Below are 140680 nucleotides of genomic sequence, written 5' to 3' on the forward strand. Positions count from 1 at the left end.
CCACGTGTTTGGGTAACTGTGTGTGTGAATACCTCAACAGCTGTAATTCATTCATCTTCATTCCACATACTCCCTCTGCTGGAAATGAATGTGAAGGTCCAGTAGATCAGAGGAAAGATTATTAAGAGTGCAAAGTATGTTTTAAAAAAATAAAGTCTCCTTTTATTAAAAGATCACACTTTTTTTTTTTTTTTTTACAGACAGTCCAGTCTGTATAGTCTGTATCAGTAACGCTTTTATTCTTCATTGCATGGCTGAAATACTGAAATCACCAAGAAATGAAAATAGGAGTTAATGCCACCTACTTAAATATTCCATATATACTAACCTCATATGCATTTTATTGTAACATTTAAGAACAAAATCAGATAAAATAAATATACAAAAAGCAAGAGTAAACTGAGCTGCTAAAGCGCATCTGGTGCTAATAGCCAGGTGGCTGTCTTAAAACTCTACAGCCTGCAGTGACAGTGACCGGATTAGTTGTCCTCAGAAGAAAGACAGGAGAAAAATAGTTCTCTCTGGTACTACCACTGCCACTCCACGCCATGACCATTATTTCAGGATAAAAGCTAAAAACACTTGTTTTAACACTGGCACCAGAATCTTAACTCTGATTACACGTTAGTGAAGATCAAGCTTTATTAGTGAGTGAACAGAAAAATAATAAAAAATAAATAAATCTGGTTGACTTTCAGTGGAGACAGCAGCAGCAATCATGTAGATATATGGCTTCAAATGCTGCTGAAAGGTTGCCTGCATAGATTTTACAAAAACCAACCAATCAAACAAAAAAAAAACAGTGAAATACTTCTGCTCAGCAAAACAATGAATTCTTCCTCTTTGGTAGAACTATACCTGTAAGCAGAGATACAGTTTCCTGTAAGTAGTAGCTTCTATTTCTTCTAGGATGAAGAAGAGACTAAGGATGGAGGATACCAAAGGCACCAAGTTCTTTAATCTACAAATCCTGACAACCAGTTATGCTCAAGGAAAATACCTTTTAATGGTTAATGGTAACAGTTTCCACAGCCACAAGTAAGCAAAATTAAATGAAATAGCTCCAAAAACAGTGGCTAGAAATTACAAAAACATTGCTGCAGAAGAGCTTGAACCCTTTTAAAAATACTATAGGCTCCTTTGTTGTGCAAAACAGATCATTTTAGATCATCGCACAATATCTGAGATCAAGTTCAACATGCTCTTATTTCATGAAAAATTTTTATTTAGGCTTGCCTTTGTAAAAATATTGTGGTAAATGGTAATTTAAAAATGTATAAAAATCAAGTTTTTAAGTATAGCATTGTTCACAGTTATAAATAAGTCACAAATGTAAACAAATGGTAAATAGATTTTTTTATATGTTTATTTCCAAACAAAATACTATAATAAAGCAACAGCAAGAAAATCGCCCAATGATGCATAAACAACATGATAAGAAAATAGACACTGTCACAAAATATAATACATTTCATTTCAGACATATTCAATAGCACTTCCTGTTTTATGGAAAAATTAAGATGTGTTAAAAAAGATTTGAGAATTTGCCACCAGAAGTAGAGAACTTTCAAAATTCTGAGCTCATTATTTATTTTTATTTAAGGATGAAGCAAACTTTCACATTCAGCATTGGTATGAAGATTTTTAGAATATACTGCTAGAACAATACACACAAGTCCCAACAAACACGCACTGTTCAAGTCCTCTTTGGTTACAGCAAACATTTCGTGTCAACACGCAGGCTTTTTGTTAAACTGAAATGTATTATTTGCAAATTTAAGCAAATTCAATTCATTCTTCTTTTTTCGCTTTTCTTTCTTCTTTCTTTTTCTTTCAGTTTCTGACTTTGCATTAAGTCAGAAGTAGCAGGGTTGCCACTACAGTGCAACTGCTCTTTGCTCTCTGAATATGCTCACCTGAATGATTTTTTTTTTTAAACTATGAATAATCATATAGCAACTAATTGCTGTCAGAAGTCACTTGAGGTCTATAGCCCGTTGGAACTGACAAAAGCTCCTTTGGCCCCATCCATGACCTGATGATCCTTTTGCAATTTGCAGAAAAATAAAGTCCTCGTTTCCATACTGTTTTCTAAACAAAGGCTAATCCTAGTAATAAAGCCTATCACTTTATCACTTCTTTTTTTTTTAACAAAAAGTAGGTTTATTACATCTTGATATTTTTAATCTTGTATTCCTGTAATCCTTTCTATTCACATAAAGACATAAAAGTCCAAATTGTTTAAGAATCTTGAGCTTTTACCTTCTGTAACATTTGGTAGGGGAGCACCTAGTTACTGACTTTTTTATGATCTTATACAGAAACGTTAACATCATTGCAACTAAGGAATTACACATGAGGACACAGCCCTCTGCACAGCATATCCACTTCCAGGAAGAACCTAGTTTCACCTATTTTATATTAATTTAACCTTTCAATCTTGTCTTCTGATTTACAGGGTACTAGTTTTACAGACTAAGATCACATTTCTCAAACTTCTTTGTGATGATCTTCTAAAAAATGTGCATGGCAATATGACTGCAAAACAACATATCACTCTTTTATATCTTCTGGGATGATGAGATGATCATCTTCTCTCATCTGGGAATAGTGTACAATGTACCTTTTAATAACTGCATAATGAGGAAATGTACAATATCATTAAGTCTGATCCCGCTGTCTTTATTACTTGCAAGTAGTCCCATTAACACTGGTGACTGCTGAAATGACTTCCGTGGCTGAGTAAGAGTGCCATAAATAAAGAATGAAGGATCAGGACCTACAAATTAAAATCAAGTCACCTTCATTGAAGAATAAAGTATTGTTTCTTTTGAGGAAGGGAATACAGTAAGAAGGATGAACTGTTTAAACAAATAAAAAAAAAGCAAAAGCAAAAAGTGAATAATTTACTGATTTAAATAGGAATTATTTATATATTGCCAAAGACAGAGGCAGGGATTTTCCAGTTGGTTTCTAGGAGAGAATTCTACATTCCCTCCTGGCATTTAAAGTTGGCGAATATATAACAGTGACAAGTATTACGATATAAAGAGCTGAAATTTTGAGCAAGATTAAGCAACAATAACTATCACCAAACAGTATTCATTCATATTAAAAAGCTCTTTAAGTATAAAATCAGTGCAGTTGTAGTAAAATTCTCAAAAGTTGAACATACCTCAAGTGTATATGTATATCAGAGAGACACGAAAAATACATATCTTCATACACAGATATCACAACACTGCTGTATCTCCTGGCGTCACTATCCTCTTTTAGCCAAATTAAGGAGTAGGTCAGGTTTTAAGGGGGAAAAAAAGAAAAACTCTTTCAAGCATAATCTTCACACAGTTCAGCAACAATACATTCAAATTCTAACACCTGAATATAGACGCCTTTATAAAGCTTCATATTGTTATATTATATCCCCTTTTTCAGTTATATCACTTTTTAAATTAAGGCACTTTTAAAAATAAGCACAGTGTCAGTACATTCAACAGAACCTGCATTTTTCTCTGTTTACTGAGATGGGCTGTATCATACAAAAATAAAAGAGATGGGAGAGAGGAGGGAAGGGAGGCCATCTAGACTGATTTCTTCCTGCTGAACAACATTAAGAGTGTCCAAAAGCCCATGAAAGCATTTGTCAAATAGATTTAATGAAATTAAGCATTCAGCAGGGAAAAATGATAATGAAATTAAAATTAAACTTGAACTCTAACTCTCCAGATCATGTGCAGGGTCTTCACAGGCCATTGTGAATATAGCATTAAAAGTCCTTGAATGAAGAATTCCTAGAAAACAAAACAGAACAAAACCAAGTCTAATTTGTTTAATGTTTGGTGAATATAGAAATACTTCCTGATGTTTCCATGTGCAAAAATTTAAGATTTCTGAAAGCAATATAAGCAGGCCTTCCAGTCTCTTCAGCAGTCAATCCAGATGATTCGAAGAATTAGACTGTATTGTGCAAAAAGTGTTATAATGCTCTCTGAAGAGAAAGACAATCTTGGCACTCCTATCATCTACAAAAGTTGTACAGGAAGTCTTTTCAATCATGTCTGCAAGACAAAATACAAGGCATGTTCATTTCACTGTACTGAGACAAGGAATCTGGGGCAATTAAAGATGAGAGAATGAAGAAAAGTTACTGTCCAGTTTACTTCTGATAGCACCTTCTCAATAAATAAAAAGGTGATTGCCTGACTCATCTTCCACCACGGTCTGTGTGCTGAAATAACACACAAAAATACTGTAGAGGAGGAAGGGTGTCAACAGTGATTCCAGCACTGCTGTCTCAGTATGCTTCATGCACCGCAGAGGCAGACATTAGATGTGTAAGACGCCTTTCCACCAGTAAGTCATTGTCTTCTACAGTATCTTTTTGAATCCCTGGTAACTTTTCTTCAAGCATCAAAAAGTGAAATTTCACCTCCTAGAAGTCTACTTCTGGTATTGCACTCCTTCAAATCCAACAGGAACTTACAGCTAGATCACATTTCATCAACTCGTATATACATTTAAATTGCCTTAATTAATTCTGTGATTCTGCTGATGATTACACCCAAATATTTGCATTAATATAATCTCTGTCAGGTTGTACCTTACATTGTCTTTTCTTTCTTTCATTCTGGTCTCAACAATTTTTTTTCTGAATCTTTCTAGATTTTGCTGGGAGGGAAATGATTTCATCATCTATAAATATTTCAGTAACTTCTACTGTTCTGTCTTCTTGATGCAAACTCTTAAGTTCTTAACATCAAATGTATAAAGAGCTTTAGTATTTTGGACATTAGAGCACTCACCCAGACATAGGTAAAACAAATACAAATTACCTATATAAAAAGACAGATTGAGATTTAGACCTCTTTACCTCAGGAGAGTCTTATCAAACAGGCTATTTTGTTCATCACTGTATCAATATACAGACCATTTATTAAAACGAATTAATCTGGAACAACCCTAGTTCTCCTCACTTGTCCAAGAAATTATAAAAAAGAACAGGTTAAGTAAAAATTTATGAGTGATATTAGTATCTTGGGCACTCAAAAATTAAAAATAATTTAGTAGAAAAAAATGGAAGTTCATTTACATTCAAAAGCTACATTGAATTAATGGAGAAAGTTTTAGCTTAGACCAGGTGAAGATCTTAAGCAAACAAAGTATTTGTACTTGCTTCACATCATTTATTTTTAGTCTTTATTTAAACTCCTTGTTCCATAGGAATTACAAAAGCAGATCATGCCACATCAGGCTAGTACTGAGAAAAACAATACAAAAAGCAAACAAGAAAGGAGTTGAATTCATAATCTAGTTTGTAGAAGATTAGTCTTGATATGAAATTTAAACAGTTTTTAATTTAAACCAATTTATTTAGTTTACTAATTAGAAAGGAATATTATCACCCTGATAAGGGGTCGATACAAATAGAAACAGCACCATAATCACCTCTATCAATACAATGATCTAACCCTCTTTTCTTTAGACTATCAAAAATAGAAGAAAATGTTATGGTAATAAAAAATAAATTAAATTGTTCTAAATGATACAGAGCTTTTTCCAACAAATTTAAAACCTATGCTGTATTCTGAGTCGGGAGAAGTGGACATGGTTCTATCAGAGGAATGAAGACTCCCTATACTTGCTACCAAGAGTTACCAAATAACAAGCTTGCACTGCTGTGTTTTCCAGCTAAGGGCACTAGGACCATCTCCTTGACCCAAAGAAACCTGCCTTGTATTACTAGGACTTCAGTACTTAGAGGAGTCCATGATAACAAAGATGAATCAATTATCTGAGGTACCAAAACAGTTAACAAAATTCATCTTAGAAGTACACAACTACCTCAAAAGCAGAAATAATTCCCTGTAAATCTTGAATTGAGAATTTTTCCCTCTCCACTGGCAATTATTTTTAATGCATGCTGCCACCTATCTCCATAAAAATTGTGATGCAACAAGTAAGCAGCTACCAAATAGGAAATCAAGCTCAGACTGAATCTGACGGGAGTAGCTGTATATGAGGGAAGTTCCTTTCAGTGACTGCTAAAAGGAAAATTGGCTTTGTTCCTCTGTAGTGTTACATGTGTTTGAAGACTTTTAGAATGCATTTATGTTTCTTGGAAAAAATGCTCACAGATATATACATATAAGGAGTAAAAACGATTCTGAAAGCTACTACAAGAAGAAAGGCTGGATTGTTATGAGCTTTTATGTAGGAAATATGAAAATATTTATAGCTGCACAAAATGATGGCAAGTCAAGTGGAGATTTTATGTAACATTATTACTATTATTGTTTCAAGAATTTATGGCTATAGCATCCTGGTGCAAGTAGTTGCTATCAACAATATAGTTTTGACATAGCTGAATAAAACAAAATAAAAGGAGTACCATCAAAAGAGTATGGTCCTGAATCTTGTAACTTTTTTTGAGCAGTGTAATTCTGTGGAATTGAGCCAATATTTCAAGAAGAAATATCAGAGTCTAACATTTTTTTTTTCAGTGTTTGGAACTTAAATGTTGTTGAACTGCTTACCCTTCCAGGGACCAATCCGGAGATCGATGGTGTGTACGTTCAGGTGATGGTGTTCTTAACGTAGAGCTTAACTGATAGGGGATTGTACGATTTTGGCGTCGAAGCTCCTGTACAGCACGTTCCCTAGATAAAAATCATTTTAGACACAGGCTAAGCACTTTTCAAAAATCATCAGTTATCTTATAGTCATTACCATTTCCTTTGCCATCTTTTTTTTTTTTTAAATGATTTAATGGTATTCATAATATACGCTGAAAGACAGATTAGCAAATCTCTTTCTGCATAGTGTGTTTGCAACTACTGACTTACAGACTGCATAACGCAACCTAACTTTGTTCTTTCCAGAACAATTCAGGTGATTGTGTTTGTAATTCCCTTGAAGTTGAAGAGAATTTTTTTTCAAGAATGGTAACAAAGGATCTGTGCCTCCGAAAGAGGCTCACTAATATTTATGGTGCTAACAAATTGTAAATTAAATCTTAATGTTACTGCAACTGTAAATAACCATGTGAGTAACGAATTATCCTTAACTAGGAGAAGAGCTTAAGTACCCAGGCTGATTCAACGTTTTGCCATTGAACACCTCAAGAAGCAACATTTGTAATCCCCACCAGGGAATACCCAAACATTACAAAATGGATGAATTCAGGCAGAGTGAATGGAGAAAGAAGAGTAGAAAGTGAGTAGAGTTTAAAGAAGACTGAGTTTCTTTTGAAACAAACGTACTGCTACATTAGTATACAATATTGCTTGTTTTACGCAGCTGACGAAGCACGCAATGCCACCTTAACTGACTCGCACATCTAACACCAAAGTTCTGCATCTTTTGCCATGACTTCAGGATAAAGGAGAATCCAGTTTGAAATTGAAACATACATTGTGATATTTAAGAAATTCATCTTTAAAAAGACATACATAATCTCAAGTGTAGAGGTTTTCCCTTCAAAGCCCTCATCCTTACTTAGGAGAGAACAATATCAACAAAGTAATTTGCCACAATTAAACAGGAGACCTCATTCTCAACCTATGCTATAATCACATCACTCTGCTTCTTCTAGTCATCTCCTTTATGTACCCAAAATAATGCTTGGCACTGTAGTATTTTTATCCTCAATACATCCATGAAATAGAGAAATACTGCTATTTTTGCTTCACAGATAAGAAACTATTTAAGACGCCAAAACAAGAGAGCTAAACTAACTCATAAAGCAGGCCAGAGACTATTCTCTGGTCCTGCAGCTAAATTAGTTTAACAGTATGTACAGGCTGTTCCATATACCTCCTCACAACCCACTCCCATTAAATAAAAAATAAAATTTCCTCCATATTGTCATTTGGGAACCATCCCTGGCACCTTCTGTGTCCCGAGCAGTACCTGGAAGAAGGCAGGTTGGTACGGGCTTAAATTCTTCCAGAGTATCTATTAACGCTTAAATTGTATGTACCCCTCAAGTCAATACTCTGATCTGTTTTAGTCCTCTACTGCAGATGTTGCCAAAAGATCGTGTTCACATCACAGAACTAGTAGTCTATAAATTACTCATTTAGCCAACTAATCACTTAGACTCTCACCATAACTCAAGGAAAATGAGTGCAGACAGACAAGCATTTCCAGGAAAGTGATCCACCCCATCCTAAAACAGGCCATTCCAGAGGGCAGCTCATGTCAGTATTTCATTCTATTGGCAGACAAGGAATTTAGACAGAATGCATGTTTCACACAAAGTTCAGTGACATGAGTAGCCTCTGAACACACAGGAGATGTACAGCAAAGCAAACACAATCTTTGCTGTTTATCCTTCTAATTAGTTTAAATCTTAGTACTATATTGTATTTCACCCCAGTTAGGTGGAGGCAGCACAATACAAAATCGTGTACTTGCCTTTCAAACCGCTCAGTCCCCAGCTGTCTTTTGGTGATGTCCAGTTCTGACTCTAGCTGCGCTGTTGTATTTCTGAGCTGAGTAAAATCTCGGCTCTGCACAGCACTGTAAAGCCAATACGCTTTAATTAGACAGCAGCCATAACCCTCCAAGTATGGTACCAAATGCAATTAAGCAAAATGAAAAGAAGAGCTACACCATGCAGCTGACTCTGTTTTGGAGTAAAATATAAGACTACATGGAAATGTCCTTCAGGTTATAGCTGAAGAATTAAAAGTAGGTTTTTGGTATATTCTGCTATTAAGGTATCCAAGGTAAAAATGGAGCTAAATATAAACCATCTGTTCATAATTGGGAAGAATTAAAAAAAAAAAAAAAGTACAATATTCTCCTGGTCATTTACTCACAGCTTATTTTCCACTAAAGAAAGCTGTTCCTTGAGAAGCTGAATTTCAGAGTCTTTTTCTTGCTTTGCTATCTGTGACCGAAATTCTCTCTCACAATTGGACGCAAGCAAAGATTCCAGGTTTTTCAGAGATACTCTTTCATTTCCCAGTTGTTCTCTCAGCAGCTCTATTTCAGAATAGGAAGACTCACACTCACTCTGCAACTAAACAAAGATTTTAGAGTTTTAGGTGTATGTCTGTTAACCTTACTGGCCATCTGCTAGGGTAGCCTTTTTTTAAAAATAAATAAATAAATAAATTCTAGTATCAATGACCCAGAAACACTCTTACTCCAAGGTGGTTGATAACTGTTTTATTTGACCTCAATCAAAACCCTGGGTCAGATTTATAAATTCACCCAATGTATATATCTGAACATAAGCATATTTAATACAAACGACAAACTACTATGAAATATATGGATCAATGGACACACTCTTCATGTGAAAAACACAATTATCAAAGAGAAGGAGGGAAGATTTACATTTTGTTGAGGGAAGGAATTCTGATTTAACTATTTTCATGCAGGAGGTGACATCCAGATGTCATTTAACCAAACAATATCTGCATCTCCAGCAGAGTGAGATGACACTTATTTTACTTAACAGAGCATCAAGAATAAATTTAGGAGGGAGGAAGGGAAAATGAACAAAATCCAAAACAAGAGATTAAGCATCTAGATACCCCCAGAGGAACCTACAAAAGAAGAATACCCATAAAACCTTGTATGTTTCACTGAAAAGGCAACATATACACACACACACACACAAAATAAATAAATCCCAGAGAAGGTGTATCAGGAAAATCTGTATCGAGTTAGCTAACGAAAGATGCAGAAAATTACCTGGTTTAATGCTAGTAAGTAAACTAGATGCTTCATCTTTTCATTTTAATATATCTAACCGAGTCCACTTTGGATATTGTAAACACTTTTGTCTGTATTTTCTTCAACCCTATTTTACATTATGCTCAATAATGCTCACCCAATGGTTGTGGAATATCTAGGAGCTGAGACTCCTCAACAAACACCCCAAATCTCCAACACATTCCTCAGAATTTTCAGAGGATAACCCTTTTTGTGTTCAAACCAGAACAATACTGAGAAAACTCCAGTAATAGGCCAACAGAAGAAAAAGCATTTTTCATTTCACTAAACAAAATCCAAATTATATGGTTTTAACAAATTAAAATGAAAGTTTTCCGTATTCTGAAGATCCAAATTTCCACTAGCTGTCAATCCAAATCTAGTTCCCTTGCCTATAAACTGTTTTTTTTGTAAAAATCAAGGCCAACAGAAACTGTTTTTCAAGGAAAAATAAGGAGAAATTATTAAAGAGAGATTGTAAATTCCTAGAACAGCCAAGCACTTTAATGTCTGTGTCGTTTCTTTGCTAATAAACTACTCCAGCTATTCTGCTTACTAAGTGATTGGATGTAAAATCCAAGACATCTGTTGAGAAAACAATCAGTAATTTTAAGTCCTTACTTTTCGGTATTCAAAGTAAAATCTTGCAAAAGAGTGAGCTTTTCAGATAGCATACAGCATCTACCCTCTGAGGAGAAAGTTCCGGAAGTATGCCAAATTAAACATCAAAAAAATAAAAATAAAAAATGAGACAATAATGATGAATAGGGATTTCTTTGATCATTCTAGATCTCTAAGTAGTTTGACATTCCTTAAGTGTAACAACAATATCAAATTATTTTTCTAATATATTTCACATACCCTTTCTGCCTTCTCTGCTGTGGAAGTTAACTGCTGATTTAATAGTTCTTTGCCTGCATCTAATTTAATGCAAAGTTCTTGTGTAGATGTGAGGTTTGCAAGTATAGAGACTCTCTCCTGATGTATGTTTTGAAGCTCTCCTTCCATTTTCACAAGAGACTTGCATAAAGTAGAAATCTGAGACTGGTATGCTTCTTCTGTTGCTAAATGCTACAATAAAGCAATATCAGATAATCAAAACTGTACTGCAAAGAAATTATAAAAATGCTTTCAAAATCCTACAAAAACATTTCTACAAAGCTGTGGTGAACTTTAAGAGGCAGCAGTAGTTTATTCTGGAATAAACTTTAAAGTTATTTATTTAAATAAATCCTGTATATAAAATAACTAGAAAAAAAATATTCTTGCTTCTGTTAGCAAAACCAGCTACTGACATTTTAAATTCTCTTCCTAAGATTCAACTCTTTCTACAGAGCTAATAAGTTTCAAAATTCTGTCACGGGCTCCATTTCAGATTAGACCTTCTTATTTTTACAATAAAATGTATTCTTGCATGCAGAAAATTGGCGAATGCTGAAATACTGTCAGTCATATTTATACTGCTGTCACTCATAAACTCAGGCATAATGAAGAGATGACAGAAGCCACACTAAAAAGTAGTCCACAAACCAGCAGCAGCAGTTCTGACTAGAGACTTCTAGAATTTTATGTATTTTAAATTAACGTAACCAATTTTTTCCTGTTTGAAAAATGCCTGTACTTTGCCCAGTCATACCTGACTCGTATTTCCAGTCACTTTTAAACATTTAATATTCAGTGGGTGGCAGAAAGAGTGTGGAAGGTTGACAAAAGTAAGGGGAGATGTAAAGCACTGACTTCCTGGAAAGATTTCTTACGACTGAGATGAAAAGAGATGATTTGTAGGGGGAGTACATCACATTAATTCTAGCTCTGTCTTGCCTAAAAAAAAGCACAAGGGCACTACTAAGCACATTAAGATCTCTTAATAAAAATTAGTTATTTAAGATACATGCCTTACAAACCTGAACATGATATCCATCTGGAATTCTGACTCCATTTGTTGACACAGTTTTCATGAAGAAGTCTGTTTATTCCTATAATTAATATAAGGCATGTGGGAAGGAGGAAGAAGGATGAAATCTCTACCTGTTTGAGTGCACAAACTAGGACCACCAACCAGTTTTGTTATATTAAAAAAATATCAAAATCTGACACACAGATGTCCTGTGCTCGTTTGCTAATGCTGTGTTCTCTCATCCCTCTTCATGAACAGTTGCAGATCAGTTCCTCTTGAATATGTAATGTGCACAGGCAGTCCTCAGTAGCCTATGTGATATTTAGGAAGCAGAGATCATCTGCAGCAAAAACTGAAGCAACCTCAAACCAGAAGATAGTTTATATGTTCAATACTTTATATGTTCATAATGTATTTTCAAAGCCATGCTGTGCACTTCCCCTTATGTTCTTCACAATTTCAAGTAGGAAAAGGATCTTTGGGACACCTAAAGCACTGGAAAGAAGGTTGAAAAGCTGGAAGAAAGAAAAGCAGGGACAGGAATGTAACAGGTGACAAAGCACTAGACATGTTTCAGGTATGCTGTGGAGTTCTGTGGGAGTTTATATCTTCAGCTGATTCCAAATGTGCGAGCTGTTTTATAACTTTTTTCCTTGAAATACGCTTTTTTTTATTTTTAAAGATTTTTTCCCAAGTGTGACTAATGGAAGTCTAATTATGTTATTAAGTAAATTCAAACTCCATACAATTCATTGCAGCAACTATCTCTAAAATATGAGTTAAATGTGTTATTACGCATAATTTCAAACAGCTGCAAGCTTAAAAATATTGCCAGATCATTTCAAGAGTGAACTACAGAAATAATGATTTCAACTTACTTGCTCTATCTCTGTTTCAAGGTACTTCATTTTCTCTTTCAGTCTGCGGTTCTCAGATTCTGCACTGATTAGTGCCAGTCTAACAGAGCTACAATCTGTTTCTGCTTGACGGCATTTTGTTTCCCAGCTTTCTCCTTGTTCACGTGCTTGGTGGTAATTCTCCAAAAGCTCGCAGTTCTCCCTCTCCTAACACATAAAGCTCGTTTTATAACTTCCAGCAAGTTTCACAAACTGAGATATTTCATGGTCTACAGATATTACAGAAAATTCTCTTTCTATAGAGAATTTTGCCATTTACCAAAAAACACTAGGACACTTCTTAGGAAACAGTGTTTTGTTTCAGATGATCGTTATTTTGATGCTCAAGAGACATCTGTTAAAAATGGCAAAATTAATATTAAAAATATGAGGCATAGCAATATATTGTAGATTTTATTTATTATTTATTACTGTTAATGCTATACGGTAAGACAAAAGAGTCACGAGTTCCTGTATAATTCACTGAACTTTTAAATTTAATAAACACAGAGACACACATATATAAAACAGTGCAATATACTTCATTACTTGTATACTGGAAAATCAGCTAAGAAAATGTGTTCAAACTATTAAAAACATATTAACAAAATCCAAGTAAGTTCTGGCTAGGAAGAAAATTCTTCCATGGAAACACGGTTATGATTTCAATTTTAGTTAAAGGAACAACTTTTACTAACAGGTTTAATCCACATACTCACTTTAGACTTCAGTTCTCCCTTCAGCCTGACTATGTGTGTATTTGAATCCTGGGCTTTCAGCTTCATGTCATCAAGCTGATTCTGGTAGTTTTCTATTTTTTTATACAGTGCCTGTAAAGAAAGATTGCTTTCTTTTATGAAGTTAAAGTATACTATTTGTACCTTAACAAAAAATCAATGTGTATCTAGAGCCTATGGCTTTATTAAGTAACTTTTTAAAGGCTATACAAAATCTAAACCATGTGGATTTCTACAAACAAAATGTTGCATGTATCAAAAATATTTACCTTCTTTGACTTAAAAACAATACTAAATCTTAATATGAAGAAAAAAGTAAATCAGGAAATATTGTGATTAGCTAGAACAGGACAGATGTTTTATTCAGCAGCTAGGTGGTCAGTAAAATAGCCTACCGCATTTAAGGGGCTCCCCCTTTTTTACATGCCATAACCCCTTAAAATTCCACTTCTGAAAATGCAGAAGACTGAAAAAACTAAAACAAACAAAAAACCTGAGTGTTTATGTTCTAATCAGGAAAAATACAGCCACAAGTATTAGGAGAATGCATACAGAAGTTCTGGCAACTATTGCTTGTGAAACAGAAAAGAATGAAAAAAATCGCATAAAGGTTTCTGAACAAGGCAGTTCTAGAAGCTCTCCCTTCCTTACAAAGTTACTATGAGAACACTCAGCTGCAAGAAGCAGTATGTGTGAAAAACAAAACAAAACAAAAACAACAAAAACAAACAAAACGAACAAACAAAAAAACTCTAGGCTATAGAGAAACCCATGTTCCTGTTGTGAAAGGGCTGTGAGTTGCTGAGAAAGGTGCTCTGCAATTCTGTGAACTTTTCCAGCAAGCCCAAGTGAAGATAGGAGAATGCTAATTAAAACACTTTGAATTTCACCTATATTAACAGAAAAACCTTGAGGAACTAATGCATATTATAGAGGCAAGACCATTAAAAAGGAGTTAATCATGTGATGCTAAGATGTTTGTTTCTAAGCTCTACAAGCATCCAGGCACATTGCAAAGAAAACCATGAAGCTTTTAACAGTAGCTAGAAGGAACAGGTGGCTTTATTTTGTGCCAGCTGACCGTATCAGTAACGAAATGGATTCTGAGAGAAGGTTCAGAATAGTGATTCATTGGCATGATCACTTTCAGCAATCCGTGTTTCTGTTGACACTCGCTACCTACCTTTGGTGATTAAAGCATTTCTAGAAGAGGAGAAAGTCAGGAGGTAGGAAAGTATGTTCAAAGATTAAGATATTCTAAGCAATTGAACAAGGGAGGAGAAAAAGCAAACATCAGAAAACCTAAATGAAGGCAGAAGCTTTAGCAAAAAGAAGAAAAAGCAGAGCATTACACAGTGATGACCCACTACAGATACTGAGGTTAATTTCTAGCTTCTTGGAAAACACATTGATGCATGAACATTATGTGTGCATGAGATTACACTTTAGTCTAGGTATGTTAACTAATTTCATTAACAACTGTATACAAATATGTAACACATTAGGTAACATGAGTTATAATCAAGTATTTCCAAAAGCCCCTTTAAAGAGCCATAAGTACAATCCTATTAATAAAGCTGTGAAATTTAATAACTTTAATGTGTTAAGATTATTAGTAAATCAAAGGTTTTGATACAAGCTTTTATGTAAGCTTGTAAGTGCTCTGGGACAGCCGCAGCACAGTATAACAAATATCCACTGTGCCCTTTATAGTACTTTTCCACGGGAGGAGTGGTTATAACTGCCACAATGTTTTACATGAAAAGAAAGAAAAGCATTAATTAGTTGTTTCTGGAGATAAACAGCAAAACCATTACACAAGAATAGCTAGTCTTCTTTATACAAGTGACCTAAGCAATAAGTGAAAAAACTCAGTCTGAAAAACAAGCTTAAAAATTCATTTGCAGCTTTATCTTTCATAAGGGCCCACTAATTCCAAGCACTACAAGAAAAACACCCAATTTGCCTTTTTAGTCAAGAGTTCTTTATACAAATATACCTGATTTTCTTGCTCAATATTAGAAAGATGCTTTTGTAACCTGTCATTCTCCTGAGCTAATGATTCTCTGTTCTTGTTAGTCTGTGCAAGTTCTTTGTTGGTGTCTTGTAGCTGTTGACGCAAACTGGTGATATCTTTCTCACTGATACAGAGCGCTTCAGCAGATTTTCTATGCAGCAAATAATAAATATTTCAGGTATCACAATACTGCCCAACCTATTAAAAATGATAGCTTTTCCAATGGTTAAGTTTGCAAGTCATGAAACAAAGCTGTAACATTTTAATATTTAATAGAGCAAAAAAAAATGATGTATACATTAGCACATACTATGATTCACTTTCTGAGTTAATGTTAAACATTAATCAAAATTTAATAATGATCTTGAAATATTATCCTTACTTTGTGGAACGCTCCAGCTCAGCAATCAGAGTCTTGAAATCTGAAATGGTTTTCTCCTTAAAAAGAAATACAAAATCAATATAAACGCCTCACTGCTATAATTTCCTTTTATTCAGTCAGCTGATTAATTTAACTGTTTAATGTAAAATGGATTCTGGTTTCCAAAGTTTCATCACGTACTGTTTAGACAAAAATCTTCTGCAGAATATAACCATTTTAATTAAAATTTTTAATCCTTTGTGGTTCTGAAGGTAGCGTTTGGCTCACACGCCCAAATGTAAATGATGTCTTCTATCTATTAGATAAGTCATCACAGTTTTTCTACAGTTAATAAACTACCAGAGTCTGGTAGGTTTTAATTGATAAAATGAGAACTCTGCCACTGTATTTCCATTTAAACAAACAAACAAACAAAAACTAAGACAAATTATATCATTTCACTCCATTATCTTTGGATACAGATATTAAAAGGAGTATAAATAGGCTAAGGAAATGTTTTCCACTGGAAACACAAGAGACATGAGAGACAGACATCTCTTCTCTAAAACAGACACCATTTTACAGTTTACAGTTCTTAAAATGTGTAGCCATTGCTTATGGCAAGATAATTATAGTCTGCCCTGCAATATCCTTTCTTTGATATTTTGTTAAAATCAATGCAAATTCTTGAGTTAACAATCACAACAGTTATGAAGTACCTTATTTAGTTTATCCTAAATCTATCCATTATCCAGTTATCTATTCAGATAACTTAAGCAGAAGTGAGATGTTTCTGAACTAAACAGCTATAACAACTATACAGATTGAAATCATACTATGCAACAAACTGATGCAATTTACTTAGGTAAACTAGTACTTTAAGTTGCAAAGGATATCATTCAGATGCAACATCAATGATGAGAAAAGCAATATTAATTGGCACTGTATCTTTAACATCAATGAGCCCCAAGAAAGAATTCAGGCTAAATTTTATGATAAACAAAATATTTGGTTGACTAATTTACCTTTCTCCACTTTAGGAAAGTAATTAAAGTCTCCTCTCTTGATAGGTATAAACTATGCAAAACACCAAACACTGCTCAAACTCACTGCTATTAACTAACACAAGTTTTATTTTTGCCTTGAAACTTAAGCAGAACTAGATCAGTACTGAGTAGTTATTTGTAAATATCAAATAAGATAGGTGTGATGACCCAACAGATCCTTCCTCTGTTTCATCTCTTGTGATTCCATAACCCATTCTGACTATTTACATGTTAGAACGTACTTTAATTGTCAGGTTTTCCTCAAAAGTGACAATCTTCTCTCTTTCTTCTTCCACACACTCTTGCAAAGTTTCCTTCTCTTTACCAAGTCGCACAATTGTTTCTTTCAAAGCACAGATCTTCTCTTGCTGTACAAGACTTTGTTTTGAAAAGTTATCTGAACACAATCAGAAAGGTCTCATTTTTATTAATTCAACCCATTCAAGACAAAAATTCTTTTGATACACTTGAGAAGTGAAAGAACATGGCAAAAGCTCCCCTTCAAGAAAATACCAAAGCATGCACGTTTTCAGAAACACAAATAATCCCACTGATACTTGTAGAACTGCATTCTTCTTTCAAGGCCTTAAATTGCATGGCTTAAAAAAGGAAAAAAAAATATCTTTAAATAGCAAATGTTGGGATCATTCAAAGTAGCTTTATTAGGTATTATAACAATAAATGGCTTAAATAGAATTACAATAGATAGGAGCCATGTGTAGGCTGCAGCCTGGAGTGACTGACATGAAGTAAGAGAGATGGATATCCTGATATTAGACAGTCTTTGTGAAACAGTCCTTGATTTAAAATAACTTTATGTACATGTGTATAAAGTGACTACTTAAAAAAATCAACATCACTTAAAAATGCAAAGATAATGATGAGGGAAACAATTAATATACTTATTACAAAATCAGGTTTGAGAAGAGATCCATGTTCATTCAGCTAACAAAGTGCTACACGTTACCTTTAAGAGGTAAGAGAATCAGTTCTTCTATGAGGTATACACACTGCATTCACAGGGGAGAACTACGAACTAAGAACTTCTTACATTGAATTTTACTTCTCATAAAAAGCGTGCAGGTTGCAAATTACTCATTAAATATCAGCATAGTTGGGCAAATTGAATGCTACTTTTAAAGTAGTTCCAGGAGATAAAACAACAGAACTAAAATGATCTGTGGCTCAGTCTTTCAGGGACATTATACCTACCATATATTCACATTCCAGTTTTTCCACGGATCCTCTCCCTATTTTAATACACAGGATGAAAGACACTCAAATTTCCACAATGTATTTGGGATGTATGGCTTAAAAACTACTAAGACAGTGTTCAAACCTTGCTCTAATGAAAATTCTGGTGGAGCAGCTAATTCTGGAAACCATTTCCAGGCATATGAAGGACAAGAAAATCTTCAGGAGTAGTCAGCATGAATTTATCGAGAGTACGTCATGCTTGATGAACTTGATAAAGCTTCTACAATGAAATGACTGGCCTGGTAGGTGAGGAGAGAGGTGGATATTGTCTACCTGCACTTCATTAGGGCCATTGACACTGTCCCCCGTAAAATCTTCATGGACGAACTGATGATGTATAGGCTGGATGGGAAGATCATGAGGTGAATTGAAAACTGGCTGAATGGCCAGGCCCAGAGCGTGGTGATCAGTGGCACAAAGTCTAGCTAGAGGCCGGTAACTAGCACTGTACCCCAGAGTCGATACTGGGTCCAGACTTGTTTAACAGCTTCATTAATGACCTGGGTGATGGGGCAGAGTATGCCCTCAGCAAGCATGCAGACAACACAAAACTGGGGGGATTTGTGGATACACCAGAAGGTAATGTTGCCATCCAGTAGGAGCTGGACAGGTTGGAGAAATGGGCTGACAGGAACCTCATGAAGTTCAACAAGGGCAATTGCAAAGTATCTCAGGCTGCATTAGGCAGAGCACTGCCAGCAGGTGGAGAGAAGAGATCCTTCCAGCACAGGTGAAACACAGATGGAGCACTGCATCCAGTTCTTGTCTCCCCAAGACAAGACAGACAGGGATCTATGGGGAAGTCTAATGAAGGGACACAAAGACGAAGGAAGGTCATGGAATGGAACAGACTGAAGAAAAATCATGGAGCAGATCTTCCTGGAAACTATTCTAAGGCACATGGAAAATAAGGAGGTGATTGGTGACAGCCAACATAGCTTCAGTATGGGCAGATTGTGCCTGACAAATCTGGTGGCCTTCTACAAAGGGGTTACAGCATTGGTAGATAAGAGCAACTGACATCGTCTACTTGGGCTTGTGCAAAGCATTTGACACTGTCCCCCATGATATCCTTGTCTCTAAAATGGAAAGACATGGATCTGATGGATGGACCACTCAGTGGATAAGGAATTGGCTGGATGATGGCACTCAAAGAGTTGCTGTCAATGGCTCAATGTCCAGGTGGAGATCAGTAATGAGTGGACCTCAGGGGTCACTGTTAGGACCAGCACTATTTAACATCTTTGTCCGTGACATGAACAGTGGGATCGAGTGCACCCTCAGCAAGTTTGCCAATGACACCAAGCTGTGTGGTGCGGTTGACTCACTGGAGGGAAGGGATGCCATCTGGAGGGACCTGGAGAGGCTCCAAGTAGGCCTGTGCAAACCTCAAGGAGCTCAATGTGGGCAAGTGCAAGGTCCTGCACCTAGGCTGGGACAATCCCAAGCACACATACAGGCTGGGTGGAGAATGAATTAGGATCAGCTCTGAGGAGAAGAACCTGGGGGTGTTGGTCGATGAGAAGCTCAACATGAGCCAGCAATGTGCGCTTGCTGCCCAGAAAGCCAACCATATCTTGGGCTGCATCAAAAGAAGCGTGGCCAGGAGGGTGAGGGAGGTGATTTTCAAACACATAGGCAGCAGGCTCTTCTCAGTGGTACCCAGTGGGCACAAACCGGCACACAAGAGGCTCCCTCTGAGCACCAGGCAGCACTTTTGTGCTATGCAGGTAACTGAGCACTGGCACAGATTGCCCGGAGAGGTGGTGAAGTCTCTCTCCTTGGAGATCATCAAAAGCTTCCTGGACATGGTCCTGTGCAATGTGCTCCAGGTAGCCCTGCTTGAGCAGGGAGTTGGACCGGATGACCCCCAGAGGACCCTTCCAACCCTCAACCATTCTGAGATTCTAAGCAAAGTTTTTTTTTTAACACCATTTCACAGAGAATGAATGGAGGCCCAAAGATGAACGCACAATGCTACCTGAGTATTTTGAATGCCTGAATTATGACCTGAATTTTCAGTATAGAGTACAACATGTTCAATAAAAACAATCATGGATTCCTTCCATGGCTGTGAAATCATTACCTGATATCTCAAATCGGGTACTCTGAGAATAGGTTGTATGTATAGTTAGTGAGCAATTCTGAGAAGTTTGATTGTGCATCACCCCAGAATTCTAAGGTACAGACAGCAATAGTACAAACTACAGCATAACAATATTTAACAGTCTTAATAGCATGTGCTTCTTTCTGCAATTACCTGCATTATTTCCTGTATTTTCATCTAAGGAGAAGATCTGATAGACAAGCTTGCTTCACTAGACAACACTGATTTACTCCCTACAAAACTCTGCAAAAGTTGCAGCAAGGCTCCGAGAGAAAAACACCATATGATAGTGTAATTAAAGACAATACCATAACTTAAAAAACCACCAGGGTTTATTGATTAAGCAGTACAGACAACCTTATGTATGGCACTCCCAACCTTTTAGTCATAGTCTCTGTACCATGTTACCAAATCTGTGTGAAAAGTGAAAAGCAGGATTTGGATTCCTATCATGTGTCACATGACATAGAAGACAAACCAGCAGGGTATATATTGCCATTTTCTCTGTGGAAGAGCACTGGGAAGAGATGCTTTGCCAAGTGTATTATTTTGCTGACCAGCAAAGGTAACACGAGGTTTGCGAATTCTGAGCTCTATTCCAGACTCCAAAAGGCAAAAAGGTTCTCTAGTGGGCACACACATACTTTCTTTCCATCCCCTCCAATTCTACCTTTCCAAGAAGAAGATACTATTAGCTGCTACTCCTTTCTCTTCACTTTGGTCAGCCCTAAGTCTTAAGGTTTTTCATCCTAAACTCCTTCTTTACCAAACCTAAGCTCCTAAATCCACATTTTCTGACTCAATCTCCTTTTACTTCCAATCTTTCTCCTGCTTTCAGATTTATTTGTATGTCCTAAATCTTCTTTATGTATGGCTGCTCACTGGTTCTATTTCCTGTGCGAGTCCAATAGCTGCAAGTCCTACCTATCATCTCTGAACCAGTCATACAATTTTAAGGTTCCTCCTAGTCTCTTTAACCACTTAGATACTAGGTCTGTTCACTTACGTCTCCAATCCTTCTTTATTAACTCCCTTTATTATTTTTCAGTCTGACTTCTTGCATAGCTCCAGCTTTTCCTGGTGCCACATCCACACTCTGGTTCTCCACTCCCTTGCTCCCAGTCTGTTTCCTACTTAAAAGTCTCCTCTGACAACCCATCCTCCTTGTTGTAAATTATTGTCCAGCATAATATCCCAACTTTTCAATTTGTCTCTCAGCTCTTTATTACCTTTACTTTTCCCTGTTTCATAAGGAATATGCTGTCTTATCCAAACTGTAGTCTCAGTATACATTCCTTATTGATTCTGCAGTTAAAAGTCTCTCAGCTCAGTACCTTCTCTCTCCACGCCTACACTGTAGTTTCTTTCCTTCTAGTCAGCATCTTCCTCTGTTATCCCTGTGGTGACAGGATAATCAAGAGCACAAGAAAGGCAGTCTCCATTAATTTCAGGCTTCTTTGCCTGGACTTGCCTCACAGTAATGAAAACATCTCTTTGAATCCAGGCTGCAACACGCTGATGCCAGATTCTGAAAAGTCTCTATTCAGCTTTCAAAAACTTCCATTTTTCTGAGGCTTAAAATATGCTTAATTCAGACATTTTCTGGGAATGATCTAAAGCATGCAACGACACACAGACTGACACTGCTATCAAACATTAAGTCCGTACTTCACTATACCGGGGTCTAGGACTTTTTGAACAAAATATGTAGATTACAGCATGGACAAAATATCTTTTCTAGCCTTCTCAGGAGTGGCTTAAACACCTTAGCCAAAGCATTCAAAAATTTAGGTTCACTTTGCTTATTCGAGTGAAATGCTTAAACCCAAATAACTGGAGTTTAAAAGTTTCAAGTAATGGAAATATAGATATTTTACCGAATAAAGAAATTTTTGATATTTGTTATTTTTTAGATATTTTATGGAATAAAGAAATATTTAATGGAAATAAACGTATTTTAATAGTATAAGACAACACTAACATTAGATGTCATTAGCTGTAGCTTAGTTTTATTTTCTCTTCGCAAATTCACTACTGCAATTAACAATACATCCTTTCAATTGCATCTGTAGGAAATAATAAAAGACTTATAACACGATACAGTTGTATTTCTGGAAATGATAACATATTCATTGGCACACTAGGAATAATTAATGTGTCCACCTCTTTACTCCCATAACATGAAAAAGGTGCAACATAGAATATAGGATATACTCTATAAAGGATGTTTTCCTGATTATGTCATCTTCCACTGATGCTGAGAGGTGCAACCACCACCTTAGTGGTTCACAAATTTAATGGATAGGCTCAGACACTGCACATTGGCATCAACATACGTCGTTCAGAAAACAGTACATGCAGCAGCCAAAACTTAGTTGCAAGAGCTTTATTTGTAACATTTTAAAATGCAAAAACCTTCCAACGATGCAAGAAAAGATGTTTTGCACAAAAAAATTAAAACTATCGGAAGTATATTTATTTGCATTCACCACTCTTCTTGCAACCCATAAGAAACAAAAGAAAAAGTAGCAATATAACAGTTATCCTACAGAATTTTATTAGAAAATATCTATCTACCACTCACCAATTTTCTCACCCAAAAGTCTAATTTTCTCTTCTGAAAGTTGCATTTCATATTTTTTCTTAATAAGGCTTCTCTGAGTCTCTGAAAGACTCTGTTCTGTCTCTTCATTCAATAAGCTGGAAAAGCAGAAGCATTAAACAGGAGAATTCAGATATTTATATATATATTTTTTTCCTTTCTGAAATGCTACTAAACTTGCCAAAGTTAAGAAAAAGCAAGATTCTTCTGTATATTTTAGACTATTCAGGATATTTTATAAATGTTAACCTTAATCTCTGGACATTAGAGTCTGAATACCCCTATAAAAAAAAAAATCACAGGAAAGTAAGAACTTTTTACAACAGGGGGAACTAAAAATTTGTCAAAATTATTAAAATAAAAATCTTTACTTAGGATACAAATTGGAATGCTTGACCTATTTTAAGTTACACCCAAGTCATGTGTTCAAATCACATAATATTAATGTTCATTAATGTTCATAAGTGAAGAAACTGAAGAGAACTGTTAACATGGTTTTGGGGGAGAAGAAAAAAACATTTTAGTAGTGGCAACTAATCTTCAAGAACTCAAGTTTTTACAATATTCATAAATCTGACATCTTATAAAGCAGCAGTAACGCAGGACAAGATTTGTCAAAGGAGTTCACATTATTTTAGAAACCACAGTATCCTTAGAAAGGTGTAGTGGGCCGGCACGATATAGCACGCTAACACCCATCGTTCCCAACAATCAAAATCCAACAAAAAAAAAAAAAAAAACCTACAACAGCTATGCATCAACTATACCAGTCACTTTTAAGGACACATGGGTTTAGGAAACTATTTGCCCAACTAAATTACGTTTTATGAAATACAAAAGAAAGAACCATAGTATCTTCTCCTGCAGTCTGTTCACTCTGCAGCCTAGTTCAGTCTGTGATCTAGCCCTTCTTACCTCTCTGCAGAAACTTCACACGTGCTTGATCTTCCCCTCCAGTCACTAAATTATCCTTTTTATCGTGTACTCACTGCCCTATGCTTTCTTCCCTAACAGCTTCACTTGAGTCTATCTAGTGCCAGTGTATGTTTCTGAGCACGGTTAGGAACTCCAGTTGAGCAGCAGGCCAAAAACTCAACGCAAGGCTTCAGTTTTATTTCTGCTCTTGAAAAGAATGCAAGACTAAGAAAAGGGTGTTTGAAACTGAGCATGTGACACCCATAAGCTTGAAAGTGTTTGCCTCTGTAAAAACAACAACTAGAAATGAAAATGATTTATTAATATGCAATCCATAAAAAAAAAAAAATCACACTGCAGCTTCTAACAGAAAGCTCCTAATCTAAGTCAGAGTGAAGTTTGCTTTTTTACTGAAGATGGTTTTCAGCATATCGTAATACCATCAGGCCAACATTTTACATATAAATAAGCAGTGAGGAAAACCATTTCATTGCAAAAAGAAGAAAAGGCTCACAAGAACAACTGTCATAGATTCTTTTCCCTTTGAGCTAAGTAACAGGAAAACCAACAGACATAGGCCAACATTACTTATCAAACTAATGCAATTATATACTTTTGCTTACCTAAGTGAAACATATTCAGCTTTCTGGTGGCTCAGCTCATTTTCAGATTCCAGGGCTCTTCTTGCCAGTATTTTCATCTCGGTTTCCAGAGAATTTATGTTCTCTTTCATTAGTGCCATTTTGGACATCTGTTCTAACCGTTCACTATCTAACTATAAATATAATTAAGCGTGAATTAAACATGAAAAACCAAAAAAAAATCTGATTTACATATATTTCATTTTTTTTTCTCTTATTTATTCAAATTCAAATCTGTATTTAACACAAATCTTTTACCAAAAGAGAAATCTCCAAGTACATTGTTTACTCAGGGCTTCCAGCTTACTAAAGATAGTTGACAAAGAGCTGAAATGTGATTCTTGCTACCTTTGATGTACAATTTCCCGTCTTTCAGATCCCTAGGAACATTTTGATTTATTAATGTAAATTTGGGGTTGGTAATTATGTCCTAGGGCAAAAATGTTTGGCACTGATCAACATTAAACTTTTCAGTGCAAAATTAGGTAACAGAAGACACTATTATAGTTGTATGGAGGCAGAAATCACTGCTGAAGATACAACAACACCACTGCTGCGTTTAGGCCTCTATTAAGTCATACAGCTATGCTGATAACTGGATAGAGAAGTCACGGCAAAACACTTCCATTAAGCACCATATGTCCAAGCGATTACCATGAGGCATTTAAGCATGTACCTAGAACACAGAAAGAACTGTTCCAGAAACTCTTGCTTAGACTCTAGCAAAGCTAGTTTAGAATTTCCAGTTTAAAGCAAGCTGTGCCTGATTATTAAAACGTAATATTATATATTCTCTCAATATTCAAAGAACTGTCCTTTCAAAATTATTTGAAACAGCTCCTTTAAGGTAAAAAATTCTCACTTCATCCCTCTCCTTATTTACTGATTCTTTTAGTGCTAATTTCTGCATTACTATAATCAAAGATCAGGCCACTGAAGAGCAAGTCAGTAAGCTCGTGGTGTACAGTACCTTTCTCAATATTAGTGCCATAAATTTCATATTGAAGTATCATCCTCAAAGGACATCGAATAAACTGAAGAAATAAAACAATGTACCTAAAACAAGACTGTTCCTGATATCACTACACACCATGTGTCAAGTGTGTGATTAAAGCTAATTTACCACTCAGAGTACTCAGTGGATTCATTACAGATGCATTCAGTTTAATAAGGTAATCCCTAGAACTATATTTACAAGCTTGATAGAATTTAAAATGTTGAAGGGGAAAAATGAAAATGAACTATAATTTATAACCACAAGATCTAAGAGAAAGAGGCACTACAGAAATCAATGCTTACCTATTTAAAATCAAGTTCTACACTCAAGAATTCTATTCATTTTATTAATGCTTTCATTTTCTATTTTAGGACCATATATTAGCAAACAACTGAACATAAGTAATTTACACCATATTAACGTATATAGGAGAGAACAGTATAATTTCATTTTCTTTTGGAGCACTGGGGTTTAGTGAGACACCATCATAAGACAATTGAGGTTGGAATGGACTCCAGGGGTCTCTAGACTAAAGTCCTGCTCAAAGTAGTTCTGAGGTCAGGTTTGTCCAGTCAAGTCTTGAAAATCTCCAAGGCTAAAGACAGTTTCACTGCTTGACTGTCCTCACTGGGGAAAAAAAGTGTTTCCTTGTATTTAGCCTGGACCTTTCTCATTTCAACTTACGGCTACTGTTGCACATCCTTCCACCACGCACTGCTATGAAAAGTCTCTGTCTGACTTCTTGCTGAGTACTGGCAGCTAGCTCGTAGGTCCCCCTGAAGCCACTTCTGCTCCAGGCTAAGCAAGCCCAGCTGCCCCCAGCCTCCGCTCACAGGGCAAGTGCTCCAGCCCTGACTATCTTTGGAGCCCTTTGTTGAACTTGCCCCAGTTTGGCCGTGTCTTTCTTGTACTGGTGGGCAAAACTGTATTCCAGATGTGGTCTAACGAGCACTCAGTAAAGGAGGACAATCACTTTCCTTAAGCTACTGGCTGTGTCCTGTTCACACAGCCTTCTATGCTCCTGGCCTTCTTTGCTGTCATGGTACACTGCTGGCTCATGTACATCTCACTGTGCACCAGGACTTTCAGGGTCTTTTCAGCAGAGCCGCTCCCAAACCCATCAGTCCCCAGCTCACATTGGTGCCAGGGACTCTTGATCACAAATTCAGGGCTCGGCATTTATCTTTTTTTCTTAAGTATTTTTTTCCGTAAGGTTCTTGTGGGCCATTCTTCCCAGACATTGGTCCCTGTGGACAACAGCCCTATTCTTGAGCATATCAACTGTTCTCTCCAATCTGGGGAAATCTGCAAGCTTTATGAGCACATGTTCAGTTGCTTCCTTATGAGATGAAAAGCTTAAGCAGGACAGACCTCAGAACAGACCCAAGTGGTGATCCACGTTACCAGCCCCCATGCTGAGTGAGACATTAACTACCACCTGCTGAGCCTGACCAACCCATCAAATTTTTCCCCACCTAGCTGCCCACCCATCCAGACCACTGCTTCCTAACCTGGATACAAAAACACTGATTAACAGTGTCAAAAGCCTTGCTACAGTCTAGGCAAACAACATCCACTGCTCTCCTCCTGTTACTTCCTCACAGAAGGCAGTCAGGTCAATCCTGAAGGATTAACCCTAAATGTCACCTGTATTATATTTACAATTCTATAAATAATTACTTGCCCTTACATTTTGAATAGTGGTTTCTAGCTCTTCAATTCTCTGCTGCAAATGAGCCTTTTCATTAAATGCAGTCTCTTGGGAAATCTGTGTCAAATAACAATGAAATCACATATAGAACGTCAGAGCTCACCACAGACATGTAATGCAATTAACTTTCAGTATTAGAATAGAAATCTTTAGCAACTTCAATTACAATACTAAGTAATTTTTGCATCAAAATAAGCTTGAGTGAAAAAAATCAAACCTTTAACTGCTCCCTGAGACTGTCACGCTCTGTAGTCATCCTTTGGAAATCTGACAGTGCTGTATCCCTTTCTGTCTCCACATGCCTTAACATAGCTTGAGCTGTCACAGTACTTTTAGGAGTCCTGGGGCATTTGATAAATTCCTGACGAAGCCAGGAAATCTCTTCCTGTGCCTGTTTTTAAAAAAAGCAGTATAGCTGAAACATGGAATAAATAATGTAGCATATTACCGTGTACAGAAACCACAAGTAGGACTTGTTAAAGAATTTCAGTTAGAATTGCTCAACAGAAGAAATAGCTTTTCCTTCTAAAAAGCTTGCAAAAAGCAATTATCAGTGACAAAAATATTCATTATCTTTTTAGTAGGCCAAAATAACAATGCATTACATCAGCACATCATGGCAGCAAATGGAATTTTAGCAGCAAAATAGAGAATAAGGATCCTAACCAATAACACTCATGAGACTTTTCAGCAATATTTTCAAATCAAATTATTTCAGTGTTTGGTAAAAATATTTTTGTTTCTTACTTCAAAACTGTAAAATCTTCTGGTGTGGGAAAAAAAATATGACTACAGTCAATATAATAAGGCAAACATGGCTGGTAATGCAGAGCAATCCCAAAACTATGCAATATCACAGATGAAGCAATGAATTATGCATATATGCTTTGATTCAGGAAAGCATTCTTAACTCAGGACAGCACTTACAAGCTTGCATTTAACTGTCAAATTCAGACTTTTCATAACTTTTTATATTTCTTGAAAGAAGTATCGTGAAAAACACTTGAAATCTTTCTTGCACATCACCTTAAGTTACTTTAACTAACCAGAAAAACATAAACAAAATTACCCTTTCATAAAGCTTGGCAATTTTGTCTCTCTCAGCTGTTAAAACTTTCAAGTTACCCTGAATTTCTGCCACGTGGCGTTCATGCTTTTTCAGCGTTGATTTAAGTCCTTCACGCTCTCTCAATATTTTCAAAACTTCCAGATCAGAACTCAGTTCCTTAAAGGATAATGTGATATAAAGTTAAAGTAGAGAAACAAATTTTGATATCCTTTTTTGTATCTGGTTTGCAAATTTACGTAAAAGGTATAATCAGCTTTCAACCTAGTAAACTAGATAGTCAAGACTGTTCATACACATTTCTTAATATTATAAACTCTTCTTTTGAACAGCAAATATTTATTACAAATAGTACTAACAATCAGGCTAAGAAATTATTAAAAGGTAACCAATTATAAGTAACCAGTTAAAGCCATACACATATATTCTGTGTGAAGCACCACTTAATTTCACATTTTTTGCCTGTCCAATCAGTATGCATTGATTTATAAACAATAAGTTTTTCTTCCTGGTAATTATAGCTCTGGTAAATCGTCATCAGATAAAACAATATTGAAAAAAAAAACTATATCGTTCTTTCTGTTCCAAAGTGTTTTCCAAGCTCACCTGGATGGCCGATTTTTTTTTTGACATGCTGCCACAGTTAGAGCTCCGCTTATGACTTGAAAACACGTTTCTAAATACCTTCCGCAAATTCTCAGGTTCACTTTTATAGTAGTCTCTGTCCTCTTCTAATGCCTTAATAAATATATCAAGCCTGGAAGGTGGCTTCCCTTGCTTTATTTCACCTTCTGTTTGTAAAATAACCTGTATTTAAAGAAGTAAAATAATTCATTCACTGAAACAGAACTTTTGTAATGAATGATACTTCAGTATAAAATGGATAAACATACTCTTCAAAATTAAGATACCTAGTTAAATATCCAAATATTTATAATATAAATATAATAAACATTTAAAAATAATATTTCAAAGTAACTTCTGAATGACAATATTTTCTCTTTTATGTTAAATTGCAGAGTATGCTCGAATGTCCTTCTAAAGCTGATCTAACAGGACAGAAAAGGCCATAAAAGCTAAGTGTTAATTGACTTGGCATATATCAGTTCATAACTAAGGAGGACAATTAAGTAGATTTGTATTGGAATATCTAATTAATTTTTTAGTATGAAAAAAATAGGTCACTATGTTTACATAAGATCCATGAAAAATGAACTTTTGAAATGGAAATAACATCATGTGTAACTAATTCTAGCTGAAATCCAGAAAGTAATGCGGGGGCCTAAAGCAGATTTTGAAGATGAACTGTGGTTCCAGAGTTCAAAACTGCACAACTAATCCTTCTCTGTTACAATCCATCTGTTAAACTCATGAAAGTTTAAGCAGCTAGGGAATATTAAGCTCCACAAATTTCTTTCTCCCCACCCCCCCGCACCCCCCGCTTTTTTTGTAAGACACATTCAGAAATAGACTTTAAATCCCTAAAAAGTTATAGAAGTCCCCTAAATCTCCCAGTGAATCTAGCTCTTAAATTCCAAGAAGGAATCCTCTCTGGCTGAAGGATCAAAATCTTTCAGGGGTAATTGAGCAGTAAGCTCTACATGCCCAGTGTTGTGTTTTTTGTTTTGTTTGTTTTTCAGAGGCGATTCTTTGCAGAATTGTGGCATAAGGTCCAATATAATATACATGAAAATAAAAAACATTCTTCCCTCACCCCCCCCCCCCCCCAGAATTTTGAGACAAATCTTAAAATTATGGAAAGAAATTAAAATTATGACTAAAAAAAATCCTTATCAATTTATGTTTCAGGAATCCACTTAATATATTCAAATGTTAATTTGATAAGTAACATTTATCATTGGCAAATATTTCTACAACATTGTAGATCTTTCTAAATATTCCAACAGTAACATGACATCTTAAACAAGATAGAATAATAAGATACAAAAGTTAAATATAAATGTTGCTTCTTTCTGTTTCATAAATGATTTACAAGATATTCAAAACAGATAAACATATTTTCATAAAAAAGTCAATAAGGTTCTCAAAAGCAAAATCCTTACAGCTAGTTGCAAACCAGAAACAGATTCCCATCCATTCAGCAACAGAATGACAAATGAGAATAGACATGTTTATCCATTCTATAACTCACCTGTTATCAGTGAAAACTAAGCAAGTGAAATTAACTAGTTGAAATAATAATTTAATATGGAAGTTGCCTGATTTCATAGCAACATACGTATTAAGAATGCATATTTAACTCACAGATTTTAGCATGTGACAGCTTCTTTATCTTGTTCTGCTGGCGTTGGATTTGAATCTATCATAAAAAATTGAGAGAAAAAGATGCATTCATTTTTTATATTCGTTAGGGCAGATCCAGCATTTTATCTGAAGTATTCTTTCGTACATGCTACTATTATGTACATGCCATTTATCTCAACTAGAATTTTGCATATGCTGTTCAGTTATCGTAGGCTGAAAACACTATTTACCAACAATAAATTTAATCTAGAAGGGAATCAGTTCAAAGTTTTATCTTCAGATGCAGTCCAGGATTCAGAAAACCAGTAGCAGCTGAATTACTCTCGGGTGAGGAAATGAAAAAGGAAGCATGCGACACTTGTTCCAAGAACTGTTTTACCAAGAGACTTTTGAATTTAGGGACAGTCTGACTATACCTATGGACTAAAGAAATATGCGTGTAGTTACACTAACGGCCAACAACTATCCTTTCTCCCATCTGAATACTACATTAAATCACGTAATTGCATGTGCATAAAATGAAATTTGCCATTATCACGTGAAATCAAAAGCAATCTGCACTGAAATTACAGTATTTTCAACTGCAAATGTGACTTTAATCCTTGAACCATTATACACTTGAAAAAGATCCCAGTGGCCAGAAGCTACTTTTCCTTCATTCTAGCAAATATACTTGAAAGCAGAGATGAAAGCTAAAAATTCAGCCGAAAAGGTCAAGCAAATATTTTCCCATATTAGGAAATAATATTAAAATAATCACTGTACAATATTAATTCTAATAAGCAGATACCTTTGCTTCCTCAAGCTCCTTATCAGTGGTATTCAGTAAGAAATGTTTTCCTTTTTGCAGCTGCTCAGACAGGTTGGCAATTACAGCAAGTTCTTTACGCAGATGATCATTTTTACAGGACAGCCTACCCACTTGACTTTCAACCACTTCCTCCTTCTCAAGCAGTTGTATGACATGTTGCCTTAGCTCATGGTTTATCTTCTTCAGATCTTCAGTCTATGAGGACAAGGAAGAATAAAATATTTTACTTCATCTTCAAGGATCCGCAGGAACTACTTCACAGTAAAAGACCTGGTCTCAAGTTTCCAACAGCCTTACTCACTATGGCTCTGTCAGATCTCAGGAGAGCCCTTCAATCACCTTTGAGATAGGGCCATACATACTAAAGGCCGGCAGAAATTCATCAGATCAATTATTAATATTAATTCATCAATTAATCAATATGGGATTAATAATCTCCCTGAAACAATGTTGTCTTAAAATATATATATTATATACATATGGCCTTTTTCTAAGAAATGAGAGTTGCTAACTGTTTTGGCAAGTATCAACTTACTTTTAACACCTCAGTTTAAAGGAGCATCAGTTCCTCATACAGCTTTCCAATGTTTTGAGTCCTCAGATTTCTACAATCCCAGTCTAACCAAGAAATGAATACGCTGTGATGCAGAAAGTCCCTTGTTTAATCAGACTGATCATGTAATGCATGGAAAAAGTCAGTATCTCAGTACTGAATTCTGTGACGTTCACTTGACGTTCACCTGATTCTAATAATCCAAGGGTTTTCTTCTTTTTACTAGCAGTACAAAAAAATGCATTCTGAATTATCTGGAAAGACACAAAAGATGCTTTGCAAAAAAAGCTTGCTGGCTGGACTCTGTCACATGACATTCTGCAGCTTCTAATTTTACCACTTCTGCTCAATGGGTATGCAAATACATTAACAGTCAGTGAACAAAATATGAATTGATTTTCATTATAATTTTATTTTTTATGTTTTCATTAAACCTGATCCAGCTAATGCTACTGAATTAATAACTAAGCGCAGTCACAAACTTAGAAACGCAATAATTACTGAGTGTTTGAGTGAAAAAGCAGTTTTAAAAAGAAAAACATAGAAAGCATGCACAAAGAGCAGTAGAGGCAGCATCTTAATCTGTGGTTTGGGATTCCTGCCCTTTTACTGAGTTACATAGGTTGGGGAGAATACAGCTCTGCTGTTACTGAAGGAAGTTCACAATGGTGCCCGCTTTTGACAGTGAGAACAGAACTGGTAACGAAGGGCATGGAAGCTAAATCCTACTCTGCGTCAGATCATCCATCACACAAACACAATGACAAGCCACGAGTAACCAACGATACCAAAAGCATTTGCATTGCTCCATACAACCAATTTATACCTTTCTCCGCCCCTTCTCCTACTCTCGGAAAACCAAGAAAGTTCTGGCACACATTCAGAGCTGCCATATTTAGACTACAAAATTAAGGATTCTTCACGGAAAATACTTTTTAGCAATCTCCTTTATGAAGCAGGAATTGTAATTGAGTGCCTTAACTAATTGCAGTTGTGTACATGATGCTATATGATGAAAGCAGTGTCTAAGCAGACAAAAATACCAATCCCTTAAGGCTTTATGGACCCAAAACCCAATACCACTCTACCAACAAAACTTCATAGCCAACAAAATCCCTGAAGTACAAACAACCTTTGCCCCTAGCATGTCTTTGCACTCTGCTCTAGCTTACGACAGCCTGTTCCAGCAACATAAACCCGGGAGGAGAACAGTACCACTTCTTTACTCCCCATCCACAAAAGGATGGAGAATAGCATTACTATTATTATTTGCTATAACAAAACAGAGGAAATATATGTTAGTAAGAAACGTGGATATAACGTGCAAATTATCTCCACTTACCAGCATCTTCTAAAATACCAAGCATGGGCAGAAACACTTGTAAACGCTCAAACTCCATTCAATTCAGCCAAACACAAGGACATGCAGCTAGTTATCATCAACTCATAGTACTGCAGCCTGTGATTCCTCAGAAATCCATAAACACTTTGGAATAAAAGAAAGGAGAGGAAGATAAGAGTGCTCTCTGGCAACTTTCTAAGAATAAGTATGATAAAGGTTGCTGGAGGGAGCAGGTCCCTAAGTGAAAGAAGGAAGAGCCAGCGAGGTGGGGAGAGTGGCAAGCACACCGATGCCTCACAGTGTTGTTCAGTACCTGCCAGTCTGCTGTGACTGTGATACTGAAAGAAGCCTACAGATCTAGCAATAGAATACAAACATGCAACCGTTCACCAGCAGGAAGTTCTTCAGCACCACCACCATGACCACAGCAGCTTCTGTCCATACTTACATTCAAGAGTTTCAAGGAAATTTAGGGCAGCTGGTTCACCGTGTTATTTCACTACCACATACAACCTAATCTGAGTCAAATCTTGGTCACCATCAGGCTGACCAGCAGCCTCAATGTGTTTTTAAGCAGCCACCTAAGTGGCGGCTTTGTTTAGGACTACGATTCAGCTGACAATTCTGGATATCTACAAAGAGATTTCTAAATGCAATTCACATGATCCATTTTGGACATACATCCTAAAATTAATCATGCTCTAGGAGTACCTGTTTCTTTCCTCGGACAATGAAGACAGCCTGGACATCTCTATTATAGCCATCATCATTTCACACGTCAAATTAGATGAGATGGATCCTATCCTAATATTCTGTTCTCTCTGACCGAGATACTCACAACTGTCTACAATTATATGCATCACCCAAGTCTTTCCAGAAAGGGAAGAGAGCAGATCAGTCATTTACAAGCTGTTAGTGCCTCAGTATCTCACTGTACTAAGGATTCAAATTTCCAGATAGAATATGTAGCATTTGCTCTCTCACAATACTACTTTTACTCAATCTGTGGAAAAGAACTTTTTGAAAAATCTGATAACGTTTATATTTCCTGAAATAACAATTATTTATGCTTGCCATAAAGTGGTGTAACTGAACTACCACTATTTCACCACCATCCTCTGAACTGCGATAAGGCAACCCCCTTGCAATGGGAATGAAACTCACATTAAGACCACTCTAAGCTTCATGCAGCACTAAATGACTCCTGTAGCGAGCCTTTTAGCATGACCAGTTAGTACAGTTTTGACTGATTAAGTCCCTAAAACTGTTTTTGAGTTCCCAGTTTTGCTGGGCTTAATCATTTAAGGTGCTCTTTGGCTCCTTGTTCTCCACAGTGCACACAACAACCGTACCTAAAATGCAGCCTCCTCAATGTAAGTAAGAAATTAATCAAAAGGTGGTTTTGATTTTGCAATTGGCATTCTCCTGTATCACATGCAGCACAAATGTTTACAGTACTGAAGCATAGTATTTTGCAGTATTCGTGTCTAAATATTTTATGCAGAAAAAAATAATAATAAAACAGAACACTTAAAATCACTTTATGGAGTGTTTTGTCTTTTTTCTTACAGCAGCATTCTAATTCAGAAAATTTCTCAGTGTCAGAAACTAGCTCTCCAACACCAAAATCCTCTCCTTTCTTACCTTTGGGAGGAATAGAAACCAGTGTAATTACTTCAAGTGTTTTGATATCATTTTTGTACTTGGTGCTAAATGTAGTTTGATCTGCTCTTACAGACGCTTATGTTCAGGCAACTACAAGGTGAAACTGTTCATCAAAGTCAGTGACAAAACTTGTGGGATCCAACAACAGACAAGCAAAAAAAAAAAAAACCACCACCAAACCTGAACTATTCACACCCAGTTATTTAATTGAGAATCACTTGCAGCGGAGACAGAGTATGCAGAACATATTCAGGTCCCTTTTCATATTATGAAGGTCCCCCTTCATCAATCCATGCTGCCTATTCCCAGTCACCTTCTTTCCTTAATATTTCAAAATGCTTTCCAAGATTATTTGCTCCATACCTTCCCAACAGTAGAGAAGGACTGACCAGCCTGTAGTTCCCCAGATCCTCCTTTCCTTCCTTCTTGAAAGCATGAGTGACATTTGCTTTCCCACAGTTCTCTGAAAACATTCCTGGTTGCCTAGCCTTTCAAAGATAATCCAGAACAGCTTCACATCATCCAGCTCCCTGAAGCACTCATAGAACCATAGAATCATTAAGGTTGGAAAAGACCTCCAAGACCATCTGGTCCAACCATGCCCCTACCACCAATGTCACCCACTAAACCATGTCCCTAAGCACCACTCCCAACCTTCCCTTGAACACACCCAGGGACGGTGACCCCACCACCTCCCTGGGCAACCCGTCCCAATGCCTGACTGCTCTTTCTGAGAAGAAATGTCTCCTCATTTCCAACCTGAACCTCCCCTGGCACAACTTGAGGCCACTCCCTCTAGTCCTATCCCCAGTTACCTGTGAGAAGAGGCCGACCCCCAGCTCCCCACACCTTCCTTTCAGGTAGTTGGAGAAAGCAATAAAGTCTCCCCCGAGCCTTCCCTTCTCCAGACTAACAAGGCACTCACCGCGCTGCGTCCCCCTCCTCGCTCCCCGCCGTGCCCCCGCCCTGCTGGCCGGGGCGGGCCCGCCACGCCCCAACGGCTGCGCCCCGCGCGTCCGTTGGGCGCCGGGCAACGGCCCCCGTGCCGCCCGCCTCACGCCGCGGTCGCCTCCCCGTTCCTGGCATCCGTAGCGCCGTGCGACGAGCTCCCCTGCTCCTTAATCCCGCTTTCAAAGACCTGCTGTCCTCACAGGTCTCAGGGCTGAAACACTAGAGGCAAAAACAAACAAGAGATTAGAAATTAAAAAAAAAAAAAATCTGGAAAACTGTCGCGAAGCAGCTTTTGCTGGATCCTGCCAAGGGGGGAATGCATATTCCCAGATTTATTCATCTCTTGGGATTTTCTGGTTTATAATGCAATATAATCCAGTTTATAAATTCACACTTCTTGCATATTGACAATATCTCGAATTATCTTTCTGGGTTTGTCTTCAGCAATAGCCACTTTCCAGGAAAAGTACTTCTCGTTGAATATGTATTTTACTCATCAGCACTTGAGAAACACCCCCAAGGCATTTTTAACTGTCCACCTAGTATTCTGCACACGATATTTTTAGCAGATTATGGTTCTAAAAAAAAAAAAAAAAAAAAAAAAAAAGGAGAGCTGCCTTGGTTAGGCCCACCTGCTTCCAACCTAAGAAACAAGGCGTCCAACAGCTCACGGTATGTTTTTAGTGACACCCCGTGGCAAAACGTGGAAGCGACGCATCGCGAATTTCTGAGGGCTAAGTGCTAAAATGGAAACAAAAGCTCCGGCATCTTTTTTCTTTCAGGAACATCAGAAATCCCAAAGGATGCGTTTCACTTCCTCCGACCAGCGTTCAAGGGCCCAAGCTCACTTTTGCATTATACCAACTAATATTTGGAACACTATATCAACACGCTTTTACGGATGAAGTCCATGTGCTTTTTATGCTATGTATTACAGAACAGTTCACCCCAGTGCCAAGCTGAGCTATCACCAGTCTAATTTAGCAACAAGTTATGCCCATTTCAAACTGTTTAGAATAATTACCAACTTGTTTTTTAATGTGATAACGCAACATGCCAAGTGCTGGGGCACATGTCACGTCAGGCTCCTTTTAGTCTCTCTCTCTCATGTGGTAGCAGTTTCTTACTGTTCACTTGCCCTACTACACCCACACATTTCTTTTAAAAGTTTTGTAAGTTATGTTCTTGCTGTGAATGCTCCAGTTCTTCAGTGGGAAACAACCCCAAGCTCACATCTTTAAGCTCTTACGTTTTATCTGCCTTTTTTTCTCCTTCACATCTCAAGGAATATAGGTGTCCTAGAACTGCTTCTTCACTCAGAAGATAAAGTCGATTCAGGCTCTATGATAAACAATTTTATTGGTAAAGTGAACATATGTCAAATGTCGTATCAGTGAACATATACAAATAGCTGGGAATTACATCTCCAAATTCAAATGCTTCCTCAAATGATTTCTTTCACCTGAATACCAACTTGGTATTTCTTCCTAAGTCACCTATTTCTAGAACAAGAAAGAAAAAATTCCTGTCACTCGTCTTCAAGAGGAATAGCCTACATGAATTCTCACAACCCACTCTCCCAACCTTTTTGTCTACAATTCCTTCACGTCTTGGGAGTCCTGTTATTGAGGAATGACAGAGAAAAGCATGCAAAATATCCTTTATGAATACACATTGATCAGCAAGAGATACGGGTACCACTGTGGATAAAACTTAAACTTACAGCTCTGAGCATTGCCCCGCAGTCTAAATTTAAATACAGATGATAGGTCTTGTAGAATTATGGCTTGGGTCTCGCAGACTTTAAGAATTGCCCTCATCAGTACAAATCTGAAGACAATCTGGTGAATACACCGTCTGTAATCATCTAGCCTTTGATCATTTTCATCTTGCTATCGATTATGCCATCACAGTTAGTCTCTGTATCTTCATGAACACTGTGGATATTTTCTCCGAATTTGATAAGCCTCTATACATTTGTCATTGCTTGTTCAGCCTCCCTTTGAAGTCGTGAAAGCTTCTAGCATTCAGAACATCCTGTGGCAAGGAACTAATTGCATAGACTGGTCTTGCACAAGCCGTCCGCTTTTATATGTTGTGAATCTGCCTTTAGCTGGCATGATCCCAGTGAAGATCAGCACTGGCCTGTCCCGTTCAATACCACTTACATACGTACAAACTTTTACTATATTCCTTCACTGGGGGCGGTTGTTGTTTTAAAGCAGGGCTTTAGCTCAGCCCGCCCCTGCCCGCGGCGCACGCTCCAGCACCTCTAACCCGGGAAGCGGAAGGCGTCGAGGAGGGCGCTGAGGAGCCGCCAACGGCTTTAACGGCGCCCTCCTTCCCTCGCCGCCCCGCCGTGAGCGGCGCGGGGCCGGCCGGTGAGGTGGGGGGGTGGAGGGGGGACAAGATGGCGGCGGGGGGGGGGGGGGGGGGGCGCGGGGCTGAGGGGTCCCCTGACATTTCGGTGGGGCACTGAGACAGCACACTCGTGCGTTTCTCGTATCAGCTCGGTGAAAAAGTATTCATAAAGCTGTACTGCCATAGCTCAGTTTAGCAAAATACACAAAACACGAGCAAGAATGTATTGAGGGAGAAAATACGATTCGCTTCCACTTGTTCCCTTGGTCTTTCAGGCACCAGAGATAACCAACTGCAAGGAGAAGCTCCTCTGACAACCCCAGCTTTTGTGTTAAGCTCACGGCAGTGTTGGAACAGCATCATCAGCCTCGGGAGGAGAAGACTGCCTTGTAACTCACAGTGGTTTGAGATCATTGCTACTATGGGAAGAGCATGACTGCAGCTAGCAATTCCTTGCTGTCACAACAACACGCTGTTGTGTGCTTGCCACCTTCAGCCCTACCAGGCCACATATTCTTTCCACCTACCATTTCATTATTAAAAACATGGTGCTCCAGTCATCATTCAAGAACTGCCTACAGTTATCATGCATTCTCAGGACTCCAAAAGCTGGCTTCAGAGACACAGCTAGTGGAGGACTCATTATCCAGTCTATTTCTAATGATGTTTACCACAATCTAGCAGTGGAAGACTGGATCCATGACCACATGAATTTAGAGAACCAGCAGATCCTCTTCCTGTGGAGAAATCCCCAGCTGTGGTAATAGGGAGACATCAGAATCCCTGGCAGGAATGCAATCTCAAGCTAATGAGGCAAAAAAATATAAAATTAGCACGCAGGAGAAGTGGAGGAGGGACAGTTTACCATGACTTAGGCAATATCAATTTGACTTTCTTCACAACGAGGAAAAAATATGAACGAATGGAAAACTTGAAACTAGTTGTGAAGGCACTGAAAGCCTTGCGGCCACAGTTAAATATCCACGTCACTGACAGGTATGACATCTTGCTAGATAGGCAATACAAAATCTCAGGTACTGCTGCAAAGCTGGGAAGGACAACAGCTTATCACCACTGTACCTTACTCTGTAATGCGGATAAGTTTGTTTTATCTGATGTGCTAAAGAGTCCTTACAAAGGACTAAAAAGCAATGCCACTCCCAGTGTGCCTGCATCAGTGAAAAATCTCTTTGAAGAGGATCCTAGTTTAACTTGTGAGATGCTCCTGGATGCCATTGCTGAAGAATATGCTATGCAACACCAAATAGATCATCATATCACCTTAATAAACCCAACTGATGAGACTGTGCTTCCTGGAATTAATAATAAATCTAAAGAACTACAAACCTGGGAATGGATTTATGGAAAGACACCAAAGTTCAGCGTTAGCACATGTTTTAACATGTTCTATAAGGATTCTGTTCTTGATGTTAAAGTAGATATGGATGTAAAGCATGGAAGAATTGAAGCCTGTAATATTGATCTGCCAGAGGAGTGGCTGCCACCAGCACTGTGCAGTGAACTGGTGAAGAGCCTTTCTGGCAGTAAGTTTTGCCCAAATGAAACCACTGCACTATCAAGCACATTACTAAGAATGTGTCCACAAGATGATGAGTTGCACAGCAAGTGGAATCTGTTATGTGAGAATATGACAATGTTAATGTGACTCACATTTTGAAATTCTTAATTAAGAATTGCTCTGAATATCCTCTGCTGCTAATTTATTGAAAACAAAATTAAAAGGTTAATTTCTACAAGCTTTTACTCCTCTTTATTAGCTATCAAAACTGTTTAATCTTGTGCTTTTGCTAAATACTACCTACTAGCAGTTAGATTTCACTCTGCCTGTACTAAAGGTTCCCAAGCTGTAGGATGTAAGTCACTGTAAGAAGAGGCTGCAGCCCTTTATTGCTCCATGCTGACAGACATCATCGCTGCTTAAACCAGGGAGAATGGTGCAGGCGTCCCACACTGGTTCTGTGGCAAACAAGGTACAAATTGGCTGACAGGGACCGGATGGGGTAGGTGGAAAACTGCTGCTGTGCTGATGCACTGGCTTCTTAGTCCTTATCTCCTTCCTTGCAGATAGCAGCTCAAAGGCCATGTCTCAGTCCCTTACATGTGCCTCCTTCCTACTAGGTACAATGATGGGAGTCACTGCTGCTGTAAGCATTGGTATGTAAGCCAAAAGTGGGAATGCAGATGGAGGAACAGCTTCCTCGTGTTACTAGCAGAAAACGTGCTACTGGAAGGCAACAGTGAACTGAAAGTGACAGTTTTCATGTTAAATCATAATAATAGCTCAATATAGAAGTATCATTATGAAAGAAAGGCTGAAGATTTATTTCACTGTTGTTGCAGAATAACCTGAATGCTATTTTGACGAGGTCAGAACAGAAGCAGTTTATTGCCATGGCTATAGGAGAGAACATACTGCAGCAGAGTGACAGCCTCTGCTGATAGGAACGCTGCCCAAATGAGGCTGTTACAGAGCTTATGTACTTCCAGGCTATACAACTCCACCAAATTACCCTTGAGTAGTACTTAAATTGTAAATGGGAGGTTCAGCAAAAAAAGCTGTAAATTTGCCCTGTTTAGGTGCAGGCACACCAAGGTAGATTCCAACTGGGGCACGGTAAATAGTACAAGCAATTTTTGTAAGTCTTTTTCTAGGTTAAGAGGGGCAGCAAGACTTGAAAGGAAAGCATGGTGGTCAGAAATGGGGCTGCAGGAAAATCAGAGCACACAAATTGGATCAAGAAGCACCAGTGTCAAGTAGGCGAGAAACAATCTTGACATTAATAGGGCAAGATAAGAAAAAGACCAGTCTGGTCTAAAGAAAGTAAAGGAGGAATGATGTTTATATCCTTCGGGATGTCCTAATTACATTTCTGAGACTGCGGTGTGGAGGAAGAGTCTTTTCTATTCCTCTTCTTCTCCTGCCTCAGTTTCTTATAGCTCCTATATTTCTGCTGGTATTTACAGGAGCAAAATGTTGAATTTGCAGTGCCATGAGTTCAGTGTCACTGTCTCTCTTTCCTGACATGCACTGCAGAGATTAGCAATGGTAACTCCTTAGTTAAGAGGCTTAGTCTGCCACCCAACAGCAACAAATCGTAATTGCTCTTGAATTTTTGGCTGAAAGCCTACAACAAAGGCAGCTGCCACAGCCTCTGGAGCTTTTTCTGCAGTATTGTCTACGCTGGAATGCCAGTGAAAAACTTCCTTGGGGTAGTCCAAGTAGTCTGGAAGGGATTCCCCCGTACTTTGTTTATTACAATTACATATTTTGGCCCAGTCTGTTTTTCCTGGGCAGACTTGCTGTGTCGCCTGAAGATGATCTCCAGCTGACCGAAGTTCAGTATTGTTCCTTGGAAGGCCAGCCAGCTTTGTCTATTAATCACTGTCTGATTTCACGAGGCTTAACAGCTCACAAGAGCTGGTTTATTTCAGCCCAACTTGGATTATAACAACCGGTAACAGTTCACAATTCTCTTAAGTTTCTGAGGTTCCCTGTCATGTTTGGAAATCCTTTGGCTATCTCACATCTCCAGGAGTCCACGGGGCGTGAACATCCTGGCCCTGGCAGTTGCTGTAAAGGTGCTTGCATCACAGGTCCCCTCTGACAGCAGGTTCTGCTGGTGACTGCAGAAAAAATGGGCATGTCCTGATAATCCAGTGATGCTTATGGGTCCGCCAGTATTACAGGGGGAGGGCAAGGGAAAACACACATACCCTCCTTAGACTCTTCCTCCTCTTGTAGCAATTCTTAGGGAAGCAAAGGGTTAGTAGGAATTTGGTGTTTTTCTAACTATCCTTTAAAATGTTTAATCATTTGCTTTTTCGCTTGAGTCTCAAATTTGTATGTTTGTTTTTTTTTCTTTTGGATGCCTCCTTGTGCCAGTCAAAAAAAATGCATGCCACTGAAAGTAGGCACATTAAGCACTCTGTACTCCAAGGTGCTACTCAAGTGCACTGTTTTGTCTAAGTTAAATTCAAAACTGTTCAGAGGGATTCTTGGTCCAGAAACTCTGTTTACGTAAATATCCATGTTTTAGGAGAGAAATCAGAGAATCATTAAGGTTGGAAAAGACTTCCGAGATCATCTAGTCCAAAAATATACTGGAGTCCCTTTTGGGGGATACCCCTAGATTTTACCAGAAATACATTTGCTTTTCTCCTTTTTATTTTACCACAATTACCATTACCTTTACCCTCTTTAAGCTGGTACCAGGAGGCACAGCCCTGACTCCTCAATCCAGGTGATGACCTGACTATATACATGTGGTATCACAGAAGAACACGGCCTGAAATCAGTAAAATGATTGCAAAACTTGTGCTCTTAAATTGCTCTGACAACATAAATGCTGAAGAGGGCAACTGATTTTTATTTTCCATTTTCTGATGCCCATTCCTCTTCCTGCATTGTTCTTACTGACAATGAAAGGAACTACACATGGATAAAGGACTTGCAAGTAAAAATTGCAGCACAGTGCCAACTAGTATGTCACTGAAGGCTTAGTTGTACGTGTGTAGATACTTCATATCCACAAGAAGTGGAAGGAAATCAATAGCCTCAGCTTCTGATTTCACAATTAGAAAACAGAAAAAAATCTAACAATGAAGAGAGGGAAAACCAGGGTTGCCTCTTGTGGTATCGGTACCAGACCAAATCGTTGGGGCTTGCTAGTGGAACAGAGGAGGATGTTGTATTTCAAGATGCAGAAAGCAAAAGTCCTGAGTTGAAAAGATCTAAATTTCCAATTAAGTACTAAAATTTAAAGTTGAACTAAAATATCGATAGTGGCTTTTCATTTAGCCCCTGTATGCTTGAAATTACTGGGCTAGGTCAAAACAGACAAAACTTCACATTCAGGGTGCTTAATGTATTCACAGTAAACTTTCTTCCATAAATGGCTGATCTCTGAGGCATTACCTGGCTTCTTGGAGTTGCCCTATGTAGTACAGAAAAGAATTTAGACAGATGACTAAAATTACAAATCATAAAAAATAACCTTTATTCACATTAAAAATCGGCACATATTACAACTGAGTAAAATTGATGACAGTGACTAGACACATTTTCACAGCAGCACGACGGAGAGCTTCTACGGAATGTTTAGGGAGATAGCGTATAGCTTCTGTGGCACATTACTCTTTTTCTGATTTAACACTGAAAAGCTGAGACATTATTATGCAAAAAGATGAAGAAGGCAACTCGTCACCCAGAAAACAAGGCAAAGAGCAGCTGTTGACAGCTGTGGAATAGGTATGTTTCATCAGAGTTAAGACTAAAAGAATAACAGCAATCAGTGACAGAAGGTGAAAGAGGAATAAAGCAAAAAAAAAAAGAGAAAAAAAAAAAGGATAGTGGAATACACGAGCCATCAGGATAAAGAAACATAGGAAAGAGAAAAAGTTCTAGCAATGTGCAAGAGAAGGAAGACCAGGGCTGCCTCTTGTGGTCCTGGTACAGGACCACAGCCCAGGGGCTTAAAACTAGAATAGAGAAACATACTTTATTACAAGGCATAGAAAGCGTAAGGCACCTGTCAGTCCTGAGGTTGAAAATTCTTTATGGGACCTGCAAAAGAGGCCACTGCCTGTTCTGCATGTCAGAATGCGCAATTTTTCTGGCAATCGTTAAAAAATCTTGTTTTAGGAGAAAAAGCAGCAGCAGCTCAGGTGATAATTTCCGGTTTCCAGAGGATGAAGGGAAGACGGAAAAGTTTTTTGTCATTTTTTTTTTCAATTAGCATATTCCTTAGGATCAATATTAACAGCAAAGTTTTGGGTATCCAACTTCTAGAATAATTTAAAAATTAGTTATTACTTTTTTTAGGGGACTAAGTAGCAGGGCAATAGGTCATTGCAGTTCAGATAGCAGTAAGAGGACAGACATTAAAATGAGAGGAAGACTGGGAGAGGGTCATATGCTTTTCCACGCCTAATGCAAAGGATGGAAATGCACCAGGGAATAAAAGAACATATATGAATAATAGTGAAAAGAATACAGCTAGAACGTTGCTTGCATCCTTTCCAGACCCAAATCCATTATTCAGAGAAATGTACAAGAAGACTCTAAAATGTCTACATACTGAACACTACAATGTTTGCACGCAAGGAGCTTAGAGAACGGAATGCTACATTTGGGGTTACTTGTAGTCCGTAAAGTCAGTTATTAAGGGATTGATTAAAACACAGCAGAACAGTCGTCTTGACTAGAATACAAGAATCAGATGAAATACATGGGCTGTTTATCAAAGAGAACATATGGGCTGAAGCGGTGCCTCAGCCACAGAAGTTTGCGAGGTGGTCAATTAAAGACACAAATGCAAAAATTTGCTCAAGACAAAGAAAATTAATAGTAAAAATAGAAATGCCAGGAAAGAGGCCTTTGAGAGACCGTACTGAGGTATAGTATAAAACCCCTTCTCCATAAGCTCAAATTTAGACATTAAGTGTATTCCTTAAGATTATAGCATAAATAAGCACAGTGGGTGAACTGCATAATTTTGTTTTCTCAGAGTGAAAAGGCACAAATATTTTTAAACCTATAGATTATAAAAGGAGTGCTGGACAAAATACCTATTATGGATTTGCTTCTGGTGGTGGACAGCTGGACCCAAGCGGTATCTTCCAGTCATGATTACATTTTTATGCTTATAAAAACACTCACTAAAACCAGTGATCACATTTTCTTTGTATGTTTTGTATGAAAGACGTCCACTGTAGTTTCATGACAAGGTCGTAAGTCAAAGTCACAGTATCCAATGCTGAAACGACCCTACAGAAATTGACAGAATTGACATGGGTAACACAGAACAAGCTATTCTACAGTGTTAGTTAATTAAAGCGGTCAAAGTATTTTTACCTCTGGTTTCTTAAAATAATCAAGACCCCTTCCGATCTTAATCATCCATCCATTGTTGAATCTGTTTTCAAAATTAACAAATTTTAAAACTGTAAGTGTATGATCACATTGAAGAAAAACATTTATATTCACATGACTTACAAGCTCCTTCACAATTATTTTCTAGCATAGCTGGTACCTGTACAAACAATGGAACAATAGAAAGCACTCTTCTGTTCAAAAAAAAAAAAAGATATCTAATATTGTGTTCAGTTAGAACATACTAAACTGTCAAGGTGTGGAGGACTAACTTTATCCAGTGAGGGCCAGTGCCTTCTACTTTGCTAACTACAGCTGTACTTAGAAATTATCTCAGAAGTTAGGGTTAGGTAGTAGTTTGACTTCAATTGCCATTCAGTGATTTTTTATATCACTCACCTAATTTCTCGATCATGTATTGAAGATGAAAATGCAACATTCAGCGTAACTCCATAATTCCTCAATGACTGTTTTATTTCTTCCAAGCCACTTGTCTGTTGATTCCTCCCACTGCCCTGATAAAAGTAAAAATATTACACATTCTACTTTTGGTCACCTCTTCCTAAAATCCCCAACAAAACCTTTTTAGTAATACTTTAAATTCAAAGTCTCTTGGATGACAGTAGATTTGCATTTTTGCTGACAGGATAAGAAGCAGACAGATTACAGGCACACTTGCTACAGGATGTAGAGGAAGAGCTCGCCCTCAGCCCTTGAGAACTAAATATAGATTACTATTTGATATAGAATAAATGCAGAGATAGTTTGAAAGGTTTTAGCTCATCAAAGCATCTAAAATGATAGCTATATAAGCTGTTTGAAAAGGAAAAAAATTGACACTGTTTTTGATGACATCTTCCACAACAAAATTTTCACAAAAAGTATCTTTTTCATTTAAGATCTGTCTTACCGAGAATGTTAGACTTATCAAAGAACTCTGAATGTATGAAATTATTTATATTCGACTATCACATTTCATTTTTCTCTTAATCTTGTGTTTTCTGCATCAAAGGCATCAAAGCCTTTCTCTAACAAGTATGTGTAAGTAAGAATAAGTTTATATTTCAGTTTTATATATATATACACATGTTGCATGTGTTTGTGTGGTGTCACCTGAGAACGGGGAAAAAGAAACCCAGATCTATGCACTTACTTCATCATAGGAAGTGAGGAGGTGAATAGTTTTCACTTTGCATGGCCCCTTAACCAGCATCTCACAGAACCGTAGGAAGTTATACAGCTGTAAAAGTTTTGTTTAATTTAGTAACTTGGATTTTTTTAGCTATTACATGCATATGCTATGCTGAATATCCACTTGCCTGATGAACGTGCCTAATGTACGGGTCCTCCACCCAAACTTCAGAAACAATCTCAGTCAGATACTCTTGGAAAAGCTTTTCATAGCTGTAACCTGTTGCATTTTCCTCTATCCTGATTTGCTTATGGTATTTGCCATCTGAAAAAAAAAAAAATATATATATATATATATATATCTTTTTTCAGTAAAGACCCCGGCAGAATTCCGATGTCAACCACCTTGCCCACGTTATGACAGACATTTAAAGACAAACGGGTCAGTCGCAGCTCCCCACCTTGTTTCTCTTTCTCAATGTGCTTTTTAATGTCTTCAGCCCTGGTCATGTACTCAGATATCTTCTGCCGGTAACGCTGCTTTTTTGCCTCATCCTTTGTGCCTGCAAAGCCAAACCGCACGGGTCAGTTCTCTCCAGACCTCGGCCACCCGGGCACCGGCTCCTCCCGGCGCCGCTTCGTCCCCTGAAGCGACGGGGGACGGGGATGGGGACCGGGATGGGGACGGGGACAGGGATGGGGATGGGGACGAGGACTGGGACCGGGATGGGGACAAGGACCGGGACGGGGACCGGCCCTGGGAGCACACACCGATCGCGTCTCCTCAGGACCACGGCGGCTGGCGGTCCCTGAGGGAGGGCGCGGGGAAGGGGGTTTCGCAGCCCCCCCGTACGGCTTTACTCGCAGCCCTCGCCCGGTACCTTTGACCACCTGCAGCAGCAGGTCGATGCCCTCCTGGTAGCACACCAGCGACTCCTGGAAACGAGACGCCAGGTCCAGCTCCACCGCCCGCTTCACCGTCTCCGCCCCGGCCCGCTCCAGCGCCGCGGTGCCATCGCCCCCCGCCCGCGACATGGGCACCGCGGAGGCGACCGGGAGGGGACGGGGACGGGGACCGGGTGGGGCACGGCGACCGGCTGCCGGGGAAATGGAAACTGAGGCGGGGGAATGGGCTGTGCCTCACCCTTGTCCTTCCCCCGCCTCGGAACTCGAGCGCGGCGGTGGCGGTGCCCGGCCGGGGAACAGCGCCGCGAAATGGCGGCCACGGCGGGGCGCGGCGGCGTGGGGCTAGGAGCTGTGTGGAAGGTGGCCGGGGGGTCCCGGGGGTCCTGGGGGGCTGTGGGGGCCGGTCGGGGTCTCTGCTGGCCGGGAAAGTACCTCAGTGCCGGGGTACTCTCTTCGCCGTCAGCCGCCGCGAGATGTAGTAAATGCAGGCTGTGTGCTCGCCGAATGTGAATTCAAGCGGCTGCGCAATCTGCTGGCGGGCGTTCAGGGCTGTAAGGCCACGAATGACATTATTTATTTGTTTGTTTTTTAGGTGCTGGGGAAGAGGACCGAGGGGGTAGCGCCCGCAGTCTGGGCCCGTCAGATGTTCACCAGGTCGAGAATTCCCAAGGAGGTACGCGCTGCCGTAGTTGAGGACACTGAGAAGAGACATCAGCCTGCTTAATTTGGGGCTTAATTCTGTGCTGTGGCAGATTTCTGGAGATGTGGGTAAATGACTCTAAAGCCAAAGAGACTGCAAGCTGGGCTTAATTTGTATCGTAGCTTACCTTTTGTAAGATGCCATTTAGTTTCACTTTTCGTAAAATCATTCGTAAAGCCTGTGGAAAAACTCACCGTTCATAGGCTGAACAGAGGTCCTTGTGAGATACATACGGATGAAGTGCTGTTGTGGGGAGCTGGGGGTTGGCATCTTCTCACAGGTAACTGGGGATGGGACTAGAGGGAATGGCCTCAAGTTGCACCAGGGGAGGTTTAGATTGGAGATTAGGAGACATTTCTTCACAGAAAGAGCAGTCAGGCATTGGGACGGGTTGCCCAGGGAGGTGGTGGGGTCACCGTCCCTGGGGGTGTTCAAGGAAAGGTTGGACCTGGTGCTTAGGGACATGGTTTAGTGGGTGACATTGGTGGTAGGGGGATGGTTGGACCAGATGATCTTGGAGGTCTTTTCCAACCTTAATGATTCTATGGTTCTGTGTATCTCCATGCAGTCGTATGGCTTAACTTCAGAGTCAATGCATTAATCTTCAAACCATTATAAAAATACGTTTGGTAATGTTATAAAGCTAAATTTGAGGTCTTGGTGCATTTACCTTCTGAAAAGAAATGTAATCGGAGATGTTAGATATTTACCAATGCTGAAGAGAGTTATTTTGTTAAGTGTAATAATAATTCACGTGTTTAGAAAAACAATCAGTGACACTTCTATTCTAGGTATTTCAACCACGGCCTGAAGATCATGAAAAGTATGGAGGCGACCCTGAGCAGCCCCACAAAATCCATGTTGTTACTAGAATAAAAAGTGTAATCGGTCGCCCATATTGGGAAAAGATGATAATACATAATCTTGGACTGGATAAGGTATTGTGGTGATGGTTGTAGTTCATACTTATTATGCACATCAAATATGTAGAGAAACAGGGTAGAATTCAGGCGTCAGTTTTTCTTGCATGTTTGCTCGTTTTTAAGGACTTCAGTTTTTACAGTCACTAAATTTCAGTTTCTTTACAGCTACTATAAAGTACAACTGAGCAATGGATTATGTATGTAAGAGCTGAGAGGAACACTAATGGAAAATATCCATTTATTGGGAATTCAGATTACATGTGTATGGTATTGCTGTTGTGCTTGAGGAGAACTTTACCTTAAGAATAATGCTTAAATAAAAACAGATTTGTAAATACTCAGAACTCAGCTTTCTTTGGGTGATACTAATTAGTTATTGCAAGCAGGCAAATAGGCCTCATTTATTACTGAAAAGACTTTCAAATCTAAAAGGTATGATGAATTTTCAAATAAACTCCAAAAGTTTGTGTCAATTTGTTTTTCCAGTTTTTCATAGGCCAAATTGCACACTGTGCAAAGATTCATCTAGTCAATGTTATATTACGGAGGAAAAAAGTGTTTGATCAATTTAAGGCCTAAGTGAATCAAGTCTCACCTGTAAACTACTGTATTTACATTTACAGGTATTTTGAACAGTTGGAAGAAATTTGTATTAATAATGTGATGGGAATAAAGCTGGAATTGTCATTTTGCTGGAATCAAGAATTTGAGTATTGATTTCATATTTTTTGTATTATCGGAATACATGAGTTTTATTTCTCTAGGTCTAAATATGCATATGTGGTTTATATCTTTACTGATAGTGTGGAAAGTTCAGTGAACAGAGGTTTGTGCTTTAGAAGTGTATTTTTAAAACCTATGCTCTCCTTTATAGGCACATCAACCAAGACTGCACAAAAATATCCCTTCTGTGAATTCCAAACTGAAAGTTGTTAAACATCTGATAAGGTTTGTTAGCTACTTATTTTATTTGGAATACTTAATATAACTCCATTCTAGTCGTAGAACCTTACTAAGCAGACTCTTCTGCCTTTAGGATACAGCCGCTGAAACTACCTTACGGGTTGCCAACAGAAGAGGAAATGTCAGACACCTTTCTTACGAGCAAGGGAGAACTTATCATTAGAAGTCGTCTGAAACCTGTGGAGCAGAAAGAAATTAAGTCATAAGGTGTGCTGGTTGCATTTATGTTCTCTAAAATAAATAATTTAACTCCTGTGTTAAGTGTCCGTGTATGAAATGGAAGCTTAATTCTTACCACGTCTGGTACAAGTGGCAGAGATGACGCTGATGATTAAAAGATTTGTGGAAGGGTTACATGTGCACAAATATAAAATTCAGTGTTGCTAACGTTTGCCTGAAATACTAGATGGCTGGGGTTTTTACTTCATGTTTAAACATTTTGGTTAGATTATTGCAGTTTATGGCCAGCTTTTAGAGACCTTTATAAACAAGGTTAGATAAGCAGGAAAGTAAGCAGACTAGATATAAGTAATGATGGTTAGTGCATTTCTCAGCTAATAGTAAAGGTTTACAACAAAGGTGCATGACTCTACCTTTACTGTGCTAAGAAAAGAACAGGAATTGAAATGGCTTCTGTTCAAAAGTTATTTGAGAACTGACTGGATATCCATTGACAGCTTAATTTATTGAGTCAGGCTTTGTCATTCAAATATCAAACTTGTTTCTTAGCAGACAGTCTCATCTGGCTTCACATGTATCTTAAAATAGGGACCTGAACTCCCCATTTGGGAGTGACAGAAGGAGTGATTCACATCTTGTTAGGTTGTACAGTTTGTCTTTCAGGAAACATGCTGTGTCACTGCATACGTATTTCTTGATTCTGAGTGTTTAGTAATAATAGCCTAAGAGCTGTAGTCTATGTGAAAGTTAATGCTTTTCTCATGCTAATATTGCAGACTTAAGAAATCTGGAGACCTTAAAGCATATTTGTTTGATTTAGGTTAGTAATTATGAGCTCCAAACATAAAAAATAACACCTTTCATGGGATTATCTTGAATAGTGCAATGATTTACAGACTATTTCTATTTACAGTTTAAGAATTGTGGCTAAAATTAGGAAGCTGTTGCTCTATCAAATGATAAAGTAATTTTCATGCCAGCAAGCATAAATTCCATAGTTTACCGTGCTGTGAGCCTCTCCCACACTAGAGGCACTGTAGAGGAGTTAATCTTAATGACTGTATGTTGTGAGAAGATCAGAGGGATACAAGTGGCTGAAAACGAATGTTTATCCTTTCTGCATGCTTGCAGAGAAGAGTAAAAACCAGTAGGAGTTCAAAGGAATAGGCGTATCAGTAGAGGGACATAAAAGCTAGAGATACTGTGTGCAGGAGAAGGACAGAGGATAGGCGCAGTAGTACACTGAAGAGTGCAATGGCTGCTGCAGACAGGCCAAAGGCAGAAATGCAAAATTGAGCCAAAAAAAATCAATTTTTCAAGGAATTACGGGCTGCAGTCAGAAGGACGCAAAAAAGACTGATGTCAGTCCAAAGGATATAGAGTAGCAAGGAAAAAATGAGGCAGATAAATGAATGTTGGTTTTCTTGCTTCCCTCCTTCCTTTCAGTATCTGCACAGCATCTTGTGCTGCAGTGTACCTACAGTCCGTGTGGTGGTTTCCGTGTTCCCACAGAGAGATACTCAGTAAAGCTGAAATTTCAGCCCTGAAGAAGGACATGTAGTGCATCCAAAGTACTGAGCATGCTTAAAAGAGATGGCACAAGTACTGGCACCCAGGAAAGCAGGCACATAGTCTGCTCACATTGCTGTTGAGGGACAGCAGGTATTAGACCTTCGCTAAGAATGGTGGCCTAAAGTGACAAAGCCGGGATCTCTCAGCCCTTACCAAGCATGTTTGGGATTTGTGTCCACAGCGCTGGGGCCTGGTGAATCCCCAACAGAGGGAGCACTGCCGGTTGTTATACACAGTATGTATCCAAATACAGGATTCATTACGCTGCAGATGCTGCAACCTTCAAAAGTACTGAAATGTAAACTGAAAAGAATGTATTAATGAGCAAACTTGCTTGGCTTGGCGCAATTTACAAAGTGTTAGGTAAGCTACCAAAGTTAGAGCAGAGCTAATCACTGCTTCCCAGGTACAGAGAATGGACAACATTTTAGATAGCACCTGTTATTCCATGGTAATATTTAGCTTAAGGAGATGCCTACTGCTGACAGGCTGGCAGTTTTTACGAAAAAGGAGATTGTACTTTTTTCTTTTTTTTAATGTATGTGTAAGTTTGAGTGTTTCTCAAATTGTATTTGCTCCAAGGTCACAGCAGTCAGTCTGTGATGAGAACTTCCCAGATTTTCTCTATAGAGACGTGTTTTCTAAAGGTTTGTCCTCAGGTGTAAAACCTGAACCAACCAGAGTGCAAAAACATAATGTGTGTCCATATAACTTTGTTAGTGGAGCATTGTCCTGCTTGTGACTCTTCATGAAGCACAGGTAAGAGACGCTGTCTTTTTGTGGAAGAAACAAATGAGCTGACTTGAGATGACAGGAAAATTCAGGTTAGCAGGTAGTTTGCAGATCTCTGGTCCAACCTCCTGCACCGCTGTCCAGCTGTCTTCGTGGGAGAAAAAGTTACATGCAGAATACAGACTTTGAACTGGTGTAAGCCTCTCTTCTTTCATCTTATGTCTGTCACTTGTCCTCCCACCTTGCACCATTGTGAGGAGCCTGGCTCCATCCCCCTCAGTTACTCAGGGGATCTGTCCTAGCCAGCATAGGCTCATGAGAGGCAAGTCCTGCCTGACCAACCTCATCTCCTATGACCAGATGGATGAGGGAAAGGCTGTTGATGTAGTCTACCTAGACTTCAGCAAAGCCTTTGACGTGTTCTCCCACAGTATTCTGCTGGAGAAGCTGGCAGCCCTTGGCTTGGACAGGTACTCTCTTTGCTGGGTTAAAAATTGGCCAGATGGCTGGGCCCAGAGTGGTGGTGATTGGAGTTAAATTCAGGTGGTGACCGGTCACCAGTGGTGTTCCCCAGGGGTCGGTGTTGGGGCCCATCCTCTTTAATATCTTTATTGATAATTTGCACGAGGGAATTGAGTGCACCCTCAGTAAATTTGCAGATGACAACAAGTTTTCTAATCTTAACGATTCTATGATTCTATCTCCTACAGATAAGGAGGGGTCTGCTATTAGGTGCCCCTGAAGCTCTCTCTCATCATGGGGTTCTCCAACCCCAACCAGCTTGGGGCTCTCTGCAGGCTTCCCTCTACTTAATTGGTCTTCCCAGTGTCAAGGGGCCTAAAACAATTCCACTCCAGTTGTGGTCTAACAGGTGCTTAGTAGAGACACATAATCTCTTCCCTTGGTTGAGCTGTGCATACAGTCTGGGAAGCCTTTTTTTTGCACACCCCTCCCTCCCCCCACCCCCCAAACCCCAGCCCATTTCTGGGGGAGAAATGCAGGATATATTTTTTTTAAATAGGAGAAAATTTCCAAGCAGTAACTCAAATCTAATCATTACTCAGATATCTTTCTTAGTAACCATTTCTCTTAAAAATCTTGGCTCTTGCATCATTGGCGTACTCACTGTGTGTTGTGCCAATATCCATTCCTTTGTAGGACTGGATATTACTAGGTCCTGCATTATAGGCTGAAATCCCACCTGAAATGAGAAAGAAACACTTAAACAGAGGTGATATTTCTTCAGTACACAAAAGTCACAACCTAAATGTATTGTTTTAGTTTGTGCGTCTCTTTTCACCAGCATTTTTGGCCACAGTATTAGCATTTTCAGCTGCTTTTGTCACTGGGGTGTTCCATTTGTGTCTTAGCATTGTGCAGAAATCATGATTTGCATCCAGACTTGGTGCTCATTATCTCCTTGCTGTATTTTGCTAATCTAACATCTTCAGTTGTAGGACTGTTTCCTTTTGCTCGTATTCCTTCAACTCTAATGGCATTAATAACCTCAGACGTACTTGTATTGTAGTTGGAATAAAGGGCCCCAGCTACAGTGACGTCTTCAGCTGTGATCACTGCTCAAGAATAAACCATGTTTCCTTCAGTGAGGACCATATGGTTTAGGAATTAATGTGAATTAAGGTCTGTCTTTGGAGTTGTATGGATTGTAGCTTTTTATAGGTAGGTATAGAAATATGAAAGAAAGCAAATGGGAGGGTGAAGAGAAAAAAAAAATCTCCTTGCAACTGAAAAATGTCATGATATTTGCTGAGTTTTCCAAAAGTCTGCTAGAAAGCTAAACACATCATATTTTTCTGTTCCTTTTGGTGAGTACAATGAAATATTATTCCACATAGCAATAAAATGAGCAGGGGGACTGGGATGTGTTTAGTTTTTTTAAGTGCTCAGTTTTACAGCGTTACCATGCTTGACTTTTATATGTGTGAAGTGTTATAAAGCTGCCATTTTAGAGCTGACAAAGCCATGGCTTTGAGCTGCTGTTCCTTTTTCCACGTTGGGAATTTATTCTGGATTTTTATCATCCAACACAAAATCCCTGTGCCTTGTCTTACATGCTCTTCACTGTCCCGTGTCCCAACAGTCTTATGCCATTTGTCAGCCTGGAAGAAAGGAATATCAATGCACCAGGAAAAAAAATAAAAGTTTAGAGCTCTTCATCACTTACAGGCTGCCTGTACTCATTTTGATCTTTACTCTCATAGTTTAACTGTTTTTGTTGTGCAGAGAGGAAGCGAGGTCAGCCCAAGGAGTGGGCAAAGCCAACAGATGCATGAACAGCAGACTATGGGTGCACTGCACGGGAGAGGAGTGCCTGCCCCACCTCTGTCTATCCGAGCCTTATAAAACCAAGACAGCTGCTGCTGCAAAGACGACAGGGTGCCAATCACAGCGTTACTGCTGTGTAAGGATTTTCAGCTGTAAGACCATTGCTCCTGTCCTCCCCATCTGCATCGAGGGTGCCATAAACACTGTTTTCCCTCGGGGCGGCCCCTGGCTCTGTCTCTGTTCCGCTCTTCCCAGGGCAGGAGGAGCAGCTTTGCCTCTTACCCGCGAGGTAGTGCAGTGCAGCCCTCAGAGGGATGGAGGTCACAGGGAAGTGTATCCGAATGTGTGCAGCAAATGTTTGGGGATTGTACGGATAAGCGTACAACTTGGCAAACAAGTGAGGCATGAGTGTAGGCATGAATAATGAAGCAAGATTCCCCCCGCTAGCTCAGTCCCTGCGGTGCATAAAGGGTAATTAACCTGACTGCATGCAGCTGCAGCCTCTGGGCCTCTACACTTAGTTAAAAAAAGGTTTTTGAAACAAGATTTATTATCTAAAGTATGAAATAGGAACAATTAATCTCCTCGTTCCCCAGAGAGCCCTGGGAAGCAAGCAGCAGTTTCATCATGTAGATGCCAGCTGCTCTTGCCCTGATACTAACCAGCATCCCTCCCCTGGTGCTGGCAGCTGGAAAATGGGTCGATGCCAGTTATATTTGGCCAAAAAGATGTCTGAAAAGTGTTGGGGAAAGGGAAAAAAAAAAAAAAAAAGCCTTCTGGTGGACACTGTAGCCAGTTCTGGCTAAGCCTCTCATACTTAACAAAATACTTCAAACTTGGAAAGTCTGAGCTGAGTAAGCAGCACGGTGCTTGATGCAGCATTTCATTTCCTTTACCTTTTATCCGTCTTTCTCTTGGGACTGTACTGCATTTCTCTGGCAGTGGAGCGTGACAGCCCTTACCGCTGGACCTGCCTAATTTAAGTAATAATAGCCAGCCAAGATATCGCTCCAAGTTTTAGAGGGGGTGAGGGGCTGGGATGGGGAACAGGCCAGGTTGCGATCTTCCCTTGCCAAGTCCCACCTCTCTACTTCTTGCCTCGAAAGAGATGTAAACTTTTGCTCAGCTGAACCCAATGTCTTGGCAGCAAGATTAGGGGTTGCCTTTCAATGAGGCCCCTACTGAAGCTTTCTGCTTCAAAAAACAAGGATGAGATTTCTGTTTTTAAGAGGCCATACTTGCATTAAAACAAATCAATTTCTGTGGTCACCCATACCATCCTTCAGTAGTGTCCCAGCATATGACCATCAAGATAATACTGGCTATCACAGCTGGATCAACATACTCGCTGTTGCTGACTTTCATAATCTTGGCTTTATATTTCTCCATGTTCTTCAAATCTTTTTCAGCAAACTTCTCTGAAGCAGGAACTCCTACAGCAAAACGTGCATCGCTTTTCCTTTCATTTTAAAAATCAGAAACAAATTGTTCGAATGGTTATTATGACTGAGCTGATGTTTGGAATCCTTTTGAATCTCTTTAGAGAGAGGCACTAACAGAATCAACTAATTTTTGTGAAGTAGCCTAGATATCAATAGATGGCTAATAGAAAAAGATATTTTTTTTCAAAACCAGAGGGCAGTTCTATAATGTGCAGACTAAAAGATGTGTCTATTTTAAATCCAAGCCTTTGTTTGGATTAGTTCCAGATTTATTTCTTTTAATTTAAGGTTACACTAGGGAAACATTCAAAAACTTAGATCATGACAAAACCCTCATAAGGGAGAAAGAAAAACAGGTCTGACGGCAGGGATTGAATGTGCCCAGTGGACCTTGTGTCTTCTCTGTGATGGTCTTGAATATTCCTCGTAGCATCTCAAAGGCCCCTCCATTCCCAACAGAGAGGTATGTGCCCAAGTAGGATCTTTGTCACGGTGTAAATATCTGCTCACTTGGCACTGATGGTCAAGGACTTGGATTTGCCACAGGCCTGTGCATGGATTTGAGGGGAAATGAGCAACCAAATTATCACACACCTGGTGCTAACCCTTCCAGTTTGCAGACTCTGAAGCTCCAGACATGTTGACATCCAATGTCTTCCCACAGAGATCAGAACAGCCAAAAGAGCAGCATTTGCAATGAAAAGTCAGGCCAGAGCAGTGTGTGCAGCATGTGCCGTTGAAATATTTTCAGATCCAGAAGTGAAAATGATTGACATCATTTAGATACTAGCATGGACTTTCATGTAAGGAGATGAAGTTATGGCATCGTATTTGTGCACAATTAATTTTTCCTAGTTCTAGCTTGCATAAAACTCAGGTGTTCAATGTAAGCTTGCCACTCGGGCTTCCTGCAGAGCCAGTGCAGAAAAGCACCTCCAAAAGGCTCTTATCCATTTCAAAATAAAAAATCAATGAGTCAAAAGAAAGCCCGCACAACTAACTGGCTCCAGTTTGCTTTCCTATAGCTACTGTCAACAGAAAAAATCAAAGAGAAGCATCCTGTAAATGTCTTACTTGCAATTTAGCTACGTTTATCTGTTGCCTAACCACACTCTTGGAGAAGGTAAGTAAGATACAAACAGCAACGGAGAGGAACAATGCCAACCTGGGCTCAGCAGTTAATGGAAAAGAGACTTTGGTGGAATGAATTATTTACAAGAATATTAGAGAAATGTCACCGAGCTGACATGCTTGCTGCAGGATGTCTCCCCACCGTCTCTGGGCGCTTGCTAGAGATGTGCGGGTGTTACGGCTGCTGGCAGCCGCCTGGCGCAGCCAACTCGGCACTTCCTACACACCAGGGCTTTTACGGGAAATGGGAACGCCCAACAATTCCCCGTGTAGCCACCCAAACGCAAGGTTTCTTCTCTAGCCACCATTCAGAGAAGAAGTAACTTTTAATCAGATTCAAAACCTGGCTGCTAATTGTTTGGAAGTAGGAGGAGCCTCATCTGAAAACAGCAGGCTGCCTCTCGTTGGAAGCAATAAAGTGATGGCAATGGGAAAAGAGGAGCCTGAGCTTTTGGATGTAATAAAGTTACTGGAAGCAAAGACCCTGCAACACTACCACATAACAGAGCTGCAGTTACTGAGAATTTGGGTATGCAGGGGGTACGCGAGGCTCCTGGTTTTATCCCTTCTCAAAATGAGCATACAAATAACAACACAGCATGTATCAAAGCCACAGTAGCTGTTTGGAAATAAGAAGGCTAGCCACTGGATGGCAGACCTCCCCGTCACTCCTCGTCCGTGCTGACATGCCTCCCCTGTGCTGAGTTTTGTGAGAATGAAATGCTGTTTTACTCCGATCAGCTCTTTCACGTTGTAAGCCAGGGAACTCATCCTGTGTCATTGTCTTGAAAACCAATTCCATAACTCTTTCTTATACTGTTGGCACCTCAAATCAAGAATGAGCTGCAAAAAGTCCCTGCAGCCCCTGTGTGGAGCTTTTCATGTTCAAGATTGCAAACAAGACTGAAACACTGGGAATTACCTTGGACGGGAAGCAGATACGCTCATACAGAATTGACATAGATAAATATTGAAAATTGAGAATAACAATAAAGATGATTTACAAACCAGTAATCTCCAAATGGCCTGTGCTGCTACTCCGTTATTGCTGGGGGAAGATTGTGAAGGATGTACTAGATTGCTTAGTCTGCAACACAGTAACTGAAGCAGGCAGTAGATCTCCTGTGTTTTCTGAAGTCCTGTGCAGAAATTATCATTTAATCATCCGTACATGCATGGAACCTCACGTCGCACCTTGAGTACTATGTTCAGTTTTGGGCCCCTCACTACGAAAAGGACATCAAGTTGCTGGAGTGCATTGAGAGAAGAGCAATGAAGCTGGTGAAGTGGCAAGAAAACAAGATTTATGAGGAGCGGCTGAGGGAACTGGGGCTGTTTAGTCTGGAGAAGAGGAGGCTGAGGGCAGACGTCATTGCTCTTTACAACTACCTGAAAGGAGGTTGCAGTGAGGAGGGTGCTGGTCTCTTTTCTCAGGTGACAAGTGATGGGACACAAGGAAACAGCCTCAAGTTGCACCAAGGGAGGTTTAGATTGGATATCAGGAAGAATTTCTTCATGGACATGCTGGTCAAGCATTGGAATGGGCTGCACGGGGAAGTCCCCGTCTCTGGGGGTATTTAATAGATAGATGTATGGATGTGACACCAAAAGACATGGTCTAGTGATGGGACTTGGTAGGTCAGGTTGACAGCCGGACTTGGTGATCTTGAAGGTCTTTCCAACCTAGATGATTCTATGATTCTATGTCCTAAGAAATGTTTTCCTCAACAAATCTGTACCCAGCCTCCTGGGAGAGAATGGCATGTCTGCATTGTGGTTCACATCAAAAGCCCCTACGTGTGTGTGATACAAAGCAGCCTGGACACTCCAGCAAGTGTGGGAAGCTGCTGCAGACTCAGGCCTTTAGGCCTACCCGGTAGCATGGGGGCTGCAGGAGTGGCTGTAGATGAGGCTCCTCACAGCCCCACATCAGAGCTGACCTTCAGCACAGGCAGACAGACCGCTGGGAGGGAAGGGAAAGAAACTGCAGAACGTGCCAGTGCAGTCAGGGCCCAGCCAGTGTGGTCCCCCCAAGCCGACTCTTCTCTGGGCTGAGAGGACCCAACTCCTTCAGCTGCTCCCTGTGTGTGTCCTGTGCTCCAGCCCCCAACCAACGGGGTGGCCTCTACTGGAATCACCCCCAACATGTATGGGTCCTCCTTGTATCAGGGAGCCCAAAACTGGGTACAGTGCTCCAGATGTGGTCTTACAAGCACCAAAGAGAGGGAAATGATCACTTCCCTCAGCCTGCTGGCCATGCTTTTGCTAATGCAACTCTTTAGCAACATCTCTGCAAGGGCTTATGTCCACCAGGGCTACAGGGCCCTTTTTACACAGCATAATTTCTGGGCAGCTGGCCCCCAGCCTACACCAGTGCACGGGGTTATTCTGTCCCAGGGCTTTGCCTTTGTCCTGGTTGATCTTCATGGGCTCGATGTTCATAAAGGCCAAGAGCAAGGTCCTGCACCTGGATCAGAGCAATCCCAAGCGCACATACAATCTTGGTGGAGAATGGATTGAGAGCAGCCCTGAGGAGAAGGACTTGGGGTGCTGGTTAATGAAAAAATCAACATGAGCTGGCAGTGTGTGCTTGCAGCCCAGAAAGCCAACCACATCCTGGGCTGCATCAAAAGCAGTGTGGCCAGCAGGGTGAGGGAGGTGATTCTTCCCCTCTGCTCTGCTCACCTGGAGCACTGTGTTCAGCTCTGGGGCCCGCAGCATGAGGACATGGATGTATTAGAGTGCGTCCAGAGGAGGCTCATGAGGGTGATCAGAGGGCTGGAGCACCTCTCCTATGAAGAGTGCTCCTACAGAAATATGAGTACACTGGAGTCCTGTTTCATTTGCTAATAACACATTTATTCATTTTCTATTTGCTTATTTCTGTATGACTGAAAGCTGAGAGAAAAATCCATCTCTGTTCTATGCATTTATATGAAAAATTAGAATTCAGAAAAAAAATGACTACTCCACAATATGAAGTATCAGGCAGCTCTGAAAAAAATAAATCATTAAGCAGATACCCAAGGAAGTATTTTGCCTTTTGATTTCTTAAGAGAACAACAGGTTTGAGCAGAAATGCACTTTAAGATCTGGAAGGCAGAAAATTATCAATAGCAATGCAAGATAGGCCTCAAAGCAATACAAGATAGGCCCCAAAACTAAGAGAAATATGTAGATAGCACAAAAGAATCTGTTAATATTCCCTTTGTAAAATCCAAACCATATTGCTTTTAAAGAAACTACATTACCAGCGTCTCACTGAATATTGTTTCTGTAAATGGGAGCTTTAGCCTGCAAATTCTTGTTTCACATAAGTCGTTCCTGTACATTTGCATCTGTATGGACTTGGATACATCTTCTTCCTTTGTGTTTTGCCTCCCTCCTGGGTGTCAGGAAGGCGATGGTAGGGAAGTCACTCGGTGCAGGTGCCCCAGGCTAGTATCCATGCTGCTTGTAATACTGGGCTCGAGCGACCACATCGTTGGCGTAGTCATCGTGGGTAGTGCCAATGTCCATCCTTGCATAGCTTCGGACATTCCCAGCTCCGGCATTGTAGGCAGAAATCCCACCTGAAATGAAACGCCGAAAGATGTCATGCAGACTTTAAACAAAATTCCACCCTGATGCATCCTGTTTTTGCTTGTGTAGGAAGCTTTCACTTATCAGGACTTTGGAATTGGGGATGTGGTGTTATCAGAGCTTCTCTGTCTTAACCAGGGCTCTGCAAAAGGCCTACATGTATTGCTGCCTCTGCCAACACATTGTAAAGATACTGGGGGGTATGTTCACAGACACTTGCAGCTTGATGAATTTGCATCACCCACCTGGCCCAGCACAAGGCCTCCAGCTGCAGCAGGCTTGTTCACAACGCAATATAAGATCCAACAGCCTCATAACTTCTCACTCATTCTTGAAAACTACTGCTCTCTAAAGAGTGTTAAAACATAATCACACCTTGCACTGCACAGGGGCTTCCCTTGCTGCCAAGCAGCAGGCAGTTTTTCCATGTTGCATGACACCATTTTGCAATCCCCAAATACCTCTTTCTCCCCATCAACAGCAACACAGAGAGAGCTGCTGGCTGCGTTCAAGCTACTCAGAGCTACTTATTAACTTGGGTGGTTGTAGGAGATTCTTTGTTGTCAGATGAGGAGAGTTTGACTCTTCTATAAATCAGATTTCAGCTGTATAAATATTTGCTGCATGGCACTGAAAACACGCAGAGGCTGCCACGTTAAGGAAAGGCAGAAACAACACAGTTTGCCAAACCTTGCCTTTTGCCTGTGAAATAAAAGCTCTGAAAAGCTAAGTGACACTCTTAGAAATGTAGTCATTGAGGAACAAAGGAACTTTGAAAGAGAAAACTTGCAGGACTAGTGGATGAGGGCCCCTGGAACACTGTCCTTAGGGACAGAAGAACTGATCAGAGCTGGCAACTCTGTAAGGACACTTCCCTTAGAGTGCAAGAGCTCTCCGTCCCCATGTAGAAGAAATCCAGCAGGGAGGGCAGGAAGCTGGGATTGCTGAGCAAGGCTGAGGTGCAAAAAGGAAACGCACAGGCAGGGAAAGCAGGGACATGTGGCCTGGGAAGAGTACAGGGATGCTGTCTGGATGTTCAGGGACGGGGGCAGGAAAGCTAAGGCACAAATGGAACTGAGCTTGGCAAGGGAAGCAAGAAAATAACAAGGGATTCAATGGGTACATTGGCCAGGAAAGAAAGACCAAGGGGATTTATTCCCTCTGATGGATGATAATGAAGAACTGGTAATGACACAAGGAGAAGGCTGAAGTACTCAAAAACTCCTTTCCCTCAGCCTCCACTGCCAGTCAGGCTTCCCATGTCTCTCGTTTCCCTGAACCTGTAGGTGAGGGCTGAGGGAGCAAAGTCCCTCCCACTGTAAGCAAAGAGCAGGTTCCAGACCACCTGATGAAACTAAACAGGTACAAGTCTATGGGGCCTGATGACATGCCCTGACAGGGGCCCCGAGGGAACTAGCTGATGTAGTTGCCAACCCTCTCTCCAGTGTATTTGAAAAGACCTGGCAGTCAGGTGAAGTCCCTGGTGACTGGAAAACGGGAAATATCACTCCCATTTTTAAAAAGGGTAGGAAGGGGGACCCAGGGAACTACAGACCGGTGAGCCTAATGTGAACCTAATGAGGTTCAACAAGTCCAAGTGCAAGGTGCTGCACCTGGGTTGGGGCAATCCCAGGCATGAGTACAGACTGGGAGAAGAACTCACTGAGAGCAGCCCTGCAGAGAAGGACCTGGGGGTTCTGGTGGACAAAAGCTTGACAGGAGCCAGCAGTGCGTGCTTGCAGCCCAGAAGGCCAACTGCATCCTGGGCTGCATCACCAAAGGAGTGGCCAGCAGGGCGAGGGAGGTGATTGTCCACCTCTACTCTGCCACCTGGAGTGCTGCATCCAGGCCTGGAGCCACAAGCACGAGAAGGATGTGGGGCTGTTAGAGTGGGTCCAGAGGAGGGCCACAAAGATGATCGGAGAGCTGGAACACCTCTCCTATGAAGAAAGGCTGAGAGAGATGGGGCTGTTCAGCCTGAAGGCTCTGGGAAGACCTCACTACTGCCTTTCATTACTTAAAGGGGGCTTAGAAAAAGATGGGGAGTGACTTTTTACAAAGACAGATAATGATGGGACAAGAAGGAATGGTTTTAAATTAAAAGGGGAGATTTAGATTAGCTGTTAGGAGGAAATTCTTCACTCAGAGGACAGTGAGGCAGTGGAACAGGTTGCCCAGAGAAGCTGTGGGTGCCCCATCCCTGGAGGAGTTCAAGGCCAGGCTGGATGGGGCTTTGGGCGACCTGGTCTGGTGGGTGGCATTGCCACCCATGGCAGGAGTGTTGGAACTGGGTGATGTTAAAGGAGATCCAGTTCCAACCCAAGCCATTCTATGACTCTGTGAAATCATTCAGTGTGTTCTTGTCCTAGACTTTTTCTTCTCTCCTGGACAAAATCTGTGTTCTGCACATTACCTTTCAGCTGCTGATCCTTTGTCCAGCTTGGGAACTTCTTTTGTATTGTCTTTATAAAATTGATAAGTATTGTTGTGCCCTGAGTGATATGGACTTCTCCATTCCACGTTCCCTGGGGTTTATGGCTTCTTTTGTCAACCTAGAAATATCGAAAAGTCATTTCCCTGTGGTAACGGATGACATGTTTAGGAGGTTTACTTTTATTCATATGACATTAGTTTGTCGGGTTTTAGTGGAGCATCAACAAATACCTGCATTAAACCAAATCCATTTCCACGGTCACCCCAGCCGTTCTTCAGTACTTTACCAGCGTGAGATTCACGAGAGATGATGCCAGCAATCACAGCGGGCTCAACACACAGCTTTTCGCCAACTTTCTTAATGATTGTTTTGTATCTATCCATAGCTTGTAGGTCTCGTTCAGCAATTTTTTTTGAAGCTGAAACTCCTGTAATTAAAACCAAAAGTAAAGATGTCTTGTCTTCAGGAGGCAGACCATGCCTCTAGGTATTTTATGCAGGCTCAGCAGCCAGTGTGTGTCCAGCATTTTGAAAATCTGAAAGACTTGGGATTATTGTGCTACCATGGAAGAGAGCAATCTGGCAGAAGAGTGATACTCACCGCAATAGTTTAAGCCCTCTGGTTTTGCAGTTTTGCATGAAGCCCCGGTGGTGTCAATTCTGTTTACATTGCCGTAGCAATCCGTGCGGCCCTGGCAGGCACCTGAAAAGGTTGCATGGAAAGAGTTAAGCATCCAGCACCCTACATCCTGCACCTTGCAACTGGCACCCTGCACCCACCCCTCCCTCGGAGGTAACCCCTCTGGCAAGACTCGCAGGAGGAGCTGAGCATCTTCCTGGCCCAACACAGTTTGATGGCAACTAAGATTCTGGGGAGGGGACAGAGGGAGGTGTATTAATCTCCTGGGTCTGCTCGGGGGATGAGTGTGGTGGGGCAGTGTGCGATGCTGACTTACCCAGGAGGGCAGCAAGGCCCAGCAGCACGAGCATCAGGCTCATGGGGTAGTTCTTCTTGAGCACACAAAGCAACCTGCAAAATCAGAAAACAAGAGGAAATGAATACGTCTCACTGCTTGCTGAGTAAACACGAAGGAACTGTTTCTGAGCTGATGGGTTATTTCTCTTGGTTGGATGTGCAAAGCGATATTTAAATGCAGTCATGTCCCTCTGCTGGCTTGCAACCTCTCACCAGAGCCTTGGGACCTCTCATGTCTGCTGATGTTTCCAGCACACATTTTCTACACTGTCTTAGTAACTTCCTTCCAACCTCCTCCAGCTCCAATATTTAATTCAGAAAAAAATGAGTGATGTTCAGTGCTCTTCGCTGCTGTGCTCCCACCATGAATTCCCTTATTCTGTACCCATAATCTAAGCAAACCACCCTCATGACATCATGTCAGCTTTGCTGGAGTCTTCAGAGGCTTTATATGCAGAAATTAGCACTTGCAAGCTACACTTTGTCTAAATTATTGTGGATGACTATTTCAGGGTGAGCTGTACTCTGGGAGCACCCACTTCCCCTCGCTGGCTGCTAAGGGAACCAGGGGAGATGGGCTCACATGTGGATAGGAGCCATCTAAATTCAGGTGAGATGAATCTGGGTCTAGAGGACAAATCTTCTTGTCCTTATGCAAGCAGAAATCTCATGCAGCAAAAACCTGCAGCCTCTGGGCTGCTGAGGAGGTGGTATTGCTGAAGGGAATAAGAAGCCCCCCTCACCCGAAGTGGTATCTTACCTACTTTTCTTCAGCTCAGCTACTGCCACAGGTCTGAGGTCTGGGGAGGTTTAATATATAGGGTGAGCTGCCTTCCGTTCTGTGGTAATCTGACACTGTGTTGAAATGCACTGGGCTGTGGTTTTGTAAGGTTTAACAGCAATTTTCCACTGTGAACAGAACCTGTTGCACTATAAACATTGGCATGGTGGCAAGTACGTTCTTGGGAGTGGCATTTCCCAGATGTCAAAAAGAAAAAAAAAACACCTTGTTTTTCTCTGGGTGACTCTTGTGTTTCACAACCTATTCCTGGAGGGAACCACAGTGAGGGCTGAGCATCCACCTGTCATGCAGGTGTTTGTCCTGGTCCCATCCTGGTGTCCTGGGCTGTGTCCATACTGCTCGAGAGCAGAGCGCTGGGGCTGCCCCCTGGCTCAGGGCTGGCTGCTGTGCTTCTCCTGACAAACTCCTTACCGGCCCCAGAAAGACCTCTCTCTCCCTCCCTCCATTCCCCAGACACATTTCTGCTTTCCCCACCACTTCAATTGCTCTCTGAAACCCCTCTCTTCTCCTGCCCCACCTCTGTCCAGAGCCAGTTTTGGGGAGGTGCAGCCCTTGGAGGAAGAAAAAGGATGCAGCAAAGCTCAGTGGCCAAAGGTGTTGTGCTATAGCCTGTTGGGCAGTGGTGCGGATCTCCTCATAGCAGTGCCCAAAATCAGAGAATCACAGAATCACAGAATGTTTTTGGGTTGGAAGGGACCTTAAAGACCACCTAATTCCAACCCCCTGCCATGGGCAGGAACACCTCCCACCAGACCAGGTTGCCCAAAGCCCCATCCAGCCTGGCCTTGAACACCTCCAGGGATGGGGCATCCACAGCTTCTCTGGGCAACCTCTTCCAGTGCCTCACCACTCTCTGAGTAGGGAATTTCCTCCTAATACCTAACCAAAATCTGTCCTCTTTTAGTTTAAAACTGTTACCCCTTGTCTTATTACTGCATTCCCTGATAAAGAGTTGCTCTCCATCTTTCCTGTAGACCCCTTTTAAGCACTGGAAGGCTGCAGAAGAAAGAGTATCGGCTTCTGTGGCTTCTGTTTTTTTTTCTTTGGAGGCTGTGGTCAGTCTCCAAAGGGTGTGTAGAAAGTGCAGTGAGGATATCTTGGGCCAGAGATGACCAACTGTATTTGTGGTGGGACTGATGAGTTCTGCCAGTGCATTTCTTCACAAGTTGCCTTCGCTGGTACACAGTGATGCAGTGAGCATCACTCCACCTCCCAGAGCACATCCTGGACACAGAGCCACTGCATGGTGCTAGCAGCGGTTAAAGGAGCAGTGTGCTGCTCCCCCAGGTTTACATTTATTGTTCCCTTGTTCCGTAGCTGGTGAGTGCTTAGGGGCCTGGAAATTTTGCTCAAGAATATTGTTATTGTAACATTATCTTTTTGAAATGTCACAGAAGGAGAAGCTGATAACGAACAAAGGACTGGGGATTTCTACTCTCTTTTAGTTGGAAAGAACAAGGTAAATAACAATAAATTGACTATTAATTAATTGCTGTGGTCCTGGGGCTAGCCGAACCTCTCTTTGTGCTTGTCTATGCCTTCTCCAAAGGATCCCTCTCAAGCCCCATGATTTCACCTTTCCCAGAGGTACCATGCTCCCATGGTGGGATCACCATGATAATGTGTCAGCAGTGCCTTCCCAGCCACTCCGATCTGCTCTACCTCTGCAGTTTACTCCCTCTGGTAGCCAGAGGAATGCCATGATAAAAAACAACCTTCTTAAAAGGTTGCATATTTAGCTCTAAAAACAAAGTCCAGCTCCTGCACCCTTTTTTGCTGCAAGGGTGCGTTACCTGCTCATGGTCAACTTGTTGTCCACCAGGATAGCCAGGACCTTCTCTGTGGAGCTGATTTCCAACTGGCTGGTTCCCAGCAAGTACTGGTACACGGGGCTTTTCCATCTAACTTGGCACTGCCTATAGTTGAATTTCAAGAGATCCCTGTCCAGCCTGTCCGTGTCCCTCTGACCAGCAGCAGTGTCCTGGTAAGCACCTGTGGACTTGCTGGGAGTGGTCTCTAGTCCAAGTAGGGATTGAGGACACTAAACAGTCCAGGTTACAGGATTGGTCCCCAAAGGATGGCACGAGTAGCTGGAAACCAGCAAGACTTTGAATTTTAAGGCATCACCCTTTGGCCACAATGGTCTGTCAGTTCTTCATCCTCTGTATAGGGTGACAATAATCCTACTACTGAAATAGCTCAGGTATGTGGCACTGTGGCCACCTACAGCACATATAGCAAGGGTCTCAATGATCCAGTCAATAAATTGTGTTCATGAACTACCAGCAGGCAGCTCTTAATTTATCACAGCAATCGTATGGGAGAGGCGACTCTGGTTCACCCAGAAGTCAGACTGATGGGCACTGGGTCAGACCTGGTACCAGCTACTCTTTAATGGTATGTTGCCTTCTTCACCTCTTAACTGAGCAGCATTCGTTTTCCCCTGCTCTTTTTGTAGGACATCCTTCATCTGCTGGAGTCCAGGTGACCACTACTGAACTTCCTTGTCTTGTGTAATGTCCATCAAGATCTGCCACAAGCTGTCTGCTCACGTCCTACTTTGGGACACGGAGTGGAATTTAAATATTAATTTCTATATTATCCTCCTATTTCCCTGTACCCTAACTTGTGCCATTCCAGGAGCCGGCATGTGGAAAGGTTTAATTTCAGTAATTAGGAACTTTCAGCACTAGCTGAAAATAAAAATAATAAAAATAAAAATAGAAAACCTACCTTTGTGGGCCTTTAGGTACAATAGGTGGTTGTACTAAACTTCTTCAACATGGTGGTAAATTGAGTTATGGCTGAATCAACTGAGGTTTGGCTGAGTAGGCAGGGAAATAATGAAATAACAGCTGGTTTAAAGGCCAGAAATGGGACCAGCAGCAGGGGTATTTTCTCCACACCTGCCTGGCAACAAGAAGCCTTTGCTGTTCTTCAGGAGGCATGGTGCTGGGAGCAAGGGCTGCAGCAGGGCAGTTTGCAGGGGTGAAGGCCCAGGAGAGTCCCCAGTCAGCTTCGCCCTCAGCACCCAGGCTTGTTCCTGCTCTTGAGAGTTTCTCCTCTATTGCTAATTAGCTCAATAAGGGTTAATTTAGAAATGAGTGATCCTAGTTACGCCTTCAGGGGAGAAACTAGACTCCTGCAAGCTTCCCAGTGCAATTAAGCCCACTTAGGCTGTGCAGGAGGATGGGAGCCACCCCGTCTATGACAGGAGGTGGGAGGCTCTGGGTGCCAGGAGGCCCCTGGTCCTGAGGGGAAATGAGGGGGGGCCGTAAATAGGGCCTGGAGCACCAGTGAGGTAGGAGAGGTAGGCAGAGGGCATGATCCTCAGTGCAGGGATGAGATGGTGGCTTAGAGAGCCATGTGAGGAGCCTGGGGAGCTTCAGGGACAAGAGGAACCAGCCTAAGAGGGGTGGGCCCCACCTGAGCTGTAATGGAGCCAGGCTGCAGCTCTGGAGGTTGGGAAGGTCATGGAGGGACATTTAAACCAGAAGCTGGGGAAAGCTGGCAGATGCAGAGGAATACCCGATTTGGACTGATGGGATCTCAGAGACTTGGTGGAGGCTAGAAAATCCATGGGATACAGCACTGCCAGCCTGCCAGCCTTACAGGAATGAGATGTAGTGGTGGAGGAGGGATGCCGTATATGAAGGATACAACTGTAGCACCATAAAAATATTTCATGAAAAGTGAGGCACCCTAAAATCCCGTGGGTGGAAATCCCAGACAATACTAAAAAAAATGTCATGGTTCGACTGTACTATTGTCTCTCTATGAAGACAATGCTGGTCAGTGAGACTGGAGAAGCAGCAAATACAGGACAGTGGTAAGAGCAGGAGCCTACGTGTAGGCTAGGCCAATGCCTTGTCAGGGTGAGATACAGAAACAGAATTTGTGGTGGCAATAAATCAGAAAGAGATGAAGTGGAAAATGAAGGTCATGTTCCCTCAGTATGAGAGTTTCAAGGAAGCCAGTTAAGAAAACTGAGGCAAACATTAAAAGCAACAGTGCCTACCAAAAAGGAACAGCCCCAAACCAGAGAAGCCCGTAAGCATCCTGGAGGCTGTTCAAAAATAAACTTGTTGGAAGCCCACTTTGAGGGTCTCTGCCTCTCAACAAGGATGTAGACTAGGAGGAACCTGACTAGAATCAACAGGGGAATGGTACAGCCCTGTGATGAGGGGGGATGAAAGAGGCTAGGGGATGAAAGAGGCTGGAAAGCAAAAATGTTGGTCAACACATCCTGCAGCATAAAACCTAAGGGGCACTGAGTGAAACCAGGAAGAGACCAGTTTAAAACAGGCAAAAGGCAACATTTCTTTCTGCAGTAGAAGGTGGACTTCTGGGCTGACAGCACTGACACTTTCCCAAAATGACTGGATGGATTCAGCAGCATCGTACAGAGTGGATGTGCATGCCTTCCCCAGGCAGCATCTTCTGCTACTGCTGCTGGAGGCAGACCTGTGGGGTGCCCACGAGGCGTTTCTCACATTCATCTGACATCTCCAGCTGAAGGAAGGGCCAGTGTTGCCCTTTCTGACCTGTATAAACATGAACTTGTTTCTACCAGGAAGAAAAATCGTAAGATGAGCCTAATATTTTGGGGTGTGGTTCTGCGTGTGCAACCACAAAAAAGCTCAGACAGGGGAACAGGTTCTTAGCTGGGAAATCCCAGCCCAGTTTTTCAACAGGCAGCAAAGCAGAACAAACAGCTTTTCAGATCTGCATTGCTGTGGTGGCATTTCCCATTGTTTTATGTCTCTTGGAGAGAAGAAGTGGACATGTAGCCCAGATCCATCCAAATCCAGCATTCAGAGTCAGCCACCGAAGGAACCTGCACGCCCACATGGCTCACGGCTCTGGCCCATGGGGAGTTGCTTTTGGCAGTGTTTTCCTGCCGTTTCAGCTGTTCCTGTGTTGGTTGCTCACTCTGCCTGGTGTCCATGGGAGTCCATCACTGCAGCCCCAGGCTCTAGGCAGACCTGTGCCTGAGCCGTGGAGGGGTCAGCCCACACCACCAGCAGCTTAGCCAGGGGATGAGGGAGAAAACTTGACATGTCAGGTGTGCTATTTATTATAAAAAAGCACATTTAAATACTCTTCTCAAGATTGGTAGCAGAAACAGTGCACAAGATCCTAACAAAGAAGCTCTTGCTTACTTGTCTGCAATTTATTGTCTTTCCTATTTGCTGACTGTGGAGTCTAATGGCCTGAAAAAGGTCTTTCCTTCACCTCGTGCATTCCCCAGATCTACAGCAGCATGGCATACACACATTTTAAATACAGGTCTTGTTTGTTCCTTAAAACGTTCAGTGAACGTTGCATTGCTTCACTGCCCTTAGAATATTTTTGAAATAACCGACACAGACCTGTTGCCAAACTCAACACTACTTTCCTTACACTCTAGGGGAAGGGAAGGATGTGGGTCATTGCCCTCCTTTACTTTTGCTTGTTAGAAAATTAAGACTGTCATTTTTTCTCTTTTCTGAAAAAAAAAAAAAGTCTAATTCATTTTTTATTATAGGCTGTACGTTCCACTTGACTTGCAGTTTTCCCGATAACATTCTTGTTGGTGCAACACATCCAAACACCAAGCCTCACTGATGCTGACTTCAGAAGAACAGGGAGGAGAATTACCCCAGGTGCTACATTCACTGTGCTATGATAAAAATAAGTCCCCCAAAGGCATTGTCCCTCTTTTTTTTTGTTCCCTTCTCCCTTTTCCTGGCATCAGCTCATTGGGTTTCCACAGGAATGCCCCAGCCCTTTTCACGGGATGGCCACCTGCCTGCTCCTCCCCTGCTTATGCCTGTGATAAAGCTCCTTGAGTGTTTTGCAATTGTGTTTACTCAGTTTCAGTACTTTGATTCCTAATGGGTTTCCTTAGTTTTTAACCTTTAGTAGAAGTGCTTGTGTTCCCTCTCAGTGTGGTCTTCACCCACAGTTTGATAGCTCTAGTCCAACATTCACATCACAACCACAAGTTGTACATAAATCTCTGCAGGACAGACTTGTGCGGCTCTGCTTGAAACATCTCACCAGTTTGACCAAAAGCTGCTGATAACTTCTCCAAGCAGTGATTTTTGTTCTTTTCTTAAGGCCCTTGACATATCAGGGTACTTCACGGATCACTGGTGAAAGCCTTATTGAGCTCATGATATGGCACAACCGCAGCGTCTCTCTTGGCAACTTACCCAGTGAGATAAGGTCTGTGGTTGGTTTGAGGCAATTTATTCCTGGCAAGCCACACTGCCAGAGCCCTCCTGACTGCTTCTTGATGCCTTGTTGTCCCCCAGGTGCTCACAAAGTGATTGTTCAATCCTTTATTCCTATGTCTGTCCAGGTGCTGCAGCTGGGCTCCTCAGTCTATGCTTCTCCGGACCTTTCTTTCTCCTTTTGTTTAGCTCTTCTCTTTCCTGACCCGTACTTCAGCTTTCCGTGACATGCTACATGGCAGAAGATCACTCGCTTTGCAAGCTGCTTGTTTTTCACAATAGGCTCGGTGACCGAGCGTGCTGCCACAGCAGCCCCGTGCGTCCCAGCTGGACAAGCAGCTCCGAGTACAATGGACATGAGTGACCAGGGAAAGATCAGAGAGCAAAAGCAAGGCAAACTCTGCTTGTTAAGAAAGCTTTTGCTCAAACCTGAAAGCAATATGCTGATGTTAAACTCTCCTTAATTATTTACTCCTTCCTGCCAATTTATCAAGCAATTATATTTCAATTCACTTTCCACGGGGATTTTCCCTCCTCTGTACAATCTGCTGATACCATAAAATAATATTTGCAACAAAATATGGAATTGCTGAAATCAGGACCTTTAAATAAACTTTTAAACATTTCCTTGTGCAATGCTGCAGAAAGCAGCAGGCAGATCTGCAGCCCCTCGGGTGGTGTTACCTTAATGTGAAGCAGCAGCCTCAGAGGTAATGCACGCAGAAATTGGACTCCCAAGGTGTCCACAGATCCACAGGGATGGCAACTCATACTAGTGTCATGGAGCTTGCTGGCAGCAAATAAAGGTGATGTGAGGGGAACAAAGAAAGCTCCACTCTTGTGCACCCTCCAAACTCAAAAAACAACTCTGCAGACAGAGGCAGCAATGAGATTCCCTGCCCCAGCCCTTGTGATGTTTATATTGTTCTACCAAAAGCGTTTATATAGGTCACACACAGTGTAAGGTGTGTGTATAATAGAGATTTACATAACATAATGAAGCAAAGATTTCAATTAATTTTACGTAAGCTGTTTCAAGTAGAGATAATGAAACTGTGTGTTATGTCTCACAAGTCTGTATTACAAAGTAGTCATTTTACTAAAATTATCTGAGTATAGCACAGAATTCACTAGAGACTAATTAATACATAGCTGAATATCTCCGGTGGCTCAACACTGAACTGTTCCTGTAGTCTTAAAAACAAACAAATAAAACCCACAGTAATGTTAGAGGTGCCCTATAGCTCCCTCTGGTCTCCAGAGACGACAAAGCATGAATTTGCCTGCAAATACTTCAGTTACTCACAGTCCTTGCCGTGACGGTAAGCAGATGAGTGACTGACGAGATTGTAGGAAACCGAGCACAGAGCTGAAATTGCCTGGCTTGCAAAAGCTGTCTCCAAATCAGCTTTCGCACTGCCTGTGTCAGCTCTGACCAGCAGTGACCACCAGACACATCTTCTACATCAGCGGTGGTGACAGCTGCCAGGAAGATGCCCTGGTGCCCCTGAAATGGTGATCAGCACTAAACACGGATGCCCCAGTTCCCTTGTCCTGGGCTTGGGCTGCCATGCATCTGCCTCTGAGCCCACTTCCGCTGCTCTGCAGCTCAGGTTTCCTCTTTCATTTCTCAGAAAGTCCCACACTGGGTTATTTACCAGAGTCACACGTTGCTACCCACTCAGCTTCTTGAAACTGCAAAGATGAGTTGTTTGCCAAGCAACAAAAAAATTGGAATACATCGTTTCTCTTTATTTGGATTCTCATTAAACCAAAATTTGCACCCAGACCCATCCACATTGAAGAATACTTTCAAACAGAATTTATACACCCAGAGCTAATTCACTCCTAATTAAAAGTCAGGATTCCTGGCAGAAGGACAGAAGACGATATGCACGCTTTTAAACTCAGCAGGCCCCAGCACAAACGCGCCAAAGGAAAGGAGGGAAGGTGGTGAGTTTTCTACCAGCACTATTACTGCAATGCGGCTCCTGGGACAGGGATACCTGGGGCCAGCTCCTGCTCAGAGGATGGTTCTGTAACAGAAAGGTGATTTGCATGCCCACTACAGCACTTGTAGCGTTTCCCATTTAGAGGATTTCCCTCGTGCAAGGCTGTTTTTCTCCCTGTAGGGGTAACCAGCCCTTAAGGGGCTCCTGGGCTCATGGGAGCACCAGGAGAATGCTTGGTGGTTCCCCCCACAAGGCTGGCCCCAGGAATAAGCAGCTAACAGAAGTGTGCAGAGATGAAAGACTCAGAGAGGAGCCTCTTCATTGCCAAGCAGCCAGCACCATCAAGGGGGAGGAAGACCTTAGCTCGGGGGCTTCTCCCTCCCGTTGGCCGGGGAGAAGGAAGGAGGTGGACATAGAGAAGAGATGGCAACAGCACAGCCCATGCCGAGGGAGAGCTGCTTGATTGGGGATGCACGAACAGCCCCAGGTTCAGCTCCTAATGCAAGGAGCTTCCTCACCCAGCGGGGATGTCCTCATCTGCCTTCTAAGGGCCCTGAGCTCTTGGTGTGTTGCCCCTGTCAGTCCCCTGGAAGGCACCACTGAGCGTGCCCCTGTACAACCGGAGAGCTGGGGTGTGGTGGAGCAAGCAGCTTGTTGGTACCACCAGCACTGCTCCTGCCAGGAGCCCTGGAGGAACTGCTTTGGGTACTACCATCACTACTGGGCTAGACTACGTGGAGGAGAGGGTCAGTGGTGGGGTTGGTTGCTGAGCTAGAACCCATGCCTCTTGAAGTACTGGGCCCGCCCGATCACGCTGTTGACGTAGTAGTTGTCTCTGCCGCAGGGGTCTTCGTCGTAGACCGGGATGTTGCCGATTCTTGCACGGTACATGCAGATTCCCCCTGGGAAGAGTTAAAAAAGAGTTATTATGGGCTTATAGATGAGAAATACAGATTTAAATGTAAAAATTCCTAGTATAAAGGGCAATGCATCTCATCAAACATATACAACAGCTTGGGAAATTGCTAATTGGGTCCTTTTACTGAAAAGTGATTCATTTTGCAAAATGCTTATTTCTATAGTTAAGAAACCCCTGATTCTCTCCAAAGGTGGGTAGGAACAGCATGCTGGTCCCACAAAAGGCTGCAGTCTAAAAAGATGGGAGAGCAAGAAATAACAAAGAGTGAATAAAGCAGCATACAGATAACATGGGTGATGAACAAACCTGGATCCCAAGCTTCCTTAACCCAATATACTTTTTTTTTTTTTTTTTTAAAAAAGGTAACAGATGCTGAGATGCTATAAAATCTGCCAGGCTGCTGACCTTTTCCCTTTAAAAGTGACACCAACAGATGCACAGCACTCCCATCATTCAGAGGCCTTCACCTCATAGAAACAAAAAGCGATCACCTGGTGTTGACTAACTATTATTAGAAAGCTTATTGCAATATTCATATTAAAAAAAAAAAAAAAAAGCAGTGTGGGAACGAAAAAGGAACCCATGGGAAGAGGGTGTAGGGTATCACACTGAACCTACACCTGTGTGAAAGCACCTCAATGTGCACACCGCAGTGCAATTCACAGACCAAAGTGCTGATGGTGAAAAGCTGAAGAGGGCTGTTTTTTTCTGGTTTGGGAATCTCAGCTCTTAATGCCCTGATGGTGCCGGTAATGCAATGTTGCTCTTTGTTTCCACACGTAACCTCCAGCATGTCCCCACTGCTGCATGGGGCATGCTGTACCTCTCAGCTGCTGGTCCCAGGTCCAGGTAGGGTGCCTTGCCCGCATTTCATTGATCCCAAGCACCAGCATGGTCGAACACTGGTTGATGTGCTCCTCACTGTCCCACGTCCCGTAAGGCTGGTGGTAGCGCCTGTCGATCTGGAAAAGTCAAGCAAGAAGATCGGTTTCCCTCTGAACACAACCAGCAGTGTAGCTTCACCTTGTTTTTAACACTCCCAGTTCACAATTCACAGTAGCGACCCTACTTGTGATAAAACTGAGGTGATAAAACACTGTCTGCAGAGGGAGTGTGTCCGAGTGTTGAACACAGGAGGGTCACAGGCCAAGGCAAAGCCCCGAGACAGGCAGCCCCTGCTGTGCTGCCACTTGTGGGCTCTCCTCTCTCCTATCCTGTGGCCATACCTGCATCAGGCCGAACCTCTGCTGCGCCTGGTCCCAGCCGTTGTCCAGCAGCAGGCCGGCGCGGCTCTCCTGTGAGATGATGGCGGCAATGAGCGCCGGGTCCAAGCACAGGTTTCTGGCGACTCTCTTAATGGGGATCTCGTATTTCCTCAGGCGAATGATGTCCGCATCCGCCGTCCTCCTCAGAGCAGCAACGCCTGCAGACGGTGGAAAGGCAGCCTTACCCACTTGCCCTTACAAAACGGGGTTTGGGGAGGGTGCTGGTGTTAATGCTACAGCCCCAGCTGGTGAAGAGCTGCATGGGTGGAAGTGGGGGTTTGCTCCGGCCCCCTCTACTCAGGAGCTGAGGATCCTGCCTGTGGAGTTTGCCCTCCCGCTTCCCACCAAGTCTAGAGGCTTCATGGCACCTGCCATGTTTTTGGGGCAGGGGGGATGGCTTTCTTTCTCCCTTTTGGCTAATTGAATAGCTGCACCACATTTAATTTGGTGGTAACAACAGGCAGGCGCAGCATCTCTCCAGCAGGTGCAGGTAGGCCGAGAAATCAAGTGGTGCGTGATACCTACCGCAGTCTGGGGCTCTCACGGCTGTGCAGGAAATCGTGGGGGCTTGAAGAGCATTTATATCGCCATAGCAACTGTAACTCGCAGACGGAGCTGAAAAATGAAACGGAGGTGTTTGAAAACATAAGATCTCACAGCAATATCACACAGCTTGCTGCAGGTGAATGCAAGTCAAGCACGAGGCATTCATCCAGGCCCGTAATCCAAACCACCTTGTGCTGGCCAAGCGTATATCGTGGCCACTGCTCCCTGTCAGTGACATAACCAGTGACAGAGAACAGGAATTTGTTCTTTTCTACTTGAATAGGTTGAAGCAAATTAAACTAATGATGATTTACACAAATAGGCGTCTGCCCTGCTAGGCCTAAAAGCTGGCGTGGGGGAAGGAGGCACAAGGCTCCACATTTATCTCAGAGGCCTCTCCCTGTCCGAGGCCCCCCGATGCCCAGCACCCCTCAGATGGGAACATCTCCCGTGTGTCCCCACAACCTCATGGGGAATTAGCTGAGGGGAGTGTGTGCCTTAGCCTGGGCAAGTTACCCAAATTTCCTCAGTAACTGAGAAATTAATAGGCTCCATCAAACAGCCTGTGACATTTGGGAGACCATTTCTGAGTAGGCAGAGAGGTCAGACAAGGCTAGCTGGGTATGTCTGTGACTCTGCAAAGAGTTCAGGGCAGGGTGCTTTCCCCAGCAAACCAAACCCACGCCCAGGCTCACCGATCAGGGCCGAAAGGCCCAGCAAGAGCAGCGCGGGGACCATGGTGATGGCTCTCCTCCGCTGCCCCAGGACACCTGAAAACACAGCAAGGTGCAAAACGTGAAGAAGTTGATGGTGGAATTCAACAGCTCTGGAACAAAATGTGAACGCAAGAGCTCCCCCTGGTCCTCCCCAGCCCTGGGCTCTCCTGGCAGCTGCTGGCTTCAGAGGATGGTGGTGGCAGAAGTGGGTGATGGAGCCCTGTCTGCTTCTTATTTCCTAATTATTTGGGAGTTTTTGGAGGGACGGCTCCTCCATCTCATGTGCCACCTTGCCATCACCATCACATCAAAAAGGAAGCACCAAACCTGTGGTCAGGGCCAGCAGGGATTTTTTTAGCCCATTGCTTGCTCTCATGGCCCCTCTTGAACACCCACAGCATGTCTTTATAATGAGGAGGCACAGTACGTTTGCTTTAAATATACAGGTGTTTGACATCCAGTGTACTACAGAGTGCATAGAACTCTCTGTTCAAAAGGCAACGTGGCTTTTGTTAGGCTTTGGGAAAAACATGTTGCCAAAAATCAAGTAATACAGCCCTCATTTCGCTGCTGAGAGCATGCAAGGCAGTTCCAAGGTTTTGCTGGTAAAGTAATATTTCTGCATTAATTCCTGTGTGTGACAACGGCAGATAATCACTTTAGTAATGAATGCCTCTTGTGTTTATTAATAAAATTCCAAAACATCATCAGATAATAGTTATTGGCTGGAAAAAAACACATTGATTGCACTTGCCTTGCTGGTGAGGGCATTTAACTGAGCAGGTTTTACAGCTTAGAAATGCCTTTTTTTTTTTTTCCCCCAAGAATATTTTGAGTACGAAACAATGCCATGAGCCTTGCAGGCAGTCATCCTGCAATGCTATTAACACCTGAAAATGCCTTATTGATTTTAGTAATGCCTGACCTTTTCTCCAGTCTAATAGGTATTTCCACTATAAACCAGACTGCACGGATGCCCAAACACAAACAGGCCACCAATGTCATCAGAAAGACTCCCTTGCCCTGAGAGAGATTATTCAGTCCAGCAAATGCCCGCTGCCTGAGCTGGGTATGTTCTCAGCAGCTCACTCTGAGTCCTAACACCAAGTATTTGCAAGCCTGGATCACTGCAGCCTGAACCAATACCTCTTAATTCAATGGCAAATCCATACCTAATGCTACAGTTTGTAGCTGTTTCAAAAAAAAAAAATCTCATGTTATAAAATTTTAAGTTATCAGACATATTTTTCAGTCCCATCACAAAAATCACCCCAAGTCTTAAGTAGAAACAAGGAAACGATCACAAAATTAACAAAATGGTAAATCAAAGCAAAAATCAAGGCTTCTGCATCTAAAGAGATATTCTCCGAGTGGATTCAGACTCACCTGTCTTCAATCAGCCTTCCTCTGAGGCAGGTCACTTGATGACTTTTATATATATGGGTATGAAAAGGTACCCACCCTCTGGGTTTTGGAATGTTAATTCCTGTTTAGTGTGATGACATTTGTTATAAAGTGTAACAGGTAATATATAATAAGAGCTTTGAACTCTATATGTTTCTTTCATCCAAAGATTTGCACAAGCAGTTGTTAGTAAGACTCAGGACAATTCTGTGAAAGGAAATAAATATTGTTTTTCTTCCATCAGTGACTACACTGATGCTCCATAAATGACTTACAGAAAGCATTGCAGTGAATCAGTGGCAGAGGCCAGGCAAAATTCAGATCCCTGCCTGGTGCTCTCCTTCCTTTACATCTCAGATCAGTCTGGGCACATTTTGGGAAGAGTTTTTGTCCTGTCTCCCCAGGGAGTTTAGATTGGAAAGCTTTTAATTGAGTATCATACTTTCACATGATTTCCAAAAAGGGATGCTGCTGCTGAGACAAGGAGGAAGGGTACTGATATCCCAGCAGCTGAAGACAGTGTGGGCTCACAGAGGGTCTGGGACAGACTTGCACTGTGTGGCAGAGACACTTTTTGCATGTGTAAGTTACTAAAACCAACTAGGAGACTGAAAGCTTGTCTGGGAGGCCAGGGACCTCTAAGCCTGTCTCCCTCCCCACATTTTTCTCTTCACCAGACTCTGCCTAGCATAGGTGGAGGCTAGGAAAGCAAGATTTCCTTCGAATAGCTTTCTTTTCATTATTTAATAAATGCGAAATCAATGTATTCCCCCTTTTTTCCCTCTCCTTTGTGCTTTAGACCTGCTGAGTATGAAACACTATTCTGGACAGATACACATTTCTAAGTTCAAAACAAGCGATGGTTATTAGTCGTTAAAGTGCGGGTGATGATCAAGTGGGCCTTGTCACCTTAAAATCCCTGAATACAGCTATCAAGGACTTAGATCTTGCATTAGTAAGAAGGAGGGAAGCTCCACGGGAGAATCTGGCCCTGTTGTTACACAAGGGTTGGGTTGTTAGTTCAGGTGAGTCTGAAGTCACTCGTTTATCTGGGCAAAAACATTGAAATAATAGAAGTTTTTCCAAAGACCACAAAATGGCTAGGCATTCATTCTTCATGTGCAAACCTGGTATCTTGTTATTGTGTCTTGGATGAGACTAAATCTTAATTCTTTTACTACAGTGTAAGATTTTAAATAATTCAAGGTAACATTAGACATAAGGTACTAATCTATGTGGTATCTTTGGAAATAACAGGTAGAAAATAGAGCCATCACATGTACAATGTGGCTGTAAACATTTCCAAAGCGAACAGCGACCAAAGAAATGCTGGAGGAGAGGAAAGACAGAAGAAACAAACTGGGAAGAGGCCAGAGTCCACAGCTTGATGGCAACAAAACCAGTAGATACATTCATTTGCCTCCTACAGAACAAGATGATCTGTATTGGAAAGAGATGCATTCTCTCAAATAGATGGAAATATTTGTGTGTTGACATCCAGCTACCTTTTATAAAGATGGCATTGTATTAGTGGTAATAAACCAGTCTTCCTCTGTCACTGAACCTGCGTTCTGCATTCAAGTTGATGATTTGGGACTTTTTTTCTCTTGGAAAGTACCCTCTGATCGTAGGTAAGATTTCTTTCCTAATGGGTCTGTCATTCATTAATGATCCTTAAGAGAGTTTTCAGTTTAAATACTGATTTTTTTTGTTATGTATGTTCTCTCTCATTTATTGCCCACACAAAGATTTTCTTTACAATTCACAGTACTGTCACATGAATTCTTAATGCCTGCTCTGCATTGCATTGTTGTTTATTTACTTATTGAATTGTGGATGCTATTTTTAAAATACAATTATTTTTATCTATGCTGCTGTATGCTGTTAGATCCCCACAGCAGACTCTTTGTAGTCACACCATTTCCAGTATAAGGCCAAATAAGAGGTCATTTTCTCAGCAGCATTATGAATGAGATTTTTTCGTGCTAAACACTTCTCTATCTACACAAAATTTGCTGACTGCCGTCTCCTCAACCGAATGCAGAAAGCAGGCAGCCTTTGTGGAAACAAGGTCGTGCTCACGTAGCTGAATGTGGCAGGGCTCTAAGCCAGCGTGCTTGTCCGGGACACCACCATGTGAAGGGACCTGCAGGATGTCAGAAAGCAAGATTTCTGGTCTGCTTGGTGTAAACCCAGAGCAGCAGATCCAGGTGAACCACTTAATGAGAGCGAGCCGCACCTGCCACCAGCGCAGCAGCATTTTTCATTTTTGTGCTAGATTTAATTTGGAAAATGATGCCAAGTGCCAGATAAAATCTACCTCCGACCGACAGGAGGGATGACGACACAGCTGTAATTGATGCTGCTCTTTGTTAGTTGATGCTACTTTTGATAGGTTGAAGAGGGGATGAATTAGGAGGCATCTTTGTGTACGTGACTAAAGCAGGTCTTTCTAAGCGACTGGACTTTGTAAAGAGATACACTGTAATGCACTGGACTGATGTTCCTAAACGTTGCCTTCTCTCATAACTTTATCATACCTCTTTTTATATATTTCTTTATTATTCTTGCCCTTCTGTTTAGAAGCACAAGTTTTTGGATTCGTATGATAGTCGGAGACTTATTTAGAAGGACAACAAGTTGCTTGCCCTTATGGTTGCTAGTAGGGGAAGGATATGAAAGCCATGGAAATATGATGTTATTATTAAATGAATATCAAAGAAAACACTCCTCCTACTACTACTATTACTACTACTAAACCCATCTACAAAATAATTTGAAGCCCGTTTTGCTGTTGTGTAATTTTTAAGCAAAAAAGATGCCTTGCTTTCTGATGGATTTCATTCAACAGAGTGTGTGATAAAGAGGGAGGGGATGGAAGGTTGCATTCACTTATTGGATGGTATCTGCATCTTCCTAAGATTAAGAAGCAGAAAAGCTGCCTGGTACTCACAGTCAGACCCTGGTAATCAGCTGCGTTCAGGCACCACAGACACAGCTTCCCGATGTTTTTTCACTGAGAGTTGTTAGTTACACTGAACTGAAGGGAGTGCAGAGTGATCAAAAGATGCTACCCTCCAGAACAGCAGTTTATGCCAATTTTACATAAGCTAGAAAGGAGTGCACCTGAGATGTAAAGCATTCAATACACACAAGAGCACAAGACTCAATACCACTAGTTCTTTTCTACTCACAGATTTTCACCCTTTTGTTTTGTTTTCTCATGCCACATGATCTACCACTTTTTTTTCCCCACATTTAATCGAGGTGTAATCAAAACGCAGTATCATTTTGAGCAGCATTACGTATTGCATATCGTTCTCCGCCAGGCAGAGGGCTATATCGTCATGTTTCAAGGGATGGTGAGAATACTATCGAAAACCACCTGGAACAATATCCGTGCTAATTACCGCCTCTTTTGTGCGTTTCAACTCCGGTTTCATAACATCACCTGGCAGATGCATTTCTCAGGCTATCCCTTTTGTCTGGGATGTAATTATAGGTAACACCAGGTATTCACAGACTTTACAACTACTTTATAGGGAAGCTGCCCATGCCAACTGACGCATGCTGGATGCCTCGCACTAACTGGCCAGTTAAAGGTGCATCTGTAGCCTCCCCTCATGGGCTTGTTTTAGACCCACGCCTTTCATCTCAGGCAAATCCTCTAGAGATGTCTCTCCCAGTGTTTAAAGAGACAAGGACAAGTTAATAATAGAGTTTCTTTTATGCATCTAATATACCTTTGAGTAACAATAGCAAAAGTGAAGTGAAACAGGCTTCAAATTTGTGAGATACGAGGCTCAGTTTTCACTGTGCTTTGAGATAACAGCTGCTGAGGGGCAGTCTCCTTCCTTATCTTGCTGTACTGAAGAACACGGGTTGGCACCGAAACATCCCACTCTGCACAAAGCCTCTCTCTAGCCATTGTGTAAGAAAACTAAGACCAGAAGTATTTATGAAAAGAAAAAACTATATATATTTTTCCTTCTGTTCTCTAAAATAAGACTTCGAATTTTACCATAGGGAAGGTCTAGTAAATTGCTCACTGGACTGGATCTTAGGAGACTTTGGTTCATATCCCAGTGTAGACACAGAAATATTACCCAAAAGAAGTCATTTGGAGTTCAAGCCATGAGAGGGTGTGAGCTCATGAAGCATCTGTCATGCTCCAAAGCTGTGTTCCAGTTACTCCACTAAGATGCACTTTGCTCCTGTGCAAGTCTAAAGTGGCCCAGCCAGAGCAGCGTGGTCCTTACCTCCCAAAGTCTGCGCTCTGGTCGTTGTGTCCCGGTGTCAAAATCCCTGCGTGGATGGGAGTTTGCAGCCCACACTCATGCATTTACTCGCAAAAATAGGCTGTGGTGCCTACTCTGTTTAAACCAGCCACGGCAGTAGCAAGACCAATTTTGGCTGGAAGATACCCTCGTGAAGGCAGAAACCCCCACTGAACTCCCTTTTGGGTAAAGCACTTACACGCCTCACCGAGACCAGATGCACGGGTGTTCGCTTTTCGGCCCGTGGAGGTTGTGTTACTGCACACCAGCTGCAGAAGAAGCCGTGGGGACGACAAGGGAAGGGCCCTGTAGCCTGGCAGCGAGGTCTTTCAGTGCCAAGGGGCACAGCTGCATCAGCTCCATGTTCCTGAGAACACTGGCATTTATATTACATGGGGAATTAAAACAAAACACCAACACCCTAACTGTGGAAAACACACAAAGCTCTGGGAGTAGGGAAGAGAACCTCAACCTCTCTCAGATCAATAAGCTACAAAGTCACGTTTTCTCGTACTCCCTCTTTCCAATCCCACAAGCCTTACGCTAGGTTGTACAAAGCTTCAGAAGCGAGGGCAGAGAGAAACGCTGCAGCTGGGCAAAACATTTCATGGAGCAGCTCGCTCTGGCAGCCTTCTGGACGCCTTGAATCCTATCCTGGGGCACCAGAGAAAACCGACAAACCTACTCCCAAAATATGGATTTCAGGAAGCGGCTGAAATGAGATAGTGGAGCACCTAGTTCTTGATGTGCCCAGGTCCTCCTCCAGCAAAACTAATCTTGTTTTAGTCTCCCACGTATAAAATGAGGATAGTACATTAGTGACTCACAGGGATGGCAAAGTAACATCTATGAATAATTAACTTTACCCATTAATCATGATAACTATTACGAGCTTTTCTGTGTGCCTGGAATTCATGATACAAAGCACCGAGGGCTGTCAACACTTTGGAAACCAAACAGGAAACACTTTCTGACATTTTTTTCTAGGGCAGCACACTTACAAGAGAAATAATTAGCAAGGAGGAAGAACAGGAGAGGAATTAATTTGTTTTTATATGGTGTACTCACCTGATTTTCATACAATGCCATCTTGGGAAAAAACAGCGTTTACTGAAGATTGCGTGGTCTGTGCAGAAGATAAGTTAGTTAGGTCCAAACATATTTAAGAGGAGTCTGATGTTGAAATCATACCACAGGGCAGATGATGTTTGAACAGGCTGTGCTCAAAAACGCAAAGCCTAACAAGATAGGTTCAATGCTGAGGTGACACAGTTACGCGGCTCCTGGAGCAGTGGTGCTTTTTTTCAGGTAGCTCAACCCCTGGCTGTAATAGCCAGTCGAAAAAACATAGCCTTAAGAGTACGCATTGCGCGGGACCTCTAAAAGCAGGTTTTCTTACTACCCCCTTTTCAACAAAAAGCATCAAGTATCTGTCAGGGTACACGCCCTTGAAATTAATTCACCAAATTTGAACTTTTTATTTTGTGATGGTTTTAGACTACTTTAGCCTGTTTGATGTGTTAGCTTAAACGGATGAAAAGGGTATGAGCATACATCCCCTTTCTCACACCTGATACAGGATGGGACTCTCCAGAGGATGGATAAAAAGGAGCGTCTGGGAGACTGGAACATCCAAGATCACCGCAGTCGTATTTGTGAGAGTTAACATTGAAGGCTCCCCAAGAACAAAGGATCAGGCTAGACCTTCAGAGCAACGACTTGCTCAGATGTGGAGGAATTATTTACCTATTTATCTATTTACTCGTTAAAAGAGGGATCAAGAGCAACACCCAATAATATCAAATATGCTCCAATTCCAATTCCCAGAGGCTTTTAAACTCAGGAATATAATCCTGACTCTCTAGCTGTTGGATACAGCTACTCTAAAAAGATGGATCAACCAATTACTGACAGAAAATCCCTTCAGAAAAAGCAGAGTACAGCTATTGAGTATGCAATGAGTCCAGAAGCCAGATTATTTTTGCATCAATTTTATGTGTGCACGCGTACATGTAGGCGTGTGTGTAAGAGGAAAATGGCAGTGTCAACACTCTGGCTGTTCAAAACCTGAATTTCCTATAGAAATTTCTATAGAAAAGTATTCCTTTTGGAACTTCCAGAAGGAAAATAGCACAACGTGGATAACTTGGAACACAGGACTGGAAGGGATCAATTCATCAGTCTGCCTTCCTCAGTGGCCTCTACCACAAACATGGGGGGCCCAACCTACCAGGGGTCTGAGAGCAGCTGCTAATTTGTTACCTGCTCCAGAGCTTGCATCTCATCCAACCTCTTTCAAGGTCTGAACTTCTCCACGCTTCTCAAATCCCAAAGCTCCATTTAATTTTTGGGTGGATTCCTCACTCAGAGCATCCCAAGCACGACGTGGGCTCAGTCGAGGATCAGCGCACAGACAAGTTCACATCACCCGGCATTAGGAGCTGAGCAGCGCCGACCTTGGCCAGTTGTTATTTTCCCCATGCATTAAGGATTACTTCATGGAAGCATCAAGCACGGAGTCAAGCACTAATCGCTGCTAATGTTACATGCTCAAGCCCCATAACTCCAAGGGCCGCATGTGAACATTTTCTCATCTCTTCATTGTGTAACACCCTTTCACGGCTGACACGTGCCAGGCCAGGCACCATTTTGTGATTAGCCTGGGTTCAGGAGTCCCGGTTAGTCACGGCCTTACATACACCATCCTGCAGCTGTAAGCAACTGATGACGCACAACCCCTGCCTTTTCTAGATATCGTGTGTCCTCAATGCCTTTTTTTGTCAGCTTTATTGCCTCTACATCAGTGTTGACAAAGCCAAGCTTCGTGATTTTCAAGTTTGTGCAGCTGACATTTTGTTCAATTAATGTTCTTTGTATTGTTTGCTCTTCTAGCTTGCTGAAGCACGTCTTAGTATCATGGACATTTCACTATTCAATCTGTACCTCTGTACCTCCTGAGCTTTACCTCAGAAGAAAAAAATTGTTCCTCCATACTCAAAGAAAATTTTTCCACATTTTAAAGAATCTCTACATCCCACCCAAAACAAAATCAATGGATTTGGATTGTTTATATCACAGTATGCAGATCAAGAATGGAAAACTCACCAAGAGGACCATTCAGTGACAGTTTAAATCTTCATTCAAGACAGAAAAGGGAGAAAGGAGATGTAAAAGTAAAGATCTGAAGCAGACAGATCCATCTATGACACTGCAACTTCAAAATAGTTTAAACTAATTAGTATACACTCAACCCCCCCCTTTTATCCAAGCTGCACATTCCTGCGTACTCCTTGTATCACCACGGGAGCGTGTGTGGCCCTACTAGAAGCCAGAAGAAGGAACAGTTCGAATTGAAGATTAACCTAGAAAAAAAATATCAACTGCTATGAAACCACTGCCTCCAACTAGCATTTGCACCAAGTTTGTAACGGGACTGTTCACACGTGGAACTGAGTAACCTTTAACACCACAGTATGTCAGAAACCTAACGAGCTACTGCCTAAATGCATTTCCAGAGAGAATGCAACAATTTTAAACATGATTTAATATTCCCACAGCCTAGACAATGTAATTAGGGCTCAGAGTTAAGTCCTGCTAAGGCACTCCTAGCAAGACTGTTGGAATATTAGTTCCCTAAATTTAATTCCATGCAACCAGATGCAAAAAAGAACACTTACTTGTTCATTTAGAGGTTCTGCACTGAAAATGAGATCAACTTGAAGCAAGCCTACTTCCAGCTTCTAGTACACTAACATGTGGCTGCATACATCCGAAGCTGATTGCTTTCTCAAAGCGATGCCTTCATGTCAGACAGAATTGTTCTTAGCTTATTAGAAACCTAGAAAGAGCATGTGCAACTTTCTGACAGACCCTTATTAAAAGAAAGCGACCCACAGCACCTAGACGACTTTATTTGAAAGGATGCAAAAGTCAACATTAGAATTAAAATAATTTTATTTCAATGTACATGAACTGAAATAAAATAGAATTATTGTTATTTTTAAACTTAGAGTAATATTGCTGGGCTGGCCCAATCACAAGCACTCTCCCACTACAAGGCAGCAAGAGTAACTAGACCCAGTTTATCATTTTTTGGGCCAAGTGGATTCCAAGTACTACCGTCAAAGGGTCCTCCAGCACACAGCAAACTCTGTTTTTGAAAACTAAGACAAGTCATCAACACTTTGCCTAGGCAGAAGCTCTAAGTTGTGTTCCAGGGAAGATCTCCCTTGAAAATCCCATCCATTACTGAAGAAACGGTACACAGCATGCTGCGCTATATCTAACAGATCAAGGCTTCTCCCGAACGCTTTTCTCTAGCCTACCCTCTTGTACAAAGCATCTGCTGTAAAATTCACACATTCAAAACCACAGAATCATACAAACCTGCGAACAGGGCTGTGTTCATTATGCTTGTTGCTATGTGCTATTACCCGCTGTATCAGCTTTTACGTGCAGCGTATGTAGATGGCAAAAGGACATTTCTCTTGACCACCGATTTCAGAAGTTGTCTGTTTTTACAACTTATAGTGCAATATAATTAAAGTTACTCAGTCATGATATGGCACCATAAGGTAAGCAATCTTCATTAAAATGCACAATTCCTGGAGCTAATAATTTGCAGTGCTTTCACCAATAACAAGTAATAAGATTAAAGTAAACTGGAAAAGGAACTGATAGAGAAAATTATTAGAAGTGTCTGTTGTTCCTTTAATGAAGAAAACCAGAAAAAAAGGGAATTGTCAGATTCAAGGAAAACGATAGGAAACAGTTCTTCACACAACACACTTAAATTGTGGATTCCTTGCCATATGAGGTGGATGCTAAGAAGATGCAATGAGGACTTCAAAAGATTTCTTTTTATCCAGCAAATGCTTTCAGATACGGAGCTCCCCAAGCCACAGACTGCTCAAAGTATATTCTGGGGAAGCATCGCTATCTGCTCACCCTTTTTTTTTTTTCTCCCCTCTATTCCTTGTGCATCTGCTTTTGGCCACTGAGCCTGGATATTAGGCCGGATGGACCTTTGGTCTGTCTTGGTACAGTTTTTTCTAACAGTTACTTCACAACGCTTCATATATGTACTCTCAGACAAAGTTCATCATTTGCAACATATTTAGATAGGACTTAGATTGTTGAATTACAAATGACCTCCAAAAGAGGAAAAAAAATATTTAAGCTTTCTTCTGATATGACCCAGTTGTATAAAACTGTATAGAAAAGTGAGCATTATGTGCAGATGTAGTGAAAAAGCAATAAGCTTTATAAAAAACATTCTTAAAAATGTACCAAGCATAAACAAAAGATGATTTACAAATACATTTAACTATTCTAGTCGTCATCAGAATCTGAATCATATATCTTCCCTCTGATGGTCTTCTTCTCCAACTTTGTAAAGCTTGTTCCAAATTTCTTCTGGTTTTGAAAAGGTGGCTCCATCAGGTTTCCACTAGAGGAAAAGAGCAAGAGGTCTTGATTAAAGCCATATTTTTGCAGACAGAAAGCAGCATCTCTGATTACTTGTTCCTCCAAAAAAAAAAAAAAACCCCACAAAACACTAAGAGAATACAAACCCTACTCCCTAAAGCCACCCTAAGAAGCACTGTGGGATGACTAGCACAGCACATTCTGGGCAGAAGGGCCTGGACAACAACAGCTAAGACAGGAATGCGAGTGTATACAGCACTTGTGATCAGAGCTCTGCAGAAAAAAGTGTCTGAAAGGGCTTTTTGTGGAAAACCAATCACTCTAAGGACATTCATCTTATTAAACAATAAGCAGGGAATTACACAGAGGCTTTTTACAACAAAGGAATAGACAAAAATACAAAAGAAAATAAACCAGGAAGAGACTGTGGAATAAAAACAGAGTCAAAAATGGGTCTTGTAGCACCAGAAGACACTTTGGTCCACCTCTGCCTAGGCCAGATACAGCAACGTCCTTATCTGACACTGCGTGCAGCTGGTGGGGCATGGAGGGACCCGCACCTTGTGGCTAAGTGCTGATCCCCACGTTCACATAAAGCTGGAGGTCCCCCATCTCCTACAGCAGGGGTGTGCAAGAGGGGGGGTCCCCCGCCTCGCTTAGGGTACACGTGCTTTTGACTCACATGACCCGTGAGGGGCTTGCATCTCGATGTCAGAGAGCGAGCAATTAGAACCTCCTGGAATTAGCTACAGAAGGGTGGTGGGAAATTGCTTATTAACACTTTGTAGATAACACGTTGCTGATATTGATCCTAAATACACAGTTCACTGATTGTTAGTTAATAACACGTCAGTAATTAGCCAATATACCACCTGAATCCTGATTTTGCTGAGATGATGTGACCTGAACAGTTCTGAACAGTTTTTTTCCTCTTAAATACAATATATCCTTTCACCATCTGCTCTCCCACAGACTGAAGGAAACAAAAACAAGCAAAAAAAAAGAAAAAAACGAAAAAAAAAATTGTTTCTAGACTCTAAGAAGGAACTCCAGAGAACACATAAATGGATGTGTTCAAGAATGATCTGGGCTGTACAGGTATCATGGCTCACTTTGCAAAACCAGGGTACCAAACCGAAGATGTAAAACCAAACCAAAACAAAAAAAAATCAAATAACTCTTTCACTAGGAGCAGAATACACAGTACGATCAGTCAGGTACGAAGTAAAATTATGTAGTGAGCTGATGTACTAAAATTTAACAAATTTAGTGCAGCTTAGTTCAATTTCACTGAATTATTTCTCCCATAAAAGGGTGTTGCTGTTTAGAATAAATACCCAGCCTGCCTTTGATTCCGCTGTGTGTTTGCTTGATACTGAACTGCTAAGTGGGATTACAACTTGTTTTGAATTATAAATTCCCACTTCACTCATCTGAAGTTCAACAGCTAATTAGGTCTTTTCCTTTAAGATTTAACAATGCCTCTTGTCAAAATTTGGGAAATAGTCATTGGAATAAACTACATAAGTATATAAACTATACAGACAAATATAAAATAGAATAAAAATATAAATAAAAAACCAAAGACACTCAAAACAAAAACGAAGACTAACCTAAAAAAGATAAAGATGACATTTTAACAAGACTGGAAAGCAAAGCAGAAGGTGCTGTATCATTTTCCAGAAAAATTAGGCTATTGTGACCTTTTTCTGCCTTGTGTACTGAAGTCTTAAATGCGGGCAGTTATAATGATTATCTTGTACTGCCAAAAAAATAATTTGCACTTCTTTATACTGTCAATTGGAAAAAAAGTCATATGCAATATGGATTAAGATGCCTCTTAAGTACAACCTACAGTTTTCACTTAAGGGGATTAAAATGCTCAAGCTTGACTGTATTGCAAGCGTGACATCTAAGCTGTTGTAGAAAGGATTACATTAGACACGTGGCTGGGCCAGGCCTTATCAAAGCAGTAGCTACCCTAAATACCTCACAGCAGGAACTGTGTTTGTTTTTTATTCCTGTACAAAAAAGATGTTATAATGATCATTATTAACATCTCAGTATGTTGCCAAAGAGATATTCTTTTCTTTCCCTTGCCAAAGTACACAGAATAAATAACTGGACTGAACTCACTTGTCTCTTAAAGCATATAACACATCAAAGTTACAAACTTTGAGACTAATCTGTCTGCAAGTACCTTCTCCTCGCGCTGTATCTGAAAATAAACCAATCACGAAACAATTACCTGTAATTAATTATGTCTGCACAGCCTAGTCTCCACTCCAAGGTCTCTGTAGTGAAGTCATCCGTGTTACCAAGATCAGTGAAGCCAACAACATAGTCTTGCGATTTTCCGTCTTTTATTAGTGCTAGAGTGGGGATTACTTTGATGCGCAGTCTCTCACATAAGAAAGGAGATTTTTCTGCGTTTAATTTCAAGAATTTTGTCTCAACATGTTTTTTTGCCAATACAGTCAAATGCTTGTCCATTATTTGACACCTGTTGAAAAAAACAAAACATATAAAATGTTAGACTCAATAAGCTGAAGAACATGTGCTTTACAGCAAGTTAAAGAAGAACTGTAAAGAGCTATTTCTATCATGTTACTTCCTCAGATATGACCTTTGCAATGAAAAATTTAGTCCCAAGAGAAGCCGTGTTGTAAAGGTAGACAGATTTAACAACTAATAGAGTAACGCCCTGGAGCACCCTTAATGCACAATTACACCTTGCATTTCTCTTGTTTCTTCCTAATTACACCGCCCATGCACCTGACAGCCTCTCTCATTTCTTGAGAGAATGGAATTTCCCTCTGACTTCTATTCTTCCTGCTTCAGCTCCACTGACTGTGAGCTGGGACAACTTCTCTACAACAACTTCACAAAAGTACTCTGCACGTTACAGAGCTTTGTATTTTTTTAGTATTTTTTATGCCTCCACAGCTGAGATGCAGTAACTTGCTGCATAGAAGAAATTATTTTCAGAGTGCTTCAATAGTGCCATAAGCAAATATTTCACTTTTCTGTTAAAATGTAGTAAGAATGAACATATGATTATTGTTTCTCAGCTGAGGGACAGTAACATGAGCTGCTCAAAATAATTGTCAGATGGCAGTGATCTGTAGGCTTGTCATCTTTGAGTGGTGTGGCTTAGCTGCACAAACTCTGTGATGTGGCTGTCCTTTAACTAAAAGGGAAGGCTGAGTAGATCAAAAAGCTGGAATGGGCAAGGATGAAAGCAACTTGATACTGTAGTTGGTAAACCTGACATACCAGCTTCAAGCTGGTTGTCACCACTACACATTGCACAAAGAACTTTCTCTAAAGTTCCTTCTCCTGTCTGAGTCTACAGGCTTCATTGGTTCAGAAAAACCAAACACCCCAAACCTATTCTAAGCTAATTATTTGCACAGATATTCTTTCAACTTCCTTGAGTAAAAGCTAGCTGAATACAACTGCTTCAGATATTTTGAATTGTAGAATGGTTTTGGTTGGAAGACCATCTAATTCCAGCTCCCCCTGCCATGCAGTCCCATTCCAGTCCCCCTGCACGGACACCTCCCACCAGACCAGGCTGCCCAAAGCCCCATCCAGCCTGGCCTTGAACACCTCCAGGGATGGGGCATCCACAGCTTCTCTGGGCAGCCCGTGCCAGGGCCTCACCACCCTCAGACTGAAGAATTTCCTCCTAACATCTAATTTAAATCTCTTCTCTTTCAATTTAAAACTATTTCCCCTTGTCCTATCTCTAAATGCCCTGTCAAAGAGTCCCTCTCCAGCTTTTCTGTAGGCCCCCTTTAGGTACTGGAAGGCTACTGTAAGGTCTCCCTGGAGCCTTTTCTTCTCCAGGCTGAACAGCCCCAGCTCCCCCAGCCTGCCTTCATTCATAACAGAGCGGCTCCAGCTCTCTGATCATCTTCGTGGCCCTTCTCTGGACCCACTCCAACAGCTCCATGTCCTTCTTACGTTAGGGGCCCCAGAGCTGAATGCAGTGTTTCAGGTGAGGTCTCACAGAAAGCTCTCTCAAAAATAAACTCTCTACTTATGAGAGGCAAAAATTTAACTTAGAAAACATAAGACATATATGCCTCACTGCATAATCTGGATTTGACCTCTTTCAATTTCTCACATTGAAGCTGTTTCAGTTTATGTTCCGTAAATCAGAGAAAACAACTTGGGAAAAAAAATAGGGCAACCGTCTCCTCCTTCGACAAACAGCTCTATTTTGCAATTGCATTTTAACAGAAGACGTTGAGATAAACCCACCCAGGAATAGCCTACAACCCAGAACTTCTGAAATTCTTCCAAGTAAGTGGGAGATCTTATTTTAGGTTCCTATTTTGAGTCAGGACATAGATCTAGGTCTCTCACACCCTAAAGAAGTGACATAATCACAAAGGTACAGGCCCAAAGGGAAAGAGCTGGTTGGTATCCACAAATCCTTTCAAAGTCAAAACGTTGAATATTGAAGATGCCTAGACAGGTTTTTGTTTACGTTTTGATTTTTGGTTGCCAGAATTGTCCAGAATATCTCCATCTGGAATAACCAAAGTGATCTTTTTGAAGTTGCTATGGTCACTACATTTAGAGCTGGCTCCCTCAAGCTAAATCAATAATGAACCGCAGCAATCTCTCAAACGCTGTCAAAGAAGTTACGCATTTGTATTCTAATCAACTATGCAAGAGGGTTTTAATCCTTGTCAAATCATATCAACTTTAGTTGGAATCATAAAAAGCTTTCAGAGGGAAGCAAGAATTGGAAAAAAAGAAAATCAAGGAATTTGCATGCTTCTAAAAAATCTGTATTTACTTATGAGATTTGAAAAAAGGTGTTTTTTGTAGACATCTATAAACAAAATGTTTCTTGAACATAGCTTATTTACCATACCTGAAAGTTGTATCTCTATAGAAATGGCAAACCACATTTTTACTTTCTTTGACTTCTTGGAAAAAGTCTCTCTCACTTGGGATTTCTCTGTACTCCCCATGTCCTTTTGAAAGCCACTCCTTATGGAAAAGGAAAGGAAATAATTAGTATTTAGTCAGTTAGTCCTGCATCTGACATGCCAGCTCTACAGCTTTTAAGAAAAAAAAGGGAGGGGGCTTCAGTGAAAACCCATTTCATACAGTTAGAATACATAGTTAGAAACAAATTAGGCAAAGGTCTCTAGGCCAGACAATACTTCTAAGGTTGCCTCTTTCTCAAGAGCAGGCAGGTGGCTGAGCACCTTTCTTGTTTGCAAATACAAGTCTTGTACAGAGTTGCTCACATTTCTGCAGCGCAGCTTCCCCGTAAGATTAGACTAGTTCAAAGAGAAAACTGAAAACAAAATTGTCAGAATTTGAAAACTGTAGATCTACAACTTGGGCCACTCCAAAATGTTTTTGCACCCTAAAAGAACTTGTCTAAAACTGATTCAAGTTATAACAGCTATTATTTCTTGCGATCTTTCTCTCTGTGAAAAAATAGGGAGAAATAAGCCCGCAAAAACTCGATGCTGAATACAGACTGAACGTATCTTACTAAGAGCCAGGCTTCCAGAAAACCCCTGACAACACAGGCGTGCATACCTGTTACTCAAAAAGTGAAGGAAGAAACAGAAATTCACAAGCTAACATTTATAGGCTATTTCAAACCTGCTCAACTAAATGTGCAAATACAGTCTGGGAAAAGATGAGCTCCTAGATTTTCAAGACATGCAGTTAAGAAAAAAACGCAACAAAAACAGCTGCCATGATACAGAAAATTATACTGTATTAAAGCATATACAGACTAAGCTAAATGATTAAGAGGGAAGCACGACAAAAACATGACGAGAACATGACATTTCAGCTTTCAATGCAAAAAAAACCCCACCATTCTTGATCTTGCAGTTGTGTGTTAGAGATTAAAAAAAAGGGGGGGAGCTCCTAGCAAATCAAAACTTTCCTGTAGACTAAATTACAACAGAACAAAGCATTTCCTGAACATTTTAACATGAACGTTGGCAGAAATTACGTGAAGAAGTTATAATGATGCAAATCACGCACTGACTTATGCTTCAACAGTGGATAAGTTAATTTTCCTGCACATTGTTATTCCAGAAGAGCGTGGGGCATCTTCCTCCTTTTACGGAGCAGTATCCTACTTCAAATGTGAAAATGCACAAGAACAATGAGGTGAGATCAACTAGCAAGAACATTTTTTTACATGAGAACTAACATATTAGCATCTAGAGAACGTCCAAGCACTACGGCTTTTGAAAAAGGACAACACTGGAGTCAAATATAAACTGAACCTCTGAAGACATGCAAGCAGCGTGACACCTTCTCTACTTCCATCTTTAGAGAATCAAAGCAACTAACTCTGCCTCTCCTGCAGCATCCCAACCACGCAGCAACATTTTACTGCATTCCCATTTGAAAGCACGGCATTAGCCACCACAGCCAAAACATCTCCTTTCAACCCAGTCACCTCCCCCTTGTCCCTATTTCTTTGTTTAGGTTTGCATGAAGTTAAGAAACCTATGGCTTCCCTATTTAGAATTTAGCTCTCACACCATATGTTACCAAAGCTTTCTTTTCAGGAAGAACCATCTATGCTCGAGGAGACTTTTGGGGGAGCACAAGGACTACAATTTAGCCAGATATACCAGGGACCAAAGCAGAATTCCTCTCTGCAAGAAAAAATAACCAGTCACACACAGCCAACATTTCATTGGAGTAGAAGAAGAGTGGGACAAAGTTCCACCCTAGAACAAAAAAAGACCCTGAATCTTTCTTCTGCAAAATACCTTAGAAAAGAACAGGCACCACCTACATGCCTTAACTAAGATTCTCCAGAATTCAGAAGTATAAGGTACCAAAAAGGCTTATGATTAGGTTGTCTGTGAGCCTTATGATTTCAGATGACAACATTCAGTGAATAACAACACACTGAAATCTCTGTATTAGACTCTTGTCCTGTCCTTATTGTAAGATAATCACACAGCTTCCTTTCTCCTGTTGAAAACCACAAACCAAGCACACATGGACAGAGATCTGCTTTCCTGAATAGCTTAAAATTAACAAGTACAGAAAGGTGAAGAAAGAGAAGAGAACACTTAGGTCACATGTACAGTTCCCCTAGGATTTCCAAAAACTGTTATGTTTTGCACATCAGGAGTCTATATTAGCAGAAGACTTACCTGTTTCTGCTGCTTGGCCTTTTTCAGTGCTTCAAGCCTCCTTTGTTTAAGGCGTTCCAATTCATCTTCATCCATTTGGTCCAGCTTCTGCATTTCAGCATCCAGATGTTCTTCTACTACCTTGGTGGTCTGAAGGATTTCATTCTCCAGAACTTTCTGGAGAATTTCAACAGACGTATCAGCAGCCATCTTTAAGCGTAAAGCGATCCCTTCAGATCTGTGAAAAAAGCAATACACAGAATTTACATATAAAGACTTTTTAATTTAAAGCCTGATCTCTCTTACATGCATTGTACAGAAACAAAATGCAATGCTGTTTAAAGACTGCAGCACATGGATATGTTCGGTATCGAAACCCCCTTCAGAGTAGCAACAAGGACTCCAGTCAGGTCCTGTTCTCTCCACCCCAGGGCCAGGTACCGACAGCGCACAGGAACCTGGAATCACTAATCAATATAAAGAAGTAAAATTAACAAGTTCCAAAGGAACAGACATCCTGAGCCACGTCTGTGTACCTTTAATTAATACTGGGAAACTAAAAGATGCAGTCGGAAAGCTCCATCCTTCTGGGAGAAAGAGATGTCGTAGAATTAAGTCTAAGTAGTGTTCAGCATATGTTTTCACTAGTTTAAATGCATTAAGTACCTGATGTGTATTAATGTATTTGAATCTGAATTAATGCTCCTCTCTCCTTCGCTAAAAGGAAGGGTGCTCAACAGCAATCGCCTTAGGCAAACACGCTGCTTCAATTAATACAAGAACACTGCAATTGCAAGCACCACCTTATGGCAGCCAGGGAAAGGATTTAAAAAACCCCAAAAGCCACTACCTAATTGCTTTGTGAAGAAATGCAGCTAAAATCATTTCCTCTAAAACTCCCCCATCCGAATTCTTCAAAAGGCAGAAGATATCGAGGCTGGGGTGCTCAAAGAGCTGGGAGAACAAAACTGATTGTTCTCCTGAATAATTTTTCACATTACACTACGAAAAACTGTCACTGTAATGAGTGACAGCTTTAAAATGGAAACACATGGACAGCGCACAACAACCCTAATCGGATTCTTTAGCTGCTGGCTGCTGATTTGATGCGCCAGATTTGGGTTCTAGAATACTCTCAGCAATATTTTAAAATAGCTAAACTACCAGAACCATTGACTTTGTAAACACCTTGCGTAGAGAGGCAAGAACCCATTTTAAGTTGTGATGGGCAGGGTACCAGCACCATGGCAGTACTCCAAGTTTAATGCAATGTCAGCAGCGTTGCATTAATGCCACACTCCACACACACCACAGCCAGACCTGCTCTGGTCTGCAGCACCTTATCTCGGGTCTCTGTTAGCATTTCCTTTGTCTTTCTTGTATTTTTAAAGAATAGAAGGGTAGGAAAGAACTTACCGGCACGGCTCACAGTCCACTAGGCCTTCAGGAAAGGCACGAACACTGCTGGGACGGGGTTAGGAAGGTGTGTCCTGAAACAAGCAGCAAGGAAAAAGAGAAATCAGACCCTCCAGTCTCCACTACGGCCTGAGAGCTCCCAGCTCTCCCAGCCGCACCACCGGGGCGGTGACCCCCGCTCCTCCCACAACACCCACACCGCCGCCGGGCCCCGTCCCGACCCTCCCAAGGCTCTGCCGCCCGCACCGGAGCCCTCCGGGATCCCCACAGGGGGGCGGCGGGGCCGGTACCGGCGCAGGCGCCGCGGGGCCGTGACGAACAACAGCTGCCCACGGGGGGCGCGGCCCCTTAGCCCCAAATAGCTCCCTGCCGGCCCCATGAGTGGCTTTTTTGCCCTCCCCAGCCCCCACGGCCCCGCCGCCCCTCACCTCAGTGCCGGAGCCGCCGCCGCCCCGCCTCACCTCAGCCGCGCCGGTCTCGCCCTGCCAGAGTCTCGCGAGAGCCAACGAGGGGCGGGACAACCCCCCCTCCCCGCACTGCCATTGGTCGAGGCGGCTGCCGCTCCTGCCGAGGGCGGCCAGCGCGCGTGCGCGGCGCTTCGTGAGGGTGGCGGCGGCGGCTGTCGGGCGCGTGCGGTGGCCGTTGGGCGGCCGTTAACGGTCGCGGCGGGGGCTGAGGCCCCCCCCCCCCCCCCCCCCGCTGCCGCGCGCGGCCCTTCCCCGGGGCAGGGTGTGTGGAGCGGCCCCGAGGTAAGGGCGGCCGCGGGGGCCGCGGCTGCGGAAGAGTGCGGCGGGTGTGTGAGAAACGGGGGTATTAAAAATGATTAAAAAAAATAATAATTAAAAAAAAAAAGTTTTGTGCTTTTTTTTTTTTTTTTGTATTGTTTCCTGGAAATCCGCGCGGTGCGGCGGGGAGATAAGCTCCCCGGCGGCTGGGGCTGATAAGAAGAGGGGACGGTAAGGGCGGGGCGGGGGCGGTGGGGCTGGGAGGGCGGCAGTAAATAAATAAATAAATAAATAATAAATAAAACCATAATAATAATAAAAATAAAAGAATAAAAAATGAAAGATTCCTGCGCCTGGCTAGCGGCTCCCGGGGCGCACCACAGGGCTCGCCCCGGCTTCTCTCCCCCCCCCCCCCCCCCCCCCCCCCCCCCGCCCGGCCGCCGAGCGCCGCCACCTCCAGCAGCGGCGGTACCGGCAGCGGTTGCGTCTCGCCCTCCGGGCGGCGGGCGGCGCTGCGGGGCGGCGGGGAGGGGGGGGGGGGGGGGGCCGCGCCGGCGCGGGGCAGGCCGGGACGGGGCCGGAGGCCGAGGCGGGGCGGGGCGGGCGGCTCGCCGTATGCACGGGGCTGCGGGCGGGCGCGGGCGGCCGGCGGCGCTGAGGCGGGCGACGAGCGACGAGCGGGGGCGGCCGCCGCCATGGGCAAGAAGCAGAAGAACAAGAGCGAGGACGGGTAAGGCGGCGGCGGCAAGGCTCCCTTCTTGTCCTTCCCTCCCCCCCCCGCTGGTCCCTCCCCGGGAACGTGACAGCGCCGGTGCGGCGGCGGCGCTGAGTCAGGCCCCGGCCGCGGCCTCGTGGCGGCGGGGGGGCCGTTGGGGCCGTTGGGGCCGTCGGTGGAGCCGGCCCCGGGTGCCCGGCCGAGGTGCGGTGAGAGCCGCCCTTCCGCGCTCGGGTGCGGGTCCTCGCGGGGAACGCCTCGCCGGTGAGGCGGCTTTTAAAAGGAGGCGGAGGCGGTTGGTCGCAGCCGCACCGAGCGGCCACCGGGTAATGGCAGGCGTCTGCGCCTTCTCAGGAGGCAGAGTGCTGGCGCTTGTCGGTATAAGGCCGTAACCGCAAGTCCGCAGTCAGGTTGGAGAGTGCTTTTCCTTAATGCTGCCAAGGAAGCAAAATCTGTCCCAAAGCGTTCGCTAAACAGAAACCGTGCGGATCTTTCTCCTTACCCCATCTGCCCATCCTGTATACCCTTCTTGAGTCGCTAAATGCTCCTTTTTTTGACAGTACCCCTATCAAATCTATTTCCCAAACTGTCACTTTGTGACACTCATGCCCTCTACCTTTTCTGATTGAAATGTGGCTGTGTTATTTTATTTTCACAATCTGTGTGTTCTCCTTTCCTGTCTAATAGTTTTTGACTCCCTCCATGCCCATTCTATTAAGACATTACGGAAGTTGTTAGTTATCTTAAGGTTGTTAACCTTTAGGTTAGACTGTACGCTTTTTTCTTTCCTGATACTTTCTGGGTAACATGAGTATTTCGTTAGTAAAGATTTACCTTGTCTAACTATTTTTTCCTCACACCTTTCGTCACACCATGCAGGCTGTTTTGTAGTGTCTGTCATCATCTTGTTTCCTGGGCTGTGTTTCACAGGTATGCCTCGGGAGCAGCTCTGGTGAGGAGATGAGTCAAGTGTCACTTGGGAAGGAAGAAGGAGGGGTTGGATTTTTGTGCTCTGCAGGAGGGTTGGCCTCGTGCTCTTTGTACCTGCTGCAGTAGATGCCAGAACCATTAGGGTGGGCAGAGCCCTCCAAGACCATCCGGTCCAACCATCCCCCTATCACCAATGTCACCACTAAACCATGTCCCTAAGCACCACGTCCAACCTTTCCTTGAACACCCCCAGGGACGGTGACCCCACCACCTCCCTGGGCAACCCGTCCCAATGCCTGACCGCTCTTTCTGAGAAGAAATGTCTCCTCATTTCCAGCCTGAACCTCCCCTGGCACAACTTGAGGCCATTCCCTCTAGTCCTATCCCTAGTTATCTGTGAGAAGAGGCCGACCCCCGGCTCCCCACACTTTCCTTTCAGGTAGTTGGAGAGAGCAATGAGGTCTCCCCTGAGCCTGCTCTTCCCCAGACCAAACAACCCCAGCTCCCTCAGCCGCTCCTCATGGGACTTGTGCTCCACAATCATGCAGAAACCTTTGGGTACTGAAGCGCTGCTCTCCTGGGCCCTTCCAGTGGTAGTGGTGGGTGTGTGGGAGAGACTCGGAGAGCCTTAGTGCCCACCAGCTGCCTTGTTCTCTTCCGTGTGTCTGTAAATTACCAGGCTCAGGCCTCTGTTGAACGCTGTGTGCAAAATCTCATTTATGGCTAAAAGAAGGAAGCTTAAAAGAGGAGCCAAAAGCTGATTGTTAGAATAACTGAAATCTGATTGTTACAGAAAAAGAAGGAACAACGATGCAGTTAAAATAGCTTAGCATCTCATTGCTGCTCCAAGCCCTAAGCGCAGTGGTTTCATCCTGGGGGTGGTGAGCTTTTGTGGCGAGCTGTCAGCATCAGGTGTCCTTCACGAGGAGCGATACGAGTGTTCGTGTTGACGGTTTTGTCTTCCTCACCGTAGGAACCACATGAGATCATTTTTATATGCTTGCTAACATGCTTTTATGCCTTTGCTCTTGGTCTGCAGCTGCCTGCTGTATCCAAACACCTGAAAGATGGCCTATATTTAATACGATTTCTTTGTTCTGTTTATTACCCTTAAACCGTTTTTGTCCAGGTCCCTGTTTCTTTTAGCTGACCTCGGAGAGCTGTGGGGTGTCCAGTGCCGTGCCCTGTACGAGGCATCTGTTTATGTCCCGTGCCTGCGTCTCCACCTCTCAGTGCCTCTGCTTTCATACCAGGCCTGTATTTCTCTGCCACAACGTTGTGTTAGGGTTGGGAATACCTCATTCTGCACGGGTAACTGCTTGCCACTGCTCTCTGTGTGAAGCTGTGGTTGCAGCATGCCAGGGTAAACAGCAGTGAAGCCCAATTAGGCACAGACACCTGGTCAGTTAGAAAGATTGCTGTCACAGCTAAATCAAGCAAAAGTTACAGGCAGGTTAGGAGAAGTTCAGCCAAAGCAAGCTTGACAAGCTTTAGTCTTGAGGCCTTGCAAACGCAGCACAGCTCACGAACTGCTACTGGAGTGGCAATACCGTGTCACGGGGCTGCACAGTTACATGGCGGAGCGAGGGGTAAGCTGGGGGATTGGCTTGGACAAGGCTGGGACACCCCCAGTCCATCTCTTTTCTGTTCCAATAAAGTGAGGGAGGAATGGCTGCCTGGAATCCACGGCTTCCAGTCAGTTTTGTTTCCCACGTACTCAGTTCTGCGCTATGCCGAGCTGTTCGTTTCCTTCTTCTTTTCCCCTTTCGTTCCCTGGCAGCTGCGTTTTAGATGCAGTCCCTTACATCCCTTCTGGCTGCCTCTGAGAGCATGCAGCAGCTCAAGGGCACAACTTGCAGCGCAGAGGGAGCACGTGGGAAGATGCAGGTGTGTGTCGGTGTTGCGAATATTGGTTTGGGCACTGGTGTGACAGAAAGGAGGTTTTCTGCCTTTGTCCTGAGACAAGTTACAGAAGGTACCAGTCATCTTTACTCTGCTCTCTTCCTCTTTTCCCTTTTCACCCCCACAGCTTTGACTTAGGTTGAGTAGTTTCCCCCTCCTGTATTTCTGCTGAGTACAGCAGAGGCCATGCTGATTAGTAATGAATTATGTCCAGGTAAATGAGGCTGAGGAAGAAATGTGGCGTGGGAGCCGGCTGTAAGTACACAAGGACAAGTCCCTGAGGGAGGCGATAGCTGCGGTGAGCAGGGCAGGAATGGGAATGTGGGATCACTCACTGCCTGTTACGAACGCACGCTGCTGTCCAAACAAGTACACCTTCAAACCTGTTTCTGCTCTACCAACACCTCTGTTATGCTCCTGTGGAGTTTGTTATTGCCTCCTGCCACGGGGTTGGTGTGCGTGGGTCCGTGAGTGAAGAATGTGTTTAAGTAGGGTGGTCAGGCGGCGTGTTAGAGGTGCTTTGTAAAGGTGAAGAGCGTCTCGGGTCGTAAATCGCTCCTGGGCCACATGGAAGCTGCCTTAATGGCTTCCTCTTTGGAGCCCGTGCGGTTGTGTTGATCGCTCGCTTTCAGATGAAACCTCATAGCAAAGCTGTCAATAAGAATACAAGACATCTGATCATCCAGACACCCCTAATGGAAGTGTGGGTGTTTTGATGTGTAATCTGGCACCTCCCGGGAGCGATGTGCTCTGCTTTGGTTTTTGGATAGGGCTGCGATGGCAGAAGGTATGTCAAGGTTCTCCCCTGCTGTTTTTGTGAGTTTAGTATAGGATTTTTTTTTTTTTTAAACGTGTGGGAAGAAGGGCTGTTTTAAACTGCAGAACTGTGTGCTTTGAATTCAAGCCTCACGCTGCTGCTGTAGATTTTTCGAGTAAATGTTCTATAAGCAGTAAGCTACAAATAATTTCCTGCCTGGAATCTGAATCTTTCCCCTTGTAGTTCGTAGCTTTTCATATGCATTTTCCTCCTCTTCTCCCAGCTTAGTCCTCTTTTTCTTCTCTTCTTCTACATAGTTTTCTTTAGCTTCCAATACATAATCTTTAGGTGTGTTTGTTCCTGTGCCCTTTGATATTGTGAGCCGGTGCCTGGGCATACCGCTCTGATCATTCATGCATATTGCTTTAGAAGCTACAGGTGCCAGCTGTGATTCTGCAGCCAAGAATGAACACTGCTGCTAAAATAAGACTTACAGTGCTGCTGCTGATGCTATATATTGCTTCCTATTCTGCAAATTAAATTGCTGGCACCGTCTATTAATCATTCTGCTTGGCCCTTTCTTGTTAGTGTATTAAATGAAGTCTTTTAGTTGTTGCCTTGGAAAGTTCAGTGAAGGCTCCAAAGCCTGCAAACACCTGTAGTTTAGAAACATTCTGTACCCCAGAAAATTTACAGTAACCGTCCCTGTCTGCTTCTCGAGAATAGTTCCACAACAAAGCTTCTCCAACAGCTGATAAACCCTCGAGATCCCTGTTTTGCACATCTCATCTGGGAGCTGCCAGGATTGTGTACTGAAAGATGGAGTACAACAATGCAAAATAACTCCTCCATTAGAGAAATTTATTGGCCTGTAGTACTCAAAAGTATATTTATGTACTCCCCAAAGCTATGTTTTTTAACATAAGCATTGCATATTGGTAAGAAAACTGTTTTTATACATTTTGTTGGATTTTTTTTTGAAAGCAAAGCATCGTATCGCTGCATAAACACTGTAAGGATCTGCAAATATTTGCAGTAATGCCAGCATAAACCAAAAAGCGCTATCTCTGGAAAACCTCACTCAGAATAAAGGGCTTTATGGTAAGTTAAACTTTGCTGCTGCTGCTGTGTTGACACTTGTGCTGTCCAGCCAGACAAGCTGACAGCTCTGCATAGCTCTGCCAGTTTTAATTGCATTAGCACTGTCCTGTTTTTCTGACTCTGGGCTCGCGTGCATTGCCATATGTTGGTTCTGTGCAGTTCATCGCTCAGAAGCTGCCTGGGACTCAGTGGTGTAGCTCTGGATGAAACCTCTAGTTCAATATCTCTTAATACTTGCATGATATTGCTTTTTTTCATTTCTTTGCCAAAAAATAAAGTCCCCTGGACTATGAGGAAATCATTCTGCACACGGACTGTGTGTGCACATAATCAATTCAGTCACTAAGCTTGACTTGCTTAAAAAAAAAAGTGCAGTGTAGCCTGGTGGGTGTTCTGGTCTGAAAGCAGTTGGTATCTCACAGCTGATGCGTGTTTTGATCCCGGTGCTTGCAGCACTTACTTATTCTTCTTACGTGTCATTTTTTAATTTTTTTTATAGTAGTCTGGAGATTTTAAACATGAATGTGCTATTTTAATGCTGAAATGCGTTCCTTTAGGTGCACACTGCTAGATGAAGTATGGATTTAGTTGTAGTTAATGTAGGTGGATATCCTTTGCTTCTCAGGATTACAGACTATCTAAAGTGTGTTTCATGAAGTGGTTTAAATTGTATAAAAATCAAAACACATCACAAAAATACCATGAGAAATACATGGAAGCTGTGAAGCAGTGGACTTGGAGGTCATTTTTGTCATGTGTGCTTTTTCTAAATAAATAAAGCCAGAAACTAATCTTTCAGGGGCAACTGAATGATACTTCTGTACGTAGTGTTTCATATTCCATGCTTTTAGGCTTTTAGCCACCTTGGGTGCTAAACACTTAAACGGAGCCTTGAAGAACTGCCTTTTTTTTTTTTTCTCCCAGAGCTCTTGTGCTGTCAACTACTGGCTACAACAGAAGCTTGAAGTTCTTGAAGTTTTGCTATATCTTTGTTTAAGTGGGAATTTTAGGTTGTGGTGAGGGGTATTTTTGTCTAGGGTATGTAAAGGAAACTTTCTTGTCTGTTGTGTTTTATTTTATTTATTTTTTTTTTTTTTATTTTTTTCCCCTCCCTAGAATCTGTTGGGGTTAAGGGTTGCCTTTTCTGTGCCTTTTTCAGAAGGTTTGGCTTAGCTGATAGTTATTCCTCTTGCCTTCTTCCGTGGCCAAACTTGAAAGAGAAGGCATGACTCTTAATGATTTCGTTTTATAAAATTTATCTTGAGAGCCGGAATAAAAACCAATTGCCCTTTTAGTCAGGTTTTACTTCCTTGCTGCCTCATATAATTAGGTAGCTTCCCCAGCTTCCTTCATCTTCCTGGGGAAAATTGGGAGGTGCAGTTCTGCATCACGCTTGACTGAGTCGACCTGTCAGCTGTCCCAGGCCTCGTGGTTTTGCTCCTGCTGTCCCGGCTGCGTGCTGTAACCACTGAATTGGATCCGCTGCTGTGATGCCATCAAAAATTGACCGGCTAAGAGAGTGCTTTCTGCGAGAAGCTGTGGCCGCAGGGTTGCCTGAGCTGGTGAGGGGAAAGCCTGGCTGGGAACTGGGAAGGCAGTCACTTCGCCTTGCCCTACCCTTCCCCATCGTTTGGGAAAAGGCAAGGAGCGGGTGGCCTCTCCTGGGGCCGTGGTTTTCTTATCTCTGGCAGTGGGTTGCGTTGCTGGTGCTCACGTGGATACCCCTCACTTCATGGCCAGAGGAAGGAGTGCAGCTCATTCTTTCCCAATATTCAGTCTCCGGCATATAATCAAAATGCTTTCAGCAGGAGAAACCAGGTGGCTTCTTCCAGCCTATAAGTTTGTATTGTTCATTTATTCGGCGGGAGGTAAGAAAGAGAAAAAAGCCCTAGCTTAGTTTTCATGTTTTGAATGGCTGAGACAGCAAGTGCTTATATTTTCAATTTCATAAACCACTTGGAGAACAAAGTTGGTGGTTTTGAACAGTTCCAAAGTGCTTTGTGTCATGGAGCATTTTAAACCAGTTACTCTCAGAAAACCTTTTTTTGAAGAGAAAATGCCTACATACCTTAACAGCTATGAGTTAAAACATCTACAGATATGCCATTCAGCCCGTGTAACTTGCTAATTTTGTTACGAGCTGATCAGCTTGTATTTAGAAATACATCCTTATTACTGGGCTTAGCGACCCACATGTACAGAGGATGGGTAAGGTGCTTGAGGGGGGTAATGGTAAAGACCTGGTTAAAGATACCATTTTTGTTTGGTCTCACACTAATGCAAAGCCAAACAGATGGCTCAGCTTCTTTCAGCCTTTTTGAAGTTCAGGTTGTTGTTTTTTTTTAAGCAAAAGCAAACGACTTAATGACAGTGACGTTCCTTTGAAGTTGGCTAGGAGAGCTGGTGTCATGCAAATGATGAAATATCTCCAAAGTGGCCTCAGCAAAAATGAGCCCTCTGATTATGCAGGAATGTGGGCAGTGAGTTCGCAGCAGTGATGCAACTTTCTTGCTGTGTCAACTTTCTGTCTCTTCTGCCCCATGCGCGTGAATGCTTTTTTTAGTCTGTTTTTAATTGTACAGCTTTTTCTAACGTTTGAACTTCTTTACAGAGCCAGTTTGAAAGCAACCCTGATTAAAATATTGTAACATAATTTTACTTATTATCTCAGTTTTAAAGTGCAGGCAAACTTTTGTGTTGCTCTGTGCAGTACTTGTACTCTTTGTACAAAAGTAGAGAAAGTACTTGTAATCTTTGGGTCTGCATGTACTTTTTTGTTTTGGCAGGAGAGTATTATCTCTCTGACTTTGTTTGCGAAGCTGGCTGTTGGATTTCCAGTAGTTAAAATCTCGTTCTCATCCCAAGCTAAATTCTCCTGTTTCTTTTTTGAGTTTCATTTAACTAATTTCAATGGAGTGAAATTGATATAAATGAGGGCAGCTCGGCTCCTTTGTATGCTGCTAATTAATCCCATTGCTCCACTCTTTCAGTTCATGCATGGATTAATAGTTTTCTTTTCCCTTTCTCTTCCCGCTGCCTAGTCGGGATGCCATCCCTGCCTCAGAGGCACACGGTGCCTGTTTCTAATGAAGTTCTGCTCTGTGTTGGGGACATGCATTGCAGGTGCTCTTATAGGTGTGCGCAGTCGTAATTGTGGAAGATCTTAGGGAAGAGCACAAAAAAACCATGGGTGTTTGCTGGTGGTCTTGCTGATCTGTTACCAGATTCCCTATGAAATGCTGCTGGTGTTTTACCCATGCGGAAAGCCGGAGGAGCTTGTTTGGTGAGGAAAGGGAGTCACACGTTTGGGCTGCAGAAGTTCACTGAGCAAAGTAAAATGCAAGGTGTACTGATCTTATTTCGATGGCTGTAGCCCTGTCTTCCCCACGTTTGGCCTTGTTTTCTGGGGCAGTGCTCAGGAAGGAAGCCTTTGAAGTTTCTATTGCCCAGTTTTCTGTTTGTCAAGCTGCAAAAATCGCTTGAATATATTAACTATGGCAGTACTTGGAGTCACTTTTTAACTTGTCAGGGAAGAGATGAGCAATAATTAAAATACTTGTAACTGTTCTGAAGTACTTCATTAGAAAACTACCACGTTTTTATCATATTTGAGAGATTTAAGTTAAATCTTATCCTGCAGCATGACAACTTCTGGTGAGATTTGAGTTAATTAACCCCTGTAATCTCCTAGACTGCAAAAGAAAAGGCAAAACTTCAAACTTTCTAGCTGCTGCAAAAATCAGTCTCTAATTGTACGCACGAGTTAGAAGCAAAAAGGCAAAGAATGCCCTTAAAAGACTAAAGCAAACCAGGGTGTATGGAAAGTAAGATTAACATAAGCCTGGGCATCCATAAATCATACTTTGTGTTAGGGTGAACTCTGGCCTCACAGTGTCTTCTATGGGGAATTTCTAGGTTCTAGCTGTTGCAGGCCATTGCATCAGAAAAAAAAAAAAAAAAAAAAACAAAAACTTGTTCCAAGCCCATGATTGTTCCTCATGTTAAACTGAAAAAACAAAGCACACACAACAAACCAACCAACCAACACCTTAAGGTACTTGCTATTTTAGTATTTTTTGTCAGATGTTATAATAGCTGAGGTTGTGTGTTTTTCTTTTTAACTGGGGTTGTAGTCTTAAATGTTGATTCCTTGGTGTACAAGCAAAAGAAGTAGTGGGATGGTCTTTTACAGACCATATGCATATCAGTCACAGGGACTTTCTGCTTTTCTGACTCAATACCTTGCAACTGCTTGGGATGTTATAAGTAGGAGAGCTACTGGCCATCTTTGTACATCTGACTGAGCAGAGGTAGGTGACAGCTCTTCATTTGTTCCCAGCTCTGTTTTAATCTTCACACTGCAAATGTTTCGTACTTTCTCTTATAGGCAGATTTTGGTGCTGTAGCTTTGTCATTTTATGTGGTAAACATGTAACACAAGTACCTTAGATTGGATTTTTTATTTTTTTTGAATATCACTTTCTGTTACTGTCCTGGCGATGCTGTGATTGCACCAGGGATGTTGCTGAATTTCCTGTATTGCTCCCACCTTTCTTAAACATTCTCCAAGTACGTATTTGGAATGGTCTGGGTGTATTTGATCCTGCTTAGATACAGAATGGTGTGCTGGCACAGCATTTAGCTGGTGGCCCACTGAATATGCAGGAATCTAGTAGTAAATTTCTTGCTTTTTCACTGTGTGATGCAGGTTTTCAGTAGCCTGTGCAGACAACTAGTGCTGGAACCCTTTGGGCAAGAACAGCATCTTTAAAATACTGAAGTAGATGATTCCTTAATGTTCTATCTAGGTCAGCAAGGTCGATGTTTTTTCAGTGTGAATGTTCCTATGTGCTACTTGTAAAATGTGAAGTTGTAAAACTTGTAAAAAAAAAATTTTTTTTGAATGTTCTCAAGTCCTATAATTCTGTTTAAAGGGCAAGCAGCAGTGAAATTGCACAAGGGAAGTACAGAACCCTTTTTTTGATCAGGGATATAATTCTAAAGAAAAAAGAGTTTTGTTTGGCATCAGAAATGCGGTAATTGCTGCATACTTGTTATGGATTACTGCTATCTCCTTTAATCAGCCTGACTGCTGTTTCTTCTCCCACTGCATAGCATTGCCCTGTGTTTGGCACAGATGCCCTTGGAGGCAGCCATTTAATGTTCTGAAAATTGCTTGTTTAGGTTTGTGAGTGGAGTATGCACACCTAACTCTCACTCCCCTTTACTGCTGTTTTACCAATATCAGAACTAGGGAATGAGTGAACTCTCTTCATATCTGGCATTGAAAATAGAGGCTGGGATCAAAAGCATGTGAATAAGAAAGGTGGCTCTGGCTTTGCTTCTGAAGCAGCGTCAGAAGAAAATTAGGCAAATGATCCCTTCTCAGCAGTGCAGTAGCACTCAGCTCTCAGCTTCGAGCTTTCCAGGCCTCCCTGAGGCTCTTGTGCTGGGGGAACGTGGGGATATTTCAGCGCATGAACCTGATCAACAGCAAGCCTCCTTGGAGTCCAAATCATGATGAGCTTGAATAGCCAAAGTCATTCCAGTCACATATAGTTTTATATATATAAAGATCCTGATGCCAAAGCAATTTGGTGACAAAATTGAAAACTGTTCGAGTATACTGGTGCTTTCAGGTTCCTCTGTAGGATACTTCTTAGGGTTGGGGTGAGGACCCGTGCAAGGGCTGAAATAAGGGCCTAGGGAGGATGGGTGAGACCTTCTGGAGGGCTTGGAGGAGGAGGTTCCTTGCAAGGGTGCTTGGGCTTCTGAAACTTGGGGTTGGGAAGTACTTAAGTTTATAGGAAAAAGTTTCCTAGGTGCGTCTTCTAATGCCAATAGGAAAGCCCTGCTGTTGTGTATTTAAATGCAACATGTTTCTTACCACAAAAGAATCTCCCAGAAGAAGAGGGAGGGCACCTTCCCAATCTTCTGTTCCACTTTGGTTTATTATGAAATTCTTGTGGAATAATATCAGGAAATTCTCATGGAATAATATTAAAGTCGAGAATCATTAATGTAATTCAGAATCCTAATTCCAATTAATGAAATGATTATGTTGTTGACTGTTATACATTTCAAAATCTTTACAACAACACTCAATTGGCTAAAAGCCCTAGACCACAATTTTAAGATAAGGAAGTTCAAGGTCAGTATGGAAATAAACTCTCAGTCATGGAAGCCAATATCTGAACTTGGCTTTCCGATGAAATTCTTACTTTACAGTTCTTTAAAAGAATCATAACTTTCTATATTGCGGATGAACGCATGCAGCCTTAATTTTTACTTCATCCAGGCTCAAAGCCTGCTCTGTCTCCTCTTCCAAGTGGAAATGTGGTGCGAAGTGTAGATTTCTTGGAAAGCTTTGACTCTTCAGCTGTAGAAGCCAAGGTTAGAAAGAGTCTTGTGCTATACTTATGCCACTGTTGTGACAGCTGAACTGTCTTCCTTGTTACTCCTAAATTGTTCTTACTGGTGGGTGTTAAAGCTTAATGTCTGTGAATTAGGTTTTTTCAGTGTTTGATTTCAAATATTTTCAAAGATAGATATTTTCAAAGAAGTTTTCCTTTTCAAGACTCAAGGAGATTTTAAAAACAAAACAAAAACCCACCTGTAATACGCATGCCCCTTCTCCCCTCCCCTTAAAGCCTGGAAAACATAAAGCACTATAAGCACCTTTTGCTAGTAGCATAAAAGCATGTGTTTTATGTTCGTACATACTTTCTGCAAAGTTGCAATGTGAAAAGTCATTTTTGAGACTATCCATGTAAAATACGAGGTGTTTTAAAGGCTTAGTACCTGTGCAACCATCTGGTCAGGCCCCTGTAGTAGTGCGAGTTGGGCAGCCAGTAGTAGTGGTAGTAGTGGACCTTATAGTTTGGTCTCTTCAAGCTATTTCAGGCTTGGATTTGACTTGATCTCCTCCATTAAGAGTAGAAGAAGGTAAGCAGTTGTGCTTAATTGACTGACGTGCTGCACTCAATGCAAAAAAGAAGCGCGAAGGCCTGTGCATGGGCCTACATGTGACATAGTTAGCCTGCTACTAGAGCTTAACTCTAGGTGTAGAGGTGATTGTTGGCGTTTTTATTTCAGCTGTCTATGCTACCTCTGGTGCACAGCCAGTTAACTGCGTATAAAAACAGCTCTTAAATTGCTGAAACATCAAGTCAGCTGTTTTTAAGGTGCAAACGGCCCAAAAGTTGATTCTTTCCTCTTGGGGCCTGTGGGGATTGGTTTAGAAATCTTGCATTCTCTTTTTGAGGGTTACATTTCTTTAAGAAATGTACTACTTATCGTGTCAGCATGTAAGAAGGACTATTAAGTATATTTGAGATGTGCTTTTTTTTTCCTCTCAACTAGAAATATGTATCCCTGGCAATACACTGTGCAGTGAGGAGATTCATCATATTGCTTTATGTTTGGTTTGTTCTATCAGCATAGAAGAAAATTTAAGGTCTTGAAAATGCAAATAGTCAATCTTTAAACAAAGAGGAAATGCACTGATGCTTGCTTGTGCTGTTGTAACAGACAGACAGTATTTGGTGACTTGTTTATGCCCAGTTTTGGGGATAAAATGGGTTTGTGGATTTCAGCATTCACTTGTAAAATGGTTCTTTGAGCCCTCTACTTTTGCTTACGTATTAAGTAGTCCTTCAAAATTATGATATTCAATAAATACTTGATTTTCTCTGTTAATATTTGACTTCTGGATTTATAAATTGGCCATGCTGAAACTCTGGTAGTTGGGAATTTGCTGGTGTCTTGGTGGTCCTGAGTTTGGCAGAAATGTGTTTCCCTTGTTTTGTGGATATAGATTCAAATATTTGGTGGGTCAACTGTGTGTTGTAAGTGGGTGGCAATAAATGAGATAGATATACATGGACAGAAAATTATTCTCTGATTCACAATTTCACTAAGCGGGAGTTAATTGAGGTATTAATAGCATATGGATAAAACGATTTTTTGAAACTGTGAGCAGTTGTAAGAGTAGCATCCTAATATTTGCTACTTTAATAGACCATTTTTGGTCTGAATACCTAAATTTTAAGTGTGAAGCAGGGAATAGGCACGACTCCTTTCTGACAGCTGCATTGTGAGTACGATCACAGGAAAAACTTCTGAGTATTAGACTTGGTCTTTGCTCAGTCCTGCTGGTATAAGTAAAGGGAAAAAATGCATCTGAACTACAGCTATTGATAAAGGAAAGGAAAGGAAAAAAGCCACTTGCGCTTGGTTGCAGGTGACATTATTTGCAGCAAGAAAGGAAGATGCTTTAGAAAGAGAAACTTGATATAATGAGATTTAGTGAGGAGGGAAGCATATTTCATATGCCTAGTGGAACTTCTTTTGGCTTTCTTTCGTCCTGGGAGAGGTGTTGCTAATACTGCATTAGTATTTTTTTTTTTTATGATCCACTTTCATGTCTGGTAGGGACTGTACTCTGTTCCTTTTGAATCATTTTTACACTTTCAGTTTGGGGGCTTGCGTTTCTGCCAGTGACACCTATTATGATATGGAGGGCTAAATGATTTATCTTTTGGAGGAACAAAATGAAACAGTCTGGTTGTATTCTTCCAAGAAGATTTATCAAATTTCATATCTGAACTTTAAAGTCAGTACTTCATGAACTGAACATATTTTACCGTTTCATCTCCCTTGAAGCAGACAATATGTGTGAAGTTTCCTTTTTGTCCTACTGGGTAAAATAAATACAATGATTAAATTTTTTTTTTTTTTGGTCCCTGACTTGCTCGTGTTCTCTTTGATCTTATATTTTGAAGCTTTTGTTTGTTTTATGCAAATGACTTCTACTTGCACAAAATTTTAAACTCTTGATAAACCCTGCTTTCCTTTTATATTTTAGTGCAAAAGATGATATCGATATTGATGCCCTTGCTGCTGAGATAGAAGGTGCAGGAGCTGCGAAGGAGCAAGAACCTCAGAAATCCAAAGGCAAAAAGAAAAAAGAGAAGAAGAAACAGGATTTTGAGTAAGATTTTTTTCCTGTCTGTCTTTATTTCATTATGCAAAAGCTCATTTACTTAAGTACCATAACTTCTTTCTTATTTTAGTGAAGATGATATCCTGAAGGAGCTGGAAGAACTGTCAATAGAGGCACAAGGAGGGAAAGCTGACAGGGAACCTTCTGCAGGAAAGGTGAATGATGGGAGGGAAGGGGGCTATTTACTAGGAAATAGCTGGAATACAGGACACCTCTGTCCCAGAATAGTTCTGGTGTTGCAGTGTGGCTGGGGGTCCTAGGGGAAATGTAGCAACCAGTATATATTTTTGATTATACTCGAGCTTAATTTAATAGTAAGTGTCAGTTTGAAATATTTTACCACAAGCCATGTCTCCAATGCAGATAATTATTCAAAGTCAATCAGTAAATTTTAATTGTGGGCCGAGTATAGTGTACTCATCAGTAACAGTTACAGCTTTTCAAACTTGGTCTTCAATAAGAGAAGTTTTTCTTGACATCTCTGAATGCTGCTGCTTAGCTCTCAGTAGCATGTCATTTTTCATGGCTGATTTCTTAATCATTTAATTACCAGGTTGAAAATGACAAAGAAGAAAGCTTATCAAAACAAGACAAAAAAAGAAAAGGAAAGAATAAAAAAGCTAATATTGAAAATGACTATGACAGTGAGGAAGAGGAACATAAAGATACAAAATCTAAAAAAACTCAGAAAGCAAAACAAGACATGCTTTCTGGCAGCGATGATGATGATCTTGAGATTCAGCTTAAGAAAAACAAAGGGAAAACTCAGAAGTCAAATAAAAAGCATGATATGTCAGAAGATGAAACTAACATTAAGAAAAGCAAAGAGCGTGTGGGGACATTGTCTACAGGTGAGAGCGGTGATGAATCAGATGACGTCTCCCAACCTAGAAAAGGACAAAAGAAGAACCAAAAACCCAAGTCGGCTCCTGCAGCTGAAAGTGGAGATGAGGAAGAAGAGTCTTCATTCAAAGTAAAAACAGTGGCTCAGAAGAAGGCAGAAAAAAAAGAACGTGAAAGGAAAAAACGCGAGGAAGAAAAAGCCAAGCTGAGGAAACAAAAAGAGAAAGAAGAATTAGAAGGCGGTAAAGAACCAGCAAAGCTGAAGGAAGCTCCAAAAAAAGCTGAAGAGAAGGCTTCTCCTGAAGTCATGGCCCCTGCCACAGGGGAAAAAGGAGAGACTCCTGCAGGAGCAGAGGGTTTGTAACTTGGTTTCTAAAAGTATAATTTTAACACTGTAGTTTTTATAAGACCAGAAAGTTGGCAGGCTTCGAGGATGATTTTTTTGCTGTATTCTAAGTCGTGAATCCTAGACATTCGGTAGCCTTGTCTGCCTCTTTGTGTTGGCTCACATGTGGCTGTTTTTTTCCTGGCTCATAGTTTGCTCAGGTACAGGGGGAAACAAAAGCCAGATGGTGATTTCTCATTACCATATGTACGTAACAGTTCTGTAATGCAAACATCATTTTTCAGTCCAATTATTCTTAGACATCTGTTACATTAAGACTTCAGGCTCTGTCTTTGTAACTTAGGAGTTTTATTTTTTCATAATGAAGTGCTTATGTAGTAGCCAAGTGAAAATGTTCCTCATTTGGAGTTATTTATAGTATTTGAAACAGTAATTGTATTTGGAGTCCTTAAAATTTCTGGGGTCTTTGATCTTGTGCCTCTTCTTTCCGTAGCTGATGACAATGAGGGAGACAAAAAGAAAAAAGACAAGAAAAAAAAGAAAGGTGAGAAAGAAGAAAAAGAAAAAGAGAAGAAAAAGGGGCCCAGTAAAGCCACAGTTAAAGCTATGCAAGAAGCCTTGGCTAAAATGAAAGAGGAGGAGGAACGGGCAAAAAGAGAAGAAGAAGAACGCATAAGACGACTAGAGGAATTAGAAGCTAAGCGCAAAGAGGAGGTACTGCATAAAATAAGGGACAGGGTAATCTTAACCTGTACCCTTGCTGGTGTAGTGCGAAGTGTGCTTTAAAATTTCTGTGTGTTTTTTAACCTTTTTCTAGGAACGATTAGAACAAGAGAGGAAAGAAAGAAAGAAGCAGAAAGAAAAAGAGAGGAAGGAGCGTTTGAAGAAGGAGGGAAAACTTTTAACAAAAGCTCAGCGAGAAGCCAGAGCCAGAGCAGAGGCTACGCTTAAACTGCTCCAAGCTCAGGGTAAGCTGTAGAGGCGTGGTGTGTTTATTTCTTGAAAAACCAACCAACCAACCGAAAAAAAAAAAAAGAAAATTCATTTCATTCTCCTTACTGCTCTTTGCATTTGTTTTTTTCTATCTGGGGCCAGGTGGGCAATTACTTTGCTCAAATCAGCACAGTAATTCCACATAAAGCTACTGTGCTGTAGTTGTGTTTTAGCAGTGTTGAGCTGTGGCCTTTTTTTAAAGTAGTTCTAGATGTCTGTATATTTTCATCTTGCACTTAAAATATCCAGCTTCTTAATACATTCCACGTGTGGTTTGAAGACGCTAGTTATCAAACTCTGTGAGAAATAACTTGATTCCATTGCCTAATCCAAAGGTCAGGAAAAGCAGATGAGCTGGGCTGCAGCTCTTGTAAGACTAGTGATCTGTATCCTCTTGGATTAATTCAGGTGCTCTCTTAAGCAAGTAGGTTACTTTGCCTCCAGTTAGTCTGTCTATAGGAACAGTGTATCTTCTTTCATTTCTGTCAGGAAAAGGGTATATAGCAGCTTTCCTGCTTTTCAGTCAAATTTAATCTGCTTCTCCCTTTCCATGAGGTAAATTTATCCAATATATTGTAATCCCATCTCCTAATTTCTGCCTGGTAATTTATTTATGTGGCTGAGGAAAGAAGAGAATTCCAGAGGCAGAGTATCATTCCTTTTACATTTGTAGAGAACCACTGTGTTTGTATCCATTAAAGATACGCTAAAGCCATGATTTCTCTTCAGTCCTTGTTATAATTACTAGAAACCTTATATTTCTGTGCTGCTACAACTCTATTTTGCTCAGATCAACACAGTAAATCACGTGGGAACCTGGAAGAATGTTGAGTGTTTCAGAAGGTACAACAGTAATTAAATGATTTTTAATAATGTTTCTGCAGGTGTTGAAGTGCCATCCAAAGACTCTGTGCCAAAGAAGAGGCCAATATATGAAGACAAAAAGAAAAAGAAGCAGCAGCAGCCAGAAAATAAGGAAGGTGTGGTTTGCATATAGGAATACTTAATTTATTAGTCACAGTTCAAGAAATGTTTGTGGAATATATTAGCTAATCCTAAACTAATTGCACTTCAGGGTGCCTGCAAGGTTCTTCTGACACCCCCACTCCCCACGCAAGTGCCGATACATTAAGATTTGAAAGGTTTCTTGAAGACTGCTCACTTAATCCTTTGCTTTACGATCTACTTGACTGTTTTTTTCCTCTAACCTTTTTTTTTTCTTTACATATCCAGCACTTAAAAATTATACAGAATGTAACAGGATTTTAAGAAAGTGAGGATAGATGCCTGTGTGTGTGTAGGTTAAATCAATGTAGTATAAGTAACAATGACTTGTAATTATGTCAAAGTTAAAGTTCTATGGTGAAAGAGGACTGATCCCAGTTCAAGTTCCTCTCTTTTTAGGTTGGAGGGATTTTTTTTTTGTTTACTTACATATAAAAACAGTTTTTCAGTTTTCAGGACACAAGTAGTTTAGAGCACTTGTATTTCTGAAAACTTAGCATTTATCGCGCTAGTTAGATATAGATTGGAATGTGCCACAATTTTTGCCTCTCATGCTTCTTGATTTTCTTTTGGGGGTCCTGCAGTGGCTCTTTTCAAGATTATTCCTTGGTTTAAAACCAAAACACTTGTATCAGTTTTATTGTTGTTGTTCAGCTGTGTTTTTTTACATTCAGTGAGTTATGTGGCTACCTACCTCTTAAGAATGTATAAAGGATTGTGAAAGCTGGTCATCTGAATTGGTGTTTTTCTTTTTTTCTCTTTTTTTTTTTTTCATGGAACAGTAGAACAAGAAGAGGGTAGTTCATTAGTACTGGTTCATTTTCTCTTGTATTTGTAAGAAAATGGGATTTCTTCTGATGTTCAAAAGCAGTGGTAATCCTTTTAGCCAGTAACTGGCTTATCACACAAATGTATTTAACTGCATGGCAGGCCAGATGTTTCTCAAGTCAGCTGTACGCTTTAACTTTATTTTAGCCCAGTAGATGGGAGTTCACTTAGTTTGGTATTGAACTCAAATTTTGTTTACTTGTAATAGCACAACTTAAAAATGGACCTTAAATGTGAAGCTGTATGTCTAACTATATTTTGAAGTTTGCACTTTGAAAGAATGTAGCAACTAGGTTTTTTTTTTTTTTTGTAGTTTCAGAAAGCTTGGAGGTAACTTCCACAGCTGAAGATGCTGTAGAACAAGAAACACCAGTGAAAGAAGAGACTCCTCTTCCAGTAGAGCCAGGTTAGTAGTAACGCTAATAAACCTAAGGTGTGTAATAAGACTGTGTGGCAGTACTGCATGGCAAGTATTGTACTGCTTTTAACACCCTTCGTCAGTACCTTGTTGATTGAGTGGCCATTCTTTCTTGAGGCAGTTGCTGTTTTTTTTCTTTTTTTTTTTTCTAAAGGAAGAACTGATGGAATTTTGTGGAATAAAAAGGCGTGAAGCCTCAGAATGAGATTGCAAAGGTCCCTTATTCAGGGTGTACTCCAGTGCTCAATTAGCTTAGGCAACTGTCATATAGGCGCATTCAGTGCCTTATGATTAGCTCCTTTGACTTTTCATTTGCTTTTTTAAAAGGCTGTTTTGTCAGCTGTTAGATGGGGGTGGGGGAGAAATATGCTGCTTCTGGTATCAATATTGTAATCTTCACTGTGACTGTATTCTTGATTCCAAGTGTTTTGTTTTTCCTAAGTGCTGGATGCAGTGAATGTGGATTAGCTTGTGAAACAGGCAGTATCAACCTAGTGAGTGATTGTTGCCTTTACTTTTGCCTACACACAATATTTGTTTTGGCAAAATAACTTTGTACTGGACGTCATCTTCAGTGAGGAGACAGTTTCAATTTTTATCTTTATTCTTAAGTCAGAAAAGTACTGATAAAGTTCCAGCTTTGTGAAAATCAAGCTGAATATATACTTTAATTCTAGCTTGATTTATCTCTTGACGGAGCAATTCCAGTGCAATAAAAGAGAAGGACTGTCTGGCAGAATGTTAGTTCCTAGTTAATGTTCTAGCAGTCTGGAATTTACTCTTTTTTTTTTTTTTTTTTCCATTTGAAGTACCTGAAATTTCATGACTATATATTGTTTAATGCTTCTTCTGGAGAGGATTAAAAGTCTGCATTTTTTTTCCATTTGTCACTTAAAAGCTTCAGTCTCATATTTGTTTGAGCTCCTGCTGGAATTAATATTTTGATGTTTCTAGAATTCATGATGTATTATAGTGTGTTAAGTCACCTGGAGTCTTAAAATAGCACTTTCTATAGACACTTCATTATTTTATCACTAATTAAAGAGTGCGAGTTTGGTTACAGTTTTAATTTGTTTCTCTGTCACTTTGTTACACTTGGCTAACTGTTAATTGGGCAGCTCCTGACAAGGAACATGATTTTGTTAGAAGTTTGCGTGGCATGTATTATGCAGGCGCTATTACATATTTCTTACGTACGTGGCATTTTCTCTTCAGGGAATGTGGAGATAATTCGGTAGAATTATGGTAGCAAACTTGTGAGCTTTTGTCATTATGCCGAAGGAAAGGCCATCTAAACTTCGTATGTGGATGAGCTGTTTTGTTTTTCGTTTAATGTTGGATTTCTTAGTTTCAGAAGAGAAGGAGGAAGAAGAAGAAGCAGAAGATGCGGGTTTGGATGACTGGGAAGCTATGGTTAGTGATGAAGATGGAGAGAAAGGTGGGCATGTAAATACCAAATAGATGCTTTTTCTGATTGACAGGTTTCTTTGGGTTTATTTTTTGTTTCTGTAGAAAACAATATTATGTTTAGATTCCCCTCCTCCCCCGGTTAAATGAGTCGCAAGGCAAGTGTAATAGGAAGTAGATATAAGGTCCTCTACTCCTGAAAGGCAGAGCTTTTCATTAACTCTCTTATGAAGACAGGCTGAGGGAGTTGCGGTTGTTCAGCCTGCAGAAGAGGAGGCTCCGGGGAGACCTTATAATGGCCTTTCAATATCTAAAGGGATATCTATAGGAAAGGTGGGGAGGGACTCTTCATCAGAGTGGAGTGATAGGACAAGGTGTAATGGTTTTAAACTGAAAGAGGATAGATTTAGATTAGACAGTAGAAAGAAGTTTATTACTCAGAGGGTGGTGAGGCCCTGGCACAGGCTGCCCAGAGAAGCTGTGGGTGCCCCATCCCTGGAGGTGTTCAAGGCCAGGCTGGATGGGGCTTTGGGCAGCCTGGGCTGGTGGGAGGTGTCCCTGCCCATGGCAGGGGGTTGGAACTGAGCAATCTTTAAAGTCCCTTCCAAACCCAAACTGTTCTGTGATTCTGTGAACTGTACAAATATTGCTGAAGACTGTCCTTTGGAAATTTATGGGCACTTACCATCTGAAATAAATCAGTTGAATTCCTTTTTATTTATTTATTTTTAATGGGAGTAAAGAAAAAAAAAGTAAAAATCCCCTCCTCTAAATATCTGATTAAGCCTCGTGTGGGAGTTGAGGGAAACCTTTTATCCAGTGCTGTATTTCTCTAGTAACCAGTCCAAAGCCATAACAGTTTTACTAGGTTCTCAAAGCAGTGAGAGACTGAGGTGGTGTGGAGGTTAGCATGCATGCATTATAGTGAGTACTAGATACCTTCTCTACTTTTCTTTGAGAGGCAAGTGCAGAAGAAAAGGAAGAATTACCCAAACACCTATATTCCTGAGTGTATATGCCAAAGCTCATATTCTGTCTGCAGCCAATAATTATCTTTATTGGAGAGGTAAAGAGCTGGGGAAGATTGTATGGATAACTTCTCAGGGGTTTTCCTCCAGTGGTGGAGAAAGTTGTATTGCTGCAAATCTTCCTGAACAGGAGCTGATTACTGTAGTTAGTACTTCCATGATCTGTCTTTATTGTTTCTTAAGAAGAAATCAAAAACTATTTGTCAAGTATTTTTGATTTGCTCAGCCCTGAAAACTCGTATTTCGTTACAAGTATGTGTTCTTGTGCTCCTGGACTGCTGGAATGTTCTATTTTAAAGTACCTTCTTAAAAGTCTGTTGTCACTATCCTAGGGGAGAATGTCACATCCCACTTCTTGCTGCTTGGATTTGAAGGATCTGCAAATGTGATCCAGAAAAAGAACCTTCCTGGGAACTGGATTTAGTGTATTACTAAGCTGTTGGCTTTCAGTGTAGCAAGGAAACATCCACTAATCTTGAAGAGTAGTGAGCCTACTCGCAACTCTGTAAGGAAAACAGTGTAGAGCTTCAAAGAGTGTCCATTAGCTTGTCTCTTATGATTTTGCAAGTATGATAAATGGGAAGCTTTTAAAGAAAGAAAATTACTCTCTGATAGTTTGTTTTTGTCTGTTTACTGAAGAATTCGTCTGAAAAATATTGATCACCTCTTAACATTCTATAAAACGTTAGGATGAGATTTTTAAAGATGTAGAAGAGACCAGTTGTTCTCATTGTTTCTCCTGCTTAAGTATACATTTCTGATCAGTAATTCACTGAATCCATATTGTGTTGAATTTGGATTTTCTTTTTGTTTAGAGGTGTTAGTGCACCCATTCAGTTTTGAAGCTCATAGAGTTCTAAAGGATGTCACTTCCCAGCATTTTTGCAAATGACTTCAAGTGCAAGTGTGCTGATAATATTGTTCCTCCCTCCACCCCAAATTTACTCTGCCTTCACAGGTTCTAAGCACTTAAGTCTGTAACTCTGAACAATAAGCACTTTTTATATTTAAAGTTAAAAAATGATTTTTCATAGCACTTCTTGAATGGAACCTAATCTCAAATCCTCACTCTGATAGTAGACTCTCTTCATTTCTTTGTTTTGTTGCCCTTTCCCTCAGAAATTTGAATTTAAGAGAATTTTAACTTATATATATTTTTTGACAGAGAGCAAACCTGTCCACATTGAAGTCAAAGAACAAAATGAAGTGGATGAGGAAGAAGAGGAGGAGGAAGAGGATGAAGATGAAGAAGAGGAGGAGAGTGAAGAATCTGAAGATGGAGAAAGTGAAGGGAGTGATGATGAAGATGAAAAGACTTCAGATGAGAGAGAGGCAGACTCCCAAGCTGCTGGAAAACAATCTATGGAAAAAAAGCCCAGCAAGGAAATTAGCTCTGATTCCGAGTATGACTCGGATGATGACCGCACTAAGGAAGAACGTGCTTATGACAAAGCTAAACGGAGAATTGAGGTATTAGGATGCAGCTGTATTTGAGGAATTTTCACGTTGCATAAGAAACAACTTAATTTTCTGTTCACGGAAAGGCCTTTTAGTCATATTGGTCAAAATGATGGCTGTGTTGTAACTAATATTTAGGCAGGTCCAGAAATTGGGTTAATTGAGGAGAAGTACTTGGTTTTGCTTATCCAAGACAACTTGATCACAAAGAATGTGTACTTCAGTGTCATTCTTCCCCACCTTTCTCCCTTCTGGTGAAAGAGGCTTTTATCCTTTACAGATGGATATTTTAGAGTGTTTAAAAGCTGTATTTCTGAATTGTTCAACATTTTTTGTGGCTGCTTATGCCCTCTGTTTCCGTATTCAAGATGCTTATTCAAACTCCATCATCAACAAAACTACATGTTAGTGGATATAATAGCTTAGCCTACTAGACTGTAACAACAAAAACAGATCCCCCTCTCCCCACCCCCTCAAAAAAAAAAACAAACAAACAAACAACAGCCAGCTCCATTTCAACTCTTAGCTGTAAGTTTTTTTGAATTCCCAAAAGGGGAATGGCAGTCTTTGAATTGCCTTGAAAATTTAAGTCCCACAGTTAGCTTTGTTTTCTGTATGCATGTAATAGTTCAAGAGGTGAGCTGTGGTTCTTTACACTTAACATTTTTTCTGTGTCTTTTACATAGAAGCGACGAGCTGAAAATAGCAAAAATGTGAACACTGAAAAACTCAGAGCACCGGTTATTTGTGTCCTGGGGCATGTAGACACAGGCAAGACCAAAATTTTGGATAAGGTAAGATACAACTTGTGAAGGCACCCCTCCATGCATCTTGTATGTGTTTGTTTTCTTGGTTGAAAACAGAATTGCACTCTAAGAGACTATTTTAATAGCCTCTTAAATGTAAATATATATTTTCTTGTCTCTAGCTCCGCCATACGCATGTACAGGACAGTGAAGCTGGTGGTATCACTCAGCAGATCGGTGCGACTAATGTACCCCTTGAAGCTATTAATGAACAAACTAAGATGGTGAAAAATGTAAGTAATAGCACCTCAAAGACTGTTTTTTTAAAAAATGTTAATTGTAAGCTCGTTACTACTTAGTCCTTGTGAGACTTCCCAACAAGGGCAGATGCCTTTTTCACCATTTCCAGTATTGATTTGTTTTTAATTCCCACCCTTTTTTTCCCGTCTCCAAACTAAAATGGGAGGCTGTCTCAATTTTCAGTTTTATTTGATACATTTGGTTTCAGTTAATGCATTGCAACTTCAGAAAAATACCCAAATAACTGCCTGCTCCATTCATGGCCTGCTTATTTGTCAATACTTTGATTGTAAGTCAAGACTTTTGAAACTTAGTGAGTATATCTTCTGTTTAAAAAAAACAACTTTGTTTTACTGTGTGTGCTGAAATTGGGCCAATTCACAGGTAATGAATTTTATTGTAACTGTTGTGCATTGCTTGTTCTGGATACTACTATTTTGCTTGCAGCAACTGACTGAAAAACCTTGGCAGTGATGGCTGTTTCTGAGGGATGGAAATATTACTTGTAATTTAAGAACTTCAGTTCAGTAATTCTAAAACTAGTCAGCTAAGTGCTGAGATGTTTAATGAGGAAAGTTTGCCCAGAACATTTGGTTGCTGCTGAAAGTAGTGATGAGTTTGTGGCATTTAGCTCTTGTAAAACCCAAACAGTAAAATCTCTCTTAATTTTATAATGAGTGTTTTTTTTAACAAAAACTTAATTCAATTTGTTTAAAAAAAAAAAAAGGTAAAATCAGTGGAGAAGGAGGAAACCATTCACAATAAGGATGATAAATCTCACTAGACTGAACGTGTTTTTTGTGTTGTTCCTCCCTATCTTAAAATGTTATCTGAGCTTATGGCTACTTGATACATAGGGGCTGTGTTGCATCATATTTTTTTATACTGAAATCAGCTTTGATTTGTTTTTATGGAGGGTGCTGGCCTTCCTTAAAATATGTAACTGCATTTTTTGAAGTGAGTGCTGTCAGTAAGCTGCCAGTTCTTAAGTTTTTTCTTCTTGCATGATCTTGCCAAGATGACTAATATTTTGAAATGTTAGTTTGACAGAGAGAACATAAAAATTCCAGGAATGCTGATAATTGACACTCCAGGACATGAGTCTTTCAGGTAATTTTCATTCTCACAGTACTGTACTTCCCAGAAGTGATGGCTGAAGCATCTGCGCATATATATATATATATATATATATATTTTATACAAAGTACTGTCTCTTTGCCTAAATCATTTGTGTTTCTTCTCCCTTTATAAAAACTAAAGTAGAGGAATAAGTGGATTTGCTTATTTTCTGGGTGCTTTATATGTCTGGTTAATACCTGGCCTTTTACATCTGATTAATTTCCCATCTTCATGACGATTGAGCCATGAGTATCTTAAAAAAAAAAACAACATAATTTTTCTCTAAATAGTGTAAGAGAAAAGATGGAGGTGGGAAGCTAACCAGAGAACAGGTGAGGATGGCAGGTGACCTAAGTACTCTGGTATGAAAAATTAGGACTTCTCTCCTAGCCTCCAGTTCAGTGTTCCAGTTGAGGTAACTGAGTTCATAAGACTGCAAGTTACCAATTGCACAAGTTGGCTAACTCCTGCCAGTGTTCATATTCTGTCTAGGAATACCAGTGGCATACAGGCAAGATGCAAAATCAACTTTTAACTTTAAAAGTTGGTATGCACAACTATTCTTGATGAGGTGGTGCTTTCACAAAATCCCCAAACAGATGGATTAAAACTGATGTGACATTTTTAAACATAAACCTTCAAAAGCATTGAAACACCAGGTCCTTGATAATGTTCTGATCAATTTCTTGGCATCTTGTCACTTACAATCCTGTCACTTACAACTCTTCATCTTCTATCCAGGTTTTATCCAATACCACATATGTCTGATAATCTTAGTGTTCATGCAGTAATTTGTTATGATCTATCTCATTCAGATTTCACTATAACCTTCTCAATTCTCATTCAAAACGAAGCAATGTAGCTTAGCTTGAAAAAAGTATATAATAGTAGGAAAACTGTCAGGAGAATTGTAGTTTCTTCTTATTTTTGCTTACATGTACTCAAATATATTCTGTTAAATGGGCTTTACGCTTACAGTGTAATTTCAGTGTTTCATTGATTGATAGTTCTTTGTATTTCTGAAGCAAAAATAACTACTTGATCAGCTTTAGCTTTTTTTGGTCAATGCAAGTTTGACATGGTATTTGGTATTTTTCTTAAAGTTCTGTTGCTACATGACAATTTTTTTTTCCTTTAATGCCACAGCAATCTAAGAAATAGAGGAAGCTCACTTTGTGATATCGCCATTCTCGTAGTTGACATCATGCATGGTTTGGAGCCACAGACAATTGAATCAATAAATCTGTTGAAATCTAAGAAATGCCCTTTTATAGTAGCTCTCAACAAGGTAAGATCGCTTTTCACTCTAATAGTATGTTCTTTTACTCTAATGTATTTTGCATCTGACAGTTTTCAGTTTTCTTTCATGAACTTGAATTGTTTGTGCAAAGTCCGAAGCAGGGGTTATTAGATCCGTTCTGTTGCATCTTTTGTTGTCCTTGATACCCCAGGTGCTTTACAGGAGCTTTGCAGAACAATCTGGCACTTTGTTTCAGAGCTCTCACTGATAAGTTTATCTTAAAGAACTTCAGTAAATGGTTCACACTTCTGGAAGTTGTACTTCATTTTTTTTTCTCATAAGTACTTACATGGACTTGCATACAGTTGCATTATCTTTTTATAATATTGAAAGACTTAACTTCATCTTTAAAAGTCCTATTTTATTTTAGCTACTGATACTCATTAGTTTGTGACTTGAAGACAAGCTGTCTTTAGGGCTCATTGAACACTAGTATTTGATCACTGTGGGAAAGATTTCAGGTTCTGCAGTATTAGGTGGTAAAGCTAGTTATTTTCAGCTTTGTCGGTAGAAATGCCTTGCATAAGAAATTGTGGTGGTAGAGCTGTTTGTTTTTGTGATGACTTATATGAATTATAATGAGGAAATCACCCAGTTGTGTGTTTTGAACAATTCCAACCTTCTCTATAGCAGGATAGGAAAGGGTTCAAATTTACCAGTAAGTTTTACTCATTTGTAAAATGAATGCAGTCTCTTTTCAAATAATAATAATAATAAAAAAAAGCCAACCTCATGTTTTTGTGTACATGAAGCTATATATAGATCTTTTTCATCTGAATGTTTTATCCTAAACTTGATGTAATTAATGTGTATAAACGTTTTCCATATGAGTCTTGATACTGTAATTTGAAATTTTAATATCTGAAGTAGTATTGCTGTCCTGAAATACTGTGACATTGGGTAAATACACACAAAGAATATTTGCTTCAAAGCAAATAGATTTAACTTGTCTAGTGGAGCAAATGGATGGCTAGCTACGCTGGCTAGTAAAGTATTTCTCACATTGTGACTTAAACATAAAGATGCCCTTTAAGTTGCATAATATGATATATTACTGTATTTTTTCAAGATTGATAGGTTATATGACTGGAAAAAAAGTCCAGATACAGATGTAGCTGTAACTTTAAAGAAGCAGAAAAAGAATACAAAAGATGAATTTGAAGAACGTGCAAAAGCCATTATAGTGGAATTTGCGAAACAGGTAGGTTGGAATATTCAAACTTCTGTTATTAGAAGTGGTAGCAAAAATGGTGTGTGTGGGTGTGGTGTTTTTGGTCTCTTCTGAAACATTGATGTTTACCACACATGAACCAAACTTTGTTGTTAAATCCAGCTCTTTTAACCGCTCCATCTTTGGAGTTCTGGTCTGGAGAAAAGTAACAGCTAATTGCTGTGCATGGTCAGTGAAGTCATGAAGAGCAGATCAAGTTCTCTGTCCCTATTCTTTCCCTCCATGGGAATCGCCAGAGGGAAACCCATCTGTCCCTTGTTCCCTCGGACACTGGCAGGGCATGAGTCACATCGGTTCTGGGGACATCTGTTGGTGACGTACATTGGTGTCCAGAAGCTACATGTGGCAATTTGCTTTGTAGAGTTATCCCATTCTGCATCCAACCGTGGGTTTGAGCTACATGTTCCATGGTATACCGCCAGTAACTTTTATTTTTTAATTTGAAAAATACAGTAGTGGTTGGCTAGGATTGGATGTTACTGTTAATACGGGTGTGTGTGCGTGTGTGTATGTATGTATGTATTTTTCCCTAAGTAACTATTAATCCTGATTCCAGGGCTTGAATGCTGCCTTGTTTTATGAGAATAAGGATCCCCGCACTTTTGTTTCTCTTGTACCTACCTCTGCTCACACAGGGGATGGCATGGGAAGTCTGATAGCTCTTCTCGTTGAGCTAACGCAAACTATGCTGACCAAGAGACTGGCTGAGTGTCAAGAACTGAGAGCTCAAGTCATGGAGGTAACTCAACAGCTATTCTTTGAAATTTACCTAGAAATTTCTCCCTCCCCCGCTTCCTTCTACCTTGCTTATAAATTAAATTAAATTGAAAAAAACAAACAAACAACAAACCAACATGTTTTTAAATGGAGAGTAACTTTTTTTCCCTCCCCTTTCATTCAGGTTAAAGCACTGCCAGGCATGGGCACTACCATAGATGTTATTTTGATTAACGGGCGCCTGAAAGAAGGAGACACCATTATTGTTCCTGGGGTAGAAGGTCCCATAGTAACTCAGATTAGAGGTCTTCTGCTGCCTCCTCCTATGAAGGAGCTACGAGTTAAGGTATGGAAGCTGCCTAGTGTATTGACATGCAGAGAACATTTAGAACCAGAACAAAAATCACGTTTTGATAAAACCGATAACGTAGTAGGATTCAGTTACAGGAGCAGAGTCTGAGGATGACTTTAAAGGGGAAGGCAGTGCATACATAGTGTTTCTGGGTGAATGTATATGCATATAACGGCTGGTGTGTCTGTTACAAGAGTGGCAAAGAAAAGTATCAAGGAGCTCCCTTGCAGCATGGATTAAGATGTGTACACTTCAGTAAGGGACTCAAGCATGTGGCTACCTGTGAGGAGGAGATATTTATCTTATGTAGCAATTAGAGTATACCAGTGCAGTGACTTCTGAGTCAAAATATGCATCATTAAAGTGTTTTCTATAACAGGAAGCCCATACACTTAGATTTAAGAAAACGGAACAAGCAAGTTTCTAGGAGCAGTTGGTGAGTGGTGAAGCCCAGGACCTCTGCAGGATTGTTGTGTCTTTTTCAAGAGCGTTGAAGGTTTTGCTGCCCTAGTCCTGATAGACCTGAATGATTGGCAGTCCGATGCAGCTATGGGGTAGGGCCTTGGACAACCTTAAGTCTGATGTCCTGCTCTTGACTGCAGCTTTACAGTAATAACTTAGTAATTGTTAAGAGAGTGACAGGAAGAGTATTGACATCTGTGCTTACGTTACATCCTCTGCTTTGTTGGAAACTGTTGAATATATTCGGTTTACTGTGAAGTATGAATTGTGAAAGCATTTCTGTCCATGTGCTTCCCTTTATTTAAAGTGGAAGATAAACTGGTGTGTGAAACTGTTACGAGAGTGAAGTTTTTTGTGGCACTAAACAGCAATATAACAGATCATGGGTTCCCAGGTCAACCAGATTGTCAGATGGGTTTTGGTACTTTGATGGGAGATGGGGTATAGAGTACCAGCACTGAGATGAAGGACGCTTGATTTGGGAAACTTTAGTTGGGGAAGTGGGTCAAGGTAAGCTGGATTTTTCTGAAGCAGGCAACGGGGATACATTTCAGTTCAGCCAGTCCATGAGGAGATGTCGTCATTGAAAAAGGACCCCAAATATTGGGCGTGCAGGGCTAAAGAGCAGAGGTTTGCAGGAATTGTTTATTTGAGAAAGGAACCTGCCTTGCAGCTTAAAGAAAAGCATGGGGAATCTCTGCCTTAGACAATTCCCTTGCTGCTGCACCTGCTCTTCACCCTCTCCCTCCCAAAATGTGATGGGAGAGGAGCATGCAGACAAACACAGACACACATGCGTGTCAGGAACTTGAAGGAGACAAAATTACTGATAGATGGGGAGAGCTGGACTTCACTGTCATTCTGGCTTCTGTGCTTGCTGGTGGCAAGATCTTCAGCAACTCTGGACCGCTTCATATTGCTGTGTAGCAGCAATGTGGACTCTTTGCCAGCGTGTATTCTCTTTTTCAGAACCAGTATGAAAAGCACAAAGAGGTCGTTGCTGCTCAAGGTGTGAAGATTCTTGGGAAGGATTTGGAAAAAACATTGGCTGGTTTGCCACTGCTTGTAGCTTATAAAGAGGATGAAGTCCCAGTCCTCAAGGTGAGATGGCTAGTGTTGAAATGAGACACTTACACTGGGGGTGACTAAGTTCTCTGGTGATGAAGCTCATTCAAATATTGAGAGTTCAGCATGCAAGTAACTTGATTTTTCTTTTTGGTGTGTGTGTGTGTGTGTTATGTTTTAAAAACTATTATAATAACATGCTGTAGCCTTGTGTCCATGTGAAGTGTTGCTTTGGTAATGTTTTTGGTATCTTGATCCTTAGCTTTCCTTGATATTTTGATGACTTGTCCTCTGCTTACAGAATAAGGATTGAAAACATAATAGCACAGTCTGACTATATTTTGACTATATGTGATCAGAGGGCTGGAGCACCTCTCCTGTAAGGACAGGCTGAGGGAGTTGGGGTTGTTCAGCCTGGAGAAGAGAAGGCTCTGGGGAGACCTCATTGCAGCTTTCTGGTACCTAATGGGGGCCTACAGGAAAGCTGGGGAGGGACTCCTTGTCAGGGGTGTACTGACAGGACAAGAGGGAATGGCTTTGAACTAAGAGTTTTTAACTTTTGTGAAAGCATCAAGATGGCCTTTCTGCTTTCATATCCACCTAGGCCTTGCTGCATACAGGGCATTCATAATCCTTTTCAGCTAACGGTTTTAGGGGCCTCTGTTCTTGTTAATGTTCAGTTGAGCAACCAAAGGTATTGGCACACGTTGTGTTCTGCATGTGTTCACTCATCGTGATGGCAGAAGCTTACTGCGTTGGGTGGAACAACGTGTAGTCTGTGGAAAAATGTTACCAGCTCCCAAGATGGGCATTTGCTTTGTGTTACATGATCATCGTCTTGCAAAATCCTCCAGTATAGTTCAGTACAGGCTTTTCTAATGCCAGAAACAAGCTGCAGCATGTCACGGGGCTGGCTGCGTATGGCCTGTACTGCAAGTCTGTGAGTTGGTACCTGTCAGCGTGGCTGTCATACTTCAGCAGCTCATGAACAGAAAGACTTTGTAATCTGAGGAATAATGGCAATAGAACTAATAGTGGTTTTTCTTTCTAAAGGATGAACTAATACACGAACTGAAGCAAACACTGAATGCAATCAAATTAGAAGAGAAGGGTGTTTATGTCCAGGCTTCTACTTTAGGGTCTTTGGAAGCATTACTTGAATTTCTTAAAACATCAGAAGTGCCAGTAAGTACTTTCTGTGCTACATCTAATGTTTCTATTGTTGTGTTCTGTTGTTTTAGTTGATAACTGTTTCCTTTCAACTCAGAAAGGTCAGTGACTGATTTCTGTGGCTTTCCTCTTCAACAGTATGCAGGAATTAATATAGGTCCTGTCCATAAAAAGGACGTTATGAAGGCATCAGTTATGTTGGAGCATGACCCACAGTAAGTAAATTCCTTGCTTTACTGTGTTGAAAAACGAACAGTGCTGTTTCAGGAAGGCCCCCTTCCTAGCTCTGGTTTTGTGGTCTGTCTGGTAAACTGTTTGACTTATCTCTACTTGCAGATACGCAGTCATCCTAGCGTTTGATGTGAGGATTGAACGTGATGCACAGGAAATGGCTGATAGTTTAGGAGTTCGAATTTTTAGTGCTGAAATTATTTATCACTTATTTGATGCCTTCACAAAATATAGACAAGACTACAAAAAACAGAAACAAGAAGAATTCAAGTAAGTAAAAGCAATCCTACTCTGTGTGCTTCCCAAGTAACACAGTCTTTTAATTGTCTTATTACTAAATGAAATTGCATTTAACTTCTTGATTGCATACTATTACTTAGCATGCATTTCTGATAGGAAGGAAGGCAGGAAAGAAGGACAATAAACTGTTAATTTTCAGGAATTCAGCAGTCTAGTCTAAATGTTTACATCTGGGATTAGATATAGTAGGGTGGGAGTTGTGAAGCAATGGCAAGATTTAGCAAAACCCATCATGTTATATGGAGTGTTTTTATTAAGGCTTGCTTTATATACTTGGTTTCCTTTCTTAGTTTCTGACAGATGGGTTAGTCTTGCAGGGTTGAGAAAACAACCAGAAGGATTTGGGTTCTATTGTTTCATGCTTATGCAATTCCAGTGTACACAGCTTAATTGTGATTGTAATAACATGAATATGCCATCATTTAAGGATTTATAAGGATCCAAAACTTATTTTTTGGAGTCTGTGCAATTAGCTGGTCCTCAGTAAAGTAATGACAAATTAAATACGCGGGGAAAAAATATGCATTTTTTTTTTAATCAAAACTTGAGTTTGTATAGCTCAGCATTTAAAAATACTACTTCACAAACAAAAATGTAGAATTTCTTGAGTCACTGTATTGGATTGTGGCAACAATATTTCTGTTCCCATGCTCTTCTGAGATTATAATTATACTGTAATTTTTGTTCCTTTGGTCTTGGTCTTGTCTCGATGCCCGAGCCAGTCAAAATAAAATCCATGCCAGCCATGCTCGATTATTGTTGCCTATAGTTCTCTAAGATAGCGTTGACTAGATTAACAAGACAGGAAGAGAGATTTTTCCTGCTTATTTCTTCCCCAAGTGACGCTACTAGAACAAATGCCCAGGATGTGCAGTAGAAGGCAGAACCGTTAATACTCCCCGCACCGTTCCAGCAACTATTTCAAAATGCCTTCTCTTTGTTGTCTCCCAGGCATATAGCAGTATTCCCTTGCAAGATGAAAATACTCCCTCAGTTTATTTTCAACTCCCGTGACCCAATAGTGATGGGTGTCGTCGTGGAGGCAGGCCAGGTGAAGCAGGGCACTCCCATGTGCGTACCCAGCAAAAACGTAAGTAAGAGCCTCTTTCTTCCCCATGGACGTCTGTTCGAGCGGGTAGTCGCTGGGATGAGGCGCCAGGAAACGTTTGTGTGCCTTCCCCCACTGCACAGAATTTTGGTAGGAGATGAGATTCAGTGTTAGATCAAGTCTCCTTCCCAGTGATCAGCCATGGTATTGTGCTCTGCCGGGACAGTTGCGTCCTGCAGCAGAGAGACAGCCTCTTGACCTCCACAGTGCCCTACCAAGAAGCGTGGCTGTGGCTGTCACCTTCCCTCCCAAATTCCCTTCCAATTTCTGTATTGTGATACAAAGGAACAAGCAAAATTCTTTCCTGGTTGCTAGTAAGGGGGGAATTCAAGTCCTGATATTCTGAAGGTTAACAAATTGGCATGGCAGATGAAATACAGGTGGGTTGGTACTGCTGCCCTTTTCTGTACACGCTTCCTGTGCGATATGCGTGGCTTTGCAAGCTCTGGGGTGGCTGCTCTGATGCATTGCTTCGGATGAGCAACTGGCAGGAATTTAGAGAAGGGTGTGCGCACGGGTTTTGCTTATGTGTATTACACTTTCTTCATTGTATTACAGTTTGTTGAAATTGGAATAGTTACAAGTATTGAAATAAACCACAAGCCAGTGGAGGTTGCAAAAAAAGGCCAAGAAGTATGTGTTAAAATAGAACCTATTCCTGGTGAATCACCTAAAATGTATGGGCGACATTTTGAAGCAACAGACATCCTCGTCAGTAAGGTAAAAGCCATCTGTATTTTTGGTTTATGACGCAATGGTAACTTGCTTGAAGTGGAAATGTTGCGCAAAGCCTGGAAAATTAATATTAGCAACCTTGCATCAGAGACTGAGACACTTGAAATTATTCATGTATGGCATTGCTCAACAGCGTTTCTCTGTAGCCTTGTTTTGAGATCTGTAGTGGTGCTGCTTGAGAGAACCGAAGGAACGATGTACTGTAACTAAAAATACCTGGCAGCTTATTGCACCAGAGAGGGTAAATGGCAAATGAGCTGTTTGCATACCTTCGTATGTAGTTGGTGCTCAGAGCAGTGTAGCAGTCCCTCGTGGCATTACAGCGCCGTCGTGTTTGCCTAGTTTTGAATGTGTGCAATGAACAGCAGAGCTTCACTCGCTCCGATTCTGGAATGCTGGGCTTAGGCTAGGAGATGATCCCTTGCTCACATTTTTTTGCTGTCAGAGGCAAAGCCGGAGCTCCCCGTGTTCCCAGCTGCATTATGCACCGTGCAGTAAGGCAGCCCTCCGCACACGTTAGGACTGGCAGGTAGTGCTGGTGGCACTGGGGGAAGCAGGATAACACCCCTTGTCATGGGTGCTTGCATTCCTGCGCAAGGAGCGAGATGGTCTGTGCTTCTGCAGTCACCGCAGTCCAGGTTAAGATGTGAGGAGCAAAGAAGGGAAATGAATGAGACGAGCTCTGCAGCAGATGAGCAGCAAAACTGGGTTTGGAAGTAGCTTTCCTGTTTTGTAGGCGGGTGCCTTCTCTGTGGATCAGCTTTCATGGGGTGGAAGCAGTTACTGTTATTAATACATGTTTCTGATGGGTTTGTCTTGTGTGTTACAGATCAGTCGTCAGTCCATCGATGCTCTGAAGGACTGGTTCAGAGATGAAATGCAGAAGTCTGACTGGCAGCTTATAGTAGAGCTGAAGAAAGTGTTTGAAATCATCTAGATAACTTTTTACAGCAATGGGGAGGCAGGAATAAACTTGCTGTTCCTGTTCTAAAAGTTACCAACAAAGTCGTATATTGAAGACAGTGTTGGATATATGTTTGGGAGGAAAATATGTGGATAAAATGTTTTCCATGAGAAACCAAGAAATTTACACTGGTTTGACAGTGGTCAATTTACATGTTCCCACGGTTCCAATGTGCCTGTTCACCTTTCCCACTGCCCTTCCTAATACTGGCTGCTGTTTTAAAGTTTGCCCTTTCTTCTCTTACACTTTCCTTCCACCCTTTTTCCCTCCTCTCTCCAAAATAAAGTAAAATAAATTGAATTTTTATTACAGAACTAAAGCTCTTTCACTTTTATACTGATGAGATCAGTACTGCAGTATTTGATTAACCAAGCTTCTGCAGACTTTGTGATTCTTGGGACATTTTTGATGTAAGAAGTACTTCTTTATTTATGCATACCTCTTCCCTTGACTCTCTTTTCCAATATTCTTCTGCTTTGTGCCTATAGAAATTTTTTTAAATAGAAAATTAGGCAATTGGATATTTCTGTATTTGCTTTGTGTGAAACAATGATGTAAAGCGTAGTTGGCCGCCTTTTACTGCTTGTACAGTTCATCAAAGTCGACCTGTAATCATTATAACGCAGAGCCGCAAATAAAGGAGATGGACATAGTAGCCCCTTTGTTTTACAGTTTGCTTCAATAAAAAAAATGTCACCTCCTGGGCCGTTACAGACGAAGTGCCGGGCTGAGGCTTGCCTCTCCCTGCCTGGCCAAGTCACAGACGCGCATTGCAGCAGAGGCGTCTTCTGGCTTCTCTTCCCTGTGCTGAGCGTGCGCTGTGCGTGGCGCTCTCGGTGGCTCACGCTTTTTATTGTATTCCAGCAGTAGCGGTGTTGCAGGCCCGGTGTTTAGCAGGTCAGAATTACCGGAGGTCGCTGCGGGGAGGAGCGTAGATGCAGCATCTTTTGACCACCATTCGGAGTGGCAGTAAGCACCTGCAGAGCGCTCGTCCCCAAGTAAGCGGTGACTTCGGATGCTGCCTCAGACCAGTTGAGTCATCCAGCACCGCAGGACTGGACCAGTTCAAAAGGCATTTGGTCAGTGCGGTTTGTGACGACCAGGAATCAGTCTGTAACCCCAGTATCGCCTGACCCTTCGTTCCCTTTGGTTGCCCTCCTAAGCTGACAGCTTCAGCGACCTGTAGTCAGGTGCTCTCCTGGAAATTGCCAACTCATGTTGAGAGATGCGTAACAAATACTTCTCAGAAGCACAAGCTGAAGCAAAATCGATAATGGTCTTTCATGTAGCTGAGATTTTTAGCATTTAAAATATTTATAAAAAAAAATCTAACTTGTAACAAGCAGCTTGATCTGCTCACGTTTCTTCTGTCACTTAAATTTCTTTACTTTCTTTGGTTGGACAAACATGAATTTCACGATAGGGAGAGTATGACCTCCATTACAAAGGAACACTGAATAACGTGCTACCTTTGATAATGGAATTTAACTTACCAGACTATTTTTTTTGTTTGTTAGACTTTAAACTTGCCCTTGACCCAGGACCTTTTCAGTATGGTTGGAGTGTGGTACAAATTCACATCACTGGGCGTGTCAGTGATTTAGAATAGAATGCTCTCAAGTGTCACAGTGAGGAGACTGCATTTAATTGTAATGATTTCCTTTCGCAAACTATGCAATCATGAAAGCTACTCTAATAAAAAGTTCTTAAGTTAAGAACACTGATGTGAAACAATGTGGTCTTGATGTGTTCTTGTTTCCTCAGGTATGGCATGGAAAAGGATGATGCTAGTTTTGCAGGCTGCTGTTATGAACCTTGTAGAAATACCTCCAGTAAGGGGTTTTAAGGAAGCAGGTACCTTGAATGAAATATTTAAGGACTTGAAGCAGGGATCAATGAGAGAGAATGAAAACAGAAGTAATCCTCTTTTCTTTAGGAGCATGGCTTGAGTAGCACTCACAGGATCAAAGCTGTGTATCTGACACCTAACTTGTAAAATACGGTCTTGACTTTCAGCAAATATATTCTTCTACAGAAACAGTTGCCAAGCTGGTTTTCTTAAATGGAGAAGGAGAAAGGTTGCCCATGACTTTGTCCAATTGCATTTTGAAAATCTCCACAGCTTGACCCTCCATACCTCCTGTGGAGAACCTGTTGCAGGGTTTGTTTACCCTTACAGGGAAAACAATGTGTTGTTTTAATTGGAATTGGAGATTTTTTTTTGTACTGCATCCCATTGCCTCTTGCCCTGTCATTTGATACCAGAGTAGGGTCTGTTTCTGGTTTCCTTGAACCGGCCCCTGCCCGCCTTGCTATCTGTACACAGGAGTAAGATCTGCCTGAACCCCCAAGTTGTCTTCTCCAGGCTGAACAGCCCCAGCTCTCCTGCGCCTTTCCCTTTATGAGAGATGCTCCACTCCCTTAACCATCTGGACTTGGTCCAGGATTGTCTGTATCTGTTGTGCACTTCTCTTTGCTGACCTTCATGAGGTTCCTCTCAGTCTGTTGCTGTCCCTCTGGACGCAGTACAACCCCCTGGTGCCTCACATGACAGTCTGTGTTACATGCACACTTACTGCGCTCCCCTCATCCACCAAGGTAGTCGCCTTGTTCCAGACGGCTGTCACAGTGGTTCCTCTCCCAGGGTGGGTTACAAGGGATGCTGAGGGTGCAACCTAAAGCTTAAAGTGCCAACTAAACATGTCAAACCTGTCCCCTGTGCTACAGCTGGTCAACTGACGGCAGAGCACTCCGCATCCAGCTGTAGTGCCTGCTGCAGTCTTCATTCTCTTCAGAATGAGAAGAACAGCTTTACTTCAAGATACACAGCCAAATGTTACTGGATGAGGCTGGTATACATCTAGAAAAAGCAAACTTGTCCAAAACTACTGTAGAGATGCAAGCATACACATCCCTGCCATGGACACAAACTGTTGGGGTCGTTCCAGGTATAAACCCATTTTTTGAAAGGCTTCTGCTACTCGCTACAACCTGTTTTGTTACCTTGCAGAGGAAATAAATGTTCTGGGGTGGTAGTTGAAGAGTAGAATGTGGCTCTGTCCAGAGCAAGAGCAACTCAGAGGCTTGGTACAGACAGACTTAAACCATGCTCCATGTTAGCTACTCCCTGGCATACAGTGCTTCCCCCTTGGGTAACTGCTCACCCTTTGTTCTCCTTCAAGAGCATGCAGCTCCAGGGACAGCTGTGCACCTGGATATACAGAGCTCCGAGAGCAATTAGGCCTCAGCTAGCGCCACGCGTGCTGTGGATGGGCCAGGCCACCCTGGTTCCTGTCTTTGAAGGATGAAACAGAAAACGAGCCAATATTCTTCCTTTGCATCTGTAATAACATCAGTGGAGGGTCATGGTGTCGAACCATGTCATTGTAAATGAATCAAAGCTGCAGCTTTAATAGAAGTGATTAGCTATATTCAACTGAAGCATGACAAAATAGAATCAGTACAAAAATATACATACAGTTCTTTATTAAACAACTGTAAACACTTCACTGTAAAAATCCATAAAACTTTATAAACAAACATTTTGTAAATAGATTCTATACTACAATAAAAGAATTTTAACACAATTATTTACATGCAATACTGACAAATTTGGCACTTTCTGAAAAGAAATGTACAAAACACTTTGTTGTTTAAAAAGAAATTTGAAATTATAAAAACTCAGGGCATTACTATCATGCACTTTGCAAATACCTCACAAGCACTTATGGCACAGCTAGCAGAGAGCTCCAGGCTCCCATCAAGCTCTTTACTACAAGTTCAGATAACTTTTAATGTGCTTCCGTAAGTTTGTTGTAAAACTACCTGAACATTGTCAAGAATGAAGTCAAATGCCATATTCCAAACTGATTCCACAGATGATTGCATTAACCTGAAGGGAAGAAGGAAAAAAGAGGGAGAAAATTACAACTACAGAACCACCTTTTTTTTTTTTTTTTTTTTACATTTACTTTTGGTCTTCTCGCTGGAAAGCAAGATCACAATGGTACGCTGTATTTTGACTTGATTTTGGTAAAGCCTTCTCTCTTCAAATATACCAAGTCTTAGCTAATGCCACAGGTTCCGCTGACATTCACCAGCAATATTTCTGATGTAAACAGTGCCACCAGTTCGTAAACATTAGCATTTTGCAGTGGTTGTAAGCATGTAATTAAAGCAGTAGGCTTCTGAAAACTTTACTAAAGAATTAAAAATGGCAAGATTCTGGATCCGAATCTTTCCTTCCTCAAACCAAGACATACATGCTACAACTTTCTTCCAACAAATGCCGTCATAATTAAGGCATTTTAATAACACATATTGAGGGCACTATGTTGTGTGTATTGCTATAAGTGGAACAGAGTCTCAGACACGCAGAGCTAAGTATGAGCTACCTCCGTCATTCAGCTGCCACTACAAGCAAATGAAAGGAAGAAAATGCCCAAGGCAGGCATTTTAGATGCATCCCGTGTCTCCTCTCTCTAAATCCCCTTCTAGATGGCTATTACAGGAGAGCAGGGGGCCCCTCCACGTACAATTTAGTAGGACCTGGTATCAGTTTCATATGGACAACTGTGTATTGTTTGACTCCTGGTTCCTTGTCCTACACTTACAGCCTTCAGAGAGCCATACTGCTACTAGTGCACATCATCTCATATACATGGAGCACCAGGAGCGGGATGTGATGCTTTCCCAAGAGTTTTATAAAGAATATACAGCATTCAACAAAGCAGTTAACTGCACTGAGCATTTCTCATTTTCTGAAGCCTAAAGACATCCCATAATACAAAAGTGTAACAAAGTTTTTACACTGTTGTAGTCCTTTGGGTGCTGATTAGTTCTGAGAATTAAGTATTTGCCAAACCAAAGACACTGAAAGCTGAGCAGCACAGCTATCAGAGAGTAAACACGTCATGAAGGGAACTTGGGCTTCCTGACACATGGGAGAAGCAAAAGGAGCACAGTGACTAAGTAATAAAAACAGATTTAATAGGGTTGGAGAGGTGAGACAGATCTGGATACAGAACTGAAATCAGATGAAACAGATGAAAGATCTAAGGCAGCAATGACAAATGAAAACAGGATGAAGGGACAATGATGACAAAAATTATCCTCTGGCTGGAAACAGAACACTTTGTAGCAAATAATATTAAATGATACTTTTGCTTTTTCACAGATTACCTATTTTATCAGCCCAACCTTTTTCACCCCATTTTTTAAATAAAATTTAAGCTTAAAATATTTACACTCATCAACGGAATGCCTAATAGACTTGTGGTCTCACACTGAAGTACCTAGTGGATAAGTGCAAACAAAACCAGCCCAAACAACACAAACATTAGCAATTAAGCTACCTTTTCATGTATTTAACCACCAGATCCAACTTTTCCAAATCTTTTTCTTCTATTAGATCAGTACAATACTTCACAACCTGTAGAATGTCTTCTTCCATAGGATCTGTAAAAGAAAAATACATTAAAAAAATGAAGAGAACTGAGAGAACCTTTCTCCAAGTATATTTAAATAATTATTATAGAATAATTAGAATATACTAGAAAAAATGTCAGCGTTAGCCTATCAGGTGCTAACTGCTGTATTCCTGTATCTCCCTCCAACATCACAAGTTTTGTACATAAATGGACTGCAACACCCTGAAACATCTGGCTTGTCAACCTCTCCTCTTTTTTCCCCCTCTCACTTGTAAGAACAAATTAGAGCCAGGCTAATATTAACCGAAAGGAAAAGAAATATGGATTTCGAATGGAATAACTCTTTTGAAACTCTTAGGAGAATAGCAGTGTTCAGGACATGAAGAATCTTGGAGGTCAGATTTTCCAAGATAATAAGGGATTGCTAATTGTGTGACATCTTGTTGAAATTCAAATCACAATTTAACAATGGTGTTAAACTTTTGCACTTCATCCTAGTTCTTTCTGGCATTTTTTTTTTTTTTGGAAAAATATGCATTCCTTTCTCTCTAAAAAGACATCTTCCTAAGAAAAGAATTCCTTTTAAAAATCTCTCACTCTAACGGCTGTTAACCTAGTGGGCAAAATAAGGAAAACCTTTCATACAAGTAACATCAAGGCACACGACAAGAGCCTGACAAAAGGGCTGAAGGGAGAGCAGGTGGATTTTCATGGTGCTAAACAAGAAACAGGAGCAGGCAAGAACACGAAACAACAACTGTGCAGGAAGAATCAAGTTACCGCAACACTTCAAAGCAGTAAGACTTCAAGATCACTGTGAAAAGTAACCAGTGAAAGGAAGAGTGAACGAAAAAGGAACAAAGTACAAAAAGCCTGCTAAAAAAATAGTTTTCCTTGTGATGCAAGATCATCGCTAGCATGCCATCCCTTACCTGAAATAGTTGTTATCCATTCTTTCAACAACGTCTTTACGTCATTGAATTCAACGGCTCCAGCTAGGTTGGGTGCCTGTGGCCTGAATGAACCAGGCTGTTCAGTCTGCAGAGCTGATGGGCCTGAACAATCCGAAGTTGATGGAACTGCTTCCAGCTGCTCCAAACATAAAAGTTGGTAATGCTCAGTCTGACAAATACAGTAACACCATATACATGCACGTATAGATAAGCATATACACTAAAGAATCAAGGAAAGAAAACAAGCTGGTTTTGTGAACATGGACAAAGCCTAAAGAAATGGACATAGCAAGCTGTTAAAATTACCTGAACAGCTGTTCCTTCCTGTTTCAAAAAACTATCTATTAGCTTCTGTGGGCTTCCAGATGTAGCTGGCATGTTTTTTGCAGGGCTACCCAGGAGTTTGGTTTTCAAAGGACTCTGAATCTTTTTTACAGGACTGACTGGATTTTTTTTCCTGATTTTTTTCTTGTTTTTCATTGTTGCATGCTTCAGGTGTAGGCAAGGGTTTTTGGATGCTGAAAAAACACAGGAACAGTCAGTGATTGATACATTTAAAATTTAATACTTTTCTGTCGAAAAGGAAGCCTCTACCTTCCATAACAATCTATGGATCAATTGGGAAAATATAACCTAGATAAAATGACTTAGTTTCCACATGCCATTTCGGATTTGGGCAATGGTTTAAGAACTTGAACAGCACTGCTAGACATTAGTGTACTTAATTATGAGCCTTTTAAATATCAAGCATTTCAGCGCTCAAATATGAGCAGCTAGTGAAATCCGAAGCCTACTGGACAAATTGCTTCACCCTAGAGCACTGTCCAACCTAGATACCTGCTAAGACTTTCCACCAGTGATTATCAAAAAAACAGCAGCAAAAAGGCCCCCTAACTACTTTTATCTGCAGTAGTCCACTGACTGAAATCAAGGTTTCATTGTAATAATGCAGTATTAAACTGACAACGAAACCACTGGCATTTCTAACCTATTTTATGGCACTCACTTTCACAGGCAAGTTACCTCATTTCTTCAACTGATTATAAAAAGGAGACCTAAGTGATCAGCTCAGAGTAAAATCATCCATCAGACACGGCGAGATGAATCATCTCTCTAGTTCCCTGAAACCTGTACTACTGCTATACAAACCAAGAGGATGCTAATCTGAGCACACGTTTACCTAAACTGAGTACTGAAGATGCAGTACTTTAAATCACGAGACATACCAAGTTTACATTCCATTCTGCAAACATAAGGACGTGAGCCGTTTCGTGTCACAGTCCCAATGAATTGAATTAATTACCCATTTCAGTAATACTAGGCATCTGTTTCCAAAATGAGGCCACAGCTGGTGGTAACTCACTGTCTACCAAAAATACAGAAATTCAATTTAACACAGTATCGTCCTAGAAGCTTTGTTTATATTTTCTGGTTTGTATTTAGGGTTGCGAAAATCTCTTCAAATAGTAAACAACTCCTATTACAAACTATTGTACAACTAATATATACTTACCAGAAGTATTAGCAGGTTGCTGTTCTGGTTGCTTTTGCCTTTGATCATATGCATCTCTCAGTTCTGCTTGCAGCTCAGCAGGTAGCGCAGCAAAAACCTCAGGGTCCACCTGAACAGTGACAGAAGATTCGTTTGATTATTTTACCAGAGAGCAACACTGCTTGCTTTCCTCTAGATTACCCACGTAAGAACGATATTTACGTTTTATGCTAAGCAAAACTAAATGAAATACAGCTGAAACACTGTAAAATAAAATACGCTGTACATTTTCTTCATGTACCTATGCTTGTAACAACTACAAAACCTTCCTTTTAACATTGCGCTACATTTTACAGATTTATTATTTACAGGCATATAACACACTAACCATTAAAAATGATCACAGATGTTAATAACCCCTCCCCCCCGAGATGTTCCATCTTTATTCACCTACTATTATACAGTACAGCTGTATTAACAGCACAATTAAGCCTGAGTTGGAGAACATTTCCTTCCAATTGCCAAACATGAACACTTTGACAACTGGACTTCTGTTCCTCCTTTTCTTTTGATACTGCTACATTCCTCAGACAAAATATCCTTGGGAATAGTCTTGCTTCTTTAAATACGAGAAACACAAATCCAGCTACCTTATATTTTGAACTACCGCTAAAGGGTTTTAGTAGTCCATCCCTTCATTGACTGATAAAAACAGAGTCCCTTCCAATTGGCCTATGGGCTTGGATTCTAGATAGGAAACCGTCTGTGAGTATGCCAACTGCCATACTCATATGGACAACACAAAATGTCATGTATCATCTTCCCTCACTATGTGGCTGAATGAGCAAATTAGTGTCCCTCTATTCTTGTATTCTGAGTTGCCCAATATTCTTGAACAGTGTTTCCAACTCATAGCCTGCAAAATCTAATTCATAAAAAGCAAACCTATCATTTAGAGGATTAAATTTGCTCAGTGGGAGAATGCCCTTCATTTCTCTGGTAAAATTCTGAGATGTGTACAAACAACAAAAATTACTTGAAATCTGTATTACTATTCTAAGTGCACGATACAGTTTCTACCATTATTGGAGATACTGTATTTAAAATACTGGTATGCACCTAAGAGGTGCACCTTATTTTCAATGGATATTTGATCCTTTTTTTCAACTGTAAAATGTATATATTTGTCAGGAGAGTAGACTGTGCCATTCACACGTTATGTCTAAATTACATTGATAACAAACACGATCATGCTCCCACAGGTAAAAGTCATCAAGTCAGAACAAAGTTTTTTGCATTTTTAGAACTCCATGTGCCAACATATTTTTCACTGCATGAAATATGCACTAATTAAAGGAAGAAATGGGAACAACTCTGGCCTCAATTGCTCTACGCATTGCACAGAACGAAGCATTGTAGTGGAATGTCGCCAATCAAGTCTTAAATCACCAATCAACTCTTAGAAGTCACCAATCAAGGCTTAAATTATTTTTAAATATACATTTTATTTAATAAAACTATTTTTAAAGGTTAATGTCCACTGGCTAGGCACTCAAGAATTCAGGAATTCGGGAGGCCCAGTACTAACATTTTTTGTGTATGTGAATTGCAACTGTTCCATGACATGACTTAATTCATTCAAAAATAAGGCAGTACAGGGAACTGACCATGGTTTTGTCATTC

At 41.2% G+C, this 140680-nt stretch overlaps 9 protein-coding genes and 1 pseudogene across 32 annotated transcripts in view; 3 read left to right on the forward strand and 7 right to left on the reverse strand.

Annotated features, from left to right (window-relative positions):
• Nucleotides 1-1573: 1573 nt before the first annotated feature.
• On the reverse strand, nucleotides 1574-37861 carry TSGA10 (testis specific 10). 12 transcript variants are annotated; one of them, XR_010826721.1, is made up of 23 exons: nucleotides 37287-37847; nucleotides 35538-35782; nucleotides 32948-33091; nucleotides 31588-31859; nucleotides 31032-31247; nucleotides 30242-30296; nucleotides 28583-28783; nucleotides 27980-28135; nucleotides 27128-27301; nucleotides 26890-26967; nucleotides 24185-24336; nucleotides 22629-22744; nucleotides 16923-17077; nucleotides 15656-15711; nucleotides 15256-15424; nucleotides 13239-13349; nucleotides 12502-12687; nucleotides 10588-10797; nucleotides 8823-9025; nucleotides 8416-8520; nucleotides 6534-6656; nucleotides 3176-3791; nucleotides 1574-2779 (listed from the first exon to the last, which is right to left on the reverse strand). XR_010826721.1 is itself a non-coding variant. In XM_066983868.1 (22 exons), exons 6-22 carry the CDS (start codon nucleotides 30251-30253, stop codon nucleotides 3767-3769), a joined length of 2232 nt encoding a protein of 743 aa, XP_066839969.1. In that variant the 5' UTR covers nucleotides 30254-30296; nucleotides 31032-31247; nucleotides 31588-31859; nucleotides 32948-33091; nucleotides 35538-37065; nucleotides 37732-37861; the 3' UTR covers nucleotides 1574-3766. The 12 variants fall into 12 exon arrangements, 11 of the variants coding, with proteins under 11 accessions (XP_066839969.1, XP_066839981.1, XP_066839955.1 ...); XM_066983868.1 differs by having other exon boundaries at nucleotides 1574-3791; nucleotides 35538-37065; nucleotides 37732-37861; XM_066983880.1 differs by having other exon boundaries at nucleotides 1574-3791; nucleotides 37732-37848.
• Nucleotides 37819-43300, forward strand: LIPT1 (lipoyltransferase 1). Its single transcript, XM_066983957.1, is given in 3 exon segments — nucleotides 37819-37944; nucleotides 38200-38671; nucleotides 38674-43300. Coding segments are annotated over 2 exon segments (1119 nt in total). The 5' UTR covers nucleotides 37819-37944; nucleotides 38200-38469; the 3' UTR covers nucleotides 39591-43300.
• On the reverse strand, nucleotides 42919-47120 carry MITD1 (microtubule interacting and trafficking domain containing 1). Its single transcript, XM_013180634.3, has 7 exons — nucleotides 46829-47120; nucleotides 46409-46510; nucleotides 46136-46272; nucleotides 45970-46056; nucleotides 45216-45331; nucleotides 44799-44859; nucleotides 42919-44711 (listed from the first exon to the last, which is right to left on the reverse strand). The coding sequence occupies exons 1-7, from the start codon at nucleotides 46980-46982 to the stop codon at nucleotides 44616-44618; spliced, it is 753 nt and encodes a 250-aa protein (XP_013036088.3). The 5' UTR covers nucleotides 46983-47120; the 3' UTR covers nucleotides 42919-44615.
• On the forward strand, nucleotides 47076-49694 carry MRPL30 (mitochondrial ribosomal protein L30). 2 transcript variants are annotated; one of them, XM_066983968.1, is made up of 5 exons: nucleotides 47076-47213; nucleotides 47446-47526; nucleotides 48345-48491; nucleotides 49351-49424; nucleotides 49513-49694. In XM_066983968.1, exons 1-5 carry the CDS (start codon nucleotides 47076-47078, stop codon nucleotides 49643-49645), a joined length of 573 nt encoding a protein of 190 aa, XP_066840069.1. In that variant the 3' UTR covers nucleotides 49646-49694. The 2 variants fall into 2 exon arrangements, with proteins under 2 accessions (XP_066840069.1, XP_066840070.1); XM_066983969.1 differs by lacking the exon at nucleotides 47076-47213 and adding an exon at nucleotides 47321-47359.
• Nucleotides 49695-53508: 3814 nt separating this feature from the next.
• LOC106035678 (lysozyme g-like) lies at nucleotides 53509-55598 on the reverse strand (annotated as a pseudogene).
• A 4021-nt stretch (nucleotides 55599-59619) lies between these two features.
• LOC106035746 (lysozyme g) lies at nucleotides 59620-72358 on the reverse strand. Of its 2 annotated transcripts, none has more exons than XM_013180777.3 (6): nucleotides 72100-72358; nucleotides 63754-63827; nucleotides 63399-63500; nucleotides 63029-63225; nucleotides 62778-62916; nucleotides 59620-60354 (listed from the first exon to the last, which is right to left on the reverse strand). In XM_013180777.3, the coding sequence occupies exons 2-6, from the start codon at nucleotides 63794-63796 to the stop codon at nucleotides 60221-60223; spliced, it is 615 nt and encodes a 204-aa protein (XP_013036231.1). In that variant the 5' UTR covers nucleotides 63797-63827; nucleotides 72100-72358; the 3' UTR covers nucleotides 59620-60220. The 2 variants fall into 2 exon arrangements, with proteins under 2 accessions (XP_013036231.1, XP_013036229.1); XM_013180775.3 differs by lacking the exon at nucleotides 72100-72358 and adding an exon at nucleotides 64534-64671.
• Nucleotides 72359-73338: 980 nt separating this feature from the next.
• On the reverse strand, nucleotides 73339-77629 carry LOC106035672 (lysozyme g-like). Its single transcript, XM_048048157.2, has 6 exons — nucleotides 77578-77629; nucleotides 76171-76245; nucleotides 75455-75544; nucleotides 74891-75087; nucleotides 74488-74626; nucleotides 73339-73647 (listed from the first exon to the last, which is right to left on the reverse strand). The coding sequence occupies exons 2-6, from the start codon at nucleotides 76211-76213 to the stop codon at nucleotides 73517-73519; spliced, it is 600 nt and encodes a 199-aa protein (XP_047904114.1). The 5' UTR covers nucleotides 76214-76245; nucleotides 77578-77629; the 3' UTR covers nucleotides 73339-73516.
• Nucleotides 77630-85808: 8179 nt separating this feature from the next.
• On the reverse strand, nucleotides 85809-96461 carry TXNDC9 (thioredoxin domain containing 9). Of its 2 annotated transcripts, none has more exons than XM_048048154.2 (6): nucleotides 96325-96461; nucleotides 95864-95937; nucleotides 94469-94685; nucleotides 92191-92309; nucleotides 89548-89802; nucleotides 85809-87321 (listed from the first exon to the last, which is right to left on the reverse strand). In XM_048048154.2, exons 3-6 carry the CDS (start codon nucleotides 94655-94657, stop codon nucleotides 87204-87206), a joined length of 681 nt encoding a protein of 226 aa, XP_047904111.1. In that variant the 5' UTR covers nucleotides 94658-94685; nucleotides 95864-95937; nucleotides 96325-96461; the 3' UTR covers nucleotides 85809-87203. The 2 variants fall into 2 exon arrangements, with proteins under 2 accessions (XP_047904111.1, XP_047904108.1); XM_048048151.2 differs by having other exon boundaries at nucleotides 96292-96457.
• Nucleotides 96462-97161: 700 nt separating this feature from the next.
• Nucleotides 97162-131778, forward strand: EIF5B (eukaryotic translation initiation factor 5B). 2 transcript variants are annotated; one of them, XM_048048114.2, is made up of 24 exons: nucleotides 97162-97318; nucleotides 110860-110985; nucleotides 111068-111152; nucleotides 111551-112196; nucleotides 112680-112900; nucleotides 113004-113154; nucleotides 114064-114159; nucleotides 115326-115418; nucleotides 116779-116868; nucleotides 119031-119335; nucleotides 120010-120117; nucleotides 120252-120362; nucleotides 121412-121479; nucleotides 122635-122776; nucleotides 123858-123989; nucleotides 124576-124758; nucleotides 124921-125082; nucleotides 126520-126651; nucleotides 127669-127800; nucleotides 127924-128000; nucleotides 128122-128286; nucleotides 129268-129406; nucleotides 129983-130144; nucleotides 130989-131778. In XM_048048114.2, exons 1-24 carry the CDS (start codon nucleotides 97284-97286, stop codon nucleotides 131094-131096), a joined length of 3669 nt encoding a protein of 1222 aa, XP_047904071.1. In that variant the 5' UTR covers nucleotides 97162-97283; the 3' UTR covers nucleotides 131097-131778. The 2 variants fall into 2 exon arrangements, with proteins under 2 accessions (XP_047904071.1, XP_066840169.1); XM_066984068.1 differs by having other exon boundaries at nucleotides 116785-116868.
• A 2816-nt stretch (nucleotides 131779-134594) lies between these two features.
• REV1 (REV1 DNA directed polymerase) overlaps nucleotides 134595-140680 on the reverse strand; it is a 57217-nt gene continuing 51131 nt past the window's right edge. For 7 of the 9 annotated variants that reach the window (XM_066984023.1, XM_066984029.1, XM_066984046.1 and 4 more), the window contains 5 exons: nucleotides 139019-139127; nucleotides 137812-138023; nucleotides 137485-137644; nucleotides 136478-136580; nucleotides 134595-135015 (listed from right to left, as the gene is read on the reverse strand). In XM_066984023.1, coding sequence (XP_066840124.1) covers nucleotides 134904-135015; nucleotides 136478-136580; nucleotides 137485-137644; nucleotides 137812-138023; nucleotides 139019-139127 — 696 coding nt within the window. In that variant the 3' untranslated portion in view covers nucleotides 134595-134903. The remainder of the gene's footprint in view (nucleotides 135016-136477; nucleotides 136581-137484; nucleotides 137645-137811; nucleotides 138024-139018; nucleotides 139128-140680) is intronic. The other 2 variants (XM_066984028.1, XM_066984030.1) reach the window with 1 other exon arrangement.

This window comes from Anser cygnoides, chromosome 1 (genome assembly GCF_040182565.1).
Source record: "Anser cygnoides isolate HZ-2024a breed goose chromosome 1, Taihu_goose_T2T_genome, whole genome shotgun sequence".
Lineage (NCBI taxonomy): Eukaryota > Metazoa > Chordata > Aves > Anseriformes > Anatidae > Anser > Anser cygnoides.

Excerpts from the sequence above, each read along its gene's own strand:
- LOC106035672 (XM_048048157.2), bottom strand. The coding sequence starts at position 76,213 with ATGGTCCCCGCGCTGCTCTTGCTGGGCCTTTCGGCCCTGATCG. Across the intron at positions 75,545-76,170 it reads GGGCCTTTCGGCCCTGATCG|CTCCGTCTGCGAGTTACAGT; the intron begins GTGAGCCTGGGC and ends TTCATTTTTCAG. Across the intron at positions 73,648-74,487 it reads CTGGGACCAGCAGCTGAGAG|GGGGAATCTGCATGTACCGT; the intron begins GTACAGCATGCC and ends AACTCTTCCCAG.
- TXNDC9 (XM_048048154.2), bottom strand. The coding sequence starts at position 94,657 with ATGGCTGCTGATACGTCTGTTGAAATTCTCCAGAAAGTTCTGGAGAAT. Across the intron at positions 89,803-92,190 it reads TATAGAGATACAACTTTCAG|GTGTCAAATAATGGACAAGC; the intron begins GTATGGTAAATA and ends TTTTTTCAACAG. Across the intron at positions 87,322-89,547 it reads GCAGACATAATTAATTACAG|TGGAAACCTGATGGAGCCAC; the intron begins GTAATTGTTTCG and ends CTTTTCCTCTAG.
- TSGA10 (XM_066983868.1), bottom strand. Across the intron at positions 28,136-28,582 it reads AAAAAAAATCGGCCATCCAG|GAACTGAGTTCTGATCTGGA; the intron begins GTGAGCTTGGAA and ends TTATCCTTTAAG. Across the intron at positions 17,078-22,628 it reads ACTTTTGGGTGAGAAAATTG|ATAACTTTTCAAAACAAAGT; the intron begins GTGAGTGGTAGA and ends GATTGTGTTCAG.
- LOC106035746 (XM_013180777.3), bottom strand. The coding sequence starts at position 63,796 with ATGAGCCTGATGCTCGTGCTGCTGGGCCTTGCTGCCCTCCTGG. Across the intron at positions 63,226-63,398 it reads AGAGGGCTTAAACTATTGCG|GAGTTTCAGCTTCAAAAAAA; the intron begins GTGAGTATCACT and ends TTTTAATTACAG. Across the intron at positions 60,355-62,777 it reads AAAGGATCAGCAGCTGAAAG|GTGGGATTTCTGCCTACAAT; the intron begins GTAATGTGCAGA and ends GTTTCATTTCAG.
- MRPL30 (XM_066983968.1), top strand. The coding sequence starts at position 47,076 with ATGGGCTGTGCCTCACCCTTGTCCTTCCCCCGCCTCGGAACTCGAGCG. Across the intron at positions 48,492-49,350 it reads ATAATCTTGGACTGGATAAG|GCACATCAACCAAGACTGCA; the intron begins GTATTGTGGTGA and ends TCTCCTTTATAG. Across the intron at positions 49,425-49,512 it reads GTTGTTAAACATCTGATAAG|GATACAGCCGCTGAAACTAC; the intron begins GTTTGTTAGCTA and ends TTCTGCCTTTAG.
- EIF5B (XM_048048114.2), top strand. The coding sequence starts at position 97,284 with ATGGGCAAGAAGCAGAAGAACAAGAGCGAGGACGG. Across the intron at positions 126,652-127,668 it reads ATGAAGTCCCAGTCCTCAAG|GATGAACTAATACACGAACT; the intron begins GTGAGATGGCTA and ends TTCTTTCTAAAG. Across the intron at positions 128,287-129,267 it reads CAGAAACAAGAAGAATTCAA|GCATATAGCAGTATTCCCTT; the intron begins GTAAGTAAAAGC and ends GTTGTCTCCCAG.
- MITD1 (XM_013180634.3), bottom strand. The coding sequence starts at position 46,982 with ATGTCGCGGGCGGGGGGCGATGGCACCGCGGCGCTGGAGCGGGCCGGG. Across the intron at positions 46,511-46,828 it reads GCTGCTGCAGGTGGTCAAAG|GCACAAAGGATGAGGCAAAA; the intron begins GTACCGGGCGAG and ends TTGGCTTTGCAG. Across the intron at positions 46,057-46,135 it reads ACATTAGGCACGTTCATCAG|CTGTATAACTTCCTACGGTT; the intron begins GCAAGTGGATAT and ends AAACTTTTACAG.